At 35.3% G+C, this 112,754-nt stretch overlaps 19 protein-coding genes and 3 non-coding genes across 35 annotated transcripts; 13 read left to right on the forward strand and 9 right to left on the reverse strand.

Moving 5' to 3' along the window:
- The first annotated feature begins 1,647 nt into the window (after positions 1-1,647).
- On the forward strand, positions 1,648-8,871 carry LOC110614410 (beta-amylase 2, chloroplastic). Of its 4 annotated transcripts, XM_021755934.2 has the most exons (10): positions 1,649-2,062; positions 2,147-2,267; positions 2,479-2,556; positions 2,854-3,057; positions 3,661-3,855; positions 4,273-4,437; positions 4,663-4,923; positions 5,064-5,282; positions 7,772-7,991; positions 8,586-8,871. In XM_021755934.2, the coding sequence occupies exons 1-10, from the start codon at positions 1,989-1,991 to the stop codon at positions 8,600-8,602; spliced, it is 1,554 nt and encodes a 517-aa protein (XP_021611626.1). In that variant the 5' UTR covers positions 1,649-1,988; the 3' UTR covers positions 8,603-8,871. The 4 variants fall into 4 exon arrangements, with proteins under 4 accessions (XP_043813102.1, XP_043813103.1, XP_021611626.1 ...); XM_021755932.2 differs by having other exon boundaries at positions 1,649-2,267; XM_043957167.1 differs by lacking the exon at positions 2,854-3,057 and having other exon boundaries at positions 1,648-2,267.
- A 3,962-nt stretch (positions 8,872-12,833) lies between these two features.
- LOC110615544 (beta-amylase 7) lies at positions 12,834-20,081 on the forward strand. Of its 7 annotated transcripts, none has more exons than XM_043956940.1 (11): positions 12,838-13,217; positions 13,297-13,368; positions 13,896-14,501; positions 14,686-14,973; positions 15,344-15,421; positions 15,687-15,890; positions 16,655-16,849; positions 17,220-17,384; positions 17,899-18,159; positions 18,402-18,620; positions 18,809-19,695. In XM_043956940.1, the coding sequence occupies exons 3-11, from the start codon at positions 14,055-14,057 to the stop codon at positions 19,076-19,078; spliced, it is 2,127 nt and encodes a 708-aa protein (XP_043812875.1). In that variant the 5' UTR covers positions 12,838-13,217; positions 13,297-13,368; positions 13,896-14,054; the 3' UTR covers positions 19,079-19,695. The 7 variants fall into 7 exon arrangements, with proteins under 7 accessions (XP_021613144.2, XP_043812875.1, XP_021613142.2 ...); XM_021757450.2 differs by having other exon boundaries at positions 13,900-14,501; XM_021757447.2 differs by adding an exon at positions 19,702-20,081 and having other exon boundaries at positions 12,840-13,368; positions 18,809-19,028.
- A 1,499-nt stretch (positions 20,082-21,580) lies between these two features.
- LOC110616233 (60S ribosomal protein L36-3) lies at positions 21,581-24,474 on the forward strand. The gene is made up of 5 exons (XM_021758586.2): positions 21,581-21,773; positions 21,860-21,904; positions 23,580-23,684; positions 23,868-24,067; positions 24,243-24,474. Exons 3-5 carry the CDS (start codon positions 23,583-23,585, stop codon positions 24,271-24,273), a joined length of 333 nt encoding a protein of 110 aa, XP_021614278.1. The 5' UTR covers positions 21,581-21,773; positions 21,860-21,904; positions 23,580-23,582; the 3' UTR covers positions 24,274-24,474.
- Positions 24,475-28,288: 3,814 nt separating this feature from the next.
- On the forward strand, positions 28,289-34,426 carry LOC110616045 (acyl-CoA thioesterase 2). Of its 3 annotated transcripts, none has more exons than XR_002488135.2 (18): positions 28,289-28,428; positions 28,509-28,601; positions 28,684-28,751; positions 28,824-28,905; positions 28,994-29,040; positions 29,209-29,334; positions 30,024-30,101; positions 30,997-31,084; positions 31,193-31,305; positions 31,785-31,847; positions 31,927-31,982; positions 32,366-32,470; positions 32,605-32,661; positions 32,803-32,904; positions 33,431-33,479; positions 33,557-33,625; positions 33,718-33,848; positions 34,128-34,426. XR_002488135.2 is itself a non-coding variant. In XM_021758350.2 (17 exons), exons 1-17 carry the CDS (start codon positions 28,407-28,409, stop codon positions 33,793-33,795), a joined length of 1,296 nt encoding a protein of 431 aa, XP_021614042.1. In that variant the 5' UTR covers positions 28,289-28,406; the 3' UTR covers positions 33,796-34,094. The 3 variants fall into 3 exon arrangements, 1 of the variants encoding a protein (XP_021614042.1); XR_002488134.2 differs by lacking the exon at positions 34,128-34,426 and adding an exon at positions 34,014-34,094; XM_021758350.2 differs by lacking the exon at positions 34,128-34,426 and having other exon boundaries at positions 33,718-34,094.
- A 775-nt stretch (positions 34,427-35,201) lies between these two features.
- Positions 35,202-37,113, reverse strand: LOC110614762. Its single transcript, XM_021756417.2, has 2 exons — positions 36,758-37,113; positions 35,202-35,823 (listed from the first exon to the last, which is right to left on the reverse strand). Exons 1-2 carry the CDS (start codon positions 37,038-37,040, stop codon positions 35,603-35,605), a joined length of 504 nt encoding a protein of 167 aa, XP_021612109.1. The 5' UTR covers positions 37,041-37,113; the 3' UTR covers positions 35,202-35,602.
- A 2,568-nt stretch (positions 37,114-39,681) lies between these two features.
- On the forward strand, positions 39,682-39,755 carry TRNAV-CAC. Its single transcript has one exon. It is a non-coding gene; the product is annotated as a tRNA-Val (tRNA).
- Positions 39,756-39,866: 111 nt separating this feature from the next.
- TRNAV-CAC lies at positions 39,867-39,940 on the forward strand. Its single transcript has one exon. It is a non-coding gene; the product is annotated as a tRNA-Val (tRNA).
- A 118-nt stretch (positions 39,941-40,058) lies between these two features.
- Positions 40,059-40,132, forward strand: TRNAV-CAC. Its single transcript has one exon. It is a non-coding gene; the product is annotated as a tRNA-Val (tRNA).
- LOC110616082 (riboflavin biosynthesis protein PYRD, chloroplastic) lies at positions 40,130-42,590 on the forward strand. Its single transcript, XM_021758396.2, has 3 exons — positions 40,130-40,674; positions 41,179-41,477; positions 41,676-42,590. Exons 1-3 carry the CDS (start codon positions 40,273-40,275, stop codon positions 42,280-42,282), a joined length of 1,308 nt encoding a protein of 435 aa, XP_021614088.1. The 5' UTR covers positions 40,130-40,272; the 3' UTR covers positions 42,283-42,590.
- A 34-nt stretch (positions 42,591-42,624) lies between these two features.
- On the reverse strand, positions 42,625-43,347 carry LOC110616083 (kiwellin-1). The gene has a single exon (XM_021758398.2). It carries the CDS (start codon positions 43,299-43,301, stop codon positions 42,738-42,740), a length of 564 nt encoding a protein of 187 aa, XP_021614090.1. The 5' UTR covers positions 43,302-43,347; the 3' UTR covers positions 42,625-42,737.
- Positions 43,348-45,037: 1,690 nt separating this feature from the next.
- Positions 45,038-45,770, reverse strand: LOC110616355 (kiwellin-1). Its single transcript, XM_021758751.2, has one exon. It carries the CDS (start codon positions 45,768-45,770, stop codon positions 45,207-45,209), a length of 564 nt encoding a protein of 187 aa, XP_021614443.1. The 3' UTR covers positions 45,038-45,206.
- Positions 45,771-45,935: 165 nt separating this feature from the next.
- Positions 45,936-47,514, forward strand: LOC110616301 (stemmadenine O-acetyltransferase). The gene has a single exon (XM_021758685.2). The coding sequence runs from the start codon at positions 46,098-46,100 to the stop codon at positions 47,457-47,459; it is 1,362 nt and encodes a 453-aa protein (XP_021614377.1). The 5' UTR covers positions 45,936-46,097; the 3' UTR covers positions 47,460-47,514.
- A 1,086-nt stretch (positions 47,515-48,600) lies between these two features.
- On the reverse strand, positions 48,601-49,422 carry LOC110614309 (kiwellin-1). The gene has a single exon (XM_021755816.2). It carries the CDS (start codon positions 49,374-49,376, stop codon positions 48,813-48,815), a length of 564 nt encoding a protein of 187 aa, XP_021611508.1. The 5' UTR covers positions 49,377-49,422; the 3' UTR covers positions 48,601-48,812.
- An 8,346-nt stretch (positions 49,423-57,768) lies between these two features.
- LOC110614272 (kiwellin-1) lies at positions 57,769-58,958 on the reverse strand. Its single transcript, XM_021755773.2, has one exon. It carries the CDS (start codon positions 58,492-58,494, stop codon positions 57,931-57,933), a length of 564 nt encoding a protein of 187 aa, XP_021611465.1. The 5' UTR covers positions 58,495-58,958; the 3' UTR covers positions 57,769-57,930.
- Positions 58,959-59,107: 149 nt separating this feature from the next.
- LOC110614391 (UPF0187 protein At3g61320, chloroplastic) lies at positions 59,108-61,698 on the reverse strand. Its single transcript, XM_021755912.2, has 4 exons — positions 60,857-61,698; positions 60,323-60,490; positions 59,822-60,028; positions 59,108-59,687 (listed from the first exon to the last, which is right to left on the reverse strand). Exons 1-4 carry the CDS (start codon positions 61,547-61,549, stop codon positions 59,511-59,513), a joined length of 1,245 nt encoding a protein of 414 aa, XP_021611604.1. The 5' UTR covers positions 61,550-61,698; the 3' UTR covers positions 59,108-59,510.
- A 3,288-nt stretch (positions 61,699-64,986) lies between these two features.
- LOC110616257 (neural Wiskott-Aldrich syndrome protein) lies at positions 64,987-67,252 on the forward strand. Its single transcript, XM_021758622.2, has 3 exons — positions 64,987-65,386; positions 65,967-66,021; positions 66,705-67,252. Exons 1-3 carry the CDS (start codon positions 65,066-65,068, stop codon positions 67,040-67,042), a joined length of 714 nt encoding a protein of 237 aa, XP_021614314.1. The 5' UTR covers positions 64,987-65,065; the 3' UTR covers positions 67,043-67,252.
- Positions 67,253-69,955: 2,703 nt separating this feature from the next.
- LOC110616258 (serine/threonine-protein kinase BSK3) lies at positions 69,956-70,976 on the reverse strand. Its single transcript, XM_021758624.2, has 2 exons — positions 70,531-70,976; positions 69,956-70,424 (listed from the first exon to the last, which is right to left on the reverse strand). Exons 1-2 carry the CDS (start codon positions 70,616-70,618, stop codon positions 70,177-70,179), a joined length of 336 nt encoding a protein of 111 aa, XP_021614316.1. The 5' UTR covers positions 70,619-70,976; the 3' UTR covers positions 69,956-70,176.
- Positions 70,977-71,280: 304 nt separating this feature from the next.
- On the forward strand, positions 71,281-74,218 carry LOC110614887. Of its 2 annotated transcripts, XM_021756577.2 has the most exons (4): positions 71,281-71,505; positions 71,599-71,660; positions 71,964-72,118; positions 72,905-74,218. In XM_021756577.2, the coding sequence occupies exons 1-3, from the start codon at positions 71,448-71,450 to the stop codon at positions 72,087-72,089; spliced, it is 246 nt and encodes an 81-aa protein (XP_021612269.1). In that variant the 5' UTR covers positions 71,281-71,447; the 3' UTR covers positions 72,090-72,118; positions 72,905-74,218. The 2 variants fall into 2 exon arrangements, with proteins under 2 accessions (XP_021612269.1, XP_021612268.1); XM_021756576.2 differs by lacking the exon at positions 72,905-74,218 and having other exon boundaries at positions 71,288-71,505; positions 71,964-72,376.
- Positions 74,219-77,021: 2,803 nt separating this feature from the next.
- On the forward strand, positions 77,022-81,997 carry LOC110615316 (AT-hook motif nuclear-localized protein 9). 2 transcript variants are annotated; one of them, XM_021757135.2, is made up of 7 exons: positions 77,032-77,589; positions 77,681-77,782; positions 78,037-78,821; positions 79,543-79,610; positions 80,413-80,544; positions 81,050-81,211; positions 81,499-81,997. In XM_021757135.2, exons 3-7 carry the CDS (start codon positions 78,392-78,394, stop codon positions 81,727-81,729), a joined length of 1,023 nt encoding a protein of 340 aa, XP_021612827.1. In that variant the 5' UTR covers positions 77,032-77,589; positions 77,681-77,782; positions 78,037-78,391; the 3' UTR covers positions 81,730-81,997. The 2 variants fall into 2 exon arrangements, with proteins under 2 accessions (XP_021612828.1, XP_021612827.1); XM_021757136.2 differs by lacking the exon at positions 81,050-81,211 and having other exon boundaries at positions 77,022-77,782.
- Positions 81,998-83,473: 1,476 nt separating this feature from the next.
- Positions 83,474-88,457, reverse strand: LOC110615313 (FT-interacting protein 3). Its single transcript, XM_021757133.2, has 2 exons — positions 88,149-88,457; positions 83,474-86,810 (listed from the first exon to the last, which is right to left on the reverse strand). The coding sequence occupies exon 2, from the start codon at positions 86,721-86,723 to the stop codon at positions 83,688-83,690; it is 3,036 nt and encodes a 1,011-aa protein (XP_021612825.1). The 5' UTR covers positions 86,724-86,810; positions 88,149-88,457; the 3' UTR covers positions 83,474-83,687.
- Positions 88,458-89,189: 732 nt separating this feature from the next.
- Positions 89,190-90,542, forward strand: LOC110615317 (actin-depolymerizing factor). Its single transcript, XM_021757138.2, has 3 exons — positions 89,190-89,698; positions 89,835-90,100; positions 90,196-90,542. Exons 1-3 carry the CDS (start codon positions 89,696-89,698, stop codon positions 90,344-90,346), a joined length of 420 nt encoding a protein of 139 aa, XP_021612830.1. The 5' UTR covers positions 89,190-89,695; the 3' UTR covers positions 90,347-90,542.
- A 113-nt stretch (positions 90,543-90,655) lies between these two features.
- Positions 90,656-94,412, reverse strand: LOC110615315 (O-glucosyltransferase rumi homolog). The gene is made up of 6 exons (XM_021757134.2): positions 94,160-94,412; positions 92,603-93,105; positions 92,290-92,482; positions 92,136-92,200; positions 91,840-92,050; positions 90,656-91,763 (listed from the first exon to the last, which is right to left on the reverse strand). The coding sequence occupies exons 1-6, from the start codon at positions 94,310-94,312 to the stop codon at positions 91,398-91,400; spliced, it is 1,491 nt and encodes a 496-aa protein (XP_021612826.1). The 5' UTR covers positions 94,313-94,412; the 3' UTR covers positions 90,656-91,397.
- Positions 94,413-112,754: the final 18,342 nt, after the last annotated feature.

A 112,754-nucleotide genomic window follows, 5' to 3' on the forward strand; every position in this document is an offset into this window, starting at 1 on the left:
TTAAATATTTTTTTAAATAATTTTTAAAATAAATTAAATTTAACTCAAATTTAACAGTCTCTCGTCATCTTATTGTATAGTACGAGTTTTTAGACTTTATTGTGAATGTTCTTATCTTAGAAGGACTATAAGTTAAATGTATTGAAAGGCTTAATCGTTGGGTTTAAACATCTTTTCACGTCTTTTTCATATTTAATATATATTTATTTAATAGTTTAAAACATAAATGTTGATATACTTTATAAGTTAGTGTTAATAATGTATAATTAATTAAAATAAAGCAAAACTTATTATTTAATTTATGTAATATAATGAAATTAACTAATTAATTCATGTATATTTAAAAATATATTAAATAATCATGTGGTTTTGAAAATAAGCAAAACTAAACGACAACAGACACCCACGACTATTGATTTACCACCCATGACTATTGATTTATCACTTTCTCTCGTTCGTTTTTCTATTATCTCTATTGTTATTTATTTTTTAAAATAAAAATACAATTAAATTTTGAGTTAAAAATATAAAAAAAAATTTATACACACGCTATATTCTCTTTTTGTTAATTAAAATTTAAACTTTTAAAATTATTTTAATTAAAAATTAATAAAATTACCACGTCATTCGGTATATTAATACTAAATCAGCATACCACTTAGTAAATTTCAATATAAAATTAATAATAATTTTAAAGTTATAATGGAATACTATAAAATTAAATGTATATAATTTTTTTTATAATTATTTTTTTAATTAATTTTTTTAAAATTTAACTCTAAATATTAATATAATTTAAAAAATAGTGAATTAGTATTATATTTAATAGTTAAAAGAGTAATTTAAAAAATATTTTATTATTTTTAATATTTTCAAATTAAATCATATTAAATATTATTTTAAATTATTTTTAATATTTTATAATTAATATATTTAATATAATTATTTTTTTAAGAATAATTTTAAAAGTAATACTAAATAATAAGTATATTAGATGAATTTAAGAAAAATTGATTGATAATAATTTTAATTAAAATAAAATCAAGGTAAACTATTATTATTATAAAAATATTGATAAAAAATAAAATAAAATAAAATAAAATAAAATAAAATAATAATAATAGTAATTTTTTAATATATTTAATAATAAAAAACATAACCTAATAATTTTATAAGTTTTTAATTATCCAAATAACATGGAGTATATTTAGTTAAATATTAAAAAAATAGAATTTAATTAAAAAAATATAAGAAAACTTTATAATAAAAACAAAATATAAAATTTTTTTAATAATTAATTTTAAATTTTATTTACTATTAACATGATATTGATATATTGACATAGCGTAATAACATTATATTGATATACTGATTGAGGTGGTAATTTTATTAATATTGTAACAGTATAAATAATAATAGAGTATAATTAAAATAATCTTAAAAAATTAAATTTGAATTAATAAAAAAAATACAGAGCTGATCGCAATAAAATAAAAAGTAAATATTTTTTAACTATTAACTTTTAAATTTTAATCGTTAAAATCAGGTTGATGATATAATTTCCAACAGTCCGTCAACCATCCATATCATATGCTCGTGTACGGCGATAATTTTTAAATTTTTTTTTTTAAATTTTATAATTGGTCTGCTCTACTTCACCCAAGCATAAAATGCTCCCCATTTTTTGTTTAATATGCGTGATTATGTCGGATCCATAAACCATCGGTCACTGGGTTGCTTTCCCCGCCAGTATCTTTTCTCCGTGGCACGCCTCCTGTTTGGTTCCCGAGAAACTGGGGAAAATTTGCCGGCAGGACTCGGGAGAAAGGTGAAAACAATAAATGACGGGAGCCGAAAGAAATAGAAAAAAAGCAACATATTTTTTAATACTTCTGCTTTCCTCTCCGAGCAATAAACAGAGGAAACCTCTCATTTCTATCCTGACAACTTGAAGAAGTTCGATTTTATTCTCGGAGAGTGAACTTAAAATGGCGATTTCGTCAATTCGTTTCTTACACTGTTTGAGGCCTTGTAATGTGGCCTCTAGTGCGATTGTGAGTTCGTATGTATCACATACCCTGTCCTTCGTAGCTTCCATGAGTAGATTTCACAGCTCCTCATCGGAATGTAGTTTTTGTTGTTTTAGCGGTGGTCTCGTGTCGTGCGGTGCTCGGTCTCGAAACTTTGCTAGGGTGAGAGACAGAGTACACAGAACTGAGGATGATCCTATTCTTGGTGATTCTATGGATGATATTGAAGGCAAGAAGGTAAGAGAATAGTCACATTTTTAAAATCAATTTGCAGTTGAACGGATTTACATTTATTGGAGCTTCTAAGTGGTAGCAATTAATTTTTTTAAGCCCGCTGTTTGATTAACTGTTCTGAAGTTCGTTGTGAGTAGCTGGTGATTTTAATCTGATGATATGAAACTAGTGGAAGTTGAAATTCTTAATTTAGTAATTTTGGTGCTTTTGGTAGGATGCAGACATAAGTCTTCAGGTGCAAGAGCGTGATTTTACTGGCACAGCTTATGTTCCCGTTTACGTGATGTTACCTGTGAGTTTACTGGTGATGTTATTGTTCTTTCATTGTGTTATATTGGATACATTTTCATTTAAGTTGCATATCTTCCACATCTTCTCAGTTTCTGTCCTAGAATTGTGGAGGCTCAAGTAACAAATATTTATTTATTTTTGGTTGACAAGTTGAATACCTATTTTTAGAGGATACCTAAAAAAATCCAAAAAAACACTTTTCGCATTTTGACAATTGGCTATCAATTGCTAATGTATAATTTTACAAGTTAGTTCTTGTGTCTTAATAATATACATTTTTTTGGGGGGAGCATGGCAGCTGGGTGTCATCGACATGAACTGTGAGTTGGTTGATCCTGAAGGTCTTCAAAATGAGTTAAAGACCTTGAAATCAGCTAATGTTGATGGTGTTATGGTTGATTGCTGGTGGGGAATAGTAGAGGGTAATGCTCCACAGCTATATAACTGGAGTGGGTACAAGAAACTCTTTCAGATTGTGCGTGAACATAAGCTTAAGTTGCAGGTGAGCTTCTTTATATCCAGTGTTGAAATGCTTGGTCTTTAATACACTACCTGTGCCTTAGAGTTATGTTGGATAATACCTCCTTTTTAAAAAAAATTTCCTTTTCTTTTTGTCTGCGTCATTGAAAGGAGGCTGAGAGTTTCCTCACCATTCCCTCCTATTTATCTTGTAAGTGGGCTTAATAACATAGTTCAATGTCATATACATGATTTATGTTGCCCCTTTACATGATTCTTGTGTGAAATTCTTTTGCAAAATATGAGCTTATTTATTTGAAAACTGTGTAGTAAACAAACAAGTTAAGACCTTGAAATTTTTCCAATGGCTTGGCCACTAATGATGTATTGAAACTTAAACGTTTTCCAATTATCATCCATATCAGCGCATTGCAGTTTTTCTTGGTAGCTACAATCATAACTTTGAACATACAATTCATAGAATATTGCTGTTAGATAAAAGTTAGTTTTATATTATTTGTGGAGAGATAGCAGTAAAGTTTTATACTGTTTTAGATTTTTTTTTCCATGATGATTTGCTGCTATTTATTGTTACAGAAATGTATGTTTAATCATATTACTATTTTCTTGCTCTATTTGGGTTCAGGTTGTTATGTCATTTCATAAATGTGGAGGCAATGTTGGCGACGATGTACATATTCCTCTTCCAAAATGGGTGACAGAAATTGGTCAGACCAATCCTGACATATATTTTACAGATAGAGAAGGAAGACGGAATACTGAATGCCTCACATGGGGGATTGATAAAGAACGGGTTTTGAAAGGCAGGACTGCTGTTGAGGTATTGTTTTGTTAAGCCATATAATTTCTATGCAATTGATTTCAGTCATGTTAAAGATGAAAATATTTGTAACAATATCTTCTCTCTATTTTCCTGTTAAGTTGGATGTTCTCTAATATCTACAAATGCCTTAAAACATGCTTTTCTTTAAACATATTGCGAAAGAGATCATGATCTATTGAATTTTATTCATGTTTACAATCAGACACCTTCTTATTCCACCTAGTAGTCTACATATTATACAGAACAACTTTTTCTATGGCACTTATAAGTTACAATAGTTTTTGAAGGTTATGCTGTCAAGTTTCTTTGTGAAATCTCTTTGTTAATATCATAATTTGTCCTGACGTGTGTAGCTAGAAATGGAAATGGATAATTTTAAATTTGAAATATCTAGTTTTGATACAACAAATGCAGGCTTACTTTGACTATATGAGAAGCTTTCGCGTAGAATTTGATGAGTTTTTTGAGGCTGGAATCATCTCCGAGATTGAAGTTGGATTAGGTCCATGTGGAGAGCTACGTTATCCCTCATATCCTGCAGAGCATGGATGGAAATATCCTGGTATCGGTGAATTCCAGGTATCTTTTGAATAACTGGTAAATAAAGTGGCCTTTGTAATTGCAATTGTAGATGCCTGATTATTTATATTGCATAAAAATGGTGGTTATTGCCTCATACTTGGTTGATAGTTGCTTTAGGCAATCTAGTACTTATGTCTTGACTAGCTATCTCCTTTTCTTTTGATCAATTTTATTACAAAGATTATATTTTTCTATGAATTGACTCCATTCTTTTCAGCTCAGTGTTATGATAAGTACTTAATGAAGAGTCTGAGCAAAGCAGCGGAATTGAGGGGACACTTATTTTGGGCTAAGTGTCCAAATAATGCAGGTTCTTATAATTCTGCACCATATGAGACCAGGTTTTTCTGTGATGGAGGTGATTATGATAGCTACTATGGCAGATTCTTTCTAAATTGGTATTCTCGAGTTCTGATTGATCATGGTGATCGTGTACTTGCTCTGGCCAATTTAGCTTTTGAAGGCACTTGCATTTCTGCAAAGGTGGGTTACATTAGCATGGAATTCTGTTCTTTTCAGTATAAAGAAATTTTCATTTCAGGGAATGAGGAGTGCAATAAAATGCCAATTTCGTAACATTTTTATGCTGATGATGCTTTGCTATATTTGCTGTTGAGGAGCAGATATCAGGTATTCATTGGTGGTACAAAACAGCTAGTCATGCTGCTGAATTGACTGCTGGTTTCTACAACCCTTCAAATCGTGATGGCTATGCTCCAATTGCAGCAATGTTGAGTAAGCATGGTGTGGGTCTCAACTTCACATGCGTTGAAATGCGCACATTGGATCAAAATGAGGATTTTCCAGAGGCACTGGCAGATCCTGAGGGGTTAGTTTGGCAGGTACCAAGTGCAAAAATATCTATTTGCCGTTTTTCTTCTAGTGTAAAATTTTTTAACCTTGGTGAGGAAGGATTAGCAGATGTCTGTTAAGGATTGAATCCCTAACAAGTCAGAAAGAGAGGAAAAGGGGAGAAATGCAGAGTAGAGAGAATTAGAGAGAGAGAGAGAGAGACAGATTAGAAGAAGGAAGAAAGACCGATTAAAATTTGATAATTCTTGGAATGCCATTACAAGAGATGATCTCTGAGTTATATAGCAGACTTAGTAACTGCTCCTAACTACTTGATAACAACCTAAATGCTTCAGCTAACTACTTGTTTCCTTTCTTGCATTTTAATGCCACCTCATCAATCCTTTGCCAATTAATAACTCTTCTTCTTTCTTATATGTAACAATACCTCCCCCATCAGCACATTCTTGTCCCCAAGAATGTGAAAGAAAAAGAATTACGAAAACTGAGCTCAATTGAAAGACTGATCCTTCCAGCTGCCTCTTGTTCTAGCAGCTTGACCCACTTAATCATACTTTGTAACACATGTTGATGGTCTCTTGTCATCACCCTAGTCTGCAGCTTCTTTTTTTTTCTCTCTCTTTTTCTTCTATCTCTTACAATAGCTTACCTTTCTTCTGATGCTTTCTCCATCTTTCAAATGTATCTTCTTTAAGAATGACAGATGCAGCTCCTTTCAAGATTAATTTCTTCTTTAGCCTTCTTGATTTCTCCCATTTATCCTCCATGGAAATTAGGAACTCATAAGAATAGAACTCACAATCACTATCCTCTTGAATTAATAAGCTCAATTTATCTCCATCACTCCAAGAATTTGCAATATCCATCATGGTTACCTTGTTACTAATGTAATTTTCCATGAAGTGGAAAGGTAATCCAATAACATTCTACTTTATTCGTTGAACTCCAGCAACAAGAACCTCATCCTACTTAGTTATATGTTGAAGGCCATGACAAAAATGTTGGTCTGTCTTCATAACATTGAGATGCTCAAAATATTTTGAATTTTTTCTTCAATGTCTTCTTGATTCTCAGCAGCCAGTTCTTCATCTTCAATTGAATCTGATTGATATGAGACAATCTCCTCTCCAACACTAATAATATCAACCTCTTCATATTCTTCATCACCCACAATGTCAACCTCTTCTTGAGCTTTCTTGATACCCTGATTGTTCTCATTATTTGAACCGTTAGCATCATCCCCAAATTTCTGCTGAATCAAAATTCCACTCCCATGAAAACTAAACTTGTTGTTAAGAGAAAGAAAATCCTGGCTCATCTCGATAGTGACCTTGTCATTCTTATTGGAACCATCACTTGAGGCACCTTGGTCTTCATTTGGCTTGTCAGAATTTCCAAAAGGGAAATTTTCATTAGTTTTCTGTTCACTAACATCAGGCTTCTCACACTTTTTCAATTCATGATCTGGTTCTCTGCACAACTTTTCTTGCAATCTCTCAACACATTAAAGAATCCTTTGTAAGATCTTTATTTCCCAATCTTCTTGTTCTATGGACTGATTGTATTTTGCATCTAAGAAAAATTGGAAAAGAAATGAAAACTTCAAGATTGCAGAAAAAGAATTCTAATTTCAATAAAAACCCTAGATGGAAATTTCAAGAACTTCAAGAAATAGGTTTTTGAAATGAACAAAGTGAAAACTTCAATAAAAGGACAAAAAGGAATAATGAAAACCAACAAAGGAAGACAGAAAGAAAAAAGAGAAACAGGATCTGTCGAGAAGGAGAGAAGGCAAGAGGAGGAAGAAAAATGGAGAAATTTCAATTAAAAGAATGAAAGAAAATCTAGGGAAAGAAAGGAGAACACAGGAGGGGAAGAAATCTTAGGGAAGAAGGAAGAAGAAGAATAGAGAAATAGTAGTGAAAGAATCTGGAATTTCTGGAAGATTCAAACCTTGCCTTGATACTAATTGTTAAGGTTTAAATTCCTAACAAGTCAGAAAGAGAGGAAAAGGGGAGAGAAAGAAAGGGGAGAAATGCAGAGTAGAGAGAATTAGAGAGAGAGAGAGATTAGAAGAAGGAAGAAAGACCGATTAATATTTGATAATTCTTGGAATGCCATTACAAGAGATGATCTCTGAGATAGCAGACTTAGTAACTGTTCCTAACTACTTGATAACAACCTAAATGCTTCATCTAACTACTTGTTTCCCTTCCTTCATTCTAATGCCACCTCATCAATTCTTTGCCAATTAATAACTCTTCTTCTCTCTTATATGTAACAATATCTTTATTCAGTTAAATGTGGAGAAAGATAACGATAAAAATAGGACATACCTTGGAACCTTTTTCACAAAATTCCATTTAATTTGCAAAAAAGAGTATTGGGTCAATGTCCATTGAATAGATTACGCTCGAACAACATTTTTGAGAAAGAGGGAGGAAACCTCTTCTTCTCAAGTAATATGGACCTTGTTAAAGCCGCATTTAATTTCTCTTTCATCTTTTTTAATTGCCAGGTACTCAATGCTGCATGGGATGCTTGCATACCGGTTGCCAGTGAGAATGCTCTTCCTTGCTATGACAGAGAGGGTTATAACAAGATATTAGAAAATGCCAAGCCACGGCATGATCCAGATGGCAGGCATTTATCAGTTTTTACCTATCTCAGGCTCAGCCCTGCTCTAATGGAGAGACATAATTTCATTGAGTTTGAACGATTTGTCAAGAGAATGCATGGTGATCTCTTACTCTATCTTTCTCTAAATCTCTCTGTCCCCCTTCCCTCCCCTCCTTATCACCCCTTAGGTTTTATTTTACATTTTGTTTGGATAAAAAGTGGAAGGAGAAGGAAAACAATTTTTATTTCCTTTACTTTTCCGTCTTTATGTTTGGATGAGTCGAAATAAAAAAGATGAAAAGGAAAATAAATTTATTTTCTCTTGTTTGGGAAAGTGATGAATGGAAAGCAAATAGGTAAAAGTACCAATTTGCCTTATTATGTAGATTATGTTTTATATAAGAAATCTAAAACTATTTAAATAGTACTATATTTCACTCAAATTTTCCATCCATTTCGGAAAGTGAGAATCCCTTCTTATTTTCTCTCACTTATTTTCTTTCCTCCCCTTTTCTCATATCCAAAAAAAGTGTTGGTGTAATTGATGGAAAGAATGTCTTTTGGAATACATGGTTTGTGGCCTTTTGGTGATACTGAGAAGTTCATTTAAAATCTATTGCTGCATGTGCATATTTTCCCTCTATTTTACTATATTTACACACATGTATATACAAACTTTTGAACTTAACTGATATGAGTTAACGCAATTTCAGGGGAAGCAGTCAAGTAGCCAATCTAATTTGAACGGTGGTCGTGCAAAACTCCAGCTGATGTATGAATTCAGGGCTTGCTGCCTGTGAGCTAAACATTCATACACGATAACTTATGTTAAACTTTACTCTTGTTTGTTTGTACAATTCGGTGTAAGATGACAGTGAGGTAAATACATTTCATTATAATGAGGCAGTTATACAATGTACATGTAATTTATGGTCTTTTTTTCTTGATGGATTATAGAAAGGGTTTATATAGAAGCTGTGAGCATTTCTATTTCTGTTACCGTTACAATGCAGTTGATATTGCAGAAACTGTAGACTTCCTAAGTTTCCTATTTTGGTTTAAACTGGCAGTGAATATTCCACTTTCTTAATGAAGCACAAACGAAGGCAAGCCAACGATGGCAATAAGGTGCTCTGATAGGATTCATGCATGATTAATGTCATTTGGATTGATAAGATGGCCATAAATACTTTTTTTTGTTGAAAGGCGAAATTCATAATTTGCTCCTTTATTTTTTTAGAAAAATTATTTTACTCTTTAATTTTATTTTCATTGCATTTACTCTAACTTTAAATTAAATTATAAATAACTCAATTCTATCACATAAGTGTATATCTCTTCTTTAATTTTTCAATTATGCATTCAGTTAAAAATTAAAGAGATAAAAAGATGGAAACAAAATTGAGAATGTAAAGTGATTTTTTATATGAAAAGGCAAATTATGCATTCAGTTGTCATTATTATTTTTTTTTTTTAAATTACCCATGAAAGAGACGAATTATATTCCTTTATGGCTATTTAATATAAAAAAAAGAGAGAAATGATGACTGGGTTTTTTTTTTTTTAACAATGCAATGTTATTGTATTTACCTAGTGTCCATTAGAACTAGTGTAAAGAGGGTTAAAACTCAAACAGACTATAAAAAAATAAATCAAACAATCACAATAAATTAAAATAAAATCTAGAATACAAAGTTGATAATTAAAAGTCGAATTTAAAACCTATAAATTGAATCCGATTTAGATCAGATCAACACTTTAAATATATATTCGGCTATCAAGTTACTACTTGAGGGTATCAAAATGAGAAGTAGCGAAAAAACACATCGACTAGTAATAAATTCAAATGAAAATTGCAGTAACATCAGGAAGAAAACATAAAGATGTATGTAAATAAATTGCAAGTAACCAAATTTAAAACGAGAAGGAATTCGGCTAGACAAAAACATTCCAACAAAAAGAAAGTAGTGACTCAAGAGTATGCAGAGCTCATCACCCAGAGTCCGTAAATATAACTATTGGATGCATTGGTGTAATATTCGGACAAAATCACCAAAGGTACTTTTTTTACTGGCAAAAGAAAAGTCGCTAGCCCTTATTCAAATTCAGCAATAAATTCACCTATATTAAAAAAAGTAAAAAAAATCAAAATAAATATGCCAACTTCCTTCCATAAAAGCAAACGAAATAAAATGGGGAAAAAAATATAAATAAATTAAAAAAAATAAAAAGAAATTTAAAAAAATAAAAAAATCTGATAAAAATTCTAAAAATATACTATTGAAAAACCAAACGTCTCTTTTCTTCCTTTGCCCTTTTCCGGACTTTTTCTTTTTTTTTTATATATCTTTCTCGAGTGGATTTTATATTTAACATAGATTGTTATGGCTTTAATTTCTAGAAAGCCTCAGGTTTTATATTCAACATAGATAGTCATGGATTTATCTGCTAAAAAGCCGCGCCAATGTTTGATAAGGATAACAAAATTTTAAGGTTTAAGCAATTAGGCTTTGAAATCGAGTTTAGTCCACAGAACCCGCATGTGGCACATGAAGAGCAACTGGTACCAGAATTAATTAAATCATTTTGTGGGCCCAATGGCAGCCCCATTAATCTCAACAGCCGCAACTGAAATTAGGACTTCTCCTCGGTTTGCTTCTAAAAATTTTCTGTAATTTTTGCTATTTAAATATTAAAAAATTAATTAATATTTTCTCCTTTTCATAATATTTATTTATTTTTTTATTGTTTTAACCTTATTATTTTTTTTACATTATAATAATATATAATTAAATTATTATAATTTTATTTTATTTTATCTTATTTTTAATAGATTTTATAAAATATTTATTGATAATTAAAAAGTTAATAATATTTTTTTAATATATATTAAAAAATAAAATAAATAAAAATTATTGAAAAAAAAAGTAAAAAAATAGTTCTCAATTGAAAAAAATATATTAAAGAAAAAAGACAAATTAATTTTTTGAATTTTAAGAATTTTAGTATACTGAACTTTCTAATCAATCTTAATAACACAATTTATTTTTTAGATTTAAATAAATACATTGCTTTTTTCTATATTTACTTATAATAACGAATATAATATTTTCAAATATTCTATTCGACCTAATTTTAATATAATAGATTTCAATCGATATATTGAATTTAAAATGAATTTAAATTTAAAAGTAATATATATTATAATTTTGAATAAATTTAAATTTTATTTATAGGTACTACTATTAAATTTATTTATATAAATAATTAATTTAATATAAAAAATATATTTTTTAATAATATTTATATATTTTTATTTAAAAATTTAAATGTTTTTAAAAAATATTAAATTTTTTAAATAAAAATTATTAATAATTTTTTTATATAAATTATTAATTAAAATATATGAAACCAAATGAATTTAAATTTTATTCGAGCAATAATAATTAGATTTGAAACGAATTAAAATAGTTTATGGTAATAATATTCCAATTATAACAGAGTCTCTATTGGAAAGATCAGGTCTTAACTTTATTAAAATTCAACGGTTAGATCTGTATTACATATAAATCCATAATTTATTTATACAGATCGAAGAGGACTTGAATCTAAATATGATATGTGAGAGACCTAGCTCGATTAACTTGCTGTACTCACAAGGCATTAGACGTCATAACATCCGAAATTGTGTCCACATGACACCGAATGAAATTAAATGGTCGCCTCACGATGAAAGAGAATGCAATACGTCCATACGTATGGTCAAGTATGACTATGGTAGGAGATACGAACGAATTCAGTAAAGGATAAAAAGAAAAAAAAATGACAGAGAGAGACAAACTAAATCAAGCTTACCAAAATATACTGAAAATTTTACTTTTAATTGAATTTCAAATATTAATTTATATTAATTTTTATTTGGGTTTGAAACCTATATAGATATTTTTAATATAAATCAATTTAAAGTTAAAGCAATTTAATTTCGGTGAACACCCTACTCATTTATGTCATATATGGGTTCGCAGCCGGTTGAAATCAACGAGATTTGCAGCAAAACACATAAAATAAAAGGTTCAAACCAATGCCAGACAAGTATGTATCATAATTTCAACTTACTGCCAGCAATCTCTAAGACTTTAGAGTCAGCATGCATGGATGGATTTGCACTAAGCAAGCAAATCCCATTAATCTACTGAACTAGAAACGACAAAGGGGAACTAATAAAACTTTCCATTGAAAGAGACTAAGCAAACAAGTAAATAAATTAAAAATGAACCAAAAACTATCAAAGAACAATACTAAGACAAGGTTGGCGGAGGGGATTGACAACCAAAACAACTGAATCCGCCATGTGAGACTACCCAGACAAGCAACGGGTTTTGAGAGAGAGGAAAGAGTTTGGTTAGAAAGAGAATTAAGCTAGTCATTATTATTCTTTAAATGGGTTATCACAATTAGTATTCCATTTTATAGATATTGTTTGTTTTGCAAATTTCTTCTTTTTTCTTTTATCGGCTCATATGCTCCCATCCATCATTTAACTATCTTTAGACATTTGTGTTTAGCTCAGTGCTTCTCAGCTTCTATTAAAGAAATGCTAACAATAATTATTATTTTTTATAATTATTTAACATTATTGTTTATTATTATTATTATTATTATTATTATTATAAAATTAAAAAATATGTATTTATATAAATATTTTGTTTTTTTTAATAATTGATGATGTATAAGGATGGATGTATTTATTTATAATAAAAGAAAATCCATTGTCAATGAATGGAAGGTGAGTACTGGTGTTAACAGTGATCTCATATTAATCTTTGTTTAAGGCGTGAAACGTTACAAACTTACAGTAACTGATTAGCACGAATCTAGGTCACGTGTTCGTGGTCCATAGAGCAAACAAACATCTCGTGTTCGGCCTACTCAAGTCTGGAGCAAAGTCCCTGGCACGTGTAACGCGTGTCACCCTCACGCTTCCGGGGATCCTCCAAGCTCACTTAATACACGCACAGGCACACGCCTCATTCGTGCCAATCTAAAGAACACACACACGCAAACACGCTCGAGCCTGCACGCACGCGCGAAACCCTAGCCGTCGCACGCAAACACATCATCTCACACGCGCCTCCCTTCTCTCCCTGGCCGGACCCGTCCCCTACTTGCCGGAAAAGCTTACATTTCTCATATTTTCTTGGCTTTCTTTCCTCCGTGAGGCTCCGGCGACCGGCCGTGGACGATGCCGGAGATAGTCTGATGACCGGGAAGTTTACGTATTACTGTGGCGAAATTAGGGTTTTGAAACAGGAAAAAAGGATCTGTTGTTCCTATGAAGACACGAGGTTAGATAGCTTGCTTTTGTGATTTAAGAAAGTTAAGTTTATGGATAAAATGGAGGTAGATAACACTACTGAGCTTTAGATTAAAGTGAAGGTTTTGCGTGAATATATACTCGGATTATTGAGGCATAGTGTGGCAAGCTGATATGAGAAGGTAATTTGAGTTTCAGTTTTGCTACTGTTTGTTTTTGTAGGAAGCCTATAATCTCAGACGTAAAGGGAATATATATATATATATTCTCCTCTTTTGTCTTGTGGGTAAAAAACTGCTACGTTTCTTCTGAGCTCAATAGTTCACTTGTGATTGGAAAATTAGGCTTTACTTCTTGTTTGGTTGCTTAGGAAGAGGAGGGAGAAGATAAGAATATTATGATTTTTTAGTGTTTTCATTTATTTATTGAATTGGAAGGAACTAAACTGAGGGAAAAAAAAAAGACATATTGAGGCCAAATGGCTGTGCTAGGGACAACAAAATGGAGACTTTTGTATTCTTGGTCCATAACAGTTAAATGCAGAATTGAAGTTTCATGCAGAAGTTTTACTTTTGTTAGGGCTGGAAAGTGAACTTTCTTTTCAAATTTTTTTAAGTATTTAATTCTTTACTTCTTGTTTTGTCATTTCTCCTTGTTTTCGTGGTTTATTATCTTTTAAGGCATAACCTGAAGTTTTGATTCTTGTTAGGCAGATGTAGAGTCAGTGTGCTGCAGAATTTTGTAGATCATGTGGCAACTTTTTTGCATCCATGTGAGTACTTGAGTGGCAATGGTGGCATTTGTCTTAGAGATATTCAACTACTAAGTACAGGTTGAGTTAAGAAGTTTCGAGAGAGAGAGAGAGAGGATGGCAACAGATATGCAAAAATTGATTGGAACAAGTGAAGAAGATGATGAGGAAGAAATGGACATGGATGTTAAAGAAGAAGATGATGAAGATGAAAACAGGGAGAAACATATTGCCAGACAAGTGATGGTAGGGATTGATGGAGGGATGGCATCAAACAGCAGTAATAATCAGTTTCTACATCACCAGCATATTCAAGATCAAGTTAGCACTCTAGGAGGGGGAGGAGGAGCACGGAGAAGTAGACCACTTGAGGAAAAAGAGAGAACTAAGCTAAGAGAGCGTCACCGGAGGGCAATTACTGCAAGGATCTTGGCAGGGTTAAGAAGGCATGGGAATTATAATCTTAGGGTTAGAGCTGATATCAATGATGTGATTGCTGCTTTGGCCAGGGAAGCTGGCTGGGTAGTTCTTCCAGATGGAACCACCTTTCCTTCAAGAACTCAGGTACTTGTCTCACAAGCAAAAAGGTTTTTGTTTTCTGAGTTTATTTTACATGCTATCCAAATGATATTGATAAGGATCCACTGTGGGGGTTGATGTTCTTTCGAAGAGTTACTTTTTGGTTCATATGATCCTCTCTTCTGTTGAATCTCAGAGGAGTTGAGAGCCTATAAACTTTTTGTTGCAGAACCCAAGGCCATTGGGTGGCACTTCTGCAGGGGCAATTTCATCATCTACCCATCTGGTGTCACAACAGACTCCATCTGCTTCCCTTAGGGGAGTCTCTCCTGGTTATCGGCCTTCAGTAGAGTACAATTCGTCTCGTCTGAAAGGTGTTTTTGTGCCTGCTCCATCACCCTATGATCTACCCACAAGCACTCAATCACAAAATTCAGCAATGATGGGGGATGGAGGGGAACAAACAGAGAGTCATCCTCTCATCAGTGGCTCCTTGGATAATGTCAATGATAAGCAGGTATTTTGATGGAATTTTTTTTTGGATTTTTTGTCTGCAAAATCATTGATATGTATTCTGTTGGTTATAATTAACATCATTCTGAAGTTGAATATTGCAAATGGACATATGAAGAGCAACAAATTGTGTGATTTAAATCCATAGGTTGCACATTACACTTTAAACACAATAAGTTAAACTAGTCTTTGACAGGCAGGATCATGTGCTGGACACTTCATGTGCATAAATTGTTCTCTGACAAAACAAATGATGGGAAGAAGAATAATTATGAGCACAAGTTCATTCGTTGATCTTTTATCAAAGCTTGATGTTTTAAATTTCAACAATTTATATTACAATTGTTTCAATTTTATTCTCTTCCTTTTTTCAGATAGTTGACATGTCACCAAAGTTATTGGAGCGAGATTTTACTGGCAGTTCATATGTACCTGTTTATGTAATGTTACCAGTGAGTTAATTTTATTTTTTTGTCTAAGTTCTAAATTTGGGTTTTGTCTGTTTCTCAGCACCTCATATTTCTAATTGTGGGGGCTACTTAGAAAAGGAGAAGTTAATATATTATTTTTATTATCCTTATCAGAGGTTTTCCGTTTGTAGAAAGATATTATGCTATTGTTGAACTGTTTGGTTGTTTTGCAATGTACTTTCAAATGTGGGATCTGTTACTAATTCTTTTAAGGATTTTGTTCTATGCCCTGCTTTTGTGGTTGCAGTTGGGTGTCATAAATATGAAGTGTGAACTGGCTGATCCAGATGGTCTATTAAAGCAGCTGAGGGTATTGAAATCTGCAAGTGTTGATGGTGTCATGGTTGACTGCTGGTGGGGAATAGTGGAGGCACATGCTCCACAGGAATATAACTGGAATGGTTACAAGAGGCTCTTTCAGATGGTCCATGAGCTTAAGCTTAAGCTACAGGTGGAGTTTTTTGAAATTTGTTCTGCTAGATGGTGTGATATAGATGAATATTCAGGTTTTTTGTCACCTACCTTCAACATCTCCATTATCTTGTGTGCATGTGTGCCTGTGTGCATGTGTGTCTGTGTGTGTTTGTGTCCATGCATCACAGGCACGTGTGCGTCTGGTAATGGGATACAACACCCTGCTGTGTTAATGGGATCCCAGAATTGTAAAGAACAGGAAGCGAAGAACTTATTGCTGTTGATCATACTATCAATGACATCAACATGTCTCTTTGAAGCTTTGTGCTCGTTGTCATATTTTTAGGACATTGTTAGTAAATAAGCTAAAGGATGTCACTAGATGATATCGACTAGACACTTCGAAAATCTCATAAAATGGAAGGTCTGTTACTTATGCTCATTTGATAACTTTGATTATTATCTGCTTTCCTATTCTTTTCATAGTTTATCTCAAAAATATGGTGGGGAGTTCAGTTGTGGGATTTGAATTTCATGCAGCTATCATGAACTAATGCATCAATGAAGCTACAATCTTGTGGATTTCCATGTGTTGCAATGGCATTCTATTAAGAAATATGTAGGACTTCACTTGCAGATCTCCAGTGCATACTGCTTGTATCATGGGTTTTAAGAAGATATTGCTTCATTATAACGTGCTATTGTAACAGTTTGTTCTGTTTGCAATCTAGTTGTGTTGTTAATGCTTCTGAATTTTCATTCTGCATCTAATAGCCAGTTGTTTTATTGATATTACCTCAGGTTGTGATGTCATTTCATGAATGTGGAGGCAATTTTGGTGATGATGTTTGTATCCCTCTTCCACATTGGATTGCAGAAATCGGTCGAAGTAATCCTGACATTTTTTTCACTGATAGAGAGGGAAGACGTAACCCAGAATGCCTTTCATGGGGAATTGACCGAGAACGAGTTTTAAGAGGTCGAACTGCTCTTGAGGTATTACATCCTGTTAGGCATTAAGAAACTACGGATTGGTGTATGAGAGATTTTATAGTTGTTCATTGTCACTCTATTTGCAATAATGATTTTTAGTTCTGTTATAATAATGTTCTTTTTCATAGTTAGAAAAACTAATATACAGACATGCTACCCAATTGAATTTTTTAGAACCTGTTTTGGTTATGGCTAGGATTTTGAATTGGTGTCCAATATAGAGTTGGATTATATTTATGGTTGTATCTGCAATAACTGGGCATGCTGCTGTGGTGTGTTACATTTTTTTTACCTTTCTGTAATTGAGAATTTTGTATCAACTGGTTTTGAGATTAGTATATTGTCGTTTATTCTTCTTGATACATTGATGCAGGTATACTTTGACTATATGAGAAGCTTCCGGGTAGAATTTGATGAATTCTTTCATGATGATCTTATCTCCATGGTTGAGATTGGGCTTGGTCCATGTGGGGAGCTACGATACCCTTCTTGTCCTGTAAAGCATGGTTGGAGATATCCTGGTATTGGTGAATTTCAGGTTAGCTTTATATAATTAATGTTTTCTTTTCTTAATGATGTACACTTCTGTTTTTCAAATTTCATTTGGTACTTTACAAGTTGCTTGCTTTGCTTATTGCCTGCACATGCACATATAGACATGCTGTATCAATTCTTTGCAGACATGAATTGCTTCTGGCTAGCAATAATCCAATACTTGCCACCTTGCCATCTCCACACTTATAGAAGTTGATGGTTTATGAAGATATTTTAGGTGCTCTAGGAAACATAACTCCTTTGAGAAATAACATGCATTCCTTGTTATACAGTTATAATTTCTGTTGGAACTTATTCCTTAACCTTGAATTCCTATTTATCTTGTCCGACTTCATTATAAAAAAAATTCAAGTTACAAACAAGAATTTTCGAGAGTATGTGGGATAGGTCATTGTTACGTTATATGGTTGCTCCCTATTTCTTTTATTTCTGCGAACTATCATTTGCAATATTGTGATTATTCGTACCATAATGGTTATTGAATTCTTTTTTTGCAGTGTTATGATCAGTATTTGTTAAAATCCCTGAAAAAGACAGCAGAAGCAAGGGGACACCCATGTTGGGCTAGAGGACCAGAAAATGCTGGTACCTATAATACCCAACCGCATGAAACCGGATTCTTCTGTGATGGAGGAGATTATGATGTCTACTATGGCAGGTTCTTCCTTAATTGGTATTCTCGTATTTTGGTTGAACATGGTGATCGGGTGCTTTCTCTGGCAAAGTTAGCTTTTGAAGGCACGCAAATTTCTGCAAAGGTGAGTAAGCTGTTCCATATATATTTTAAGGAAAAAAAACACGGGATGAAATTTTCATTTTATTTCAAATTAAAAATTCAAATAAGGCTTTGTTTCTCTCTCTCTTCCCCTTTCAATGTCTTTCCTTGCAATTGAATTTCTCAAGATTGATTCTAGAACCTCTAAAACTAATTCTAAATTTTTTTTTAGTAACTAGTTAAGGCTTGATCCAGTCTGTTTGCTCCATTTTAATTGCGGAGCAGCTATCAGGTATTCACTGGTGGTACAAGACGGCCAGTCATGCTGCTGAATTAACTGCTGGATATTACAACCCATGTAACCGTGATGGTTATGCTGCAATTGCTGTAATGCTAAAGAAGCATGGAGCCACTCTAAACATTTCATATTCTGAATTGCGGATGTTAGACCAGCAAGTGGACTTTTCAGATGCACTCTCGGATCCTGATGGATTATTGTGGCAAGTAAGTAATCTCAAATTCAGTATAATTTTATAGGAAAAGGATTTTCTTTATCAAAGGATTTTATTTTATTTTTTGTCTCTGGATAATTTGGAGAAATATTTTGCAATATCTTTCTATTTTTCTCTCTATTAACTGAATATTCATCATTGAAAGTTTTGGCTATGAGCATTATAATTGTGTACTTTCAGGTTCTGAATGCTGCATGGGACGTTGACATACCAATTGCTAGTGAAAATGCTCTTCCTTGCCATGATAGAATTACCTATAACAAGATTTTGGACAATGCCAAGCCCCTGAATAATCCAGATGGAAGGCATTTTTGGTCTTTTACATACCTTAGGCTTAGCCCACTTCTCATGGATAGACAGAACTTCATGGAATTTGAACGATTTGTGAAGAAAATGCATGGTGAAGCACTAGAGAATTACTCATTACTATTTATTCTCCAATTTTTTTAGTCTCTTAAATGCTGCCTAATTTATCCTGTTACCTAATCCGAACGCGTCTGGTAGGAAGGTAAGTAATTCTCAATAAAAAAATGGTTGAAAAACAAGGGTGATTAATTACTCTGCACAAAATTAGGCTTTTGCACTTTTCTAGTCCAAGAAGGTGCGACGCTGTCCAGAATTAGAAGGATCACCGATTTGTTTGCCTGGGATGGAAAATTTTTTGGTTTGATATGGTCTGCTGTAGCCTTTGTTTTATAAATCTTATGATCATCATCTATCTGTGACCTTTAAAAAGTTAAATCCCAGACTTACAAGCTATGTTCAAAGAAAGTAAAGGACTTCATTTTCATGTGGGACCTTTTAGCTGAATCATTTGAATGAATGAACTCCAATTCTCTTTCATAGGCATACAATTCTACCAAAAAGTTGTAGTTTGATACATGAAATAGAACGCAAGCCTTTTAAATTGTTAGCAAGCAATTTTTATTTTCATTTTTAAAAATTTTCATTATTAATGCTTTCTGATTCATGCGTCAGCATCCAAGGGTGAAATAGAATTAGAATTGCAAGCATCAGTGTCCATGTATTCTGCATTAGATCACCGTGGTTGATGTTTTTCATTTTCACTGCAGGGGAAGCAGTACTTGATCTCCAAGTATAGCATCAGGAGGGAAACCCATCTACAATTTGTGCAGTAATTTTTTTCCCCCACAAAGTAGCTGGGGTAGCATGAAAAGCAAATTAGGTGATAGCATTCAACTGAACTTGATTCTACTCGATCCTAAACCATTGAGGATCAAGCAATCCTTTTTCTCCTATTCGTTCAAGTAACACCTCTGTAAATGAACTCACAGCAATCAGGCTCCTAGATCCAAGCTTCTTGATATAGTTGCTTATTAACGTAGGTTGAACTGTTCAAACAGTAAAAAAAGAAAAAAAAAAAAATCTAATTGTTTATGTACAATTCAGAAATTTGAGATCATCAATGAGAGCAAAAGTTTGCTTTGTGGCATCTGCTCAACTGAGTAGCCTATTTCTTATTTTCCTTGAATGCACCTGCTTTGATGGACCGGAATCGGGATCATTCTAAACCACTATTACAGTGGAATCTATATCTCTCACTTTCTTTTCATTTTTCCGTTTAATTGTAAAGCTGCCATGGGCTATGGAGATGGAAATTAGGTCTTCCCCATAAACTGATTAATAAATGAAAGAATGATATCTGCAGGCTCAACTGCCACAGTTGACGTCTATGACTGGACTCATCGGCAAAACAAGGAGACGAGTGGCATTCCTCCCTTGAGCTCCCAGAAGTCTTCCTTTTGTCCATTTCATGAAAAGTTCCGTATGGATGAGAAGAGTAGTCTGGTGGAATGTCCAATGAAACAGCTCTCTGTATAGCTGCCTCCTACTCCTCATTATGTTCTCGTGCTATGGATTGCTGCCGCTCCATCTGCTGGCTGCTTTGCTGGAATCCCCATGATCTGAACTTTTCTCCATAAAAGAAACTCCTTTATTTTGTATTTTTCTTTTTTAACAAAAGAATTTTATTGCTTTTAAATTGTTACCACTAAAATATATAATTTAAGAAATTTGTTTTTTTTTTACCACAATTTTTTTTATAAACATTTGAAACTCTTAGCACATGAGTGTTATCAAAGAGTGGGGTGGGCCCGAACTTGGAATTGAAGAACTGGTGGCTTACACTACAATTTAAAAGTCAAAGTAACAAATTCTTTTTTATTTTTAAAAATTTATTAAAATATCTCTATTTTCATTTTTTTAATAATTTTATCATGTTTTTATACCTTCATCCATTTCACTGCTTGTAATTAAGGAAAAATCGATACTCTTATGTAAAGCCGGCTATTACAAAATTTTAAGTAGCCATTTATATGAAATTTAACAAATGAAATGTGTATTAATATAATAGAAAATAGATGAAATGATTAAAAATGAAAAAAATAAAAACTTTAATAAAATTTTAAGAATATAATTATTAATTTATTATTAATAATAAAAAGAATGAAATTATAATTTACCAAGTAAACTATTAATTTATATTCACAATTCATTAACTTTGAAATTTGTTTTATTTTATTCTGTCATTTTTAATTTATTATCATAAAATCTCTCATTTTTATAAGTATTATATAAAACCCATCATCTTTACAGGCATTTCATAAAAATTTCTGGTACCATTTACTCCTTTATTAGATAAAATTGATGTGTAAAAATACCATAATATTAAAAATCCAAGATAAAAAATTTAATAATATATAAGAAGAGATAACGTTATTTGTATTTTACACGATATTTTCAATTATTTTATTTTTTATATTATGATACTGCTATATATTAATTCAATTAAATAAATAAATTGAAAATGTTTTCAGATATGTTTATGTAGTATTTTTAAAAGTAAAAAAATTAAAGATAGTAAGTAAATTGTAATAAATTCTAAAATCGAAGGATAATAGGTAAAAATTACTTTCTTTTCAATCACACCTGCCTTCAGCCTTCAGACTTCAGACATCCGTCCCCATTCAGTCTGACCCCGCTGCATAGCAATAGGGCCATACCCCGACAGTCCGACTCGATCGACCTTTTATGAACCCGACCCGGACTTTCTCCTTTAAATTGCCAGCTAACCCGTTCTTACGAAAAATTCTAGGGTTTTTTGGCCGCAGTCTGACTCTTGAAGGTTTGAGTGTGATCTTCTTAAACATCAAGAAGAATTTTTCCTCTATAGTAATTTTAGGTTCCTGACTTTCACATTGTTTCTCGCAGTTTTTCTCGGAGCTTTTCCAGGAAAATTTTTGGCGGAGCTGTTTGGTAAGTGAGGAAATTCCTTCTCTGTTCTTTAAAGCTGTTCTGAGCTTGGTATAAGTCAAACATGCTATGTTGAGCTTAGAAGAGCTGCATGTCTGTTAGACTCCCTTGTTTATTACAAGCTCCTTTTAAAGATTGTCTTCTGTTAAACTGCCTATAATATTAGGATTTCCTGAATTTGAAAATATCCTACTGCGGACGCCTGCATTAGATTTAGTCGAGCTGTGGTTTTAGCATTACATTGTAGATGTATTTTATTTTCGTTTTCCCCCTGCTAGGTTACATTTACGTTGTTGATAATAAAATCCTCCATGTCTCTTTTATCTCGTGTTATTAGATGCTAATAGTATTTGTTGTAGCTCCATTCCCATCCAAATGTCAAGGAAATGGTGGGGAGATTCGATGTCGATCGTTTATTTGTCATGATTCTTGGAGATTTAAAACTAGAGTTTTCAACTTTCCGTCTCAGATTTTTTTATTGTTTCTATCTGAGTTTTTCATCCCAACTTCTTTTTGATACTTTAACCCTGTGTATTCGTAGCCTGGAAATTGCTTTCTAATATGTGAATGAATGTTGTGGTCACTAGTATGCATGAAGGGGTTGCTTTTAAGTTTTAACTTCTTATGTTATGTATGTCAAGACATGGCTTGCAATTGTACAACATTTCTTCCATGGATTTTGGACCTTTGAACATGCTTCAAGTCTTCTAGCTCTCAGAACCTTCATATTCAATTTCATGACTCACTGGTGTAAGCTAAATGTGTCTGGGACTTGATTTGTGAGAGAACATTATCAACAGGATTAAGGTAGTAATTTTAGAGACAAGTACTTTGCTCCTTTTTTGTGGCAATGTAAATGAAATTTTATCCATTAATTTTGAGGTTAATTGATTGCACTCCTTTGAGTATGCAGGCCTCCCAAAACATGTGGGTACATAAAGCATAATAGTAAACTTTCTGATTTTAGTACAATTGGTCTATAAAATGGGAGTTATTATATGATGTGTTTCTATTTTCACTTATTGATAGTACATGAATTCATGGGAATATAACTTACAATTGAAATCATATGAGTTGTTATTTTCTCATGTTACATGGAATTTAAGGGCTATATGAGGTCAAGACTCATCTTATGATGGGTCTCATTAGCATACAAAGGATGCTAAAAAGTTATCTTGTTTGAAAATTTGATCCTTGGATTACATATTTGTAAGTCTAATAGAAATTCCATGAACGTGTAGTGTTTCATATGGGTGGCATCTCGTTAGAAATTATTTTTGTTTATGACATGGCATAAGAAGTTTCATGAATAAAGAAAAGTTTGGTGAAGGCACCTTGTTGGGCTATTTGGTTTTTGCTCAATTTAAAGCCTATAGTGCTTTGTTTGGGAGAGGGGGTAGGGGGGGAGTGGAAGAGAAAATGTGGTTCCACAGTTCATTTTCTCTCCCCCTTCCCTCCATGCCTTCTCAAAAGAAGACTTTTGATCTATGAGAGTAAATATCTGCTGCTAACTTTGGCATTTGCACACTTTAAAGCTGCAGCTCCATATGAAAATGATTCTTGTTTGAGTCATGCACTATAGCAATTTAATTTCGTAGCATCAGATTTTCATTAAACTATATCTCTTTTAGCATGATACTGTAGATAGTAAAATTGTTTTTGTTTTTGATGTTTACAGGTGATGGCACCAAAACAGCCAAATACTGGCCTTTTTGTAGGTCAAAATAAAGGACATGTAGTGACAAAGAAGGAATTGGCTCCTCGTCCTTCGGACAGAAAGGGGGTGAGTTAACTTTCTATGGTGCATGCATGCGGTCAACTTAAGCTTTCTAACCCTTTTTTTGTTTCCATTTATACAACTCACACATAGCAAAGCTGTTTTTTCTTGTTTGGACTATGGAGTTAGAAACTTTTTTATGTGCCATATGCAACCTTTTAATGAGACTTAATTACAATATTCTTTTAGAGAACTAGCAAGAGGGTCAGTTTTGTGAGGAGCCTCATCAGGGAGGTGGCTGGTTTTGCTCCTTATGAGAAGAGGATTACTGAGCTTCTAAAGGTTGGGAAAGATAAGCGAGCACTAAAAGTGGCAAAGAGAAAGTTGGGTACTCATAAGAGGGCCAAGAAGAAGCGTGAAGAGATGTCTTCTGTCCTTCGGAAAATGAGGTAATGACCGGTTTATGGCTTCTATTTACTGTATGGACTGTGGATCCATGTTTTTTGTGCTTAAAGGTTAAAAATGCATTCTGCTAGTGAAATTTTATATAAATTATAAATATATCTTTCTCTCTTTTCATATCTTCATTCCTAACATTCTATTGGCATTTTTGTCCAATTTCAGAGCTGGGGGAGCTGGAGAGAAAAAGAAATGAGTAATTACCCCAGATGGCAGAGCCCTTCTTGGAGTTTTCAGTTCAGGATTTAGTAATATTTAGTTTCTGGTCTGTTGTCATTTTGAAAAATTGAAGAGTTTTGGTTTTGTTTGCAATTTAAACTTAATGTGCTAAAGAGTTGAATTGAGTAGTGACTTGTATTTCTGCATTGTTGTTAATTCTATCTTGTTTCTTTGAGCAGTCGATGTTTGAGAATTGCGTTGCATGAATATTAGTAGTGACTCTCTTTTCTTTTCTGTTTTTTTTTTTGGGGGGGGGGTGGTGGTTAGGGGTGGGGTCTGCCTTTTGTTGTTGTGATGAGAAACATATATTTTTATGCTATGATGAAATCCTATATCTGCTAATGATTCAGTTAACACTTGAATCTGATTCCATCAGAATGCAAAGGATTTCTGAGCAATGATTTCATTTGTGTTTTTAAGTATTTACCAACTATTCTCGACTTGCCCTCTGATTTCCTGATTGGAGTAACAGCATCGGCTTTTCTCCTTCATAACCGGGTCCTTGCACAGCAGTTTCTGATGAGCAGTTTGGTGATTAGCTTACATGTTTTTGTCAGTAGGGGGAGGCATGCTTCTTGGGTTGAAGAATCGTATAGTTTACCGTGGAAATCGTACCGTATTTTTGTGGGTGTCTGTGTGTAGGGGGTTGTGTGCTTCTTGGGGCCAAGATGTAGCTGTGGTCGGATAGCAGTTTGCGAGCGTGTGGAGGTGTGTTTGTAGGGGGATGGTTGCTCCTTGGAGGCAAAATTTCATATTTTTCTTTACTTTTATAAGGATTATTTATTTTTTATTAGAAAATTACTTCTCTCAAAAAAATATGAAAAATGTTTTTTATGATAAATATTGTACATGAAAAAAAAAGGGGTTTAAAATTAAAATCGTACGTGAAGCTAAATTGCAAGTGAATGAAGACTTCGGTTCTGGTTTCAGTTGCAACAAGTTGAAAATTAAGATTGCAACCTTAATTGGGTGTGGCTGATCTGTGACTTGAGTTGAATGGAACCTAAATGTTCTTTTATGTAGTAATAACTGATAAACCGGTTAAGCAGATCTCGTGTAGGGGGTTGAGCAAGTTACTTGAAAATTAAAAAAAAAAAAAAGAAACCATCTTTATGAGGTATAAATCCTAGTCCGTTAATGTTTTTAATTATTTAATTTTAATGTGTATATGAACATAAATGTGTGTACTAGCACGTGCGCTAAAATAAAACTTAAAATATTCACATAATAATTGTAAAGCAGTTGCATTTATATCTGTTTTCTCAAGTTGTCATTAATTAAATTACTTTTATCTTTTATATTCATGTTTTTTAGATTATAAAAAATGTATAAATTTTTTAGTTACCGAGTTATAAAATTTTAATATATCAAAATGAATTTCCTACTAAGCTAAACAACTTTTTAATTGTGGATATTTTATTTTAGGTCTTAATAATTTTTTTTTAAATGGTAGGTCTTAATATTTTAAAGTGTTTTATGATTTACATTTCAGATATAAGTAATTTTAAATATTAAAGTATAAATTAATTCTATTTTTATAATGATTTCATAAAATATATTAAAGTAATCATTGCAACAATTCAGATTTAATTTAATAATAAATGTATTAAAGTGAATTTCAAGATTTCAACTTCAACTCTCTTCCATCACTTATTTGTTGACTTTGTAAAAAAATAAATATTATATTAATAATTGTATATTATACATTTAATGTTTATATGGTATTAAATTGATTAAAATTTTAATCGATTCCCAATATTTAATGTTTATTTTTATTGTCTTTCACTAAATTTATTTTAGATAGACTTGTGTGCTTAAAATAGGATTTAAGAGTCTATTGCTAAATCTTTTGGAAAAAAATAAAGAGAGAAAGAAGAGAAAGAACAATATAAAGAGGAGGAAGGGTCAATAGCCGTTGGATTGTGCGAGTGGAGTTGAATCCGAATACTTGTTCATTTATTTATGTTTTAGAAATAAAAGAAACAATTAAGTCGACGATTTGTTAATGATAAAAAAAAAATGTGAGGCCTTGTTTGGCTGGTAATTTAATTCATAAATTTTAAATCATTTTTATGGAGGTAAATTATTTTCTATAAAGTTACTTCTACGAGGGCTAAACCTTTAAAATTAGTCAAATTTGTTTTTATGTATCATATCCATAAAGTCTTGGAATTTGTGTATTGAGTTTTTTAAGAGCTTGATATGATTGTGCCCAATATAACCATGTGTCACTCGGCATACGAAAACTAGGAGACGTATGTGGACTCGGTGCCGAGAGTCCACAACTCGAGTGTAGCGCATTTAAGTCCTGAGATTCGAGTATGGAACACTCATAACCTACTCAGAAGTAACCAAACTCAAAGACTTAAAATTAAAGAGATAATTAAAAGGTAACTGGACCGGTTATTATTAAATGACCGATCTTACTTTAAATATAGAAATTTATTAAATTTTAAATATATATATTTATAAAACACTAATTAAGCTCATTTTTTTTACATTCTCAAATTAAATTATTTAGAGTTTTTTAAAATAAATTTTCTAATATATATATATAATTAAGTGTGAGATAATCTCATCATCTGCCAAAAAAAAGGAAAAAGACACGTGACGAATTATTGAAAAACGACGGATTGTCGCTTGCGTCTCCACGAAAAGATATTGGAGGATGGCCTAGGCGCTTACGCAGGTGGGAATGGGATGGTATTTTCTGATGATTATTTTTAAAATTATAATGTCGTTAAGAAGCTGAATTCAGTATTTAAAAAAACATTAATTAAAATATTTATAATTTTTTACTCTATTAAATTTTAATTAAAAATATATATTAAAATATACATAAAACATCAATCGAAAAATTAAGTGTTTAACATGATCAAATCTTCCTGATATTTTAATAATTCTTTTTTTAATTTTTTATCATTAATTTAAAATTTTTTCATTGTATTAAAAGAGTAATAATAATTCATTAAAATTTTATAAAAACTTAATTTTTTTTATTAATTTTTAAATAAAAAATATTCACACATAATTATATCTATGATAATTCTCGTCTAAATTAAATTTGCAGTGATTCAATATAAGAACAAAATAAATTTCATTTAATTTTTATGTTGGTTTCCTCATTTATTTGTTTCTTAATTCCACTGTGAACTAATTAAAAATAAAATTCACAAATCATTTGTATCCCTTTATTCTCTATTTTCAAACTTTTACCTTGATTGGTTTTGTAAAAAAAAAATTATTATTAATATTTGCGTTTGTTTTTTAAAAATAACTTATATTTAATAAATATTTTTTATAAAAAATATTTCTTTTACAAAATATCTTTTAGAGAAAATATTTTATAATAAAATACTTTTTTTTTCATTGTTTTATTCTAATTTTAAAAAATAAAATATATCAATAATATATATAAAGTCTTAATAAAATATTTTCTTTAAAATATTCTATATTTCTTTTAATAATTTTTTTTAATAATTATTTCTTCTAACTCGTCATTTTAATATATTTTCTATTTTTTATTATTTTAAAATAATTATTTATTTTTTATATTATAATAATATATAAATTGATTATTATAATTTTATATTATTTTTAAAAAATTTGAAAATATATTTTATTATTTAATAAAATTTTAATATTTTTAAAATAAATATAATTAAAAAGTAATAAAGTGTGAAAAATAAAATGAATAAAAATTATAAGAAAGAAAACGTAATTTTTAAAATAATTAAATATTAAAAATAAAAATATTTTTTTAAAAATATTTGGGTTTAGATTATGTAAGATGTAAACAAGTTGAAAAAAAGTTTTTTTAAATTAAAAAGGATTCATTCATTTAGGATTATTTTAAAAAATCAATTAAATCGTTAATTTTCATAAAATTCTTAATTTTTATAAGAGGTTTAAGTAAATTTTGCTGCGAAACTCTCTTCTTCGTGTATAATACCGCGTTAATGCTATTAGTCAAACTCTGGCGGTCAATATCGCACGTGGTTGGCTACACCGCTATATAACATCATGCGCTTCGTATCACCGGACTATACTCCCTGCCAATTCCACTCCTCACCACTATACCAGTAAACAGAAAGATCAAATCCACCCGCCATGGCAATGGACACCGAATCAGGCGAGTCTCCAAAACCAAATGTCATTTGCTTCTTGGATGTCGATGTTTTCTTATTTAGCTAAAGCCATTTGATTTTGCAGTGATGGAGTTCTTAGGTGCTGTTCCTTTGCTTCAGAGGCTCCCAAGCTCGTCTCTCAAGAAAATTGCCCAAATCGTTACTGTTAAGAGCTACGGTAATTCCCAATTTATTTGCTTATTTGTTTCAATTCCTTGTTTTCTCTCCAATTTTATTTGTTTCAATGCTTTTCGTTGCAGAGAAAGGCCAGTATGTTGTTCGTGAGGGAGAGATTGGGGAAGGAATCTATTTCATCTGGGAAGGAGAGGTTAGTTATTTTAACTTTTAATTTAGCTCTATGTGGTGGCGGCTGAAATTTGATCCCTGATTTTGAATATAGGCTGAAGTATCTGGATCAATTCATGCTGAGGAAAATACTCGTCCTGAATTCCAATTGCAACGCTATGATTACTTTGGTGATGGTGAGAAGCTCGTTTTCTATGTTGCAATTTTTCTTTTCTGTTTAGTCAATTGTTTTGGAAGAATGAATTGATGAACTCGCTTTTGCAGGTATTATCGCTTCCATTCAGCAGGCAGATGTTATTGCTTTGACTAAGGTTGTTGTAAATGCCTTTTCTTTTTTTCTTTTTTATTTGGGAGTTATCCTTTTTTGAGCTTCTTTTTCTGTGGTAGGAAATAGATTATACTTGTAGTTTGTTAATCGCAAGATGGGACTGAAGTGAACACTGAGATTTGAGCATTTCGTTTCTTTGACGTTGTGACAGCTGACGTGCTTGCTGCTGTCCCATGAACATTGTACTTTACTTCGGCCAAAATCCATGTGGAGTGCTGATAAGACTCCAGACTCATGTTCGCTTGTGGAGAGTATATTGCATTTGGAGCCAATAGAAGTATGTTCATGCTATTGTTTCTACATTTTCTATTTTAATTTTTGTGCTTCTTAGTGGAAAAGTTGTTTATGAATTACTTTTGCCTCCAGCACATGCGGTTTGGATTTTCATTTTTCCTTGTTAAGTTTGATCACTAAGCCTTGCATGTTGCATCCTGTTATGCTGTAGAGTTGACAAGGCATAACATATATTGTGCTTGAAAGTTAACTAAGCTCTCTATTCTATCTACAGTCCTCCCCCAACAAGCCCTTGAAATCATCTTCTGTTTTTAACTGTTTCACATTTCTTTGCTACGATAGTTTGTCCTTGCAGTGGTTTTAAGTTGAAGATCTTAGTTGACCCAGGCTTTGCAAAAATAGTTTAAAATTAGCAATCCTTGTTTTACTCAATTTGATCAAAGTGAAAGTAGTAAAAGAATTAACATGACTTAAGAGAAGCCAAAAAATCCCCTTTTTCCCTTTAATATTCTTTGGTGGTGGATTCCCTTTCACAATTTCATTCTTTTGTCTAGTGATCCAAAATGATGTGAAGGGATATGACTAGTCAAGTTTAGTTTACTGAATATGTGTTATAAGCACTATGCCTGCTGAATCTTTTTCTCTCCACCCTCTTTTCTAGTATTTTACATGGTAATCCTAAGGAAGAATTTTTATTTGATTTATGCTAATATTCATTCTTTTCATTTGAAGGTTAATATGTTCCTGGGGGTTACACTGCCAGATGCCCCAAAATTTGGAAAGGTCTTTGGAGGACAGTTTGTTGGGCAGGTCTGAATCACCTTCTCCCCCTTTTTCCCTTAACACCATAAAAATTAGTGTTGTTGGTGGTGAAAATCATGAAGAGATTTTGAAACATTAAGGCTTCCTGTAGACCCAGGTAGATGACAGACTTTTTCTTCTGATCTATTGACATGCATATGGCTGCATCTTCAAAATGTCCTTGAAGCTTAAAAATTAGAATGCATTTCTTGGCTTGTCATGATTTTACATCTTTTACATTTTTCCAAAAGCAATATAGTATTGTAATGTTTCTCATATTGCCATGACATGGTAAAACTGCTAAAAGTCCTATTGATTTGTTTTGTCTGCAATGCCTTTCCAGATTTGAAATGATTTTTAAGATAGTCTCTCCTATGAATTCTCTCACCCGTTTTTTGGAACAATTTATTTTACAAGAAAAGAATTCAAGTGAATTTTTGTAAAATCATGTATGATTTTAATTCATGTAGATGAAAATTTCTAAGTTAAAAAAAATTCTCCAATTCCAAATAAGAGGATTTATAAAAAAAAATGAATTGAATTTTTGCAAAATTCTTGATTCCAAACAGGAAATCAATGTTACAAGTGTATTGCACTTCAAAATTGGGGAGCCAAAATCTTTTTTAAATAGTTGCATTTCTTTTTCCCGTGGCTTTAGTGTGAATTTTCATCGTTAGAGTAGTTCCTTCTCTCCTTTAATTCATATATTCCCCCTTTTTTGGTTGGAAAATAGTGTGTGATTTTTTTTATAATTATACAAACTTTATTCCTTCCTTCTTTTACTAAGACTAATAGTTTTGTTTTTGCATACCTTTTGAATGACATGTCAAGTAATTCTACTTGCAAGTGGTAATAGAAAATAGCTAGGTTCTCACTTCTCTTCACTTCGTGATTTTACATGCAGGCACTGGCTGCTGCATCAAAAACTGTTGATTGCCTTAAAATTGTTCATAGCTTGCATGCCTATTTCCTTCTTGTTGGGGATTTCAACAGTGAGTGCTCATTTTGAATAGCCTCTCACCGTGAAATGGCCTTTGATAAAAACTGAATGTGATCTTTAATTATTTATATGGCGGGTGTGTCCACATATATACTTGCAGTGCCAATCTTATATGAGGTTGATCGTGTACGTGATGGGAAAAGCTTTGCAACGAGAAGAGTTAATGCAATACAAAAAGGGAACATTGTATTTACATTAATTGCTTCATTTCAGGTGGTACCATATTTTCCATTGTTTTGCATGCAATCTACATCCTTGGAAACACCTTCTATAGTTCTATATTTGATATCATGTAACTTCTAGCCTCAATTTTCTTTGAAGAAGCTTACCTTAGGATAAAGTGAATTTGCATTTGCTTTTTAATAAACTTAAAAGTAGATTAGCATAGCAATGTCAAGTCCATCTAGGTGCAGTGATGCATTGTTTGTTGATTGTTGTTATAATTCTTGGCTAAGAGACCAATTGTATCCTTTATTTATTCAAACTTTCTCCTTCAATTCACATGTTGGATCTGAAGAATGTTTTGTTGAAATTACTATTCTGTTGTTTAATTATTGATGTAAGATAAGTCGGATGATTCATTTTTAAATGAGTATAATATTCTGCAATCTCAAATATGTGCTGTCTGCTGACAAGATGGGCATTTATGACTGCGCAATATCTCAAGAATGTAATTTATGTTAATTGTACAGAAAGAACAACTTGGGTTTGACCACCAAGAAGTAACAATGCCAAATGTTCCAGAACCAGAGATGGTAAATATACTTTGCGTACATCATTTTGTATGTTCCACATGCATTGCTGCAACGGCTATTGAAATCTGATCTATTGCAGCTTCTATCAATGGAGGAGCTACGGGAGAGACGTCTAACTGATGCTCGTCTACCAAGGTATGATACTTTGAAATATGGTTAACTTCTTTCTTTTGCGTCCAACCTCGGCATGTTCATTCAATTAATAGGTGTATTTTATATCTCTCTTAATTGTACTGTCATGGTTCTTGAGTTCTTATAGCATATAAACTGAATTCTTAAACGATGTGTATTCACATGTCTAGATGCTGACACATAGGAAGCACATTAAACCACATCATTTGCATACATACCTCAAAGATTGCAGATCGTAACAGTGTTGGAGGGTTAATTTGTTATCCAAGATCTATCGTGCAAGTTTTTCCATGAATCATAAAGATGTTTCCCTTAATTTAAAAATGAGATGAAAGGCCAATGTCTCAATTGAAGATTTGAATTACAGTTGTAGTTGGCTATTTCAGGAGCTATCGGAACAAGGTGGCCTCAAAAGATTTTGTCCCTTGGCCCATAGAGATAAGGTTTTGCGAGCCAAACACTAACACTAATCAGACAAAATCTGCCCCAAGGTATTCATTTTAATTATAATCTTATCTTTGGTAACAGCCTGCACTCATTTAATGCCAATGGAAATATAAACCTTCATTATGTCCTTATGCGCATTAACATTTTTGGGTTCCCAACTTACCAAATTTTATCACAGCTTGAGGTACTGGTTTAGAGCAAGAGGAAAACTCTCAGATGATCAGGCTTTGCATAGGTGAGTAACTTTTTTAAAACTTAAACTGAACTTGAAAAAGTTGGATTGTAAATGATTCCCAAGCAGCATTATTGATCATAATAATTCCACAATTTCTGAATCATTTTTCAACTTTTAACATTTGTCATATGGTCTGTGCAGATGTGTAGCGGCATATGCTTCAGATCTTATATTTCTTCAAGTCAGTATGAATCCCCACCGCACTAAGGGTTTGAAGACAGCTTCTGTTAGTCTAGACCACTCGTAAGCATCTGCATCTCGTCAGCTGTAGAATTGATTTTATACTGATGTCACTGTAAAATGTGAAATGAATACATTATGTTAGGGAAATTTGTACCGACTTATAGGGGGATGAATATGATAGAACATTATTAAAATTACTGAGGACCACTTTTTTCTTTCCCCTTGTGTGATTTGAGATATTCAAAGCTAAAAGGTAAATGACTAGCTGGTATGAGATAGACGATTTAAAGTTGGCCTGGTTATTAATTGCTGTTTTAGTTTGATTTCAATCTTAAGCAGAGAATGTGGTAGCTGTAGCATGTATCGAATTGTTTAGAATGGATTTTCTTCAGTTTGCTTCGCTTTTACTGATAATGGCATCCATTAACCATAGTTTATCATTGTAATACTGGATATTTGAATGTTTATGTCCTTATGCAATATGCAACTCTGTTGCGCCTGTATCACTCACACATGATGGATGTGGAGTTAAGAAGTGTTCATTCTAAGGTTGAGCCTTTGCTTTTGGGGCTTTTTTCCCTCTCAGGATGTGGTTCCACCGGTCGTTTAGAGCTGATGACTGGATATTGTTTGTCGTAAGTGTTGGATATTTTATTTATTTATTTGGGTGTTTGAGCTTCTGTCAGAATGTTCACATTTGTAACGTGTCCAGATTACGAGCCCAGCTGCATCCCACGCCCGCGGCTTTGTATCCGGCCAAATGTTCAATAGAAAGGGGGAGGTATGTAGCTGTCACGTGTAAACTTCAGGTGCAATCACAAATGTTGTTATCTATTTGCCTTTCAACTGAAGTGTTCACGTGTTAATGGGCAGCATATTGTATCATTGTCTCAAGAGGGTCTGCTGAGGAAAGCTTCAACACCAAACCCTGCCACTGCCTCGAAGCTGTGAGTGGAGCTTATTGCTGCGAAGTCCTGGTGAAAGTACTATTATAAAAATCATGGGTACTGAATTTTTGCTTTTTTTCTTTTTTCTTTTTTAAGTTATTCTTCTATAGCAGCAGCAGTTAGCAGACCGGATATTAATCATGTTATGTATTGATATAAAAGTCTTATATAGCTTGTAAGTTCAAGGTTTGCCTCATCATTCAATAAGGTTTGATTGTACAGGCATCTTCTAGCAGCCTAGCACCTTGGTGCAGTTCCCAAGTAGTTGTGTTTAATGGTAAGAGAGCTTCCCCTTTCGTTTAACTCTGTCGTCTCGTTCCAAAATTTTCATTTTAGGTTGGAACTTGAAAATCATCTAAGCATAGCAATTGCCAATCGAGTAATGTAAGCCAGGAGCAATGCAATCGCAAGCAAAGTCGAAGTATCAAGCTGCTTTAATTATTTATTTTGAGGCTTGTCAATTCCCACTCTTTTTTTCTTCTTTAAAAAAAAAAAAGTAGCTAGGTCAGCAAAAGTGGGTTCTGTTTAAGTTGTCCTGATTAATGAGTTTGTGGGATTGTATATGTAGTTTACAATTGCATTTTTTTTCCATAATAGTTCAAAGTTTTTATATCTTAAATATATGAAGATTAACTTAAATAATTTTTAGAAAAATTTACTATTTTAGTCTCTATAGAATAAAAATTTATAGAAAACTCATTAGGTAGTTTTTTAATTTTTTTAAAAAATATTAAAATGTTCTTAATGATTTAAAAAATTTATTAATAGATTATTTTAGTTATTAAATATTTTATTATTTAATTTATGTGATATGAAAATTTTATAATTTTTTTTTTAAAAATGTCTATTAGGTAATTTTTTTTCATATAGAATATATTTTAAATTTTTATATATAATATTTAACAGCTAATATTAGTAGAGAAATTAATTACTAAATTTTTTAAAATTTTAAAAATATTTTATTGTATATTTTAAAATTAAAAAATTAACTAATGAGTTTTATTGTATTACAGTAATCGTTGATTGATGTAATTAAAAGAAAATTTTTCTGACAATAATTTAACAATAATCTCAAACATAATTCAAATGTAAAGGTCGTGGGATGCTAGTGTACTTCTACTTGGTAAATTCAAGACTGCTTTCCTGTTGTTTAAAAAATATCAAATAATGATTCTTTTTTAAAATTAATGAAATGGAAATAGGCATGCTAGGGGAATGAAGGAAAGAGTAAAAATTAGAGGGCGACGCATCTATAACAAGAAAACTTGGTTGTTTAAACATGGTTTGCGGGGGAATCCCAAGTTGCCAAACAGTTAAAGTATGATAAAACAGTCAACGGTCTACTGCATGTCTGATAAACAGGATATTTGTATAAATTAATTAAGGATAAAAATCGGCAAGCATGACAGGTGCAAGCAACATTTCATTCGAATGCATAACCTTTCATCAAAATAATTGCATTCTGCTCAAGCTTTGTTTCAACCATTCTAATACTTCAGAACATTGTTTGCCACAAGCCAGAAAGAGAGCGAGAAAATGAGTACATACTCTGCAACATCATCTATTCCTCCCACATCATTATCAATAATTAAATTGGCCCAAGAGTTGCTTCAGAATATCATCAATGACACATTACACACATCAAACATGATGCTTTTTTACTTTACATCACAATGGAATTCCCGTACCCAGGTACTGTTGACACATTATTTGGTCAGTAGATCGGTTCCTTACGAAAGCTGGTGGATGTTTGGATCCATTGTACAAAAATCTACATCAGTCGATCATAGGAACACATGAACCGAACTTGGTCAGCTGGTATTTTGCTTTTTGAAAACGGGGTGTATAATTCCATCATAAGAATCTAGGTTCTCAATCTTAGACATACATTCTTTCATCCTCTTTAGTACAATAGGCATGGCTGAGATATTGCTGGAAATTTTATCTTTCAATAAACGAACTTTCTCGGCAATCTTTTGGTCCCCTTCTGTTAGTAATGCTGAATCATTGGCTTTAACATGTTCTCCTAAACCTGTGCCAAAAAAAAATGGTCAAAACTGTAATAAGGACATAGAAAGAATTCCATTAAAACTAGAATCACCACACTAGGTCATGAATGATAGTACTTCAAAAGGCCACATAGAGGAAAAGTGTTTTACAGAAACAATAAGCAACTAAGTTTTTATCTTTTCATATAGTTTTCTCCATTATCTTAATCAAATGTCATCAACCTTGTCACTACCTTCAGTTCCATGGACATCAGTATAGAAACATAAACCTCATCTCTATTCCATTCCTATATCATTGGCATAACCAGCCTAATGCAAGTATACAACAAAGTTTTTACAGTGTGTTTATCAATGTCACCAATGGTTACAGGTGCAAAGCAGCTGTCATAAGCACATTACAGATATGTATTTCCTATCGCTATTGTGTTGCTACAACATACTTCTAAAAAATTCTTCCTTAAGCTATGCAGCAGAAAACTAGACATAAAAGAACCACATTACATTGTTTTGATCTTTAAAAGTAGTTCCGGGCAAGGGAAACACTCACATTGCATGCCCAAATCAATAATTGAATATTCATAACTATATATTAATAGCACAATCAACTATTATTTTGCTAATAAATTCTACTAATAAATTAATAACTCCCGCCCATATTGGAATATTGAGAAAGAAACAAATCAGTCGCAAGGGATGTCTTTAGTTCCACAGAAAACAAACTACAACGAAGAAGCCTTTAACGCTTCTAACCCTATTTTACACCCTCAAAGGAGTAATGCAATTCCATTTCTTCTTTCTACATTGGCAACGAAAACCAAATTGTTATGCTCCTAATTAAATGTACCAACCACCAATGTTAGAAACCAAAACATCATGAAACCTCAAAGCTTCAAAAAATTTCATTTCCATCTCTCGAAGCAAAACAAAATTCGAAACCCTAGAGAAGAACGGACGAACCTGGAGTACACTGGTCGAAAGGTCCAAAATCCGACCCAGCATCCATGACCGGAAGAACGAGCCTCTGGGCAGAAAGAATTGACGCTAAGTTAGCCTTGAGCTGATCCGGAAGAGTGGTTCTGTATTCGAGAATCCTCTTCGCCATTTCTTTCGCTTCTGACTCTAGCTTCTCCAACTCTTCCAGTTCCACTTCTTTTTCCTCATCGGACACGGATTCGGGTTCTTCGGGGCCCCGAGAAGTAGCAAAAGATGTATCTAGGGTTTCTTTGGGTGGATTGGCCATGTTTGGATCTGTAGATGTAGAGAAGATGGGTGTCGAGAGCTGCTAATTTTGGAGGGTATTTTGGGTTTTTGAATTTTTAAAAATTTTCCAGCCCTTACGGGTCCCAGTACGTACCCTCTCAACTTGGAGGACCATCCAACGGTCCACATTTAAGGAAATCTCCGCCCATTAAATTATGCTGCGTTGCTACGCATCCATCTTTAGCATACGCTGTCGTTTTAATAAGCGAACGCCCAAATTCAGTCCCGCCCAAATTCAGCTTCTCTGTGACTCTATCCCGAAGTCAAAAGAGAAACAGAAAGGTTCAGATTAAAAACATAAGAAATTGAAGAGGAAATGCAGAAGGATAGATGTTTGGTTGCTGAGAAAATTGAATTACTTACAATGTTCTCGTTTTATCAACGTCCAAAGGGATTCGATATCCCTAATCCAATATCTGGAGATGAAGAAATCTAAGCAATCGATATTCGTAGAGTGAAGATCTGGAAGAGACGGACAAAATGACGAACGTTTTTCCTTTTTGGTAATAGATAAATGCATACTTTTGTGATTTTGTTATAATAATTGTTTTGATTAAATGTAATTAACCGTCAACGCGTTCATTTCGAGCCAGATTATTTATACTTCAATGCTCTGTCAACCACATGTGATTTTTACTTTCTTTCTGAGATTAATATGATAATAATATTGTTTATTTAATTGATTCTCTGGTCGGAGATTGTTCTATCTGGTTCATGGATGGTTTCAAGAGTTAATCCCCTCCTAAGGTACTTAAATTCTCCTTTCCTATTCTTCTCTCCAGTTTTGGAAGAGGTTTTATTAGGCATCTCCACGTCTAAATACCATTTTTTTCATTATATTAATACAAAATATTAAAATAGCACAATATTATCGCCAACCTTCTATGTCATTTTTAACAACAAAACAAACGAACTATGTCATTTTTAACAACAAAACAAACGAAAATTTTATTTATATTTTTCTTTCTTCTTAATATTATATTATTTATTTTACTTTAATTTTATTTATATATTTTTCTTTAAAAATCCATATAATTTTATATATTCACCCCAAATATTTATATATTTTCAATTTTCATCCAATATTTAAATATTTAATTATATTATAAATAAATAAAAATATATTAATTATAAAAATGCATTGATTAAATATTAATTATAAAAAAATTACTTAAACATTAATTATAAATATACATTAATTAAACATTAATTAGCAAATTAAAAATAAAATAGATTCATACATATTAAATTATCAATAAAAAAATACAAACTAATTTAAATAATCATTTGAATTCGTATATTGCTCTCACAAATGCTCTATTAATATATTATGAAGTTCAAAATATGCATTACGATATGCAAAATGATGATTTATATAATATATTATAAATAAATTAATTTAAATTAAATTTTAATAATTATAAAAATATAAAATAAATTAAAAATATAATAAATTATGAAAGTGAAAAAAATATAGATTTAATTGAAAATATATATAAATTTGGGATTATATTATAAATTTAAAGAAAAAAAAATAAAAATAAAAATGGTATTGCTGTGGTGACGCTATATTTAGAGTGATATTGTAGCGCCGCACTAAAATCCCGTTGAATTTTGGTGCTGCATTGGAAGGTCATCTCCAGCATTAAATTGAGATTTAGCGCAGCGTTTGGGATGTCTTAATAGTTCATGCACTTTTTCCCCATTAGATTGGGAGATAAATCGATTTTTGAATTTGAAAAGCAACATTGTGCAGGTTATTTGCTTGGTTGTTCAACTGATTGCCGTCAAATAAAAGATTGGATACGTGAAAACTAAAAGTACTTTTTTTTTATTTCTTTTTTAACATTCAATTGCATAAATCAAGTTTAGTCATCCGTCTATCGCAATCGGTAATTTATTTTCAAATTGTGTGAACCCTCAACATTCGACCTTCATTTGGAGAGGTAATTTTAAAGCTAAATAATGTCGAAGTCATTGAAAAATTTACTTAGAACGAATTATTATTAGCTCAAAATATAAAATTGTAGTGGATCTATTTAAACATTATAAATACAAATGTATTGATAACATGTGAATCAATTCAATTAATTTTTTTAGTGGAACACATCTATTTATGTATTAAAAATTTCTCAATTTATAATAGATCGAATTTAAATAAGCATTTTATAAAGTAAAATATTTATCTCACTTATTTTATGTCAAGGTTCCCTGATACATGCTTTGTCAGTAATTTTCTACACTCAACATATATTGATCACTGTATTTGGTGTAAATTTTTCTTTTCGGTATACACTTCTATTTTTGCTTATAAATTATTGTGGAATTCTATTTTTGCATATAAATTATAACCTATAAGCAATTGCCATCGAAACTGCTGTTGGCTTTAGTAGTACCTTTATGTGTATTTGTCTGCAATGATCTGATTTCTTAATTCGAGTAGAGGAAATTTGCAGCTTAAGCAGTACCTTTTCAAATGATATCATCAGAGCAGCTTCCTTTCATCCTTGGTCGCACGCATGAGCACGCTCGACTCGGTATACTTAGAAGAATGAAGAAATACGTCAAGATATCAGAGAGCAAGTTTAATTTTCACATCATGTCGTCACAACAAAGGGATCGTCTGGGTGGTGTAGTTGGTTATCACGCTAGTCTCACACACTAGAGGTCCCCGGTTCGAACCCGGGCTCAGACATTTTATCCCTTTTTTTTTCTTTCTTCTTCCTACAATCAGTTCTTCAGGACCTACATTCTTCTTCCTGGAATCAAGTGAGGGGCATGCGTAGACATCAACCGAAGTGAACTCGTCTGGGTGGTGTAGTTGGTTATCACGCTAGTCTCACACACTAGAGGTCCCCGGTTCGAACCCGGGCTCAGACATTTTTTATCCCTAATTTTCTTCTTCCTCTTCCTCCAATCAATTCTTCATGGCCTACATTCTTCTTCTTTCTTCAATAAATCGTTGGGGGCATGCGTAGACGCCAACTGAAGTGAACTCGTCTGGGTGGTGTAGTTGGTTATCACGCTAGTCTCACACACTAGAGGTCCCCGGTTCGAACCCGGGCTCAGACATTTTTTTATCCCTTTGTTTTTTCCTTTTCTTCCTCCTCCAATCAAAACGAGTTATTCAGAGGCCTACCACGCCTAGACGCCAGAAGTGAAAAAAAACTGCTCAAGATTTCACTTCCTCATCTTTCTATACTCCAAATAAGATGCAAATTCAAGATCTCTCACTCTCAAATCGAGCACTCGGGCTGCTTAGTTTATCACATTGTCATATGAACTCATCTTTTGCGCCGGTGCATCGTCTTTCAATTCCTGGGTTCAAATTATGTTCCAAATTTGGGTTTTGCAGTTCTGTCAAAAGAGTATCCACACCATTTGGTGGTTTGAGAAGATATGGTGGATTGGTTATGGTCAGTTGTGGAGTGTCGACAAATGATGCTAGGGATGAAGGTAGAGACGATGGGTTTTATGTGAGGAGGTGTGTCGAACTGGCAAGGAAAGCAATTGGGTGTACAAGCCCTAATCCTATGGTGGGATGCGTCATTGTCAAAGATGGAAAAATTGTTGGTGAAGGGTTCCACCCAAAAGCTGGTCAGCCTCATGCTGAGGTAACCACTCATTTCCTTCCCTTTTGTCTCCACATTCCTGTTGCCGTAAATTATGATGATTGTTATGATCTTTTGTCTCGTTCACATGACTGAGTGTGTCGTTTCTATAAATTTGGTTTTCTGCTGTTCAATTGATAGTGGCCGGGTCTAAATACATTGAGTATTGAGTTTGTTTTCCATCGCACCCTAGAAGAAGTCTGGTTATGTTCAGAAGAAATTTGTTCTTTTGGTTTCATAGAAGCTCTGGAATTGGTAATTTCTGCCTAATTTGAATAACTGATCTTGTTCACTTTGAAATGTTTTTAGCATTCATTTAGCAAACGTAGAATCGGTTTTTGTTATGCTTGAAAATGAAGAAAGGGTTTTCTAATTTTTATAGTATATCCTACCTGTGAATTGCTCACTTATGCAACTCAAATGCATCTTTCCTATTTTGTAGATATGATGTCTACTTTTCAAAACAGTGTCTTTTCTTGATGAAATGTTGTCAGATAATTTGTTCAGGTATTTGCTCTGAGAGATGCTGGAGACTTAGCTGAGAATGCAACAGCTTATGTGAGTTTAGAGCCATGTAATCACTATGGGAGAACTCCACCATGCACTGAAGCCCTCATTAAAGCCAAAGTTAAGAAGGTGGTAATTGGAATGGTTGATCCAAATCCAATTGTGGCTTCAAGTGGGGTGGATAAACTGAGACGTGCAGGCATTGATGTAATTGCTGGTGTAGAAGAAGAATTGTGCAAGAAGCTGAATGAGGCCTACATCCATCAAATGCTGACGGGAAAACCTTTTGTTACCCTCAGGTGTCCTTATATTCCCTTTGATAGTTTTAAGCAAATCAACAACCTTAATAACCAATATGAAGGACAGTATTTTTAGTTGCTTGAATAGGTCTTTCAAATTTTTGCTTATTTTCTTTGAGGACCTTCTTTGATATTAACTTTGTTCTTAGCTAATATATAGTTGAAGTACTTAACTTGAGGCATCTGCCTAACGTGTAGATACTCCCTCTCTGTCAATGGCCACCTTTTAAACCAACTTGGGGAAGGAGCCACTGAGTTTGGTGGATACTACTCGAAATTGTTACAGGAATATGATGCAATTATAGTATCCAGCTCCTTTATAGACAAGTATTTAGTTCCTACATCACAAGAACCTGGTGCCAATCAACCCCTTTGTGTTATAACTGCAGTTTCTCATTCTTCTCCAATCCAAATCCCTTCTGTAGGGGAAGAAGCAGCATCTAAACTTATTATATTTACAGACAAAGAGACAACTGTTGAACCAGTAACGGCACAAAAAGGAATTGAAACTGTGGTATTGGATGGGATACATTTGAATGAAATTTTGGAATATTGCAAGCGTCGGGGTCTGTACAGTGTTTTGCTGGACTTGCGGGGAAGTTTTGATGAGCTTGAAGGGCTTCTCAGCAATTGTATTGAACATAATATGTTGCAAAAGGTCATGGTGGAAGTATTGCCATTGTGGGATGAAAGTAATAGCAAGAGTTCCTTTGTGGCTTTGAAGAGTGTTCAGAAAAGGCTAAAAGTAAACAATCTACAGCCCAGGATCTCACATCAGAGCATTATACTGGAGGGCTATTTTTAGTGCTAGTTGTCTGAACCCATGGAGACATCACACAAATTTTCAAGCAGAGCATATGTCAAGCTTACCAGGTATTCCTTTTTTCACTAGGAGCTTCAAAACAGAATTGGAAAGGTTTATTTCATGCTTATCTTATTCCTTTGCTTACAAAGAGAAACAGTAGCATAATGCCCTGAAAGGTCCTGAACTCCTGATCCAACAACTTTGAACTTTTGTTCATTTGTGGTTTCATGATGCTTTAATATTATATTGTAAATTTTCAGAAGCCTGGAGACATTTTGGTTTCATGCAATATTATTTTTGGTTCTTTATATGTGAAAGTTTACACAGTAATGCATTTGTGTGGTGCAAATATAAAATACATGTATAGATCTATAAACAAGAAACTATTACATGAGAAACAGAATTACATCAGAGGTGTATGTATATAGGGATCCCTCTCCCTCAAGGCCAACTGCTCAAGCATCAGTCCAGTAGATGTCCATTTCTCCCACATCATCAGGGTCAGAGATTCCCAATGCATTCCAAACTGCTTTGGAGGCATCCACAATATTGTTAGGGCAAGGAGGTTGATAATCATGATCAGAATCACATCCCATGGTAGAGTCACATTCATCAACTACTTTGGCCTTGACGCTATTCCCATTTCCATAGATAGTAATATAGTTCAAGCACCTACTCTTGTTGTTAAACCATCCTGTAGAAAGTGCTACCACCAGCTCTTTGTCTGAATGGTATTTATTATCACACTCAGATGGTGCACCCCCATCACCACCAGGTTCAAAACTATTCACTGTTAGCTTTGCTTTTGTATGGCTGCTCACTGGTGGTGAACATTTGTAAGTTGTGTAGAGCTTGCCGTCTACACAACAATCCGAGTCGTTTTCTTGGTTGCATTGTCCTGGAGGAGGCTTTCTACCTCTTATCTTGCCGCTAGGCTTGCAGGTCTGAGATTCTGCAATGCTTATGACAAGAAAGAGAAGGCCAAGGAGAAGAATGCTGGAAAGAACTTGCTTCTTCATGTTTTTGTTTTCCTCTTTAGCTCTGCTGTATTGTTTGGTGATGGTTTAGTGTGAAGGAGATGTATTGGCATAGGACTTTATATAGAGAGGAAATACTGAAAAATAGCATTATTTTAACGTCAAGAGGACAAGTTTGCGGTCTTTTCAGTTATCTACGTAGCATATGATGACCAGTATCAAAACCTTACATAAATTTGTAGTTAATGGGAGGATGAAGACAAAACAGAGTTTTAAAAGCTTCAACAAATGCAACGTTGGCTGGTGTTTTGTATTTTTCCATTTTCTTTAGACTTTGAGATCACTCTAGCTAGATTAACAGCAAGAGCCTATTTGGTATTATGATTGAAACATAATTTCTTTTCTTAAAAGAAAAAACCTCCATTTTGAATTGTGTTTTAAAATGTCAAAATTTAACTTAAAACATATTTTTAGTATATTTACATTTATGTTTTTCTTAAAAACAACTCCATGACTAAAAAATGTTAAGCCCATAATTTTCCAAGAAGAAATTACACGTTATACATTTCAACAAAGATAACCATTTGTTAATGCATGATGTAACATACAATCACAGATATTTTTATTAGAATAAGAAAAAAACGTCTTTTTAGTTTATGTTTATGTTTGTAGAGTAGCATAATTTATAATTCAATGTGGATTTGTGACCATATTCCTCTACAACTATCATCACCTGGGACTAGGAGACAGACGGTATATAACCCATTGCATGCAAATATTGTTGGAGATTCCTTCTACGTACGAAAATTGAGATTTAAGATTTAGATTAATTAACAAATCAAGTAGGGAAAGAATACGTGTGTATATATATTAAATTATTTAGCCATATCAAAACTAATAATAAGAGTGAAAGAGTATAAAAATATATGTAAATTAAAGCATGTATCCCTTTTACCTTTTAATTAGGTATTCACTATACAAAATTATTATTATTATTATTATTATTATTATTATTATTATTGTTATCTTGTTTACGTCGAAAACATTTTTAGTATAATATCTTAATTTTATTATTATTATTATTATTATTTAGTAGAAAATTAAGAGAGCACGTAAATAAGTCTGTTAACTATATGCATTTAACCATGGGACTAAGTCAAGCTAGGCATCACAACAATATTTTACTATAGAGTGCAGAGACCGGCGATCTAATCAGCATAGGAAGCCATTCTCTGTGCTGCATTACCATTTCTCTTATTTCTTCGGTGGCCTAACAAGCCGCTGCATGAACAGTTGAAAAATAGGCGACATGCAAAACAAAGCAAAGAAGAAGATAACTTGAACAATTAACTGGACTATGACTATTTTCAATTGTTAGGTTGGATTTGATAGCTTTGGAGGTTGTATGAAGAAGCTACAAAAAAGAAAACCTGAATGGTTCTTTTAGCTTGTCATACATGGTGTTGTTGCTTCTGAATGAACATTATATTCCTTGATGTCAAATAGTCTATGCCTGAGGCCCTGAGCCACCATGAAAATTTAGGAAATTCCTCCAACGAAACCATGCACATTTAAGCAGTAACCCTGTTTCAGGCATCACTACCTTTGTTGTACAATGAGGTTCTGTTCCTGACTTCCTTTACCTGTATATGTTTGATGAATAATTGAAGCACTTAAGACACCTGCAATGCAAGGCAAAAATGGTGACAATAGACGAGTATTTTGAAAATTTTAATTATTGTCTGCTTCTGGAATTCGTAACGTGAATGAAACAGGAGAATATAACATATATATCTCATTGGTTCTTTATATATAAAGTTTTACACAGTAATGCAGTGGTCCAAATACAAAGTACTTATATCGATCGATGAACAAGAAAATATTACACGAGAAACAGAATTACATCAGAAGTATATATAGGGATCTCTTTCCCTCAAGGTCAGCAGCTCAAGCATCAGTCCAGTAGATGTTCATTTCTCCCACATCATCAGAGTCAGAGACTCCCAATGCATGCCAAACTGCTTTGGAGGCATCCACTATATTGTTAGGGCAAGGAGGTTGATAATCATGATCAGAATCACATCCCATGGTAGAATCACATTCATCAACTACTTTGGCCTTGACGCTTTTCCCGTTTCCATAGATAGTAATATAGTTCAAGCACCTACTCTTGTTGTTAAACCATCCTGTAGAAAGTGCTACCACCAGCTCTTTGTCTGAATGGTATTTATTATCACACTCAGATGGTGCACCCCCATCACCACCAGGTTCAAAACTATTCACTGTTAGCTTTGCTTTTGTATGGCTGCTCACTGGTGGTGAGCATTTGTAAGTTGTGTAGAGCTTGCCGTCTCCACAACAATCCGAGTCATTTTCTTGGTTGCATTGTCCTGGAGGAGGCTTTCTACCTCTTATCTTGCCGCTAGGCTTGCAGGTCTGAGATTCTGCAATGCTTATGACAAGAAAGAGAAGGCCAAGGAGAAGGATGCTGTAGCAAACTTGCTTCTTCATGTTTTTGTTTTCCTCTTTAGTTCTGTAGTATTGTTGGTGATGGTTTTGTGTGAAGGAGATGTATTGGCATACGACTTTATATAGAGAGGAAGTACTGAAAAATAGGAATTATTTGACGTCAAGAGGACAAGTTTGTGGTCTTTTCAGTTCATTCAACATTACATTAACGTTAATTTCTACGTAGCATATGATGACCATTATTAAAACCATACATAAAATGTGATAGGTATAGGATAAGGATGAAGACACCGCTTAGTTTGTATCGACCTGCTCCATTACATAAATATTTATTCAAATTGAAGGCATTAGCTTCAAGGAAAGCAAGCAATGAAAATGGAAATGGAAGTGCAAATAATTTCCAAAGAAAATGTTAAACCATCTTCTCCAACACCAACTCACCAAAGGATCTTCAAATTTTCCCTTCTAGATCAGCTTCTGCCATCTTCATATGCTCCACTCATCCTCTTCTATCCCATGAAAAAGAACTCAACTCATCTCAAGGTCCCCAGCAGATTAAGCCTGCTCAAATCATCTCTATCACAGACCTTAACTTGGTTTTATCCTCTTGCTGGAAAGATCAAAGATGAACTTTCCATCAATTGCAATGATGAAGGTGCCTGTTTTGCAGAAGCTAGAGTGAGCTGTAGCCTCCATGAATTCCTAACTCAACCTGATCTCCTGTTAATACATAATAAGCTCCTTCCATGTGAATTCTCTTTTAAGGAATTAGCACCAGGATCTTATGTGGTGTGTATTCAAGCAAATATCTTCAGTTGCGGTGGTATTGCCATTAGCATATGCATTTCTCACAAGATCATAGATGGTGCTGCACTTGAGACCTTTATCAAGGGGTGGACTTCCGCTGCCAGGGGCTGCAATCAACCAATATATCCTAATTTTCTTTCTGCTTCTCTTTTCCCTGCAAATGATGAGTTGTGGTTTAAAGACTCATCATCTCCCATGTGGGGTTCCTTCGTTAGAAAGGGCAGTTGTATCACAAGACGATTTGTGTTTGATTCCTCAGCAATAGCCAAGTTGAAAGCTGAAGCAACGAGCTCAGGAGTGAAATGTCCCACGCGGATTGAGGTGGTCTCAGCTTTCCTGTGGAAGGCTATGATAGCTGCTTCTGCAGAATTGCATGGATTTCAGAGGCCTTCTTTGCTAACCCATCTTGTGAATCTGCGTAGAACAATGGAACCATCTTTCTTTACAGAGAATTCCTTAGGAAACCTCCTGTGGTTAGCAGCTGCTAAATACGCAGCAGAGTCCAAGCCAGAATTCAGTAACTTGGTAAGCGAGGTGAAGAAAGCAGTATCAAGAATTGATGCTCAGTTTTTCAGGCAAATCAAAGGAGAGGAAGGGAAATCTGTGATGTCCGAGTTCTTCAAGACAGTAGCTGAAATGGGTTCAGGAGATGAAGTAGATTGCTTTGGATTTTCAAGTTGGAGTCACTTTGGTTATTATGGTGCTGATTTTGGGTGGGGAAAGCCTGTGTGGGTTAGCAGTATTGGCTTGACAGCTTCAGTTTTTATGAATATTATCATTTTGGTTGATACAAGGCTAGGTGATGGAATAGAAGCTTGGGTGACCTTAGACGAGACAGACATGGCTATATTAGCTGGCAATCCAGAACTCCTCAAATTGGCATTGCTGGACCCAAGTCCTCTGCTATTTGATGACTCTGTATGACACACATCTATGTGAGAACCATCATTTTCTATAATAAAATAGAAGATTAATCAAACCCCTTCTGGTAATTTTGATTGATTTTTCCACATTTAGTTTGAACCCATATTTGCACTCTTATCCCTTAGGTAAAGATGAAAAATCAGTTCTTGTGTATCGATATAAATATCTACGGAGCACTTAATTCTTTATTGAGCTAACTTAATGGAAATAAGATTAATTGTTTATTTTGAAAATTGTAACGGTTTGATTTTGGAATTGTAACAAGAATCAAATAGGAAAATATAACATATATTTCTGGTTGGTTCGTGAAGGTGACAGGTTCGTGATGTTCCCAATTCATGTAATAATCCATTTACGTTAACTTCTATGTAGTTGATTATGAGCAGTATCATATAATATACGAGGATCGATGAAGACGAAACAGATTTAAAAACTTCAACTAATAACAATGCTTGTGTTTTGTATTTTTCCATTTTCATTAGCCTAACTCTAGGTAGACTAATCTCTTGTTTGGATGCTTAATTATGGAGGTGAAATAAAGAGAAATTAAAAAGAAAAGAAATTTGATTTAGTTCATATTGTTTGGATTGACTATTAAACAGGAAAAAAAATATAATTTTTTCCAATAGTCTGGAATTAACAGAAAACAGGGCTGAGAAAGAAAGCTATGGGATAAAGAATCAGAATGAAAAAGCTTTAAACAGTAAATTAACCTGACAGCTGAATTTCTTTGATTCCTCTAACTTGAGCAATTGAAGGCTTTGGAAAATATTGCCGTTATAGTAGCGAGACTTCTTTTGTTGCTTTGAAGAGTGTCTAGAAAAGGCTACAAGTAAAAAATTAACAGCTCGGCATTTCACATCAGAGCATTATACTGGAGGGTTATCTTTAATGCAAGTTTACTGAATCCATGGAAACGGCACATTAGTTTACGAGCAGAGCCTATGTCGAGGTTACCAGATACTCCATTTCACTAGGAGCTTCAACAACAGATCGAGAAAGATCTATTTCCTGCTTGCCTTAATCCTTTGCTAACAAAGAGAAACAGTAGCATAATGCCCTCAACTCCTGATCTAACAAGTTTGATCTTTCCTTCATTTGTGGTTTCATGCTGATGCTTTAATATTAGTTTTTGTAAATTTTACAGAAGCCGGAAGACATTTTTGGTTTCATCATGCTTTAATATTATATTTGATTCTTTACGTATAAAATTTACACAGTAATGCATTAATATGGTGCAAATATAAAATACATGTATGGATCTGTAAACAAGAAACTATTACATGAGAAACAGAAAATACATCGATCAGAGGTTTATGTATATTGGGATCCCTCTCCCTCAAAGCCAACTGCTCAAGCATCAGTCCAGTAGATGTCCATTTCTCCCACATCATCAGGGTCAGAGACTCCCAATGCATTCCAAACTGCTTTGGAGGCATCCACTATATTGTTAGGGCAAGGAGGTTGATAATCATGATCAGAATCACATCCCATGGTAGAATCACATTCATCAACTACTTTGGCCTTGACGCTTTTCCCATTTCCGTAGATAGTAATATAGTTCAAGCACCTACTCTTGTTGTTAAACCATCCTGTAGAAAGTGCTACCACCAACTCTTTGTCTGAATGGTATTTATTATCACACTCAGATGGTGCACCCCCATCACCACCAGGTTCAAAACTATTCACTGTTAGCTTTGCTTTTGTATGGCTGCTCACTGGTGGTGAACATTTGTAAGTTGTGTAAAGCTTGCCGTCTACACAGCAATCTGAGTCGTTTTCTTGGTTGCATTGTCCTGGAGGAGGCTTTCTACCTCTTATCTTGCCGCTAGGCTTGCAGGTCTGGGATTCTGCAATGCTTATGACAAGAAAGAGAATGCCAAGGAGAAGGATGCTGGAGCAAACTTGTCTCTTCATTGTTTTTGTTTTCCTCTTTATCTCTATTGTATTGTTTTGTGATGGTTTGGTGTGAAGAAGATGTATTGACACAGGACTTTATATAGAGGAGAAGTAGTGAAAAATAGCAATTATTTAACGTCAAAAGGACAAGTTTGTGGTCTTTTGAGTTCATTTAACATTCCATTTACGTTAATTTCTACGTAGCATGTGATGATCAGTATCAAAAACTTGCATAAAATTTGTAGTTAATAGGAGGATGAAGACAAAACAGAATTTTTAAAAACTTCAACTACATTGGCTGGTATTTTATATTTTTCCATTTTCATTAAACTAAGAGGAAGAAGCTATTTGGTATTATGGTTAAAAAATAAATACTTTCTGAAAAACCACCATTTACAAATGATATAACTTTTTTATTAGAATAAGAAAAGAAACAATTTTCAGTTTATGTTATATGATAACATATTATTTAATATTATATTCATAAGGTATGTATAGGAACATACAAGCAATAACGAACGTAAAGGGTTAAATTTTAATGTTTAAGTGGGAGTAGCTCGAATATGACGTATTTTTAATAACATCCATATTTAGCTCTCTACTTTTTAATAAAAATTTAAAATGGAATTTAGAAAATTTTATTTTTGTGATTTTGGAGAGTGTTACAAAAAGCCTAAATGTAGATAATCCACATCCCAGGATCTCACATCAGAGCATTACAATGGAGGGTTGTCTTTAGTAAAAGTTTTCTGAACTCAAGGGGACAGAACACAGATATTTTAGTTGAGCTTTCCGGGTACTCCATTTCACTGGGGCTTCAAAGACAGAATTGAAAAGTGATGTTCTCATATTCAAAAAGAGTAGACTCTAAGATGTATTTTGATGAACTTAGTTTGATTTATCCCTCCTTTATTTTCTTTATTCCTTTTCCCTTTTGTCTTTGGTGACGTATAACCGCCATCCCGTGTAACAGTGACAATGGGCGGTATTGGAGATAATAACAAACAAAGATAATGTTAGTTAGATGTGTATATTTAAAGTATATTTGTATTTTGTAATTCCTAAGATATAGGGACTCAACTGTGTATTTATACCTCTGTATTCTTTATGAAGTGATATACAAAACCACTTCTCTCATCTAATTCACATGGTATCAGAGCCACGATGAGTACCTCTCCTCAAATTTCTGAAACAAACATTCCAGTTCTTCCTGTATCTCCTTCTCTTTCATCTCTTACATCACCCATTCTTCCTATTCAAACATCAAATTTATTCACCACACCACCTCATGCTCAACTCTCTTTCTCATTAAAATTGAAAGAGACAAACTATTTAGCCTGGAAAACCCAGTTCCTACCTATCATCAAATGCTATAATCTCAATCAGCATATTGATGGAACACCAGCCCCTCTTCCTATTATTACCGATTCAACAACAAATCTACCTTCTCCAAATCCGGAGTATATCAAATGGGTTCAAGAAGATCAACTTCTCCTCAGTTGGATTTGTTCGTCATTAACTGAGGAGGTTATGCCCTATGTCACTGGAATTGAGAATGCTCGTGACGCTTGGGTATCTCTTTCAGATGCGTTTGGAACTAGCAATAGTGCCGTACGGGTTCAGCTCCATATCGCCTTGCAGAATCTGTCCTTTGGTGATAAATCGGTTGCTAAATTTTTGCGCGAAGCTAAGGTGATTTCAGATGCGCTAGCTGCTGCAGGGACACCCATCTCCACAGATGAGTTTAATGCTACTATTTTTCGTTTATTGCCCTCTGAATATCATCCTGTTATTGCTACACTGTCTGCTAGTAAAACACAAATAACTTTTTCCGAGTTGTCTAGTCAGTTGATGTCGCATGAGATTTTGATTCAAAATTCCAATCGGGCTTCTCCTATTCTTGCTAATTTTGCAAGACAAAACAATTCTGGGTCTCACTCTGGCAGTAAGAATTATCAACGTGGCAGTAATAATCGCAATTCTGGGGCGCATTCTGGAACTAATTCAAAGAGTTCCAAACGATGGTACCCTAATCCCTGTCAAATTTGTGGTCTCAACAACCATCAGGCCAAGTGGTGTCGAAAACGGTACGATCAGGATTCCAATCAGATTACTGCTAATATTGCTAATGTTTCAGATTCTTCTGATTCACAGAATTGGTTTGCCGACACTGGTGCCTCTCACCATATGACACCAGACTTGTCAGCTTTGGATATTACTGATAAATACAAAGGAACTGACAAAGTTACCATAGGTAATGGTTTTGGCTTATCTATTGCACATGTTGGAAAACGCCTTGTTCCCACTTCCACTGCACATATTAAACTCAATAATATTCTTCATGTGCCATCTCTGCAACATCAACTTTTGTCTGTTTATCGATTTGCCAAAGATAATGCTTGTTCATTTGAATTTGATTCTGATGGATTTGTTGTGAAGCACAAGCCAAGTAAACAAGTGTTGTTTCAAGGGCCGGCTGAGGATGGTGTGTACAAGCTTGTTTTGCCTTCACATGAATCACGAAAGCAAGCTTTCTATTCTGCTCGCAGTACCACTCCAGATTGGCACTCACGCCTTGGTCATCCTCAACAAACAACAGTGTCATTTGTTATTTCCACGTTTAATTTGTCTAGTTCGTCAATAAAACAACAGCATAGTCTTTGTGAAGCCTGCTGTTTAGGAAAGCATTCATTTGTCTCTTACTGGTTCTGTTTCAAACAAACCTTTGGAATTAATTCATGGTGATGTTTGGGGTCCTGCTCCCGAATTATCTTTTACTGGTGATCGCTATTTTGCAATATTTGTTGATGATTTTTCTCGCTTCTGTTGGTTATTTCCACTTAAGAGGAAAAGTGATGTGTGTTCGGTATTTGTTAATTTTCATAAAGCAGTGGAACGGCAGTTTCATGCAAAAATACTGAATTTTCAATCAGACTGGGGTGGGGAATTTAGAGCTGTTCATACCTATCTCAAAGAACATGGTATACATCATCGAATTACATGTCCACACACCCATCAGCAAAATGGAACTGTCGAAAGGAAAATTAGACATGTTGTGGATACTTGTTTAACTATGCTAGCTCATTCTTCTGTTCCCAGGCGGTTTTGGAATTTTGGAGTAACTACTGCTGCTTATTTGGTGAATCGACTTCCTTCTCCTGTACTCCAACAGTCTTCACCTTATGAGAAATTATTCGGCACATCACCAGATTATAATTTCTTACGGGTTTTTGGATGCACAATGTATCCTTTACTTCGTCCTTTCAATCGGAATAAATTCTCATATAGAAGTGCTGCCTGTGTTTTTCTTGGCTATTCTAATCATCATCTTGGGTATATATGTTTTAATCCTACAGATCAAAAGATATATCTTAGCCGACATGTTCGTGTGGATGAATCTCGGTTTCTTTATAAAGAATGTGATAATGTTGCTGATTCTCTTTTGGGAAAACCTCCATCTGAACATTCAATGCCGTGGCTTACATGTACTGCTGCAGCTCCTTCTTTTTCTCCACAATCATCATCTCCAACACTTGTTTCTGCTCCTTCTAGTGATGACCATACAGCCCCAGCTGTTACCGATTCTGCTACTGATATATCACTTTCAGTCCCGCATCACTCTGAACCTTCTATTATTGAACAGACAGCAGCTGCAGAAATTGAATCCGCAGAACCACTACAAGTTGCTCTCCCATCTGCTACTTCTGCTCCTCCAATTCGTACTCATCCAATGCTGTTACGACCGAATCCAAAGAAGAAGAAATTTTTTGGTTTACAAACAAAGGTGGATATTTTACAGGAATCAATTACATAACCTTCTTGTTACTCCAAAGCTATTAAAATACCAATTTGGCGAGAGGCTATGAGTAAGGAAATTTCAGCTTTACTTCAACATCAAACTTGGACGTTGGTTCCAAAGCCTTTACATACAAATATTGTTGGCAACAAGTGGGTCTTCAAAGTGAAACGCAATCCGGATGGTACTATTGAACGATGTAAAGCGCGATTAGTAGCGAAGGGTTATAATCAAGTCGAGGGGATTGATTATGAAGCTACTTTTAGTCCGGTAATTAAATCGCAAACTATTCGTATTATTCTTTCACTTGCTGTTTCACATAAATGGGAAATGCGACAGCTTGACATATCTAATGCGTTTCTCCATGGTTATTTGGAAGAGACTGTGTACATGTCGCAGCCACCTGGATTTACAGATCCTAGATGTCCATCCTATGTTTGTAAGCTCAACAAATCTATATATGGGTTAAAACAAGCTCCGCGAGCTTGGTTCCAACGGCTGAGTGCTTATTTAGTCAGTATTGGGTTTGAAGGTTCTCACACGGATTCCTCTCTTTTTATTTACAAGAGTGATGCAGTAGTTCTCTATATTCTTCTCTATGTGGATGACATAGTTATTACTGGGAATAGTTCAGTTGCAATTACTACTTGTCTCAAACAGCTCTCTACTGAATTTAAACTCCGTGATCTAGGACGGCTGCATTATTTTTTGGGTATTGAGGTACTTCATCTTCCGAAAGGAATCTTGCTTTCTCAACAGAAATATCTTCAAGATTTGCTCAAAGAGACGACAATGGATCACGCGACTGCTGTTAAGACACCTATGGCTCCTTCTTGTCAGTTACATATCAGTGATGGTGAGCCTATGGACAATCCAACTTTGTATCGAAAGACTGTGGGTGCATTACAATACGCTTGTTTAACGCGGCCAGATCTTGCGTTTGCAGTGAATAAGCTATGTCAATTTTTATCTGCCCCTACCACAATACATTGGGCAGCCTGTAAAAGAGTCCTTCGGTATGTCAAAGGTACCATTCGACATGGGTTGTTTGTTACACCATCACCTGCAGCTACTTTACAAGCATTCTGTGATGCTGACTGGGCATGGAATGCTATTGATCGTCGTTCAACAGGTGGTTTTGCAATTTATTTGGGACCAAACTTAATTTCATGGTCAGCTAAGAAGCAACCAACCGTTGCAAGGTCTTCGACAGAGGCTGAATATCGTTCAGTCGCCAATACAGTTGCTGAATTAATTTGGATCCGGTCACTGCTTACAGAATTGAAACAGCCACTACGCAACCCAACTGTAGTTTGGTGTGATAATATAGGAGCCTCTTATCTTGCAATAAACCCTTGTTTTAAAGCACGAACAAAGCACATTGAGGTAGACTTCCATTTTGTTCGTGAGCAAGTTAAAGAGGGTCATATAAGTGTTCACTATATTTCTTCACTAGATCAGTTGGCTGATATTTTCACAAAACCATTGAGTTCAACCAGATTCTTGCAACACAAAAACAAGCTGCGAATTCTTGACAGAGATTCTTAGCTTGCGAGGGGGTATTGGAGATAATAACAAACAAAGATAATGTTAGTTAGATGTGTATATTTAAAGTATATTTGTATTTTATAATTCCTAAGATATAGGGACTCAACTGTGTATTTATACCTCTGTATTCTTTATGAAGTGATATACAAAACCACTTCTCTCATCTAATTCACAGGCGGTATGTAAGAACGTACTATGTCCTTTACTATAATCAGACGGTCATTTAATTTCATCCGGCATCAATACGATCCTAAATATCTTGGGTATATTGTCTCGCAGGTCTATCAAGTCAATTGAGTTAAACCTTCTACATGTAGGCCCGATCTCTATCCAGACCGTCCGAGCGAGTTCTAAGTTTTATATTGCGAAGGATACCTATATATTGGGACTTAATAGAGTTAAGACTTGGCTTTTCCCACACAACTCGGCCATAACATAAGTATCCAAGGCCTGGTAGTCATTAAAAAGATTTGTTTCCTGCTCACTTTATTCCTTTGCTTATAAAGAGATACAGTAGCATAATGCCCTGAAAGGTCCTGAACTACCAACTCTGACCTTTTCCACATTTGTGGTTTCATGCTGCTTTAATATTATATTTTCAAAATTTTCAGAAACATGAAGACATTTTCCCTTTGTTTTTAGCACTCGTGTTAAAAAAAAAAACTGTAGCCGAGATTTTTGTTTTCTTGAAATACGTTCTCTCTTGTGCCTTATTTTGAATGCTTGTACAAGTCCATTGATACTGAAGTTGTCTCCACGAGGGACAAGTTCCCATTTTGAATCCCTAGTCGGAGCCAATTATTCCAAACAAAAAAAAATATCAGTCCTATACTAACCATTAACAGCTAACACCACTCAGCATTTTATGTTTCCTATTCTTAACAAAGCTTTCTCTTTTGATTAATATCTTACTACAGATTGCGGAGCCATTCGATCTGTGCTGCATTACCCTGGGGGAGGATTTGTTCCTCTTATTTCTCCGCTGGGCTAACAAGCCTCCTGCTTGAACAGTTGAAACATAGGCGACATGAAAAACAAAGCAAAGAAGAAGAGAATTGAAGCACTTGAACAAATTAATTGAACTTTTGGATCTTGTATTATGTCCAGTGCAATTTTGTAAGCAAAAAGGAAAACTAAATGGTTCTTTCAGTTCGTCATAAATGGTGTTAATGCTTCTGAATGAACAGTATTTCTTAATGTGAAACAGGGGCTTTTTGCAAAATTAGGGGCCGGAGAAAACTTATTTGTGGATTTAGGGTTGAAAATAAATTATTTACGGATTTAGGATTGGACTGCCAGGTGGCAGCCGAAAAGAAAACCTGCCGCTTGTTTAACCGGCGCCAGAGCCTGGCGCCATTTTAAATGGCGCCAGGCATTTTTTTTTTTTTTTTTTTTTAAGAATGGCCTGGCGCCACTTAGAGTGGCGCCAGTCCATTCTTTATTTTTATTTTTTTTTTTATAAAATTATAAAATAATATTATTATATAATTAAAAAATTACTGATATTATTTAATAATAATATTATTGTATTAATTTATTAAAATAATAAAAAATTTTATCATTAAATAAATATATATAACATTATTAAATTATTTTTATATATCTAATTACAATCGAATTGTTTTTATATATCTAATCGCAGTATAATATTAATTTTATAATTATGAAATTATAAATTACAGTAATTTTTTATTTAAAAATTAATAATAAAATTTATTCAATATTAATATATTAAAATTATAAAAAAAATTATTATTATAAAAATATCTAATATTATTTAATTACAATCGAAACTACTTAGATCGTTAGTACGGAAATGTCAAGACTCTTTTCACGTCAGACGGTTATTTAATTTCTTCAGCGCGCATGCGAGCAGAGCTGCGAATTGACTAGGTTTGCTATCCTTCTTCAATTCACATCACAAGGCTGGACTCCTCGTGCTGGATCCAGACTCGCAGGCAACTCAATCTGTCCCGTGTCTGGATCAGGACCGAATATGCTGGACCGGCTAAATAAAGTGGGTTTCTGAGACCTTAGACCTATTTCACTTTTTCGGGTTTAATTTCCCTTAGAGTGAGAAAAGTCCGGCAGTTATCAAATTATATAATAATATATTTCATAACTCTCTAAAATATTAGGATATTAATATTATTATGTACGACTGGATAATAGCAATTCAATAAAAATAAATTTAATTTTTATAATTTTAAATATTTATACACTCATATATTAATTAATTAATATAATTATAATATTTTAATAAATAAAAAATAAATAAAATAAATAATGGTCTTGCGCCACTTAAAATGGTATATTTCATAATTCTCTAAAATATTAGGATATTAATATTATTCTGTACGACTGCATAATAGCAGTCTAATAAAAATAAATTTAATTTTTATAATTTTAAATATTTATACACTCATATATTAATTAATTAATATAATTATAATATTTTAAATAATATATAATATTATTATTAAATAATATGAGTAATTTTTAATTATATAATAATATTATTTTATAATTTTATAAAAAAAAAATAAAAAAAAAGGAAAAGAATGGCCTGGCGCCACTCTAGGTGGCGCCAGGCCATTCTTAAAAAAAAAAAATAATGCCTGGCGCCATTTTAAATGGCGCTAGGCCCTGGCGCCTGTTAAACAGGTGGTAAGTTTTCTTTTTGACTGCCACGTAGCAGTCCAACCCCAAATCCGCAAATAATTTATCTCCAACCCTAAATGCACAAATAAGTTTTATCCCACCCCTAATTTTGCAAAAAGCCCGTGAAACAGTCTATGCATGAGGCTCTGAGGCGCCATGAGAATTTAGAAAATTCCCTCAACGAAACCATGCACATTAAAGCAGTAACCTGTTTCAAGCATCACTGCCGGTGGAGTACATTGAGGTTCTATACCTGACTTCCTTTACCTGCGTATGTTTGATGAATAATTGCAGCACGATGACATCTGAAAGGCAAAAATGGTGACGATAGACGTCTATTTTGAAATTTTTAATCTGTGTGTTTTTGGAATTCGTAACAAGAATAAAACAAGAGAATATAACATATATTTCTAATTGGTTCTTCATATATAAAGCTTTACACAGTAATGCACTGGTCCAAATACAAAGTATATGTATCGATCGATAAACAAGAAATTATTACATGAGAAACAGAATTACATCAGAGGTGTATGTATATAGGGATCCCTCTCCCTCAAAGCCAACTGCTCAAGCATCGGTCCAGTAGATGTCCATTTCTCCCACATCGTCAGGGTCAGAGACTCCCAATGCATTCCAAACTGCCTTGGAGGCATCCACAATATTGTTAGGGCAAGGAGGTTGATAATCATGATCAGAATCACATCCCATGGTAGAGTCACATTCATCAACTACTTTGGCCTTGACGCTTTTCCCATTTCCATAGATAGTAATATAGTTCAAGCACCTACTCTTGTTGTTAAACCATCCTGTAGAAAGTGCTACCACCAGCTCTTTGTCCGAATGGTATTTATTATCACACTCAGATGGTGCACCCCCATCACCTCCGGGTTCAAAACTATTCACTGTTAGCTTTGCTTTTGTGTGGCTGCTTACTGGTGGTGAACATTTGTAAGTTGTGTAGAGCTTGCCATCTACACAACAATCCGAGTCGTTTTCTTGGTTGCATTGTCCTGGAGGAGGCTTTTTACCTCTTATCTTGCCGCTAGGCTTGCAGGTCTGAGATTCTGCAATGCTTATGACAAGAAAGAGAAGGCCAAGGAGAAGGATGCTGGAGCAAACTTGCTTCTTCATGTTTTTTGCTTCCTCTTTAGTTCTGTAGTATTGTTTTGTGATGTTTTTGTGTGAAGGAGATGTATTGGCATAGGACTTTATATAGAGAAGTACTGACGAATAGCGACTATTTTAACGTCAAGAGGATAAGTTTGTGGTCTTTTGAGTTCATTTAATATTCCATTTACATTAATTTCTATGTAGCATATGATGACCTGTATCAAAACCCTACATAAATTGGTAGTTAATGTGAAAGATAGAGGAGGATGAATATAAAACAGAGTTTCAAAAACTTTAACTAATACAATATTAGCTGGTGTTTTGTATTTTTCCTTTTTATTAGACTGACTTGTTCATTCTAGCTAGACTAATAATTTGTTCGGATGTCTAATTGTAAGAGCAAGCTCAAAAAAACATTAACCGCTTTGAGTTTTCAAACTAAAAAGTCAAACTGATATATTGGAAGATGAGTTTTGATTTATAACAACTCCAGCAGACCCCAGGACCAAAATAAGCTAAGCCCACACTGGCCCAACTAAGAAGAAATTACAAGTTATACATTCTAACAATTATATCCATTCCGTTAATACTTGATATACCATATGGTGAAAGATATTTTTAGTTTTGCATCATATGAAAACTTAATTATTTTAACATTATTCATAAGATCTGTATACGAATTCACAAACATGTATCATAGTATAATTTACACTTCAACATGAATCTGCAACCATATTTCACTGGAATTATCATCACCTGCAACTGGGAGACTGACAATATATACCCCGTTGCAGTGCACCACTGTCCTCATTGCATGCAAATACTGTTGGAGATTCCTTCTATATACGCCACAGCACATTCACAGTGATATTGCTCTGTACACACAAAATATTCTCCGGGGAAAATGCCTTCTGTGTATATTTGAATGCTTCACCTCAGCTATGTTGTGAGGCTTAAATGAGAGGACTGCAAGCTCCACAAAATCTCAGTAGTTTACCGGCAATAGTTCTTGGATCAGGCTTTTAAGATTTAGGAGCCTATGAGTTGGGCCAACCATTTGTTGAGCGCTCACAGGGGTGGTTCTTTCTTTTTGCGATCAGTTGAGTTTGGATGGCCTTTTCAGCTCCAATTGCTTCCTGAACATTACTGCGAACTTGACCGCAAAGCTCATCAAGGGCTAACATTGGAAATGGTTCCTCGATCAGAACACCAACCTATGGAAACAAAGGGTGCCAAAAGAAAAAAATAATGAAGAGTCAAAAGTAATAAAGGGCAAGCATATGAAGAACAGTTAATGTAGACAATAGCAAAGAGGGAAAAAAGGAAAAAAAAAAAAAAACAAACTTACTTCTTCTATGCAAAATAAGGAAGCAGCACTGATGAAGGTCGCAGGGACCACAATCCAGTGGCAATCATCCCAGAGTATTATTGGAAGAGTGAGATGCCAAAGGACCAGAAATCTTGATGTCAAGCGGGTGTACGAGAGTGGAATGGGAATTCCCATGAGCTGTTCACAGACACCAATTCCTTCCTGCAAACATGAGATCTTTGACTCCTGCACCATGATGAAGGTGTTGCTGGAAGATTATTTTATTGGTAATTGCTACAGAAGGTTCACCAGCTTTCATTTTATTATTTGAGTTATACTTGTGTTCCTACTTTCGCAAAGTAAAAAATCAAGAACCCACTAAATTTGACCTGACATTATTTTCAAAATTTCCAAATAACAATCCAGGAATTTGGAACTAACATAAAATAGGGCTGAGAAAGATATGGGATAAAGTATGGAAACCCCAACAATCAGAACGAAAAAGCTTTAAACAATTAATTAACCTGGCAAGGAAAATACCAGCTGAATTTTCTTTGATTCCTCTAAGTTGAGCAATTGAAGACACTGGGAAATGAACTCAATAATGCAGCGAGGCCGATGTCTTGAATTGAGGACTACTGCCAGATCATCTACTTCAAGCAAATTCCTGAGGTCTCGGACAATATCTGAACCATACATCACATGGCACTGCAAATAAAAACCTCTGTCATTGAACTACTGCACGGACTTAATCAATTAGCATTTAGCAATGTCACAAGAGACAACTATTTCAGAGAATCTGACTCATTATTTCTCAAACAAAGAGGTCTGCCTACAAGTTCTCATTCCCATGTTGAACTTTCAATACTGATTCAAAGTTTGATGCATCTATATAATTACAGGACCATCATTCAAATTCATTTCTTTGCAAATATCTTAACAAGTCATAATTTTAACCATATACTTATAGATTCTCCCGACGTTAAATTGTTCCTGTTTGTTCAGAAGAACATTTATTATTAGCAGTTAAACTACTGAAGAACTAGCCCTGTACTCTGGAAAAGAGAAGCTGACCTTAAGTGCCACTGGAAAGGCCATAATATAATGCAAAAGAGCATTTTTAAGGGCAGCATCCCTGGAACTGTCAACCGTAGCAATCACCTGCCTGGCGAAATCATTTGCACCCGAAATCACCTTAGTCCAGGCTTTCCTCCCCTCTTCAAATCTGGAATAAGAAGCCTCCGTCCTAAACACCAGCAACAGCGCCAATGCCGGAGCTGTCAACTGATAAGGCAGAGAAGAAGCCCTCAAAAGAGGGAAAAACCCCGGCAATAATTGCATCTCCACCGAAGAATTATAGATAGCTATAATAGCAGCCACTGAAGTGAAGGCAAGAACCGGAGGAATTAAAGATAAAATAACCCGCGATTGCAGACTAGAGAGTAAGTGGCGGATGTGGCGAAGGGAACTTCTGTGTTCGACCCATTTCTGGTGGGTGTAAAGAGAGCGATTCTGCTGCATTCCTCGCTCTTTTACGCGGTCAGCCCAGTCGGGAATTGCGCGGAGAAGGGAGATTGGGTTTACGGTTTTAGGGGGATCAGGTGGGATGGAGGATCGAGAACAGAGAGTTTTGGAAGAAAGGGCGAGCCTTTGGTGTTTGGAGGGAAAGCTAGTAAGGTGTAAATTGAGGATAATTTTGGGGAAAAAGTTGGAAGAAAGTGAGAATTTGGGGAGTGGAGATTCGAAGGGGGCTGCGTGCGGTGACATTGGCGGTGGTTGTTAGGGTTAGGGATGGAGCTCGGAGGGAGGGAGAGGAGATAGTCCAGGTGGACATGGACAGGGACGAGACATGAACAGAACAGGGCAGTGGCAGGTGAGTGTTAGTATAGAAGGAAGAAGAGGGAGTGGATGGGGGTAGTTAAGGAACGGTTGTTTGTGAAGGAGATTTTTTTACAGATGTTTCGCATTATGATTGGTTAATATATTTTAAATATATTTATTTTATTTTCACTAGATTATTGATAAATGAGTAATAATAATAATAGCAAAACTAAATAAAACATTTTATTTGAAATTGAAATTGAATTTTAATTTTTTTTTTATTTTTTAATAAAAAATATGAAATGATTATTTTATTTATAAAAAATATAAAAATATTTTAATAAATTTTTAAAAATATAAAAATTAACTTATTAATAATAATAATATCAAAAATTAAATTATAAATTTTCCTTATAAATATACATCCTACTATCTTTGAGTGTTGTTTTTTTTATAAAAAAATAAATAATAATATATTATAATAATTTTTAAAACTAAAAATTTTTTTTAAAAAATTAATAAATTTGTTTTTAATATTAATTAAATAAAAATATATTTAGAAAATTATAAAGAAATTATTATTTTAAAAATAAAATTAATTTTAACATATGCGAAAAATAATTTTATATTAAAAAATTTTCTTAAAAAAATCCTTTTTAATTCATCAATTGAAATGTTAGAAAAATAAAATATATTAATAAATTTTATGTTTAAAAAGTTTTATAGTGTGAGTGACATTCTCTATTTTCCTAAAAAAATAGTTTAATTTTTATATCAAGAAAATACACTTACCTAAACATCAGAAAAATATAAAAATATTATTTTTTATAAATAAATAGAACCTTTTTATTTACTAAAATCCTTTTTAAAAAAATGTAAATTTCAATGATAAAAATATTAAAATATTTTAAAATATTATCCAACCACATTTTTCATTTATAAAATAAAATATGAACAAATTTTCTATTTCCAACCTTTCATTTGTTTTTAAGTCATGCATCAATATCTAAACTTGTGAATCTTTGGATACTACTCCCCTCCACGTGCTCTATTCCCTACTTACTTCTTCACCTACTAACTTACTACACTTCCATATTACGAATTTGACTATTCACGTTGGAGATTACCAAACTTGTAAATCTTTTGTTTTGCACTATGGAGCTCAGCTTCTCCATTTGACTGTCTCAATGCTCTTTTTTTGATCCACACAAGACCATTGCAAGGACCTGTCAATCTTAGACTGGTGAAAGAAAACCAAGCCAACATCACATATGCTTATTTTTTCAACTCAAATTGGCCAAGTAATCTGTTGAATTTTGGCAGTTGACTGCATTTTGCCCTTCAATTCCTTGTGTATCTTGCCTCATAACTGAAGTTCAAGTCGTTTCCGCATAGTCTTCTTTCAAATTAAGAGTCTTTGTTATCATCACAATTCTATGTTGCGATACCTCTACATGGAACCATCCATAAGGTCAGGAACACCACACGAGTTTGTAATGAGAAGACAAAGAATATCACTACCTCTATCAATGAGAACGGCCCATGAACATGAATTGTCTCCGAGTTCATAATCACTAATCAACGCGTGAATCCAAGTATAAAAGCAGATATGATCGACAATACTCAATGCATGCACATAAAAATAGAAAACGTAAATCCCATAATTGCATCTCAAAAACGCTCTCTACATAAACTATAAGTCCAATCCGAAAGAGAGTTTCCAAAACATTTCATATAAACCAATATGATATCCATCTGCTAATACCAACGAATAAATATTATAATAATTGTCCCAGACCGATCATGCTCTCTGCATGTCCAAGTTTCTGACACTTTCTATATCTCATATCAGGCTTTCTTCGACACTTGCAGTAAGGATGATTCTTTCTGCCACAATATTGACAAGGAGTATATTTTCCCCCTTTGTTGCTGCTACCTCCAGAATTCAGCTGCAACTTTGTTTGCAAAGCACTTTCAATAGATCCCTCTTGTCTCATCAATCTTCTTTGTTCATGTGCTTGAAGTGAACTCAATAATTCTGCCAAACTAACCTTTGACAAATCTTTAGAATTTTCCAAGGAAGCAATGGTTGCCTCAAATCATTCAGGTAAGGACACAATAATTTTTTGAACTATTCTAGTGTCAGTGAGCTCAGTTCCAAGAATTCTTACCTTATTTGCAATACTAATCAGCCAATCTGAGTAATCCTTTATAGTTTCTGATTCTTTAATATGCTGCATCTCAAATTCTCTGATTAAATTCAACACCTTCATCCCTTTGATTCTTTCATCTCTTTGATACTCTTTCTTGAGAAGATCCCAAATGTCCTTAACTGAGCTACATATCATGATTCTACTGAAAATAGTTGGAAAAACTGAAGCAAAGAGACAGGCCTTAGCTTTGGTTTTTCTTGTCTTCTTCTCCTTGTGAGTTTTGATCTGAGCCAAGGTTGGATTTCCTGGTAGAGGAGGCACTTCATAATCTTCCTCAACAGCTTCCCACAAGTCACTCTCATCCAAAAACGCTTCCATTCTTACTATCCACACCTAGCAGTTTTCTCCATCAAACACTCGTGGAGTCATGACTGGGAGGGAACGCTCACCTTCCATTGGCAGAAACAGATTTGGTGATTGTTTTAGGTAAACACTCAGATCAAAAATAGTCTCAAATCATTAAGAAAAAAGAGCTCTGATATCACTGATGCTGTTAACAGACTGGATTTTGTAGAAAAATAAAAAGAGCTAATCTGAAAGGTCTTTCATTTTATTGAATTTGAGATTCAAATATACACTATTATTGCAGAACTGAAATTATAGATTAAATGGCTAAAAAATTGCTAACGTAGCTAAAAAATTAACAACAACTACAACAACTAACTGTTCAACAATATAAGCAAAAATCTAGGACTCCACGTTAACTTAAAAATAAATACGTAATCAGATCATGAGCCACTTTCAACATATTACAATCACATCATATGATTAAGGAAAGAAATGAAGAAAAGGAAACTATAAAGAAAAGAAAGGGAACATACTGTGTGGAAAGCATTGGGTTCGGGGCCAGAGTTGGCAGTGAAGAGGAAATAAGAAGCAAAGGCAGAGGGGCCATCGTCTTTCTGTTGATTATCTTGTTTGTTTTATTCATCTCCCATTTTCTTTCCTTTCACAGAGGGAGAGCTGAGAGCTGAGAGCTGAGAGCAGAGGGCTGGGAATGGAAACATAGAAGTAGAAACTAGCATGACAAATTGACAATGCCCGTTATGTAAATAGTTACATAAACTGGGGTTTATTTAAAGTCGAGCGCAATCCCACAGTCCCCAGTTTAGACTAATACCCGCAACCAAACAACTCCTTTACTCTACACCAACCACTTTCCAGCTTCCACTAGCCAGTCCCGAAATTGTTAATTCTTTATTACATTCACTATATCCTCTCTATTTCCCTACTGAGACGCAGCAGAGTCATGGAAGAAACAACACCAGTCCAGGACCCACCAACCCAAGACCCGAACCCTGAACCAAATCCAAACCCAAACCCACCAGCCACAGTCGCAGCTCCCCCTTCACAGCCACCACTGCAGACAGCAGACGCTGCACCACCACCATCGGCAACAGTAGCTACGGCATCACCTTCACCATCACCACCACCACCACCCCCTCCAGCTGCTGCTTCTCTCCCTCCCAAAGGCAAGAAGAGACCGCTTGAAGGTGATGTCCAAATCCAAGATTGCAGCTACTTCAAGATGCGTGCTGTTCTCAAAGATATTCGTCCCCATCTACTCGAGGTACACTCAACACTCCAATTCAATTTTTGACTATTTCAGTATTTGTGATTGAATCATTCTTTTTAACTTTTTTTTACTTTGCTTGAATTCATTTTAGAATTTAAGGTATAATTCATCGGAATTTGTTGTTTCATTTGTATTCTAATTTGGTTCATAGGTATGGTCTTATTTTCCATTTCAGAATTTATTTTGTTTGTAATGATTTTGAAATGTTTCGGAGCTGTCGAGCCCTTTCTCGGCTTATAAATTTACGATCTTGTAGTGAACTGGTTACCAATTGCTAATTCTCAAGCCCCATTTTGAGCAGTTATTAGTTGAGTATGCCCATGACCTCAGGGTACCTAATTGTCTTGCATGTTCAGATCTGAAAACCTTGTCTCGGAGTCAGCATCTGGGATGGAGAGTGTAAAATGGTACGGTAGAGTACAGACAATAGTCTGTTTCACAGTTTGAGAACTTATTTGACTCTTAGTAAGAGTGCCCCCCTGTAATTTTTTGGTGCATCAACCTTTTATCATGCATCATGTGTTTGTGCTTATATCAAGACTAAAGGGGCTAAACTGCTTCTGTGTTGTTGAAGGTGCTTCAAACAGTGGACTTCCGGAGTTGCAAGGGAGCTGATGAACTTCGAGAGAGTAAGCTTACCGATGTGCAGTTCTGTTGCATAACAATATAGTTGAATAACTATATGCCTATAGGTGTCATGTTGAAATTTTTATTTCTGGCTTGACATGCTTTATCAAATCCAATTTTTGGCCCTTGTTGAACTGGAATCTTAGCTGACTGCCATATGTGAGTTCAAATTGATTGTCTATAACTTACTGCAATCTTTCCTTCATTATGATTATGTTGCAATCTTTCCTTTTCTCCAACTTACTGCAATGGAAATTATCTGAAACTCTCTGTCTGAGGATAGTTATCATTTGAGATCTAAAAAAGTGGTATTCACAGATTCTGAACCAGGATCTAATTTGCTTGATTTTCTGTTTGGTCATTAGTATAACTGGGTACTGAAATCAAGCAACGACCTGTTCGTGAAAGCCTGTAATCAAATTCAGATGTGTACCTCTAGGAAATAGTAAAAACTTCCGTGCAGCTTCTACCGGAAGTGATTTTAGCAAAAGTTGTTGACAAACATAATTAGGAATTTTTTTTTTATATTATTTGGACATGAATTCATTTTTGGTGTCATAAACATATCACTAAAGCTATCATCAGGATCACTTTTTATTTTATTATTCTAAATGAATAGTTTGTAATTGCAGACTGTGTATTGGTTGTGGGTTTTGCTTTTGACCATGTAACTTGTGGTTTGCAGGGTTGAAGCTGCTAATGGAACTATATAAACAAATGACTGCTGAAGCTGTCACCACGAAGGCTAAGAATGAACCTGCAGAGCAGCCCTTGCCAAGTGAAAATGGGGTTGGGCAGAAATCCCTGGGGCATCTTCAAGAAGTCAAGCCAGCAGGTCAACCTCAATCAAACCGAGTTCTTGCAAAACCATCTGAAAGTAAGGAGGCTGTAGATCTTGAGGAGCAATCAGTTTATATCGGTGGATCTGCTTTTGGCTGGAATTTTATAACCTTTTCAGGCAATAAACCAGTCTACTGTGGGAGAACAAAGGAATCGTTTCGGGCTGCTCAAGTGGCTTTGTAGGGAATCAGTGCTCTCTCTCTCTCTCTCTCTCTCTCTCTCTCTCTCTCTTTCTCATGTTGTTTGATGAAAGAAAATAACCATAGAATGCTTCGAACCTCACCAATTATGTTCATATACTGGGGTTTTTAGCTTTTAGCAGGTGTAGTTGTGTAATTCTTTGTTGGAATGCTTGTGGAAAATGCAAGACTTCAGAAGAAATTTGCTGATTAATTCCTTTGTTGGTTTGATACTTTTTTTTTAATCTAAGTTCTTGCAAAGGTCCTAATTGCATCAGCGGGAAATAAAAATATTTACTTATACACTGTAAATGTTATAAAGCTGAATATGAATGAAAATGCCACCCTGTTGTTGTCTAGTGGTTCTCTTTTCCTGATAAAGTGAGAGCTAATTTTCTTTACCATGTAGCATCTTAACATGCAAGATCAACAGGCCTTAGGTTTTTTCTCTTCACAACACTACATCATCTACCATCAACTACTCTTTAACATTCTTTTTCTTGAACTTCTATCCATTTATTTCCCCTTCAATTCTCCATTATTAGTTGTATGTTATAATTAGTTAATTAAAGTTAATTGTCTGTTACTAGATGCCTCTTTTATTATTCAAGGAATCATCAATGTCATGGCTGTTGACATAGACAATTTGATGTTTGGAAGCAGGGGAAAAAACGAGAATTAAGATTGTATCAGTTTGTGGCATATGGAGTTAGGTTCTCTTGTTTAACAGTAATGAAACTCCACATTGCATTGTGATATAACTTTGCTTTTCAGTTCTATTAGTCATTTAATCATTCATGTTTTGTATCCAATTTTTATTTTTGTCCAATTTCATTGTTTTTTCTTCTTCCTTAAGATTGCATCCCTGACTCTCTCTCTCTCTCTCAGTTATAATTAGCTCGGTCTATATCAAATTAGATATGCAACCACTAATTGGATCTTGTTCCTGAAATTGTCACATCTATTATTATTTATGTTTCAGCAAGATTCCAGGGATGTTTGTTTCTTGTCACTTTTTGTTTTGTGTAAGCCTGTTGTTATGATGTAGCTTGTCTTTTTATATAATTTTACTGCCATGAATTATAATACGATCTGGAATGCCATTAAATTACCTGAATTACATAATGTATAAGATGTATATGTGGTGGTAGCAGAATGATCACGAATTTTGCCTACTGCAAAGAGCGTGAGATGTGGGAAAACCTAAGGTAATTAGAGCTTCAGAGTTCAGAGCTATTACAACTTGTTCTTTTTATCATAGTAGAATTTTTCGCTAGTGTCCTGTCCATGGGTAAACTTCTTAAATTTGTGCTTTTGCTGTAACACAAATGCTGTACGCCAACATCACAGGCAGACAATAACTTTTTGGCAGACACATAGCAGGTGAAGAAATTAAGAGGGTCTTGATCTATATATTTCTTGCACAAATTTTTGTAATCTCTCTCGTTCTCACACATATATTTCTATTTCTTGTTCTTTGCTTTGGAGTTCGGTTGTTATATCATATCTCGCCCTTATACCCTGCAATTTCCATGTCTCTGATGTTTCCCCATTTTGAAGCAGCTTTTCGAATTTCAATCTTTTGACAGCATAGAGATTTTTTTTTGTCTTAGATAAATGTTATATAACAAATGGAAGGGAATGTTGACTTGTTAAGCGCTAGCAAGAAAAGCATGTCATAATGTTGTGGGATTGTTTCAATGGAAACCTGTGCATAACATTCAGTTGTGCATTTGAAGTCCTTCTGCTTGAAAGCAGAATCACCCTTTGTCTTGAAATTAAATGTTTCCTGCATTTCGTCAGTGCCCATTTGGAATAAGAGCTGCTGTGCAACACAGGAGAAAAAAAAAATATTTCAAAACATAAAAATATGGCTAAGCATATGATTGAAAAATATACTATTTAAAGAAAAACTTTTGGATATTCTCATTTGTTAGCTGATATTGTCTCAGGTTTCGTTTATGGCTGTCAGGTTCTTTCTCGAGCAACCCTCAGTGCATCACCGAATAGAGATGCGGAATGCCCTTCAAGGCATCGAAGTCAACCATAAGAGTGCCAAAGCTACAGAGAAAAGTGTGAAATCAAGTTATTCCCCAGGTCTCAAAGCTCTTTAGTAAATCACAACCCTAAATTTTGATGTGAAAATTTTATTTTAATTTTTTTTTAATAGGAAGCACATGTATACCATTTCTCAAGTACTCAGAAGAAGTAAATTCTAGATCAGTACTATTAACTTTGTCCATCCCTGCTGTTTGTCATCAGACCAAAGCTTGATAGTCTTGGATTACCATCCTTCAGAGTTCTAATATAAAAGAAATGGTAACGCATATAGAATCTAGTCAGATGAATATTTTCAAAAAATTTAGCAGGAAGAACTGGTACTTTATCGCATGAAATTCTATAAGCATTAAGGTCATGATAAAGAGCAAGTCCTTTGCTATTGCGATATTCTAGCTGTTCTACAACCGAGATGTAGTAGGGGCAACCCTTAAATCTCATTGCCCTGCGTTCATGGCTAGTTTAATAAGTTTTAGCCGATCATAGATACAGAAGCCTTACAATGAAAAAGTTGTTTGCAAGTGTCTTGTTGGGCAAGTATTCTGCCACGAGCAGCCTCTCATCATCTTCAAATCAACAGCCAAGCAAATTTGCCAATCTTTGGTTGCTGAGCTGACCAACTGATCTTGCTTCTTCCTATAGTTGTACATAAAGAAAAAGCGCTTATTGTAGTAATTGAACTTAAATTTGGCGTATCTCTAACAATTCATTAACAGAAGAAATGAAAATCCTTCTCCATCAATGAGATGAACTGAAAACAAGAACATTTGCCCTTGTGGGACCAAAACAAACAACAATTCCATGTACTTGAAATCTTCTTCCAGTAATTTAATGAAGCAAAAATGGAAAATAAATTATAAAAACAGAAAGGCAGTTGGATTTTATTGGCAAACTGCCAAACTGGGGCATCATCATACATACAAACGATTGTAAACTCCTCAATTCTTAACAAACAAGAACCTCAAAAGAAGAGTTTGTAATAGAAGTGCAAATGGTCCAGACGAATTTCATGGCCAGTTTGTTCATGTTCGCTGGTGAAAGCAGAGAGAGTACCGAGACCACAGAATTTATCTGGCGAAATTAATAGTGATAAAAGAAGTTGGCTACCAAAAATTGTCGAGCATCAGGCCAAGCCATTCTATTAATGCGCTTAACAGCGATCCTCCGCCGGTTCTCCGGCTTCCCTTTATAAACAACATCTGGAGCTTTCTCTCCATGCTCAGACACTATGGTTTGTACTGGGGAACCTGACGTTGCATGCTTGAGCTGCTCGAACGCGAAGTCGCCGAACGCTGGCAAGTAATCAACCTTCCTCTTGTTTTCATTCCCTGCAGCCAATCACAAACACAAAAACAAGAAATCAACACTATTAACCCTTCAATCTCCACAGCACTCTGTTTTTCATAATCTACTTGTAATCAAGAACCAACCCACCAACGGCATCAGGAACTTCCACAACTGCTGCTGCCTTGAACTGTGAATCCCAGCAACACGAAGTGAGCTTACAGCACTTGCTTCCCATCTCCCCGATTTTATCCCTCCAATCTATACAAACCCAGTTGATCAAATTGAGTAATCTCAGGGGTTGGCGAAATCAAGAAAAAAAAAACTGATTCTTGAAACAGAGATCAGAAAATAAACAGAACAGAATATGGATAACAATTTGCACATAATGCTTTATAAATGTATCAGACACAGTGAATCTACAGGTTTCTAAACATTGATTAGTTGAATAAATTAAATTGTTAAAACCCACATGGACATGCCGAGAAAATTTTAATTCAAAGCCATAGAACATATGAATTATTTAAACAATCTTGTTTGTTTCTTTTTCATGCAGACTAGTGATGGACATGATTATTGTAAAAAGTATATAGTAATTAAATGTTTATTTATTTTATTTTATTCAATCTTGCAACGCTGGGTGAGTTTGGATTGACATGGATGATTGATTGGAAGTGGTCTTTGTTCAGAGAATAGAAACAGAGGGGCCAACGGCCAAAAGCTTTCAGTTTTCTTAATTCTCATGCTCCCGCCGTAATCATTTTGATTAGTCACCTTTAATCATGCTTATTGTTTAATTTTTCGCCTTTTAAGCTTATTAATTAAGCGACGCCGTTTTGTCGTTCTTTTGCTCCATATTTTTTTGAAGTTTTCAACAGGCAGTCTGGGTTGTGAAAAGAATTGGTGACCCGAAACAAAAATATGCAAACTTTAGGGTAAATCGTATAGAAATAAAAAATACAGGGACTGAATAGTAAAAAAATGTTTCCTTTCTCTAGGGTTAGGGTTTAAACGTTCCCAAAACATTTACGTAGCCGAACCCTCTTATTGATATTAGCGCGATCGAAATGTCGAAGAAGAATAATTTAGCCCGCAGAAAGAGACAGCATGAATTCGAGCTTCAAAGTAATTGCATCTTCTAATATCTCCTCTGTGTTTATATTTTACATAGCTCTTTGAATTTGTAGTTACCGTTTTTGTTTTTCTGGTTAATTGTAGAGGAGAAGGAACTGAAAGAAAAGAAAGAGAAGAAGCTACTAGCAAAGAAGAATAAGATGAAAGTGAGTGTCTTCTGTTTTGATTTTTTTTTTTTTTTTTTTTTTTTTTTGGGTCCGCTGAGATGCTGAGGAAAGAAAAATATTGAAGCTTTTTTGGACTCTGCTTTTATCTTCCAGGAATTCACGTTAATTAAGCATGTTAGTGGAAATTTTAGGATTGAAGATGTTGATTCATTGTTTTGGCTTATGAGTTCCAATAATGAAAATTGAGTAATGGTGATTAGTTTCAAAAGGGAAATTTGGTTGCTTGAAATCGCATGAAATTATAATTATCATTCTAATTTCCAGGCGTATTTTTGTTTTAAGGTTGACAGTAAGAACAATACAAAGAAGGGTTCAAGTGGATTTTCGCTAAAGAAGAAAAAGTTGAAGACCAAATTGACTGCATTGACAAAAGCAAAAGCTGCCCAGGCTATGGAAGTCGACAAATGACAAATGAAGTTCAAATTTTGATGTCATAGGTTTGTGTTGATATGCTGGTCAATTCATTGCTGCTGAATTCACAGCTTTTTGTAAGTTGTAACTTAGACAGGAAGTTTTTGTCTAGCACTTCCTATGCTATTCACTATTCAAATGGTTGTCCTTGATCAATTTGCTTATGAAGATAAACTTTTGCGGTTGCTGGAAAATTCTAACTTTGAGACTTTTTATGTCTTCATGGAAGTGACTATCGGCACTAGACCATTTAGGTGTGAAATAAATTTTTTTTATTGGATGCATGTGCAAAGCATCAATGGAATGTAGGACGAAAATGAGTAAATGACTATGATTTTGCTTCCTTTGGCCCATAAATTCTGTGAGGAGAAGATATACTTTCAGCCAATAAAAGTAAACTGCTCAATTAAAACTTGGGTTGGTTTACTAGATTCTGTTCAACTTTGTTTTTATTGCATGCTTGCAACATATCAGGAGAAGTTTTTGAATACTTCCTCAAGCTTTGAACGCCTTTGATCTTTCATTCACTTTGTAGGAAAAGTATATCTCTCATGTAGCAAAGTCAATATTGTGAAATATGTTTTGCAAAGTAGTGTTTTTATGCAGAAATTACATTTTATCAAATATATTGCTTAGCAGTATTTATACACAGCTTTATGGGCGATCTTGAATTCTGGGAGGCTGTTGCAGGTGCATGTATTTGCGCAAGCTATATGTTTGGAAGAAGGATTAGTGCATTGTTGTGATGATTGACATTACATGTATGTTATCTGCAAAACTTTGAAAGATACTTAATCCTTCCTTTTCTTCAGGAGAGTCCATGGCAAATTCCTGCATCAGATAAGTAACATGTACCGTGTGTTTTAGAAAATCATGTGCAAGACCAGACCATGAAAGCTAACAAGAACTTTGCTGAGAGTCCTCTTGCAATTAACAAGAAATAGTCCGAGTCCTAATGAGATTGGTATTGCTAAACTACTTGATTAATGTGCTAGGAGAAATTAAAATATGTTTCCTTTAACAAGTTGTGAGGATCACAATTTCATTCGTGCTGTATTGACTTTGGTTAAATGAGAAGATTCTTTTGTTGAGAGGTGTTGTGAGATGAGGAGTTGAAGAACCATGCATGATCAGATTATGCTGAAAGAGTTCATACTTCATTCCCAGAATGAACACTGTCCGTTGGTCTTATTCAGATTAACCTGCTTAATCAAACTGTTCCTTATAAACAATTTATTAGGACTGAGATAGAAAAATCACCTCTGCAAATATTGACACGATAAATTTCTCAGCAGGAAGGCTCATTTGTTTGTTTTGCTTAGCATAGAAGAACAGCACAAATGGGTCGGGCTAGGCCATGAGGATTATACAGGCTGAGGCCGAAGAAGGTTGCCATCTTTTTCGGAGTTTGTCACTTTCATCCACTTGATGTCAAGCTTATATGGATGTGGTGCATATTTATGATCCTATATGCAATTGGCATAGTATCTTACTGGGGACCATTCTGTATCCGGATCTCATATCCTAGTAACCCAATCCATTTATTTACCTTACTAGTAGATGGAAAAAGACATGATTTTCTTTATTCAAAAATATTTTTTTCTTAAAAAATAATTTACAAGAAATTATTAGATATGCTTATTTTCCTTTATAAATGAGAGATTACCCACCTCAAATTAAATATCTAGTGATTGATGATATTTTGAAGGGTGACTTCACAGCTTATTTTAGGAAAAATTGAAAGACATGGATAGAGTTTCAAACAAAGAAACAAGTTAGAGTTTCTTAGTCAAAATAAAACTTGTTTTGATTCTTAAAAAACACAGTTACACCTCAACAAATATAGGTTGAGGGTTGTTCCACCAACCAACATCATCTTAGGTCTTCAAATTTTGTGTCTTTTTCTTGTATTTTTATTATTCCTTTCCCACTTTCTTAGTGTTGATGTCAAAATGAAACCATTCTTTCTGAAGCTTTTCTGAACCCAATCAAAACCTTAACTGTTTTTTCCACATGGTTTGATTTTCAGTAGATTTGTCAATCACCATAGAGCGTGGTGGCTTATTGGTAAACCTTGAATGTTGAATGCATTTAATTTGGGTCCGACTCTTAGTCATGTGTTGAGATTTAAATCGTCCATAGTTGATGAGTGAGTGAAATTCCAGAGTGGGTTCCATGGATGATTATTGTTTGCAGGCCTGGTCAAATTTTGCCACTATTGCTCTCATGGGTTTTGAGAAATCAGTTTCTAAATGCATTGTATTTCATTTTTATTTTTTATTTTTTATTTTTACTGTTACAAAGTAGAGTGTAAATTTAGCATTGATTTTTACATCAGAGGTTCATTTATCCCATCATCAGACATAACTTGTTTAAGGCCTTAATGAATGATAATTAGCCCAACAAGATTTTGCTTTACTCATAAAACAAAGTGGTCATACCTCTTTAATTACAAAAGTTTTGTAGCTAATTGAGATAGATCATTCAATGTCAAATGAGTAGGAAAGGTTCTGTCACTAATAATGAAACTTAATTTTTCTATAAAAAAATTAATAAGAATTTAATTTAATTTTTTTATTTAAAATAAAATTTTAATTTTTAAAGAAAATAAATTTATATTATATAATTTTATAACATATTTTTTTTTGGGCAAAATCTAATAAGAAATTACCCAGCCTTTGTCTTCTTTAAATTTATATTGATTTAAATGTATATCTCCTTTTAAATAATAATAATAATATAGAAAAGAATCTGATTCCATTTAAAGACACTTGTCACTATAGAGCAGTGATGAGCACCAGAAAACCACTTGTGATTTAGTTCAAAGTTGAACCAATTGGGTAGTCATAACTCCTGCAAGGTCGCCATCACAGCAGAAAAAATGTGCTTCATGATTTAATAAAAATAAAAAAACATTTTTTTTTTTTTAAAAAAAGAAGAAGAAGCATGATTTAGGGGTTATTGATTCCATGTATTGCATCTTAGAATAGTAAAGGTCTTTTATTAGAGATTTATTCTTTTCGTTAATGTTTATAAAAAAAAGAAAAAAAAAAAACTCTTATTAAAACTGTTATTTCTATGTTGAATAGTAGAGAATTGAGATTTGGGAATAGAAATTGAAAAAGACCCTCTTGGAAAATAATATTTATTTAAAATAATAAAAAGGCAGACCAAGATTGCATCGGCTTTGTTGTCAAGTGTCATAAGATGCATAGACAATAATAAAATATTACAACAAAGGTACCTCCAATTTTTTTAGAGAATGTCTGCCCAAAGCAACTTTAAAAATAAAAAAAAATTATCTAAAATCTATTAAAATAATAAACCTTAACAGTATTATTTTATAAAATCAACTCTTTTTTTCTCGAAAAAGAAAACCTAGAACCTTCCATATTATAATAATAATTTATTCCTGTTCTTACAAAGTCAACGTTGACTCTCTTATAATACAAAAATAAAAGAGATACTTTATTTTTCATTAATCAATGTACAATGTGGTGTGGTGTACGAGAGCTCCATTTAAAATTCTGTCAGAAAGATGAAATGTTAATTTAAATTTAAATTTTGAAATATTTTAAATAAAATCGAGAAATAAATTATTCTTCCTTGCTATGATAATGATGGTCTATTATACACCCTTTTAAATAATAAAATTGATAAAAAAAAAGAATTAAATTTAATTTATGTAAAATTTTTTATTTTAAATAATGGATTATTACTTTATGGCTTTAAAAAGTTAAATTAAAATCTGAAGAATATCTTTAAGTTGTCATACAATATTTTATTTTATAATAAAATTTATGTTTTTCAACTATTTCTTAAATGAAAAACGTTGATTCTTCTATAATCAAATTATCTACGACTTTTCAATAACTAAAATTAAATAATTATTTAAAAATATTTATTTAAAATAATAAAAAGTAAACCATATTATTATCATAATACTTTAATTTTTCAAAGTCATGAAATTTTAAGTTTAAAAAACTATTTCAATTACTGAAGTTTATAATTTTTTTTCTCATTTTCACGAAAATAAAAACTAACGTCTTATCGAAAAAAAAAGAGAGTTAATTTCCGGTTTCCACGTGCACTTATCCTCTTGGCTTTCAGAATACTTTTATTATTACGTTAAAATTAAAGTATATTTTTTAAAAAATAATAATTGAATAATTAGGTCAAATATAAATTAATTGACGTGGGTGACAGTAGAAGAGGGGACGGGTGGGTGAGATTAGCAGGTGAAGTTATAGATATTTTAGGTGGGATGGGCATGGGCAGAGTTTAGTGGTAACAGAGAAAAGTCACATGCAAACAAAGCTTACCGTCCCTTGCCTCTGGGCCCCTCTCCCTCCTCTTCTTCCTACTTGCTTCCTTGGCGCGTGCTACATCGACCATTTTGGATCTTGCATCAGAATTTGTAATTCAAGTTTTTCTTGGGGAGATTTACATTTTGTTCCTTATGGCATAACACTAATAACACTTTCATCCTTAAGTTTTAAAAATTAAACTATTTCATCCCTCACTTTTGTTTCCTTAAAATTGGAGGCCTTATATCATTATGTCTCAATATATTTGAAATATTTTGGTCTGTCAAAATATCTTTATCTGCAAATTTTAATTTTTTAATTTTATAATAGTGATAAATTAATAATTTTTTACAAAATTCAGGGGTGTAATTGTATATTTCAAGAATAAAATGTTTTTTTTTCAAATAAATAATCTCCATTGGGCTCAATTATTTGCGTGAGAATCTAGAGAAAGGAAGGAGCGAGTTTCACGCGCCATAGTCGAGGCTGCAAGGGTTGTGGTATAAGCGAGCTGATATAGAAAAGACCGGCCGTATTTCATTGAATATGAAAAAGAAAAGAAGAAAAAAAAAAGAGAAATTCAGTATTATCCAAAGAAGAAGCTCTTTTTTCTGTTCAAGCTTTTGTTTGTTTCTAAACCTCTCTGCTCTCTCACTCTGTGTGCCGTGAGTGATGATGATTTGCTAGAGAGAGAAAGAGAGAGATAAAGCTTTCAGGCTTTCTTTATTTTATTTATTTTTTATGTGAAACACCATGGAGATAGATAGACTGAGATAAGCAGCTTTAGTGTTCTACAGAGAGAATTAAAATAGATAAAAAAGAAAGAGAAAGGTCTGCCTTAGAAATATGCATCCGATAAGGACTTGTGTCAAAAGAGATTATTTTTTCTATTTCCTTTTTTTTTAAGTAGCAAGTAATTACTTTCAACCGCATTCTGCCACTTCCTCTCTTTCTCTCTGTGTGTACCTTCTCCGTTTTTCCCTTGATTCCAGCAAAGCTGTACCTGTACTGCCTTTATTTCTCTCTTCACGTCTCTTTTCAAGCCTCCCCATTTGTTTCTTTTTTTTTCTTGATCTACAGAGTGTATGAGAAGGACTTTTGAAAAGTGTTCGACTTTTAACACTCTTCAGAGTTTTAGCTTTCTAGCTTCAAGCTTGTTGTTTAGAGAGAGAGATAGCTACTTCATTCAAGTATGAACTTGGTTAATGTTTTTTGAGAACTGGGGTTTGAAATTTTAGCTGTCACTCAAAATTTTGGTTTTAATTTGTGTTGTTCTTGAAGTATTGGCGTTGGCTTGGAAGATGCTTTGTGTTTAAGGTTTATGAGTGATGGGTTGGTGAGATTGTGCAATTTTCAAGCCTGCCTTGTTTGAATTTTGGTTTGGTAAGCTGTAAAATTAGCTTGCATTTTTGTCTTTTCTTTTAAGCTCCTAGCTTTTTAGATTTCAGACCCTTTTATTTTCTTCTATTGCTTTCTTGCTTCCTTTAGATTCCGAGTTTTTCTGTATTTTTTTGCATCTGCTTATCTGTGCATTCTTCTAATATATCTAATCAGTTTTGCTAACACTTTTTTTAATGTATATTTGAAGTTTCTTTGAATCTAAGTGTTCTTTCCTTTATATTTTTTTGTAAATATAGATCTCGGGATCCTCGCATGCGACTTTGCGGCTCCACTCTCAAACAATGCCTCTCTTGGAGCCTTGCTTAGCTTCTTCAAGCACATTTTTCATATTTAGAATGTGATCCATTTGAAAGTGTTTATAATCGTTTTATATGCCTTTTCATATTCGTTGGAGATTTTGAGATACACCCGTAGAGGAAAAGGATTTTACTTTTACTGTTCACTTAGTTGCATTATATTAAATTATTGCATTTTGGCGGGATTGTCCTTTGGACTGAAGTGTGGAGCAAGTAGGAGAATCTTAATATTGTAGTTGATTGGAAATTGGGTTCAAATTTGCTTAAGCAAAACTGTGAGGAGTATAGTAAATGCATGGATCGAAGGGATGCTATGGCGATGTCTGGTCCTGCTTCCTTCTATATGCAGAGAGGAATGGGTGGGTCTGGGTCTGGAACGCAGTCCGGATTAAATGTATCATCAGGCATCAATGCTTTAACTAGTTCGAATGTATCATTTCATTCTAATGTTGGAGCCAATGCAATTGGATCTACATTACCTATAGAAAATCCAACAGCACTTCAACCTCATGGTGCTAATGTGGGTGCACCATCTGTGATGCCTCCATCTGGTGAGCCTATGAAAAGAAAAAGGGGAAGACCCCGAAAATATGGACCCGATGGGACTGTTTCACTTGCATTATCTCCTCCATTATCTACACATCCTGGTACAATAACCCCAACACAGAAGCGGGGCAGAGGACGACCACCAGGAACTGGGAGGAAGCAACAATTAGCTTCCCTTGGTATGATTTCTTTGACAAAGTTGCTTTATGTTATATATTCATAGAAAATGATGCATTGTAGCTGAATGAGATTGCACTAATTATAGCTTGGTGGGGAGATTTTCGTTTGTGCATGTTTTTAAGTACAATTTTCTGAATAAGATGCATCTTTTCTATTGTCATTGATCGGCTTGTTACTGCATGGTAGATGACCAGTTTGCTTGTTAATATGGACATTGCAATTGGAACATACCAGGATGTGCAGAAACCCTTCACTTTCAACTTCAAGGCAGACTGACTGACTGACTTAAATAGAATCCATTAGATTGGTTGAACTGATAATTCAAGGTAGAATAAGCAGTTGATGCTACCTGGGATGTGATTGTTTAGGAACAGGACCTTTCGTCATAATCAAAGCATTTATAATTAGGCTTGGTCAACTCTTGAACCATTAATTGCTCCAAAAATCTATTAAGTAACCAGGGTAAAAGCATATACATTGTACTTTTATGCATACATAATCACAAGTACACATCTATATTTAAATTTATATTATTTGTGCCTAAGGCTTTTATTTGTTCATTTAAAACTATCCTCACTTTTTTTTTTGTTTGAGAGCATAACTCTGACGTTTGAAATGAGCTGGTAGATTTATCTTCGGCAAGTTAAACGCACAGAAATTTGTCTTTGTATATTTGTAATATTTGGTGTTTGAATGATGTGCTTTTAATTGTTTTGCTAGGCGAATGGCTCTCTGGTTCAGCTGGAATGGGCTTTACTCCTCATATCATCACCATTGCTGTAGGAGAAGTATGTTGCTTTTACTTTAGAATCTGTGCTCAGTTAGTGTACCATATAAACTAAATACAAATAAATTGCAAATTATATCTAAAGTTGTTCCTCCAATCATTTGTATTGTGCTGGACAAGATATGGCATAATCAGGCAGAACTTAGTGGATGTAGTATATTCTGTGACTCTGTGTCATGAATATAATAAGTTGGATTTGCCGAGATTTTCTAATGATGCTGTTGTTAAGAGCTCATATTGTAAGTGAGGCTGAAGATTAGATGTTACCATGTATGCTCTCACATGCAAATGTTCATTATTTTGGAAACAACAAATTATAGACCCATCATTAGTATATGTGCTGACATTTAAAATGAGAGAATCCAAGATTTGAACTTTAGGACCACTTTGAAAAATTTCTTTTATCCAAAATAAAGACTTACTAAGTCTATAAGTTTAAGCTTGTAGATGAGGGCTTTGCTTTGCATTCCTTAAAATCTTTATGTTGTATTTTAAGGGCATTGATCTGAGATGAATACTTAAAGGGAAAAAAATAATGGGATTTTCATTTGTTTTTTTTTTTTCTCTCTCCCTGTCTCTGTCTCTGAATGCATAGTACCAGTTGAACTCGAGTAACTTCAAGAGAAAAATGCAGTAACCATTCATAGAAGTTAGACAAGTGAACTGTTCATAAAAATAAGAGACAAAAGAAAAAAGTAATTGGTTTGCCCAGTTATGTTTCATTATTTTCCTTCAGATCATTTTGTATTTGCCTTTTTTATCATATTTTTCTTTTATATTGAAAATGCTTAACTTCTCTGCAGGACATTGCAACAAAAATAATGTCTTTCTCGCAGCAAGGACCAAGAGCTATATGTGTTTTGTCAGCAAATGGTGCTGTCTCTACTGTGACTCTCCGTCAGCCATCAAGTTCTGGAGGCACTGTAACATATGAGGTTTGGGCATTTGATTTTTCCCTGCTTTTATATTTCGGCTATTTGTCAGTACAGATGTTTCTAACATGGTTGGGTCTAACTTTTTAAATGTCAAGATGACGAATAATATTGTAAAATAATGTGATGTGGATTCTTATGCCTGTAGGGTGAAATCCATGTACGCTTAAATCCTTAAAAGCTTGTAACTAAAAGTTTTATCCTAATTAACATTTATCTTCTGTCTGAAACAATCTATTTTTTTCCTTGGTTATGGAGACTGGTTCTGTCCTCCATTTCACAAATAACAGCTGGCAAGCAGCCATGTACAAATGCTTTGCGCATATACATACATACATATATATATATATATATTAAAGAAAATAAAAGTATCCTCTTGATCTATTCATTGAGATGTTGGAAATTAGCTCCTTGATTCTAGGCCGGCCATGCCTATTTAATGTTTCTTCTCTAGCTCCTTTTCATATCTCATCAGTTGAAATCCAAACAATTTTGGTTTCTTCTGTAGGGACGCTTTGAGATTTTATGTTTGTCGGGCTCTTACTTGGTCACTAACAATAGTGGCGCCCGAAATCGCGCTGGTGGACTGAGCGTCTCTCTTGCCAGTCCTGATGGTCGGGTAATTGGTGGAGGAGTTGGGGGGATGCTCATTGCAGCAAGCCCTGTTCAGGTAATTTTTTGCTTTTTTATCACCGTCTGCTGATCATCCTCTCTCTGAAACACTTGTAAAAATCTATTGATCATAAGGCCAGCAAGTGAATCTAGTTTTCTTGTAAGATGAATATTAAGATGATGTCAGTATTTGAATTGGCAAGATGTTCCTTAGTGTGTAAATTTACAACTTTTCTATCTGACTTGACTCTTCCAGTTGTTATTTGATTTCCTATCACAGACAGTAGAATTAGACATAATTTCAGTTGTCTTCCATGATAATTTCTGATTAATGCATTGCTTCAGGTGATCGTGGGAAGTTTCTTGTGGGGTGGTTTGAAGACAAAGAACAAGAAAGGGGAAGCTCCAGAAGGTGCCAGAGATTTGGATCATCAGACAGTTGAGCATCCAATAACTCCAACTAGCATTCCACCTAGTCAGAATCTTCCTCCAACATCCTCAGTGGGTTTATGGCCTGGTTCACAGCCTGTGGATATGCGCAACACGCATGTCGACATTGATTTGATGCGCGGATGATAACTTCAGTTGACTGTTTCGTGGGCAGTATATATTCTGCTGTTATCAGCACCACTTGTTTCTCATCTCCTGTAAGTCTAGTGATGACAATTGAAGTCAGCTGATTCTGGGCATAAATGTCTCGCTTCATTTAACCTTGACAGACTATGGATTGTACTCTTTTTGCAGCTTCATGACAACTAGTTCGGAATTTAAGTGGTCGTGTATTTAACTCATCGAATTTTTAGAGGATGTTCAATTACAATTTCAAAATTCGTTAGTTCGCAGCTATTATTGCTTTTAATATTCAGTCTTAGAACTTATGGTGTTTAGTTGTTCTGAATGGTCACTAAAAGGGAGATTGAAAACTGCAAATTTTGTATTACTCAAGCCAAGACATTGAGCTTTGGAAGGAGGTTTGCGGTGAAAGGTAAGATTTTTCTGCCACGGCTACATGGCTTAGGTTGATTTGTTGGCTGGTTGAGATCCTAATTTATTGCTTGATTGGGCAAAAGCCGGTACGGAGATTGCTGTAGTTCAGAATCTGTGTCTGTTAGGGTTCAGCTAATCATAATTTTTGACTTGCTACTGCTTTTGTTATCCCAGAATTCATGCCACTGTAAATTTACTAACAAGATAATTACCTATTGAGTAAGAAACAAGGACAAGACAAGCCTTGAGAGTGCTCATTAAGCATCAGACCATGTGATTCACCCCAGTCCTCTTCAGCCTGGGAATTTATGGCACCATCAGGTCTTAACCAAATTGCCATGTCCTGCTTCTAACTACAGTGTCAACATAAATGTCCGAGTCTGGTATCGTTTGATTTCAAATATATAATTTGTTTTCGCTCATAATCTTACTGGTTGAATGCAATTAGTTTAATGTGCAGGAACATGATCCATGCCTAATGCTTTGAAACTTCAAAATAAAGACAGAACTGTGGCTGGCAATTGCATACGGTGATTTAGACAACAGTTTATATTCATTTTTAACTTTATTTAATCTCAAGCCATTTCTTTCGCATGATGTTTCAAGTTCATGGTTGAAGTTCCTGATTCATAATGTTCTACCCATTTGAGTTTGATCTCTGTTTAGTCTTCATCCTCCACCTACACATTTCCCTAATATTTATTTGCAAGGGCCAAATTAGATATTTTACATCATATACCATGTTAAGATTAACGTAAATGGCACGACTATTTTAATTGAAAAGATCCTCACTTTGTCCTAATTGCTATTTTCAGTACCTTATATACATAGCCTACCAATTGCTTGTCTAATGTACACCGTATTAAACAACTGCTATTTCTGATGTTCAAGAAGTTAAAATCAACTAAGACAAACAGAAGAAACTCATCAACATACCCAAGATACCATATCACACGCTAATGGCCTGTAGCTTATATATTTAGCCTCCCAAAGCTATCAAATTTCAAATCCAACCTACTAACTGGGACATAGTCAAGAACTATAGAGAAATTAGAAATGAAAAGGCAAGTTTGTTTAAGTCAAAAGGAATGGCGTTTCTTATGTGCTCAGTCATAATCTATAATATTTTGTGCATATCCTTTTCAAATATATGAAGTTGTTCTGGCGTCATCTTTTTTTCTTTCCAGAAATGTAAATAAATTTACACTCCAGGGATGAATGCTTTCACTTTCATAGTAGTATTCTTTATTGTGCTGCTTGTGTTCTTGGAAGTAATGTGAGCTCCTTCAAATTTTATTTTGTCAGAGCTCTACCCAATGAATTATCCACACTCTTGCCTGAAAATTCATGCCTCTAGTAATCAATAAGTTCTGTTGTGAATACACACAGTGCGGCTAAAATAATACCATACTTCTGCACAGGACAATGAAAAAGAAACTCGTGTAGGATGATACAAAAACACCACAAACCTTTACAAACACCGCCAAACAAAACCAGATTTGACATACCGGTGAGCTTGCCTTCGTCAGAGAACTCCAATTACAGATTTACAGCATACTATCTGTCCTAGCTGGCAGACGACGGAAGAAGTTAATTGGTGCTGATGGTGTCTTGTGCCGAAACCTAGGATGCCTCATGGAGTAAAACCCCGCCACAAGTGCAAGCACCTGAAAAGGGGTTGCATACAAGAAGATGGCAGACACTAGACAGAACGTCAAAAATATGGTTGTGGCACGAGGATCCCGCCAACTTAGTAGTGATTGAATTCTCTCCCCTTGGCTAGCCACATCGCCCACCACAGTTTGGATCCTTGCAGCCACACTCCTTAGCCTATCATATCTCATTCGGACTATCTCTGGGCTGCGTGTTGTCGGAAATGTATCAAACTCTTCATCAAGCTCATCAGGGTGTACTGCATCAGCGCAAGATATTCTTGTATTCATGTGTGGAGGGTATCTTGGTCGAAAACGATACTTCCAAAGCCCTATTACAAACATATAGAGAAACACTGTTGGCAAAATCAGTTCTGGAAAACATACGAGCATCGCAAAGAGGAGGTGTACTAGCACCGTGGTGATTGGATTTTTCCACATACAAACTTCACCAAACCATTTTCCAACACCAAATAATCCAGAGAAAACAGACATCAGCCTGAAGAAGTTTGCCTTGCTTCGCCTCATGCTCCAGAGATGAGAGTCTGCATCAGACATGTACTCAACTACTTCTTTCCTAAGAGGAGGTTCTGCTCGACTAAACCGAGCTGCCACAATGTTGACAGCTTGGTGCCGCAGCATGTCCTGTTGCATCACAGTCAAAGGCCTTATGTAATGCATCTTTGGCAAAAGGGGCCGTGCATATAGAAACATCATGTTTGCCATTGAGGTGTATGAAAATCGTATTGCAAGATGTAACTCGCCCATCTTCTTGATGCCAGAAGGGTGAAGCACTAGCAGTGGATAAGAGTGGGTATAAACACGGCCAGTTTCAAGAGTAGAGAGTCGTATCCGAACCTTACCAATTTTTATGTCCCTATTACCATTTGAACCACCTAAATTGCTATTATCAAAAACTCCCACAGTAAGAACTGTAGCAGGATCATACACCTCCCAAGTGTATTGCTCATTGTATTTTGGGCTAAGGCTGTCGATTATGGTTCGAGTCCTAACCCATTTCTGACCATACTTTGCTACACAATATGTATCTGATGTACCTTTTCCATCCCTTGTTTTCATCGGGTGAAGCCCATCAGCATTTAGAACACCAAGTTCTAACACACCTATTGATGGCTTCCACAACTGCTTTGCTGTTGGTCGAAGATCACTACTGTAGTGAGTTGACTCATCAAGCACATGGTAACCTCCATCAAGTACAACACGAAGATGGAGTCTACTAGAGAATTTATCTTTTTTAGCCAGCTGCTCATCCATGGCAGCTGAAATGGACTTCTCGATGTTGAACCACCGGCTACGAATAATTCGGTCATCAGCACGCTTCTCAACAGAGTTTAATGGTATAACAACCTTGCCAACTGTCTCATCTTTGTTGGGGCCAACGCGATCTTCAACTGAAAGGATCAAATGATCTTCAAAGGGTTCAGCGGCAACAAACATTAAATCCTCATTCCACACTGGGTTCATTGTTCGAGTTTGGACCATTTTTGTCTTTAAAACCTGGTTACCTATTTGTACCTTAACATAAGAATCTGGAAACCGATTCTTGTCAGGAATAACTAGGTCTTGAGCCTCAATCACATTAACACGAACATACCATAATCTTGGAGAATGGTAAACTTTAGAGCGTATGTGTGCAGAGATAGTGGAGGGACTATCTGAGGGAGTTACAGCATCAGAGTGCCAAGCATCAGGGAATGTCTCATCAGCTTGAGTACCATACCACACAGCAAGCATCAGCTCCCCATTTACTTTCTCCCCTTTCCTGTCTTCAAGCCTATACCATTGTGGTGCCAATGGGCTATCAGGTGGAACCCTTGTTGGAATCTCATGCATATCAAATCTTAGGATCCCAACAAAGTCATCCTTCACCAGATCCTTATCCTTGACCACAACTTCCAGCACAGATGATTGCATCCTGTCCCTTGCAAAGGCAAACACTTCATTCCATTCAGGGTTTTTCTGCTTCTCAAAGTATTTTGTAATTCCTTTGTAGTTCCCAACTCTTATTTCAACATATGGGTCAAGGCTTCCGGTCACATCCTTGGTGGGAAGATCACGAGCTTTGACAACTCGTACAAAAAGGTACATCATCTGTTCAACAAGATCATAAGTGCTGGCCATCCTTTCCCCACGTATGACTCGCCCTCCAACAATTTGCCCCCCTCCAAGAAAAGGACTTGTCTCTTTGAGTGCATAATCAACAGGCTGCGATGATGAGTCAGAGAACATGCGAACAATTCTTGGAGCGTGAGGTTCAGATCTTATCTCATGAGTCCCAAAATTCATTGTTTGCTGTGGTGCTACTGCAGGGACATGTTGCTGTTGCTGTGGCAAAGGTTGGCTAGAATTTGGAAGGTGATGAAATGTATGCCTTGACTCATTCTTGTCACTGGAGAACAGTTTTGGGACTGAATCTGGAATTTGTTGTTCTAGTGCTTGAGCTTGAGTTGAACGTGAGTCTTTAAACAGAGAGGAATCCATTGCAGGAAGAGGGTTTGAGGATCTTATTGAAGGATTATCAGTAACAAATACCTTCAAACCAAGCTCTCCTTTGGCACGAGAAAAAATGCCTCGTTTTTCCAGAGGGTAATGCAAAACAACAGCATCGGAGTAAGGGACAAATGATGTTCCAGTAAGCCGAACTTTTCCAAGGAATGATTTGGAGTTGTTTTCTTTACTATGGTTGTATACATAGGCTTCAAGAGTGAGGTTGGATAGGTTGTTTGGATCAGAGATGTTGAAGTAGAAATTCTCATTCCAAACAGGGTTAAGATCCTTTTCTTTAGTAGTGGTGCGAAATTTCTGATGGTCAAAATGAAGCTCCACAAAGGCACTTGCTGAGCCCTGTGCATCTTTGGGCATAAGGTCATGAGCACTCACAACTTCCACTCCTAGCTTGACATTACTCATTGAAAAATCTCAACCAAATAGACGGCAGAGAGTTGAGGAGAATGCTAAGTAGCTGATTGCAGAATTCGGCTGGGAAAAAACTAGTACCTGAAATGGAAGAAATTAACAGTTCAACAATAATAAATGATACCACAAAGTAGCAGCAAAAGGTTAACACATAGACCACACTGGTTTTAAATACTTAACATCCTTCATGAAAAAAAGGAAAAGAAGAAAGTACAAGGCTTTGAATTCCAGAAAGAAGCAATAAAATACAAAAAAATATAGACAACTTTAAGTGAAAATGAATTCAGGTCAACATACAACACATTCACAATCACTTTATTTCATCAGAAACTGAAATTAAACATGATATATCATGAAGCACAACCATTCACAATTTCTAGTACATTAGAAACAGGCAGATGCTCAGCACTTCAACTGAGAATTTCTGGAAGTTAGAATCTAGAAAAAATGGCTAGCAAAATATTTCATCCTCCAGATATAAATACCAAAAGTCAGCAAGAAAGTGATTATGTCATTGATGGTGGCTAAAATTTTATCACTTAAACCCCATAAAAAAACTAAATCCTCAACCATTTAATTTCAGTTAAAAATATATTATTTGATATAAAGAAAGAGCCCTCCTTTGTAACCCAATAAAAGAGAATGAGAGAACCAACAGAAAAAATTTTTATAGGTTCAACAAAAAAGGGACTTTCTCAGAAAATAAAAATAAAATAAAGGGAGATTCTCCTCAGAAAGCTTCAAGACTTTAGCTTCTTAATCCAAAATAACGAATCACAAAATAAAGGAAATGACAAAAGGCAAACAAAAGGCATGTAGTCTTTTTGCTCCTCTAGATTCTGTAACAATTCAAATTAATTTTCTTTCTCAGTAACAAAAAAGAAGTACATGAATATCTTGGAATCAACCCATCACTTTGAAGATTTTCGCAGCCACCAAACAGAGAACGGATTTCACATAATCATGAAATCACTATTTATATTTATTTTATAATTATATAATTCAAAATAGCAGAGAAAAAGGAAAAATTACAAATTTACCAAAGTGAAAAAAAAGGCTTTATTTCTTGTGGGAGCTTACTTCGTCTAAAATTTACGTTAAAAAGCAAACATATGCTACTACTTGCTGCTTTGTTGCAGAGAAAAAAACATAAAGAAATTGCATAACTTTTCTTTTCAAACAAACAGAGAATGAAGCATGTAGCTTTACCAACAAAACCAATATTTCTCAAATCCCTTCAATAATCAAGGGATCTTTACCTCAAACCTCAACCCTCTGCTTCAAAAAAAAAAAAAAAAAGGACAAAAGAAAAAGAAAATCCATTATCAAATTTAAACGTGAAGCAAACACAAAACAGCATTCATTTTAAACCCAACATGTACACAAATTAAAAAAGGTGAAAAGAAAAACAATACACACCAGTTCCTAAACTTGAAGAGTTGAACAGAGGAGCTGTAGAAAGAAAGTAGATGTGAAGGTCCTGAAAACAGAGTCCTAAAAGAAGAGGGAGAATAAAAAGACAGAGGAAGGAAAGGGAAGTTGAAAATTATGGATTAGTACGTGGGATGATTCGCAGAAAAGAAATGGAAAGTGCTAAGGGCAGACGGAGTCGCCTAAAACGAGCTAAAAGCTTAGTTTTCCATTGACAAAGAAAAAAATTTATATAAAGAGAGACAGAGAGAGAAGTTCTCTATCTGCCCTGCCGTCCATAGTTTCTGTTTTGTTTCCTTGCTTCAGGTACACGCGTTAATACGTACTAATTTAATCTAATATTCTTTCTATCGTTATTTATCGAAAATTTTACTATTTACTCCTCGTATTATAAAAAAATTAATCATTCTATTAAAAATTAATTGAATAAAGAGGAAATACAGTATATAGTCGTATTTTTTAAAATTATTTAATTTACACTTAAACATAATTTTTTTATTTGTTTAAAATTATTAACTCTCTAATATATTCGTATTAATTAAAATTAATAAATATTATTTTATTAATACATAATAAATATTATTTATTTTAAGTAAATAATATATTAAAAAAAGACTAGAGAAATATCATAATCCTCCCTACTAAATTAGCAAATTAAGTCAACAAAGCTTAATTACTAATTATTAAAAACTAGAGGGGAAATATTGTAATTATCCGTCAAACACTGCCCTACCTAACATTTATGAAATGCTTGAAACTAAACAAATGATTCAATTGGAATTATTTAGTTGGCAGAAGAAGACATTATAAGGTCTAATTACAATTTTTTTTATAAAGAAAATAAGAATTAATAAGTAAAAAGAATTTTTATTCTATTTAATTTAATTTAAAAATTAAAATTTTAGTAAAAATATTTTATTAGAATCTCATATGAATTCACATTTATAATTTAATATTTTATTAGCTTTAAATATACGATGTTCATGTTAAATAACAACTTGTGGTGTTAAGTGCTGACCTTTTGCAAAGATAATATTGAGAATTAGTGATGACGTAATGGTTCCTAATTAACTTGGGTAAATAGTAAATATTTTATTATGAAAATTGATTTAAAAATATTTTATTATAAATAAAAAAATCATAACTATATTTTTTTCAATTGGCTCAATATATAATGCAAAGAAAAGGGTAAGATGGATATGATCACCCAACTAACCATCGAAGCAGGGGGAAGACTGAGAACCTAAATTGGGAAAAATGGTAATTTTAAGGCAAAAATTTTCAACAACATAAATTAATGAAAATAATAACCATTAAAAAAATCTATATTACTTCCTCATAACGTGGCAAATTCAAAGTATGTTGTGGACGTGATCAGCTTTCCCCACAAAAATCTCTCAATCCTCTCCTTTCTTCTCTTTCTTTTTTCTCAATGCTTTATCAAAACCAGTGATCTCTTTCCCTCTTCTCTGTTTTCTTCATTTGCTTCTTTTCCTTTCTTCGTTGCTTAGCTCTACAGAAAATTGCAGGACAACATGGTACGTAACCTCTGCATTGCATTGTCTAGTTTTGTTTCAATCATGCAATTGAATTTTGTGTGGATTCATAAATGTTTGTTATAATTCAATTCAATCTCATCATGTGTGTCTTGACTAACTACGTGATACGTGATAGGCGAATTCGGCATCTGGAATGGCTGTAAACGACGACTGCAAGCTCATGTTCTTGGAACTTAAAGCAAAAAGGAACCACCGATTCATTGTGTTCAAGATCGACGAGAAAATTCAACAGGTGATGGTAGAAAAGATGGGGAGTCCTCAAGCATCGTATGATGAGTTTACGAGCTCCTTGCCTCCTAATGAGTGCCGTTATGCTGTTTTCGATTTTGATTTTACTACTGACGAGAATTGCCAGAAAAGCAAGATTTTCTTCATTGCTTGGTAAGCATTTTCTTCATCAACATCACATAAGGGAAATACCCCATTGAACATTACAAGTATTTCTCATGATGCTTTCATTCTCTTGACGCATGTAGGTCTCCTGACACCTCCAAGGTGAGGCAAAAGATGCTTTATGCGAGCTCCAAGGATAGATTCAAGAGGGAATTGGATGGGATTCAAGTTGAGTTGCAAGCCACTGATCCCAGCGAGATGAGCTTGGACATTGTCAAAGGCCGAGCTCTCTGAATTTAAAAGAAAATCGCCATTATTATCTCTTCACCATCCTATCAATGATGGTCTTGACTTTGAGTTTGAATTATTAATGAACGTAATTAATGTTATATTTATTTAGGATTTTTTTTTTCTTCCTCAGTGATCCAACTATATATTGGTAGACCAAGTCTTAAAATTCTTTCATGGAAACAACGTTATAATAAATAGATCAACATCTTGTCTCATTGTTTGACAAATATTTCTCATGATATATAATAATGTTAGATCTAGTTTATTTGATGATGTTTATCATTTTACCTTAAAATTTCATAATGTATATGCAAAAAGAAAATGAAATTCATGTATATATTCAGTGGATTTTGGCACTGAGGTTTTTCATTGCACCTGCACATGAGCAATGATCAGTCTGGTACATATATTCACAAGTACAACCTCAGGAGCTGCAAATTAATGCACCATATTGTTACAGGTTTCTTATCTAAGATGCTATGCAATACTTTTTTATGGGAAAGTTCCATAAAGATTGAATAAAAATAAACCTGAAGGGGCAATCTCTCTCGCTAGTTGTCCAAGAGAGAAAACTTCTAACTAATTATTACACACTGTTAATATAACCAAAATATCTCAACAAAAAGAGAAAAATTCTAAAATAAATACACGTGGTCTATACCAGTTGAATTCTAATGAGTTCATTGATGATGTGGGCGTTTAAAAGATGTGTTTGTTTAATTAGACCAATCAAATTGAGATGGAGGCCAGATCCATGTCCACAAACGGACAAATAAAACAGGTCCAAACTCTCTAACTTGCTTTGGGCGACAAAGAAAATGTGCGAGGCCCAACAAAATTAAAACAACTTAGACCATTTTAATTTGTAGCTGGTCCAATTTGAATATGTTTGAAGAGTTGTTATTATTAAATCTAGCCCTTCAAACTTTGTTTTGTACATTCTATGCATTGTAAATCAACTTCTTATTAATTTCTTCTGTTCTACATGGTCTTCGACGTTTAAATTTTACTTCTCATGTACAATAAGTTTATTTTATGCTGCACATCTTCAAGATCAATGATGGTCAGGAGGTAGATTTTCCCAGTATTCTTGCTCCCACATCGTTACTTGTGTTGTGATATTTTCGTTCCTCTCAAAAAGGGCTTTAAGGGCAGAGGGATCCAAAGGAGAAGGCATGGTGCATGGAAGTGTATTGCTTGGAGATTTTACCATTGACCCCAACATAAATTTTCTCCATAAACCACCCTCTTGGCTTGCAATTAGTTCTGGGCAAATCTCAGCCCTTCCTTCAGGTATTTCAGGTTTAAATTTCAAGAGGTTTGCATACTCTCTCAATGAATGATACATGTATGCATAAATGTTTTCCATTTTCAGATTTTCCTGAATAAATCTGCTTCCTGCTTTTCCAATGGCCTGTGCCTGTTATTGAACATGCAAAAATGTTCAGTGAGTAGCTGAAGTATATGTATGAAAATAATTGTAAGTTGTTGGATACCTTATCAGGGTGACTGTTGCCCCATTCCACAGCAAACTTGATATCTCTGCACTTGTTTTTGGAGCTAATGGGCCAATAGTGCTGCATTGGCACCATGCTTCTCATGTAGAAATCGTAGTACCTAGGTTTTATAAGCAGGGTCATGGAATCACATGATAGTATATACTTGTTACTCACTGACCATCCCCTTCCTTCTACATAAATTTTGTATCTTCAACAATCAAATTAAATTTCATCAGAACCCAAAAAAGTCGAACAAAAATATATGAAAAATAATCATTGATTGATATATATACCTGTGAGTGCATTGGTCTTCTAATTTCGAGTCCTTAAATCCTTGCATTTTTTCTTTAAACCAGTTCTGCAGATGGATAATGCACAAAGTTTACATGAATATGAAAGTGTTGTCAGATTTATCTATAGGAATAAAAGATGGCCAAGAGAACTAGCCTGTGAATAAAGGCGAGCATTCCATTCATGCTTGTCTGAAACATTGCACATCATAAGCTCTTCCCTATTTGTTGATACAGCCGGATTCCCTTTCCAATATGCATAGGGCACCCTACTCTTCCACTTTATTTTCTTGTTGCTTTCTATTAGTCTTGCTAACATATTCTTCCATGGTTCTATACTGAGCTCACCCCTGCCACAGAAAATATATGTATATTGATAACATAGAAAATATATCCCTCTTTGTATCATGTATAAATATCTCGGTGAATCTTGGTGCGGTAATAATTTTTCTACAGAAAAAGGAACGTACCAACCCCAAAAGGACCAATCAGGGAAGATGATGCCCAACGAGTCTTGACGTCCACAATATTGAAACAGTGCAGGAGGCGACGTAGCGTGGTCATGCTTTAGAACCTTGGGCTTGTCACCGCACCAAAACATAACATCTAGATCAGGAAGCTTTCCAGGGTACAATCTCAGAAGCTGCAAAATACCCCATATGGTAAACAAATCTCTTGTTTGAAACGATTTCTTATATCTTTCCACATATGCCTTGCCCTTAATAATAATTAGTCTAAAACTTGCAAATTCTTTAGCTCTTTCCACCATGTCCTTCGTGATACCTGTACTCTTCCACGGCCGGAGATCGTCGTGGATCCACCGGAAGTACTCTGGACATGCAGCGTCTGAAGATTCATAAGTTTCAAGTGCCGTCGGGTAATGATTGCAATTGCATGTTGTCGTTTCTCTTTCACCGGAGTAATTCAGCGAAAATGAATTTTCGAGCCTTTTGGTAATCAGAAAGTTAGCAAACTGAAATTAAAAAAAAAAAATCGAATAGTTAATGAATGAGATTTTAATTGTAATTGAAAACTGAAAGTCTCACTTGGAGATAGATAAGATATTCCATATATATTCGTGAAAATCATAAACAATTACATCCACTACACTAACATGAACAAATTAATGAGTTGTTTTTTTTGTCGTTTTTGATGTGATATAATTATATTATATATATTTTTTAATATAAATAATTTATTCTGTTTGAAATGTCCATGTAAAAATATTCTGTATTTAAAATTTTAATTTAAAATATCGAAATCTCTAAATAAAAAATAATAGAATTGTATTTGGGATATCGAGACGTCTGATTAAAAGATAACAAAATTGGAATATCGAGACTTCTAATTAAAAAATAACAAAACTGATCATTCCAGATAACGACATTATTTATATTTATATTGTATTAACTGTATAATTTTATCAACTTAATTAATATTTTTTTATCTTTAACTATAAATTAATTTTCATAATTTTAAAATATCACTACATCAAAGTACTTTGAGATCGTAATCATTGGATTCCACAAATATAATAGTTTTTAAGCAAGTGGGATAAGAGTTTGAAGAAGAAAAGGGAAAAAGGAAAGGTTGGAAAAGAACACGATGAAGGCAACTTTCAAAATTCCAACAAGACTCGTTATTAGGAGGTGTATGCTTATGATTCTAGTAAATTGTTTCTTTAAAAAAAAAAGAAGAAAATAAGATTTTTTTATAAAGGAAACAAATAACCATTTATGAATATATCCTCCATTCCCTGACTAATTCTTGGCTGATATCCAATTTCCGATGTAGACGTGATCCAATAAAGAAGCTGGGAATGAACGAAATATCTTGGAGAATTTTTCTCTCCATCTGGAATTGAGTTACAGTATCATGCCAAGTTTACGTAGTTATATCAATAAAATCATTCTTATCCAATAATAATAAAAAAAAAAACTGTCGGAGAAGATATTTAACTTCACAAGAAACTCTGCTTTCTAGTGGTCTTAATTACATGTAAGAAATTAAGGTAGAAAGAAACTTACGAGGTTGTCAATGATGTAAACGAAGGCACCGAAAAGGAGGAAGGTGAAGAAAAGGAGGCTGGTGGCTGAAGTCCATCTCTTCAAAACTCGACGAGCAGTTGGAAGATGAGCGTGCAGTTGCTCCCCATGCAAGGAGCTAAGGCTACCTGCCATAGATACTATGAAAGAAGAAAAAAAAAGATTGGTTTCCTTTGAAATTTATCTTGCAGTTATGGGTTATGGATCTGTGGAGACGATGATGATGATGTGTTTGTTCTTATTCACAACTCTGGTTGGTGGTGCATATTTTATAAATTAAAAGCGTTTTATTATGGTCAATATCTTTTTTTTATTTAATTATTATTGTGATATTTTATGAAATATATCTCTCCATTTATTTTTATTCCATTTATACCAAGAATTACCATAAAATTTAATTTAATTCTTTTTTAATGCTTTAAATATTTATTTCAGATAATCTTATTGATATTTTTTTTATTTTATAGGGAATTCAATTAAAAAATTTCAAATTTTTAAGAAGTATTAAAATTATATTTATTTAATTGATATTTTTATTTAAATTCTTAAAAAATTAAAAATATTTCTTCTCTTGATGTTAAAATTTTATTTCCATATCTTAATGTTCATTTTAGTAAAATAAAAACTTTAATTTTTTTTTTCTATGCTTTAAATATTTGTTATATTTGTCAATCAAGATAAGATATCCTTTCCACTTTTAAGTTGTATATTGACTTTGAGTCTCCTAATCCAAAGGAGGACCTATGTATGACTCCCAAATTTTTAAAATTAAAATTTTATTTATTTTTACCTCGAAAATATTTTGATAATTTAAATCTTATATATATATATATAAAGAAACATATATTTATATGGTTATAGTATTCACACGTATATGCAAATACTAAGTCTGGGAAAAATATGATGATCACTTTCTATATTCTGCCCTCAATTTCCATATTTAATATTCTATTTTTTTAATACCATATCTTTTAAAACTTTTATCTATAATTGGATAAGTTTAAACTAATAAATAATAGATAACATTTTAATATAATTTTTAGACTCAATTATAATTTTAGATTTTTATATTTTTAAAACTAAACAATTAAATCTCTTAATAATTCATCCGTTCAAATTAGAGATTCCTCCATCTATTTTTACTATTAAAAAATACAAAAATATTTTTATTATTTTTTAAAATAGATAAATTACATTTGAATCATTGAATTTTAGTATAATTAATTGATCGATTTCTGTATTTTTAAAATCGTACACTTAAATCACTCTATTGTAACAATTCGGGAACTAGATCGCTAGTGGCGCTAGAGTTCAGATAGACTTAAGGCCGCCAAAACCCGTACTAAGTCTACTATACATCCTGTCACACCTGATAAAATCTCATATATGATCACACGATATAACAAAACCCAATCATTTAATGAATCAAGACTCAACCTGTATATGCATCATAACTGAAAATATAAAACACATACTAGAACCCTCATCGAATGCTCTAGTATGATCAACACAACATGCCTCAAGCTCAGTTCAAATATAAACTCATATTTAAAACTTTTACATAAAGGATTATGAAAATAGGGATTACAAGTACAAACACTAGGGCAAAACTCAATTCTAATCCATAAAACAATACATGTCCACAACTATACTATTACAATAGGCTATACCAGCAACTCAGCCGACTTTCCCGAGCTAACTCTGATCCTGCAAACCTGGGGTTAGGGGAAAGGGATAAACTACAAGGGCCTAGTGAACAGAACATAAAAACAATTCAATAAATATATAATCGTATAAATGCGTCACAACACAAATAATTCACATCAAAATAGACTTGTCACCAGTAACTCTCTACAAATTTCAATAGTGCCTGGCTCACAACGGGTGCTCCTCAGGACTTCCTTTTAAACATATTATAACATGTCCATAATGCCAGGAGCGTAGAATGAGCAGCCCTAATCTTTCACTTGCATAGTGTTAGGGACGTAGAATGGGCACCCTGATCTTTCTATATTCGTCATAATATATCATAACATACTCGAGAGCTAGTGGGTCATCCAACATCCATCCACAATAACAATAAATTATGCAATGCATCATATTCGTGAATTCTAATGCAAATAACCTAATTGCATATACATGGCATTCGCGATGCATGAATATGCTTACAAAGTTGATTTCTTTAAAATAATAGATCAGTTCAGTTCTACTCACTTTTGGCTAACGCTCGCCTAAAACTGAAGCAGTTATCTCACTGCAGGCCTCTACGGTCTCTCAAGTCCGATCCTACACAGATGGACTTAAATAAGTAACCAAACATAACTTTTACAATACTCAAAACAACCCCCCAAGAAACCCCTAAAAACATACAAGAATATACATAGAAAAAGGCTGGGCAGGGGACTTTCGGCAGCCGAAGGTCCTCACAGATTCAAAGGTCCCTCACAGATTCGAAGGTCAAAACCTTCGGGGGCAGGTTCGGCGACCTAAAACCTCTCACAGTTTTGAAGGTTAAAACATTTGGGGGCAGGTTAAGCGGCCAAATGGCTGCCTCCACAAGCAGGTTCGGCGGCCGAACCTGGGTTCTCCAGCAAGTCAGAATTCGATTCTGCCCTAAACATGCAGCCTCCAAAACACTTCCAAACGCACATGCAAAAGGCTAACAACTACCAAACATACTTAACACACATAAGGGACCTCAAAAACTTACTCTAACCCAACATGCATCAACAAAAACCTAAGAGAAAAACATCGCACATCAAAACTAACATAAACTTTAAAACTTTTAGAATAATTGATCATGCATGTCCTAACGACTAGTAAAAATTGGTTTAACACCTTCAGAAAATATAAGAGAAGCAAGGATTAACTCACCTCTTGAAGAAAACAGAACACACAGCAACTAAAACTTGAAGGAAGAGGGGAAAATCGTTTTTCGAAAGTCTCCAATGGCTAAGACTTGAAGTCCAAACTTGAATTCTCAAAAATAAAGTAAAAACTTATGAATTCTCTAAGAAATTGAAGTAATTTTCAATAAAAATATCTAGAAAAAGACATGAACGTACCTCTGTCCAAAGATAGAGAAAAAACTCTCTCGATTTTCGGGCTGAAAGCCTTTTATAGGTGGATGGAGAAATCACCTACGGTGGCCAAAACCTTAAAACCTTTTCAAAACTCTTTTTTTTTAAAAAAAAAAAATAAACACAATTCTAAAAACCTCAAATTCATTTTATGAACCCTATTTTTCTCTTTTAAAAATTTCAGTTTCGAAATTTCAGATTCTAACGGAGGAAAGTGGGAATTCCGACTCTGAAATTTAGCCGGATATTACATCTATAATCAATTCGTTCTCATCTATTATAATTTAAATATTTTGGTCATTTATTTTTTACACTCAAGTCCCCATTAATTTTTATCTGTAATATCTTGTTAATTAATTTTTAATATTTTTTTTTCAATTTTTATTTATTAAAATATTTCAATACTTATAACTTCAAAATTTTTAAAAAATACTTACCGTTACATCTATTTTTGAGCTGTACTAAATAACATGTAAATAGATTATAGATTTTTATAAATAGTATTTTAGAAAAAATTATACTTTCAGAAGAATCACTAGTTTTGAACTAATATCTATAATAAATAGAATAATTCTAATTTTAGACGGATTAAATATAAAAAAATTTAAGAATTTATTTTTAAAAATACAATAATTGATCTGTGAATTATACTAAAATTTAAAAATTAAAGGGTAGTTTGCCAATATAATATTCTTATTTATATTGAAAATAATTTAAGTATTCATGAGATATTTAATACGTTTATTCCCTCTCCAACTAGTTGATTAATGAAATTATAAATAGAAAGATTATAATTTGGACGAAATAATTATATAAATATTTAAGTGTTCGATTTTAAAAATATAAGGATAAATACGAACTCCTAATCTTTAAGAATATATATATATATATAAAAGGCTGACATATATCAAGATGAAAGAGATATTACTGGAATTAAGTGGATTTAATCTAGGCAAGAGATTTATACTAAAAAATTTATCAATTAATTTGATTGATATTTAAACTTCTGATAGAAAGTATGAATATTCAAATCTAAACCTATTAAGCGAAGTAATATATATTTAATCATCAAATCAAATCATAATTTAAATATAAAATCTCATAATCTCTTGAAATCAAAATTCTAATATCCTTAAAAAGGATAATGTTTTGTTCTAAAAAACAATACTGTTCTGAAATTACCACGTTAACATACAATTTCACATAAATTTTTAATAAAATTTTATGATTTTAAAATTTTGAATAATTCTTTTAAAAATCAAATTAAATAATAAAAAGGTATAAATATTTAAAAATAAATTATAATTTCATCAAAGAAAAATAAATGGAAAGAAAACCAACAGTAGAGGGAGGGTTGCAAGTGGGGCATCAGGCATGTATCCTCAACCCTCCCAAAAGTTCCTCACATATATATGTTAATAATTATTTTTTAAATATTTTTTACTATTATATCAATAATATAAAATAATGTAAAAAAATATTTGGATTTTTTATTTGTTATCATATATTTAATAGATTGATATTTTTGAAATACATGAGATTGATTGCCTTATATCACAATTCAAATTTGAAATATTTGTAAATAAGAAATTAATTTTAAAAATAATAATCAAGATATTTTGTCATTATTTTCTAGTGTATTAAAATATTAAAATGATAATTATAAATTAGGAGTATTTTCTTATTATATATGTTGTATACAAGTTCTATAAAATATTTTTGTGTAGATCTTAAATTTTTTTATATATTATTAAAATATTAAAAGAAAGTACGAAGATAATCACTTGAGGGATGGCCGTAGCGCCGGTGCCAGAGCCATAACTGTCGGGTTGAGGACCCTTGAGCTAAATGAGCTGACCCAGTACTTGAGATCTCCTCCACATAGTACAGTCCATCTTTCTCAGTACCACGGCCCAGTACCGTGCCCGTATGAATATCCTGCAAAACACAAAAATGAGGATACATGAGTACTCTGCAATTTAACTGTTTGGTGATCTGACTGACAGAGAGTAATTTGCAAGATAAGGAAGGTACATAGAGGCTGTTGGAGACATTTAAAGTGGGGGTTATAGAAACGGTACCACCACCGATGACCGGAAAAGAGCCACCGGTAGCGTTTAGAATATTGGATTTTGAGGGTGGGGCTGACACAACAAAATCTGAAGAATCATTAGTCATAGTGTCTGTGGCTCCTGAATCAAATATCCACCCACTAGTATTTTGTACCTTGTTAGAATTAAAACAAGCAGAGGCACATTTAGATTTATTTAAAGAGACAGGGGTAGAAAGGTCATTTGCCCTCCTTTCTAACCCTAAAATACCTCCTTTCCGATCATAAGGGACACCCGTGCCTCCTCCTTTCGCGGCTCCTTGTAGTGCAGTGATAAACATCTCCATCATCTTTGCTGAATTAAGCGTGAATTGGTTCACTAATTTCTGATTTCCATCTTGACTATTCTGAATTAACTGGAATAGTTTTTGTGACAGGTCTGCTATTGGATCAATTATTGCCTGGGATTGGTCAACCGGGCTGGGGAGGTCGGCCATTGTTGTTTCGGTAAGAGAAAGAAGTTGGGAAGGGTATCTGGTAAAGGATTATTGCAGGATGGCTATATTTTTAGACCGAAACCTGCTCTGATACCATCTTGAGATTATAGGAAGAAAACTGTTTTTATTTTCTTACCTCTTGTGTAGTAAGTTACAGAGTTTATATAGTACATGATATGAACAATTAGACCTTTGATTGAGCCCTCAATTATGTCCTAGAATCGTGCTATGCTAAATATGGTAAGATTTGATCACTGACTGATTTACAATCATAACAGAGGATTCTTTCCAACAACTGATTGATTTACAATCATGGCAGAGGATTCTTTCCAACACTCCCCCTCAAGTTGGTTCATGTGGATCTAGCATACCCAACTTGCCCAAAACCTCATGGAATATTCGTCCAGCTACTGCTTTGGTTAGGATGTCCGCCCATTGATCCTCTGATCGAACAAACGGTAAAGATATCAGACCACTGTCCAACTTTTCTTTGATGAAATGTCGGTCTATTTCAACATGTTTTGTTCGATCATGCTGAACTGGATTTTCAGAAATGCTTATTGCCGCCTTGTTGTCACAATGGAGTTCAACTGCATCCTTTGATGGAAATCCAAGCTCAAACATCAACTTTCTGATCCATAGGAGTTCTGCCAATCCTTTTGCTATTCCCCTGAATTCTGCTTCAGCACTTGACAGTGCCACCACCTTCTGTTTCTTACTTTTCCACGTTACCAAATTTCCTCCGACAAAGGTAAAGTATCCTGAAGTAGATCGTCTGTCAGAGAGATCTCCTGCCCAACTTGCGTCCGTATATCCACTGATACTGAAATGACCATTCTTTTTGAACAACATGCCCATCCCAGCTGTTCCTTTCAGATATCGAACGATTCTTAATGCTACCTCCATATGGTCTTGTTTTGGATCATGCATGAACTGACTTACCAAACTCACAGCATATGCCACGTCTGGTTTGGTGTGTGATAAATAAATCAGTTTTCCTACCAGTCTCTGGTACCTCCCCCTGTCTGTGGGTCCTTCTTTTGAGTCCTTGCTCAACTCGTGATTGACCATTACCGGAGTATCGACTGGTTTGCAATCTATCATTCCTGTTTCAGTTAACAGATCAAGAATGTACTTTCTCTGTGATATTAGAATTCCCTGGTTTGATCTGAGAACTTCGATTCCAAGAAAATATTTTAGCATCCCCAGGTCTTTCATCTCAAATTCTTGGAATAAGTTGTCCCTCAATTGTTTGATTTCATCCACATCATCTCCAGTTATAATAATGTCATCCACGTATATAATCAAACACGTGATCTTCCTTCCTTGCCTCTTCAAGAATAGAGTGTGATCGGAGTTACTCTGTCGATATCCATTTTTCTTCATTGCTTGAGTAAATCTCCCAAACCATGCTCTAGGTGACTGTTTCAACCCATACAAGGCTCACCTCAATCGACACACTTCTCCCCTTCTATACCCACTCATGAACCCTGGTGGAGCATCCATGTATACTTCCTCCTCCAGATCACCATGTAAGAAAGCATTTTTCACATCAAATTGGTGAAGTGGCCAGTCTAGATTTGCAGCTAGAGAGAATAGGACCCGTATTGTATCAATTTTTGCTACTGGAGAGAACGTTTCAGAATAGTCAACTCCATAAGTCTGAGTATATCCTTTTGCTACAAGTCTAGCTTTATATCTGTCCACCGTTTCGTCTGACTTATACTTTATGGTAAACACCCATTTGCATCCCACTGGTCGTTTTCCCTTGGGTAGCCAGCATTTTTTCCAGGTCTTGTTTTTCTCCAGGGCATCCATCTCGGTCTCCATCGCCTCAACCCATCTTTTGTCCTTCTGGGCCTCTGTGGCATCCTTTGGTATCCATTCTGAGCAAATGTTTTTCTGTAGGTTGACCAACTGAGGTGATAGTCTTTCTCCTCTGGTAACATTTGCCACAGGGTATCTGGACCTGGCTGCCTCGAATTCTGGATCATATCTCCTGGGTGGAATTCCTCTATTATTCCGAGGGGGTAGGACATATTGGCCTGTTTCAGAAACCTCAAGGGAAATGGGTTCAGTAGTAAGGTTATTAGAACCAAGGGAAAGTTCAGATTCACATACCTCAGTTGTGTGTTCCTCAGGATATTCTACGGTGTCAGGTTCTGGTTGTGACGTTGAGACTGAGGACTGTACTAGATGGTCAGTGTCTCCCAGTTCTGGTGTAGACTCAGGAAGAGAAGAATGATCAAGTTCTGGCCCCTCCTGACTAAGCCAATTTGGCAGTGGTGGTGATTGTGCCGTTGTCTCCCCCTCACTGCTAGTTGGCAAGGGAAAAAAATATTCCTCTTCTAGAAAAGTGCAGTCCATGGTAGTGAAGAGCCGTTTAGAGATTGGGTCAAAACACCGATAGCCCTTTTTATGGACACCATAACCAAAGAAAACACACTTAAGAGCACATGGATCAAGTTTAGTGCGGTGTGTTTTAGGAATGTGAACATAAACTGTACAACCAAAGATTTTAGGTGGAAGGTTGAGAAGGGAAGGGATGGTGTGATGAGAGGACAAGGTATGCAAGGGAGATTGGAAATTAAGGACGCGAGACGGAAGTCGATTGATGAGGTAAATGGATGTGGCAACTGCTTCAGACCAAAACTTAGGAGGAACTTGGGCTTCAAACATTAGGGCTCGGGCAGTCTCAAGGATATGTCGATTTTTCCTTTCAGCAACCCCATTTTGCTGTGGTGTATAAGGACAAGCAGTTTGGTGAAGGATCCCATTATCCTGGAAAAAGGTTTGGAGATGGTTATTGACAAATTCCCCCCCATTGTCAGATCGGAGGACTTGAATGGTCTTGTGAAATTGGGTTTTAATCATGCGGAAAAAATCACAGAATTTCTCAGCCACTTCACTTTTTTTGTCTTAACAGGTAAACCCAAGTAACACGAGTGCAATCATCAATAAAAGTCACAAAGTATCTATAATCAGGGGAGACAGTTTCCGGGGCAGGCCCCCATACATCAGAGTGTATTATTGAGAAGGGAGTATCAGATTTATTTGTGGATATATGATAAGTACTCTTATGACTCTTAGCAAGCACGCATGAAGAACAAACTGGAATGTCAATGGATTTAAACTCAGGAAACAAAGTACGAAGATAATCACTTGAGGGATGGCCGTAGCGCCGGTGCCAGAGCCATAACTGTCAGGTTGAGGACCCTTGAGCTAAATGAGCTGACCCAGTACTTGAGATCTCCTCCACATAGTACAGTCCATCTTTCTCAGTACCACGGCCCAGTACCGTGCCCGTATGAATATCCTGCAAAACACAAAAATGAGGATACATGAGTACTCTGCAATTTAACTGTTTGGTGATCTGACTGACAGAGAGTAATTTGCAAGATAAGGAAGGTACATAGAGGCTGTTGGAGACATTTAAAGTGGGGGTTATAGAAACGGTACCACCACCGATGACCGGAAAAGAGCCACCGGTAGCGTTTAGAATATTGGATTTTGAGGGTGGGGCTGACACAATAAAATCTGAAGAATCATTAGTCATAGTGTCTGTGGCTCCTGAATCAAATATCCACCCACTAGTATTTTGTACCTTGTTAGAATTAAAACAAGCAGAGGCACATTTAGATTTATTTAAAGAGACAGGGGTAGAAAGGTCATTTGCCCTCCTTTCTAACCCTAAAATACCTCCTTTCCGATCATAAGGGACACCCGTGCCTCCTCCTTTCGCGGCTCCTTGTAGTGCCGTGATAAACATCTCCATCATCTTTGCTGAATTAAGCGTGAATTGGTTCACTAATTTCTGATTTCCATCTTGGCTATTCTGAATTAACTGGAATAGTTTTTGTGACAGGTCTGCTATTGGATCAATTATTGCCTGGGATTGGTCAACCGGGCTGGGGAGGTCGGCCATTGTTGTTTCGGTAAGAGAAAGAAGTTGGGAAGGGTATCTGGTAAAGGATTATTGCAGGATGGTTATATTTTTAGACCGAAACCTGCTCTGATACCATCTTGAGATTATAGGAAGAAAACTGTTTTTATTTTCTTACCTCTTGTGTAGTAAGTTACAGAGTTTATATAGTACATGATATGAACAATTAGACCTTTGATTGAGCCCTCAATTATGTCCTAGAATCGTGCTATGCTAAATATGGTAAGATTTGATCACTGACTGATTTACAATCATAACAGAGGATTCTTTCCAACAACTGATTGATTTACAATCATGGCAGAGGATTCTTTCCAACACATGTATCCTCAACCCTCCCAAAAAGTTCCTCACATATATATGTTAATAATTATTTTTTAAATATTTTTTACTATTATATCAATAATATAAAATAATGTAAAAAAATATTTGGATTTTGTATTTGTTATCATATATTTAATAGATTGATATTTTTGAAATACATGAGATTGATTGCCTTATATCACAATTCAAATTTGAAATTGATGATCTGAGATCCAATAGAATAGGGATTTACAAGGGTTTTGTATTACTGAATAAGGCTTCCCTTTATGAGGAGGGGACTCCTCTTTTATACATTGTCTTGCTTGCTGGTGACGTGTAAAGGTCTCTCCAGGATTGGGCCACGCGTCTCTGCCATGCAGATTCGGAGGTACTAGGGTATCAGCCGCCTGCTCCATGCGTAACGGCCTATGATTCTTCTCGTGCGTACGTTCGAGCGGATCTGCCAGGCTATCTGGTGAATACTTTTCTAGATCCTGGGCTAGGCCGAGAGTTGGTGTAACAGCCCGGCCTTCCTCCGAGACCGGCACTGTCTTAACATCCCCTCACCCTCACGGGATCCGGGCAGGATTTGTCCCTCGGGAGAGCACCTACGGCCCATCTTACCCCAAGTGGATTTGGCCCAAGTTTCCCTTTGGAAATTAGGTCGCCTCCCCCACTGCTCGAACCCTTGACCTCCCACTTTAAGGGAATAGTCTGGTGAGAGTGAGTACCAATTGTTCCAATTGGAACAATTGGTACTCACTCTCACCAGACTATTCCCTTAAAGTGGGAGGTCAAGGGTTCGAGCAGTGGGGGAGGCGACCTAATTTCCAAAGGGAAACTTGGGCCAAATCCACTTGGGGTAAGATGGGCCGTAGGTGCTCTCCCGAGGGACAAATCCTGCCCGGATCCCGTGAGGGTGAGGGGATGTTAAGACAGTGCCGGTCTCGGAGGAAGGCCGGGCTGTTACATAAAAAGGCGCCTTTTTATGTAACAGCCCGGCCTTCCTCCGAGACCGGCACTGTCTTAACATCCCTTCACCCTCACGGGATCCGGGCAGGATTTGTCCCTCGGGAGAGCACCTACGGCCCATCTTACCCCAAGTGGATTTGGCCCAAGTTTCCCTTTGGAAATTAGGTCGCCTCCCCCACTGCTCGAACCCTTGACCTCCCACTTTAAGGGAATAGTCTGGTGAGAGTGAGTACCAATTGTTCCAATACCAAGAAGCCCTATGAGGTGGATTGAAAGTATCCCACATCGGAAAGAGGTAAGGAGGGGGGACGCCTTATAAGGGCAAGCCCCAAGAGACCACAGTAGACGCGTTTTAAGGGGTAAGACGGGCTTCGGCTCTCCCTTAGAAACAAAACCGTGAGGGGTAAGATGGGCCACGGGCTCTCCCAAAGCGGACAATATCTACTGTTGTGGGCCCAGAGGATGTTACAATTGGTATCAGAGCCTGGGCCTCATGAGTACGGTGTGCTGAGCGAGGACGCTCAGGCCTTATGGGGGGTAGAAGCCCTATGAGGTGGATTGAAAGTATCCCACATCGGAAAGAGGTAAGGAGGGGGGACGCCTTATAAGGGCAAGCCCCAAGAGACCACAGTAGACGCGTTTTAAGGGGTAAGACGGGCTTCGGCTCTCCCTTAGAAACAAAACCGTGAGGGGTAAGATGGGCCACGGGCTCTCCCAAAGCGGACAATATCTACTGTTGTGGGCCCAGAGGATGTTACAGTTGGGCCGGACGCTAAGCCTGAGTGGAGAGGGCCTGCTTCGTGTGGGCCGGGCCGGCTTGAGTGGAGAAGATGGGTCGAGCCCGGCATTGAAGGTTGGATGAGCCAGGCTTGTTATGTATATCAGGTGTATGGGCCTCTTCGTCATGGGCCTTGGGCCGTGGTCAAGCCCCTGGCCCGGGGTGAAGGAATCCAGCGGTCATCAATTGCCCCTTCACCTTCTCGGCAGTTATTGCTCCAACTGCCGAGGGGGTGAATACCAAGAACTAGTATGATCGCGTCTGTTTGGGTTCAGGTGCCTTAATAACATCCTTTCATCTTTCAGTCGTTGTGCAGCTTCTGAATTCTATCTGCTCTTTTCTCTTTCTATCTTTTTTTCTATTCTTCTTGTCCTCTGCTGCCTTTGCTTTTTTTGTCATCATTATCTAGACATCTCCTTTCTTTCCTTTCCCGTGAATATCTTTTAAGAATCTGACATCGCTGGCCTAGAGTCTAGTGTAGCTCTGCCCCGTACTAAGTCCACAGGCTCCGAGTATATATCGGCGCCAGCTTTTCTTCATTCTTGAGCTTTCTGTTGAAATGAGAAATTCTTGTTTTATCTTTGGCAGGTCTATTCGATGCCTTCTTCAAACAGATTGCCTTGTGCCTCAGAGGTTTGTTTTGATTTTGCTCTTATCATCTTAAGGGAGAACTGTTTCTGACTTGTCTCTGTTTTGAAACTTTTTGCAGTTCCTGAAATAAAAATGGGTCAGCTCAAAATTCTTGAAAATTTGATGTTACCTCTAAGGCGTCTGGATGGTGCATTGAAGATCCTTCTGGTATGGCAGTCGAAGGGTGGGACCATTCGGGAAGCTGCTGAAACTGCTTTACCCAGGTCGTCTGGCCGGCCTCCTCCTCTGCTTGTTGCCCGGGCTCCAAAGAAGTTCTGGGCTATTGAGGGGTTCGCTCTAACTTCACCTTTTTCCGCGGAGAAAAATGGAATTTCCTCGATGCCCCTGTTGTCCTCTTTTGATATAAATGGGAGTGGCGCCGGCGCTCAGCTTGTTGTTCTTTTTTATGTGAAGTACCAGTATTATTATTTCCTTTGGTGTGAAGTACCAGTATTACGTGAGGCTGGGATCTGCTGCACTCAGCCAGGTCTCCAGCGATTTCTTCGAATGTGTACTTCGCGATCTCTTCGGGGCCATAGCCCGAAGACTTATGTTTTTCATGTGTGGTGCACGGCCGGCATACAATATCTGAGCTTGTTCGAATGTACCGTGCATCACATTCGGATAACCGGACGTTTGCCCAGGGGGACAATGAGAAATGCTTATGGGAATCAACTTGTTCAGTTCCCCTATAATAGCGGGACAGATCTTGGCCTTTTCTGAAAACTCACATTCCGAGCTACGAGAAGTCCTCCGAGCTGAAGACTAGAACAGTAGGGTAGGTGATAACCGTAGATGATGAAGTATCTGGATATGTAAATCCTTTAAGGATAGTCTTTCATCCCGTAGTGTAGGCCTTTGTAACGTGCTGTAATGTACTTTTCTTTTAATGAAGTTCTTGTTCTGCTCTCATGCTTAAGCTGTTCTTCTTTTATCATGTGTGAAATACTTTAGATTGCTCGCCTTATAATTTTAACCAACTGAGCTCTGTCCTGCTTTTTCTCGAGCTGATCTAACCTATCTGCGAGCTCTAATGAGTTGAACTCCGGATCCACTTAGCCAACTGGGCTTTCAAGTTTCCGAACTGGACTGTCTGACCGACCTGTGAGCTCGGTCTTTACTTCGATGAATTGATCTTTGAGTCTCCTTCATCCGACTGGGCTCTCAGGTCATGTTGTCCGAGCTGGACTGACCGACCCGAGAGTTCTGTCTTTGCTTAGTGAAATGAGCTCTGAGTTTCCTTTAGCTGGCCGAGCTCTCAAGTCATGTTGTCCGAGCTGGACTAATCCGACCTCTGAGCTCGGCTTTTGATGAGTTGAGCTCTAAGCTCTCAGCTCTGTATGATTCCGAGGTGCTCTTGGCGCCTCTTTCCGATCTCACACCCTTTGTTTAATAACGATAAATCAAATCTTATAACTTTTTAAGTGATGAGCAAGTCTGACCTTTATCATGCTCCCATTTGCTTGTACTTTTGAGTCTTTTCATGACTTGCCCCTCTGTTTCCTCGGCATTTACCATAGGGATGGTAAAGTAGTAGGCTAAGTTGCTCTGACTGATGAGTTGGGCCTGTATTATGTGGATGGCGAATGGGCTTTTAAATGATGGGCTGTCATCGTATACTTGGCCCTTGATAGATGTAGATAAGCCTAGCGATCATCCTTTTGCCCCTTTACCGTCTCGCCGGTTATTACCTAACCGTTGAGAGGGTAAACTTCGAGAACAATTAATGATCGCGCCGCTCCAAGACAAAACTGTTCAGATCAACGCCCTGCCTCATAATTGCCCTTCTTTTCGAATTCCTTCTGTCTTTTGAAGAACTAGCTCTTGTCTGCTCTCTGTCTTCCTGCAACTCCTTTTACGGTTTTTCATCCCATCGTGTTCTCAGGTACGCTTCCTTATTCTTCCATGGCAAGTTCAAAGCTTCCTGATGTTTTTGACCTTGAGTCGCATATTACACCTTCCAACATAACTAATCACATTTCCCGGAGGCTTTTAGATACTCCGTTGTATCTTATTCAAGCACCTCTTCCAAATGAGAGGATAGTTCTTCCTTACCCTCGCCCTCCTGGTTTGGTGGATCCCCAAGAGGTTCGTAGCATAGTGTTTTTCCTGAAGCAGAGAGAATTTGGTCTACCGTTTCCTTTTACCCCTTTCTTTGTTGAGGTCTTTGAATACTTCGGGGTAACTCCTCGAATGTTATCCCCAAATTCCATTTTATTCATGTCCTGTTTCGAGTCTATCTGTCTGGGTTGGGGTTTTGCACCTACGGCCTGTCTGTTTGTTACTTTTTTCCGCCTGGTTAGGGCGAAGCAAAACTTCTATTACTTTTCCCCCCGTAATGGGCTGTCTCTTCTTACGGGCTACAAGGATTCTATAAAGGGATGGGTAGAGAATTTCCTTGTGGTGGAGTTAAAACTAGGGTCCTGCCGATCGTGGGATGTGGACCTAAGGTGGGGGGAGATCTTTCCGGGCTGCAACGATCTGCTCGAATTGAGTCTTATTGAGCAGGTCGGGCTGCTTCGACTGACTTCCGTTGAGAGGAAGTATGATGTCGAGAAGTGTATGTTTGCGTCCAACCTTAGGGATATCCGGGACACGAGTATAGTGCTTTGTCCGACTATTCTGTTTCTTCTTTGTTCATAATATCAGGAAGTATGCTGACTCTTTATAACTTCTTGTTTCTTGCAGCTTCTGAGGTTAGAATGGATGGCATCAAATTCCCTAAGAATTTTGACCTGTCTCGGGAGAACATGCATGCAATTTTTGACGCCTTTGGGGATGCGCGTTCTGTAACTGAGATTGCGGCAGAGCTGGCTCAGGCCGCTTCCTCCAAGAAGGTCAGCCGACCTCCCGTCAAAGCTTCTTCTCGAACTTCCAAGCCGAGCTCTCGCAGCATCAAATCAGCTCAGCCATCTAGCCATGGTGGGTCGAGCTCAACCTCGACGCCTGCTGAAGGGTCTAGATCCGTTCCAGCCTCCTCAGAGGTCGTGAGGGAAACTTCCCTAGCTATTGTGGAGCAGACCCAAGCTACTGAACAAGTGGGGCAGGGTGCCGCCCATTCTACTGAGGGGGTGTTAGGGGGGAAATTTAAGTCCCTTGTTGAAGACAAGGAGACCTCTGGGACAGGGATGGAGATCATCCTCCTAGAGGATCAAAGCCCAGAGGTTTCTGGTGAAGGTGCCCCTGCCCCTGTGAGGACTGAGCCTGAGGGATCTGAGGGTGTCCCCTCAAAGACCGGGGGTAAGCGTCCGACCCCTTCTGGAACGCCTGTCCCCTCTCCTGCTCGGAAGAAATCCAGGACTGCTGCGGGTCCTTCCCCACCTCTTTCTCCCATTGGGAAGGGGAAGGGTGTTTCTGCTGTTCCTTCGTCGTCCCCTACTGACAACATTCTGGACCTGTCAAGCATTTCCTCTGAGTCTCCGGCCTCTGCTGTTGCCGCACTTCTCCGGGAGCGGATGTTCGGCGGGATAACAGAGGCTTCGGATCCTCGTCTTCTGGCCCTGACTGGTCACTTGGCCAGTTCTACCAAGGAGCAGGTGTCCTTCCAATCTCGCTCTCGTGAGGAGCTCGGATCCACGATTGGAGAAATGCTTCTGATGGTAAGTTATTATTTTTTTTCACTTCTCTTTGAGTTTGCTTTGTTTCTTTTCTTGACAATTGTTCTTCCGTACTAGGTGTTAGGCCTGGTTATGGAGGTGGATGCCCGTGACCTCTCTCTCCGGGGGTCCGTGGACCGCCGGATCGAGGAAGCGCGTCGCGATGAAAACCTGACTGCCACCAGCGACGCGAGGGGCCACCTGGTAGCCGCCCGGGAGCAGATCCAGTCTCTCCGAGTGGAGTTGCATTCTGCGCTGGAGGCCTCTAAAAGAGCTGAGGACAGAGCGGCTGAGGCGGCAGAACATAGCAAATCCCTGGAATCAGAACTGTCTCGTACTCGCAGGGTTCTCCAGGAGTCCGATGGGAGGGCAGCTGAGGTGGAAGCTCGTTGTGTAGAGGTTGTAAAGCAGCTGTCCTCTATGACAGCGGCCCTTCAGGAGAGGGATGAGGCTGTAAGCCAAAAAGCTGAGGTCCAGCGCCAATATGAGGCCTTAAAGGCCGATTTTGAAGGGCTTCAAGCTCACCTGAATGAGGTGAGGGCTCAGAGGGAAAGTGCCCTAGCCCGGGTGGAGGTCCTTGAGCAGGAATTGGGCACAAGTTCTGAACGTATCAGAGATCTGTCTTCATCGGCTGAAGAGTTCAACCTTCGCCAACAACAGCTAAAAAATGAAGTCAGGGCTTTGGAACGTAAATGTTTAGCCCTGCTCGAGGTGGTAAAGTATGCCGAAAGGAAGGCTCAGCTAAATCGTGAACAGTGTATAGCAGAGTATCAGGAGTCTGATGAGCTGAAGGTTAAAATTGAACAGGCCTGTAAAGCTCATCTTCAGGACTACAAAGACTCTTCTGAATTTAAGGAATTTGTGGCTGAGGCTTGTGAAGAACATCTTGATGAGTATAAAGCTTCTGGTGAAATGAAACAGGCTATCATTGATAAGGCCTACCGCATGTATGTAACTGGCTACAATCGCGGTTTAAGAGAAGCTAGACAGGCTCCTGATATTCCTTTGGCCAAGCTTCGTAGGCGCGAAGTGGACTCAGATGGCGAGTCAGTGCTATACGGGGAGGATGATTTCCCTTTGCCCCGAGGAGATTCTCGGAGGAACATAGACCGGCCAGCTGAGCCTTCGTCAGGGGAATCCGAGATAGGGTCGGAGGAGGATGATCTTGATTCTGAGAAAGACGGCCTCCACCTTGGGTCAGAAGTTGCCCCTACTATTAATGTTGAGAGCTCGGGCCCAAGGGACACCGAGCTTCCTTCGGAGGTGGTTGTAAATAGAGATAATGCAGGCGAGGGTGTTCTTACTGATGTAAGTCCTTTAAGGACTATTTATCCTCCTGCCTCGCAGGAGAGATAAATTGTAATAGTCATTAATGAAATATTAGTTTCCTTCTTGTTTTTCATATTTCTTAACATTTATCTCTACTCTTCGTATTTGTGATGTAAACTACATATTTTCATTCATAAGCTCTGAATTAATCTTAAGTTGCGAGCTCAGCTCTTAGCTGATAGTCTGAGAAATCAAATCTCGTACCTTTTTAATGGCAACTATCATGTCAGTTTTGGGCTTTTAGTCCTTCGTTCTTGGTTGTGACTTCGTATATTTGTTCCAGATAAACTGATTTAGGCTTTGATTATAGCCTTTTTATCTTCCTAAGGATTTCTTTATTTAGGAGTCTTTCTATGGAGGGAGCTCGGCCTTTCTCTTTGGCCTTCGTATCTTGATCCTTTAAGGATATGAGTCTATCCGAGCTGAGAGCTCGGTCTTGGGCCTTTGTGAATATTGGTCCGAGCTGGGAGCTTGACCTTGAGTTTTGTAAGAATATAAGTCTAGCCGAGCTGGGAGCTCGGCCCAAGAATATAAGTCTATCCGAGCTGGGAGCTCGGCCCTCTTTTTTTTTTTTTTTTTTTTTTTTTTTTTTTTTTTTAACAGCTCTGGGCTCTTCTCTTTCCGAGGTCGGAATTGGATTTTATAAGTTGTCCCTGTGGAGAAATTTTTCATTTCGGGAGGCTCTTAAGTCCTTCACCGACCTATTTTTTATTCTAGGAGATCTTACGGGATCCTGGTTTTCTTTGAATTTTCGGGACGACCTCGGGGCCTCGCCGGTTGTTTTTTGTTTCCAGGAGATCTTACGGGATCCTGTTTTGATTTTGAATTTCTGGGACGACCTCGGGGCCTCACCGGTTGTTTTTTGTTTCCAGGAGATCTTACGGGATCCTGTTTTTCTTTTGAATTTCCAGGACGACCTCGGGGCCTCGCCGGTTGTTTTTGACTCCAGGAGATCTTACGGGATCCTGTTTTTCTTTTGAATTTTCGGGACGACCTCGGGGCCTCGCCGGTTGATTTTGAATTTCCGAGACGACCTCGGGGCCTCGCCGGTTGTTTTTTGTTTCCAGAAGATCTTACGGGATCCTGTTTTTCTTTTGAATTTCCGGGACGACCTCGGGGCCTCGCCGGTTGATTTTGAATTTCCGGGACGACCTCGGGGCCTCGCCGGTTGTTTTTTGTTTGCAGGAGATCTTACGGGATCCTGTTTTTCTTTTGAATTTCCGAGACGACCTTGGGGCCTCGCCGGTTGATTTTGAATTTTCGGGACGACCTCGGGGCCTCACCGGTTGTTTTTTGTTTCCAGGAGATCTTACGGGATCCTGTTTTTCTTTTGAATTTCTGGGACGACCTCGGGGCCTCGCTGGTTGTTTTTGACTCCAGGAGATCTTACGGGATCCTGTTT

The sequence above is a fragment of the Manihot esculenta genome, chromosome 5, assembly GCF_001659605.2.
Source record: "Manihot esculenta cultivar AM560-2 chromosome 5, M.esculenta_v8, whole genome shotgun sequence".
In the NCBI taxonomy this organism is placed as follows: Eukaryota; Viridiplantae; Streptophyta; class Magnoliopsida; order Malpighiales; family Euphorbiaceae; genus Manihot; species Manihot esculenta.

What these genes read in the sequence shown, in the direction of transcription:
- LOC110615544 (XM_043956939.1), top strand. Translation starts at nt 14,055, where the DNA reads ATGGCAACAGATATGCAAAAATTGATTGGAACAAGTGAAGAAGATGAT. An exon ending in GAGGTCGAACTGCTCTTGAG is followed by an intron (nt 16,850 to 17,219) that starts GTATTACATCCT and finishes ACATTGATGCAG; the next exon opens with GTATACTTTGACTATATGAG. An exon ending in CTGATGGATTATTGTGGCAA is followed by an intron (nt 18,621 to 18,808) that starts GTAAGTAATCTC and finishes GTGTACTTTCAG; the next exon opens with GTTCTGAATGCTGCATGGGA.
- LOC110615315 (XM_021757134.2), bottom strand. Translation starts at nt 94,312, where the DNA reads ATGGCAGGTAGCCTTAGCTCCTTGCATGGGGAGCAACTGCACGCTCAT. An exon ending in TTTACATCATTGACAACCTC is followed by an intron (nt 93,106 to 94,159) that starts GTAAGTTTCTTT and finishes TTTTAATTTCAG; the next exon opens with TTTGCTAACTTTCTGATTAC. An exon ending in GAAGACCAATGCACTCACAG is followed by an intron (nt 92,051 to 92,135) that starts GTATATATATCA and finishes TGATTGTTGAAG; the next exon opens with ATACAAAATTTATGTAGAAG.
- LOC110614887 (XM_021756577.2), top strand. Translation starts at nt 71,448, where the DNA reads ATGTCGAAGAAGAATAATTTAGCCCGCAGAAAGAGACAGCATGAATTC. An exon ending in GCATGAATTCGAGCTTCAAA is followed by an intron (nt 71,506 to 71,598) that starts GTAATTGCATCT and finishes GGTTAATTGTAG; the next exon opens with AGGAGAAGGAACTGAAAGAA. An exon ending in CAAAGAAGAATAAGATGAAA is followed by an intron (nt 71,661 to 71,963) that starts GTGAGTGTCTTC and finishes TTTTGTTTTAAG; the next exon opens with GTTGACAGTAAGAACAATAC.
- LOC110616083 (XM_021758398.2), bottom strand. Translation starts at nt 43,301, where the DNA reads ATGAAGAAGCAAGTTCTTTCCAGCATTCTTCTCCTTGGCCTTCTCTTT.
- LOC110616045 (XM_021758350.2), top strand. Translation starts at nt 28,407, where the DNA reads ATGGCAATGGACACCGAATCAG. An exon ending in TGCATTTGGAGCCAATAGAA is followed by an intron (nt 29,335 to 30,023) that starts GTATGTTCATGC and finishes TTTCATTTGAAG; the next exon opens with GTTAATATGTTCCTGGGGGT. An exon ending in GAGGACAGTTTGTTGGGCAG is followed by an intron (nt 30,102 to 30,996) that starts GTCTGAATCACC and finishes TTTTACATGCAG; the next exon opens with GCACTGGCTGCTGCATCAAA.
- LOC110615313 (XM_021757133.2), bottom strand. Translation starts at nt 86,723, where the DNA reads ATGAGTAATGTCAAGCTAGGAGTGGAAGTTGTGAGTGCTCATGACCTT.
- LOC110614309 (XM_021755816.2), bottom strand. Translation starts at nt 49,376, where the DNA reads ATGAAGAGACAAGTTTGCTCCAGCATCCTTCTCCTTGGCATTCTCTTT.
- LOC110616082 (XM_021758396.2), top strand. Translation starts at nt 40,273, where the DNA reads ATGCAAATTCAAGATCTCTCACTCTCAAATCGAGCACTCGGGCTGCTT. An exon ending in CTGGTCAGCCTCATGCTGAG is followed by an intron (nt 40,675 to 41,178) that starts GTAACCACTCAT and finishes TAATTTGTTCAG; the next exon opens with GTATTTGCTCTGAGAGATGC. An exon ending in AAACCTTTTGTTACCCTCAG is followed by an intron (nt 41,478 to 41,675) that starts GTGTCCTTATAT and finishes CCTAACGTGTAG; the next exon opens with ATACTCCCTCTCTGTCAATG.
- LOC110614410 (XM_021755932.2), top strand. Translation starts at nt 1,989, where the DNA reads ATGGCGATTTCGTCAATTCGTTTCTTACACTGTTTGAGGCCTTGTAAT. An exon ending in ATGATATTGAAGGCAAGAAG is followed by an intron (nt 2,268 to 2,478) that starts GTAAGAGAATAG and finishes TGCTTTTGGTAG; the next exon opens with GATGCAGACATAAGTCTTCA. An exon ending in GCACTTGCATTTCTGCAAAG is followed by an intron (nt 4,924 to 5,063) that starts GTGGGTTACATT and finishes GTTGAGGAGCAG; the next exon opens with ATATCAGGTATTCATTGGTG.
- LOC110616257 (XM_021758622.2), top strand. Translation starts at nt 65,066, where the DNA reads ATGGAAGAAACAACACCAGTCCAGGACCCACCAACCCAAGACCCGAAC. An exon ending in TTCGTCCCCATCTACTCGAG is followed by an intron (nt 65,387 to 65,966) that starts GTACACTCAACA and finishes GTGTTGTTGAAG; the next exon opens with GTGCTTCAAACAGTGGACTT. An exon ending in AGCTGATGAACTTCGAGAGA is followed by an intron (nt 66,022 to 66,704) that starts GTAAGCTTACCG and finishes TGTGGTTTGCAG; the next exon opens with GGTTGAAGCTGCTAATGGAA.
- LOC110615316 (XM_021757135.2), top strand. Translation starts at nt 78,392, where the DNA reads ATGGATCGAAGGGATGCTATGGCGATGTCTGGTCCTGCTTCCTTCTAT. An exon ending in GAGGCACTGTAACATATGAG is followed by an intron (nt 80,545 to 81,049) that starts GTTTGGGCATTT and finishes TTTCTTCTGTAG; the next exon opens with GGACGCTTTGAGATTTTATG. An exon ending in TTGCAGCAAGCCCTGTTCAG is followed by an intron (nt 81,212 to 81,498) that starts GTAATTTTTTGC and finishes GCATTGCTTCAG; the next exon opens with GTGATCGTGGGAAGTTTCTT.
- LOC110614762 (XM_021756417.2), bottom strand. Translation starts at nt 37,040, where the DNA reads ATGGCCAATCCACCCAAAGAAACCCTAGATACATCTTTTGCTACTTCT. An exon ending in TTTCGACCAGTGTACTCCAG is followed by an intron (nt 35,824 to 36,757) that starts GTTCGTCCGTTC and finishes TTTTTGGCACAG; the next exon opens with GTTTAGGAGAACATGTTAAA.
- LOC110615317 (XM_021757138.2), top strand. An exon ending in AAGATTTTCTTCATTGCTTG is followed by an intron (nt 90,101 to 90,195) that starts GTAAGCATTTTC and finishes TGACGCATGTAG; the next exon opens with GTCTCCTGACACCTCCAAGG.
- LOC110616301 (XM_021758685.2), top strand. Translation starts at nt 46,098, where the DNA reads ATGAAAATGGAAATGGAAGTGCAAATAATTTCCAAAGAAAATGTTAAA.
- LOC110614391 (XM_021755912.2), bottom strand. Translation starts at nt 61,549, where the DNA reads ATGTCACCGCACGCAGCCCCCTTCGAATCTCCACTCCCCAAATTCTCA. An exon ending in CCTTTCCAGTGGCACTTAAG is followed by an intron (nt 60,491 to 60,856) that starts GTCAGCTTCTCT and finishes TTTTATTTGCAG; the next exon opens with TGCCATGTGATGTATGGTTC. An exon ending in CCTTATTTTGCATAGAAGAA is followed by an intron (nt 59,688 to 59,821) that starts GTAAGTTTGTTT and finishes TTGTTTCCATAG; the next exon opens with GTTGGTGTTCTGATCGAGGA.
- LOC110614272 (XM_021755773.2), bottom strand. Translation starts at nt 58,494, where the DNA reads ATGAAGAAGCAAGTTTGCTCCAGCATCCTTCTCCTTGGCCTTCTCTTT.
- LOC110616258 (XM_021758624.2), bottom strand. Translation starts at nt 70,618, where the DNA reads ATGGGAAGCAAGTGCTGTAAGCTCACTTCGTGTTGCTGGGATTCACAG. An exon ending in GGAAGTTCCTGATGCCGTTG is followed by an intron (nt 70,425 to 70,530) that starts GTGGGTTGGTTC and finishes GATTGGCTGCAG; the next exon opens with GGAATGAAAACAAGAGGAAG.
- LOC110616233 (XM_021758586.2), top strand. Translation starts at nt 23,583, where the DNA reads ATGGCACCAAAACAGCCAAATACTGGCCTTTTTGTAGGTCAAAATAAA. An exon ending in GTCCTTCGGACAGAAAGGGG is followed by an intron (nt 23,685 to 23,867) that starts GTGAGTTAACTT and finishes ATATTCTTTTAG; the next exon opens with AGAACTAGCAAGAGGGTCAG. An exon ending in TCTGTCCTTCGGAAAATGAG is followed by an intron (nt 24,068 to 24,242) that starts GTAATGACCGGT and finishes GTCCAATTTCAG; the next exon opens with AGCTGGGGGAGCTGGAGAGA.
- LOC110616355 (XM_021758751.2), bottom strand. Translation starts at nt 45,770, where the DNA reads ATGAAGAAGCAAGTTTGCTACAGCATCCTTCTCCTTGGCCTTCTCTTT.